Source organism: Ammospiza nelsoni, chromosome 15, assembly GCF_027579445.1.
Source record: "Ammospiza nelsoni isolate bAmmNel1 chromosome 15, bAmmNel1.pri, whole genome shotgun sequence".
Classification (NCBI taxonomy): domain Eukaryota; kingdom Metazoa; phylum Chordata; class Aves; order Passeriformes; family Passerellidae; genus Ammospiza; species Ammospiza nelsoni.
Window position 1 is genome coordinate 17,806,728 of NC_080647.1, and position 121,896 is coordinate 17,928,623.

Consider the following 121,896-nt stretch of genomic DNA (forward strand, 5'->3'; position numbering starts at 1 on the left):
GCTGCGCGCTGCCGGAGTCAGCTTTCACGGGGGCCGATCAAAAAGTTCCCCTCGGCTCTGCGAAGTCGCTGCCTGAGCAGAGGCATTGGCTGAGGGAGGCCGGGCGCTCTCGCATTCCTCGGGAGATCGCCTGCAGTGGGATGAGAGCGCTTCTGGCTGCCGGCAGAGCCGGGCGAGGACGGGCGCCGCGGAGCCGCGCTCCTGCTTTCCTCCCGCAGCCCGGGCCGAGCAGCCATCCCTTCTGGCATGCTCCTCATCCCTGAGCACACGATGTCTCAGTACTCCACCAACTTCCTGCTGCTGCCCATCCCGGAGTACCCTGCGCTGGACTGCGCGCCCAACAAAATCATCAAGCTGGTGGTGCTGGGCGGCAGCGGCGTGGGCAAGACAGGTAAGGACAGGTGTGTGCCCCGCTTTCCTTCCCTGCTCCTTCGCTGCCAGACACACCCAAACTAGCGAAATTTAGCTTAACTATTTCAATTTGCTTTCTTTTCTTTTCTTTCCTTTTTTCTTTTATTTTAAAGAAAAGGCATAGGAGAATTTTTGAGATTTGCTGTAGATGCGTGAGAAGCCAACATGAGCCAGCAGTGAGTTTTGTACTCCCAAATGCTTCTAGCTGCTCTTGAGCAAATTATTTAACTGTAGCTACATTTCCACACCCCAAAAGGCGGCTTTTATCCTCCTTTCTGTAAGTGTTTTATGCTCTGTTTTATGCTTTTATGCTCAGACAAATCACAGTGTACAAGATGTGTCTTTATTATTGTCCAAAGGAGAGGGGAAGAAAAGAGGGTAAAGAGAGCATTGTTGAATATCTGGTCCATGATTTCAGGAATTATGAAAAGCAGATTGATTTATTACGTCTGTGGTTCCACGGGATTCAGCAAAATGTTTGTTTTGGCTTTGAAGCAGCCACATCTTCATATTATTTTTAAATAGTTTCTTAAAGACAGCTGCACAGACAATTTCATTTAAGGATGTTAAAGGATGACCCAGTGTCACTGTGAGAAAAATTATTGCTTGAAATGAAATCTATTATAAAATAATGTTGCTTGCAGAATAAGATATTTTGTTTAATTCTTAATTAAGTGGTGTTGCAAGTTACTAGGAATCTACTGAGATCCAAGCACCACAGGAGTATATGTTACTGTTGCCATGATGGGATTTAAATGTTTTATGCAGAAAAAGGAAAATGTTCTTATCAGAGTTTAAGAAAGCAGCTCAGGTTGAGGTGAATAAGGTGAATAAGAAGCCAGGGTGCTGCAGCATGACCCAAGGGTGCAGAGCACATGGAGTTTGTTTGCTGGGTGTGATTAGATACCACTAATGGGTTTTGTGAGAGGTTTTAAGGCTGGAAAGAGCCATTCCATCCATCAGCCTCACTTCTTGCATGACAGAAAATGCTTAAATCTGGATTAGCCGCAGTCTGCTGCCTTGTTACTCTTCTAAATTCTTTCAGAGCAAAGGACAGATTGTTTTACCTGCAGTCACAGGGAAACAACCTCCTGAATCCCAGGGCTCATTTCCAACACAAGCTGTGAAGAACTCTGTGCTGGGTATCCCAGGCTGGCCCCAGATCTTTGTCTGTGAGAGCTGAGAGCAGCTCTGGCAGAGCAGCACATGAGCAATGCCGAGATGAAGCTGGTTCCACGTGAGCCTCCCTCCTGCAGGGGATGCCCCAGCAGCTGTGCAGGGTGCTCAGGGCTCTCTCTCACCAAGCACCCACCTTTCTGTCGTTGTTTTGCAGCCCTGGTCGTGCGCTTCCTCACTAAGAGATTTATTGGGGACTACGAAGCCAACACTGGTGAGTTCTGCTCTGCCCAGCAGCCCTGCAGGGAGTGGGAAAGAAATCCTGTCTGCTTTGTGACTGCTGCACGTTACAGGGAAGCCAAGTGGTGTTAGATGTCCATAAGGTGCATATTTTCAGTTAATAGCCTCGAGCTATGAAAGCAATAAATCAAAGGCTCATTATTTATGATCCTTTCAGCTGTTTGTTTTTTTTTTTTTCTCCAAGTTGATGGAAAGGGATCAGAGTAAAAGGTTTGCTTGGGGACATACCTATAGTGAAACACAGTCTCAGGGAACAACTTACACATCAACTAAACCATGGAAACCTAATGCTGCTCCCCCTGCAACCCCAGGGAAGGCAGAGGAATTCTGAGGAGTGTAAATGCAGTTCAGAACCTTTTCTGTGCATTCCCTTTATTTCAGGGGCTATTAAAACCAGGGAAACCTTGAAATTGAAACCTTCTCTCCATAAGAAAGGCAAAGCAACCATTCATTCCTTGTTTAATCCAGAGGGTGTGTTCATGTGAACTGTTCCAGGAAAATACTGTACCCCCATGCTCACCCCTACTGCACACCCCCTACATTTGCCACCTCACAGTTTTGGGGTAAAAGTGGGCAGAATTCAGAAAATGCTTCACTTTGGAGATGCTTGCTGAGCTCAGGATGAGGAAGGAGCAGCACAAGGCACCTTTGATCTGAGGAAATGCACTCTGGAAGCTCCTCCTCCCAGCTCCCCCTCCCTGACCCTGGTTAACCCTGATGCTTGGCTGCACTTTTGCTCCTTTTCTTGTGTCACCTCTTCTCTGGGAGGCTGTACATCAAGTGAGAGCTGGGAGCTGTGCAGTGATGGCTGCCAGAGCAGTGCTGGGAGCCACATGCTTTTCCCATTAAGCTCCCAGGCCCGTGGCCATGCTGCAGGAGAGGTGAATGTTCCAGCAATAATGAACAGGTGGCAGTGACTGCCCTTGGGATCACTCAGCCCTGCCTGTCTTTGTGCCAGGCATCCCTGGGCAGAGCAGGGGCACTGCCTGGCAGCTCCTGCTCATTGTTCTGCAGGGCATCATGCAATGGGAACAAGGGGCTGTCTGGTCTTGGGGTGCAGTGTCTTCTCATAAATCACCTTTACAGCTTTAAATCAGGGCTGCTTTTAAACACAAACCAAATCCCACCAGGCCTGGATCCCCTCACAGTATTAAACCACAACATGGTAATGTGGGATTCAGCGCTGAATTTCCTTGTGCTGAAAATGCTCTGTGAGCTCAGGGTCCTTTCCACTGGAATAAAATAATTTGTTTCCTTGAAACAAAGCTGATTTTCAGAAGTGAGGGCATTACTGTCACTAGTGGGCTCCCTGTTCATGTGAATTCCTTGCTCTCCAGTGGGTGGATTTCTCCACATCTGACATTGTTCTGGAGGCAGCAGTGACAATGGTGCTGGGGCAGGACAGAAGGGCTGTACACAGCAGCTGTGGATTAGCATTTCCTCACAGCCCCACGTGACTGGGGCTAAGTTCTAAAGGAAAATGAGGATGACAGCCACCTCTGAACCACAGAGAGTTCACAAGACCAAGACTTAAATTTTTGTTGTCATTTACCTCAGCTGCAGTAACAAAATAATGTTCAAGCCCAGGATAGGGTTGGTTAGATCAGAGCTAGATCAGGCCTAGGTGGGTAGAACTGGCTCCTCCAGATTAACCAAAGTCAGGTTTGAAGTGTCCAGTCTTTGGGGATTTCAACCAAGCTCTAAATCACACAAACCCCAAGAGCACCTGGGGGATTTGTATACCATCCCTCATTCTGTGCCCAAAACTGGAGCACTTTCCTTTTTTAAAGGCATTCAGAAAAATGCATCAGGAAACACTCACTCCTTTCACCAACCACACCTGGATGTCTTCATTTGTGATTATAAAAGTGAACTGCACTTCTATATAAAGTTGACAGTATGGACTGGAAACCTGAGTGGGGTTTATGTGCCCACTTTGTGTCTGTGACTCAATCCTGAGTGACCCTTCCCACCCCCAGGCTGGCTGTGCCTTCAGGACATGTCCCCACTCAGCAAACACAGCCCCACTGCTGAGCAAACAGCCACAGCAGCACTCCAGGCCAGGCACTTTCCTACAGGCAGCTCCACATCCTAAACCTCAGAGCTCTGGATTTCAACAGTCCCATTTTACCTTTCCTTTGTCATTTTGCTTCCCTGGTACAGTCCCTGACTGACATCTTCCTTCTCCCCCAGGTGCTTTGTATTCCAGGAAGTTCACCATAGATGGGGAGCAGATCTCTCTGCAGGTGCAGGACACTCCCTTTGTCTCATTGGAGGTAAAACAACTGCTCTGTGCTTTTCCACACGCTTCTGTCTCATGTTTATTGCCAGCACTTCCATCTGTAATTAACTCTGCTTAGCAGCAGGAACACACCTGGGCTCAAACCCAAGACTCATCAAGGTACCTTAAACTGCACCAAAATGAGCTCTTGAAGGTGTTAAATCAGGCTCCTTCAGGAGTGAGCCAAAATTAAACCAATTTTATTACCAACACATTACTAAACAGCAGTAAAATCACAATCTGCTTCCCTCTTGCCAACAGCTTGATTGTTTTATTTTCTGTCAAGTGGTTTCTGTCCCTGCATGGCAGGAAACTCACCTGCCCAGAGGCCCAGAGTCTCTTCCTCCCCACCCAAAGTCTCTCAGATTTGGAGAAGTGTTTCTTTCCAAGGGGTCAGGCTTCACAGCAGCTGCCATTTCCAGCTGTGGTGCTTTGCCCTGCTTTCCTTACCCTGGTTTTAAATGTAATTAATTCCTTTTTTTAAGATGTTAGCAATTATCACACTCCTTTTTCTATCAGTGCTCTAGACAGTTGGACTCGATGATATTAAAGACTTTTTCCAATCTTAATGATTCTATAATTGTATTGTGATATTAAAGACCTTTTCCAATCTTAATGATTCTATAATTCTATTGTGATAATAAAGACCTTTTCCAATCTTAAGGATTCTATAATTCTATTGTGATATTAAAGACCTTTTCCAATCTTAATGATTTGATGATTCTATTATATTCTAGATTTAATATTCTACCAGGAACCTCTTTCTAGAAATATTTTTCCAAGCAGGATTAATACTGTTTCTCCTTGAAGATCTGCTTCACATGCAGAACAAGAGGATGAAAATAGTGTCAGAGCAACAGGAAATGCAGTGAAATTTGGGGTTACATGAATGCTGGAAGTCTCATGAGTAATAATACCTACAGAATAGCAGAGATTCCATTATTAAATCAGGTATTCTCATTGTACCACCAAGCTTAAACTTCTAGGTGTGGCCTTAACCTCAGACTAGACTTAGATTTGGCCAATATGTTGGCATGGGAACACTACCCTCTCTCCTCATGTGTCAGGCTGCCCTGGACAGCTCTGCACCTTTGTTTTACCTGCCCAGAGCCACCTGAGCATCTCTGTGCCACGGGACTCTTCATCCTGAATTCCCACAAGGGAATAAGCAAAGCTCCAATTTCCAAAGTTCCATTTCCAGCTCCTCTGCCTGGAAGTGGGCTGAAGGGGAAAGCTTTGATGCAATCCCACTCTTCTGTGCAAGGTGCACAGAGCAGAGGGCAGGAGCCCTCATCTGCTCTGCACACTCAGAGGCAAACAAAAGCTGCAGTGGAAGCTCTCCAAATATTCGAGTGGGATTTACCAGCACAAAGGCCTGGCCAGCTTGCCCTGCAGAGAGGAGCTGGGGGGGATTGGGCACCGCTGGGATTGCCTGATAAACATTTAACAAAGGAAATCCCTTCTCTCTTCTGTGCCATGGGATAATTGAACTCCTGTTTTCAGACCACAGAGATGCTATTTTCCTGTTTAAATTAAAGCTGTGTCCTACAGTTCAGTGACTCCAGAGCTGCACAAAATTTAGCCAAGCCTACAGCTGATGTTGCTTAGTTAGAAATTATTTAAATTAGTTAGGAATGAGTTTCATTTTCTTTGTCCCAGTCCAATTTCTGTGCTGTTCCAAGATCTCCCACAGACACCCTTATCTCCCCCTATGTCTGTTTGCTTCAAATAATAAATCTGCAATAATTGGAGGGACTGTGACAGAACAAGTTAAGATTTAGAAAATGTTGGATTTTTTATTAAAATCCTTAAGGATGAGAGTTTCCTGCACTCTGCAGGCTGAGTGCAGTGTTCCAGGAGGAAATCATGTGGAAACCCTGAGGATTCAAGCCCCCAGAAATGTGAAATTGTAAGAGAGAAACAGAAGCAGATGAGTGGTTTTGTTGGGTGATTCATTGCTGCTTGGCCTATACACTGCAATGGCCTGTGTGTTTCAAAATTCATTCTGGAGCAGAGATTTCCATTTAAAAAGTAGCCCATTAACCTTTGATTTCCTGAATAAAGCATTCCACTTGGGATTATCCATCCATCCATCTCACTGCTGGGTGGGCCTAGCTGCAGTGAGGGAGAATTTCTGCTCTTAGGGCTCTCTGAATGTGCACCTTCTCCAAACCCATTCTCAAAGCTTGCCACTGCAATTAGTTTTGTTGGTTTTTTGTTTTTTTGGTTTTTTTTTTTTTTTTTTTTTTTTTTGCCATGAAAGGGTTTTGCTGGTGAAAAGAGGCTTCCAGGACATGGAGAGTGGCTAATTATCCCCAGACTGGCTACAGCCCAGACCCCAACAGTGCAAATTGCCCTTCTTCCCACAGGCTGCCCCAGCCTGGCTGGAGTTCACTCTCATTAACCCTCCCAACAAGGCTGTGGGGAGGATCCCTCTGCATCATTCTGCTTTGGGGTTTGGGGAGGAGTGATAGGAGCAGCTGATAACCAATGTCACTGCTCACAGGATTTAGCTATGAGCTGGCAAAGACATACTCAAGGTGTGATGAGCCAGTGTCTCTGAGGGTAGTAATGAAATATTTACAAAGGGCACTTGGCTGGCAGAACTCCTGGGGAAAGCTTTGAGCCTAATTTACACTCTGCCCCTTCAGAAATTCTGCTTCCTCCTCCTCACAGAAGAGTTTGTCAGTAGTTCTTTTACTGTCTGATCTACCAGGAGAAAACTGATCAGTGTTACTCATTCTTTGCTACCTCTGCCATCTGAAGTTAGGCTTCATCATTCATGTTTAGGTCTAAATAAAAGTGCTCTGTTTGGGGAGAGTGCTGAGCACTAAATTCTGTTAGAATTAATGTGAATGGCAGATATGCATTCTATAGATTATAGATAATGGAATGTGTTTTCTATCAGTCTTACTGAAGTTAATGAAAATTTCTTGGATAGAATTTAGCAACAATAATAAAAAGTTGAGCTCTCTATTTTTGATGTGGAACTCTCCTTAAAATACACAATTTTTACCAGCTTCATGAAGAGCTGTACACAGAATATGCTTGTTATATAAAATATAACTTAAATAAAGGATATTTTAAAAATTATAACATTGCAGAAATGTAACATTGACAGGAGAGACAGCTTTTCCAAAGCAAGCAGACTGCAGCAGGGATCTCCCTCTCTGGCTGGGCTATCCCTGTCCCTGCAGGGTAACAAAGAGGAGAGGATTAGCTGGAAATAGCATCATCCTGACAAATGAGCTGATCTCTTTTCAGGCCCACAGTGCTGCACTCAGCTTTGTAGTCCCAGAGCTGGTGTTGTTGGGGCTCTAAATAGGAGGGGTGATGGACTCAAGAAATATGTGACCAGAAAAAAATTATATAAACCAAATTATATAAACAGCTCCACAAACTACCAATTCCTCTTCAGCTGATTTTCAGTTCCAGTCATTGCTTCTTGGTAACCAATTGCTTTTTTTCAAAAGAACTTTGACTATCTGGAGACCTGCAAGGCAGATAAACCTGGCAGGCTTCACCAAACAGAGTTAGTGAGAGCCTCTGTCCATGGAGACATTGAATAAAGAATTGGAAAAAGCCCTAAAAGTCATCTGGGGGGACAGCTGTTCACTTGTCATGCTGTGACAAACCTGATGGACTTTTAGTGCTCTTACTGTGCCTGTCACAGTTTTGTCCACAATAACAGTGTGAGTTTCTGACTGGTTGGGTACCAGAGAATTTAGAACTAACTTTCCAAAGCATTATTTTGGCTTTTCTCTTCAAACACTTTGCTCTGACCCCTCTCCATTCCACATTACTGCTTTCCTGCAGTACGGGATGAGAGAATCGTGGAATCAGTGAGGTTGGAAAGGAAGAATGAGTCAAACCCATGATTGATCCCCACCTTGCACTGAGTGCCATATCCAGTCATTCCTTGGACACCTCCAGGGCTGGGGACTCCAAACCTCCCTGGGCAGCCCCTGCCATTGCCTGACCACCCTTTCCATGGAGAAACTCCTCCTGATATCCACCCTAAACCTCCTCTGGTGCAGCTTGAGGTGTTTCCTCTTGTTCTGTTCCTGGGAGCAGAGCCTGGCCCACACTTGGCTACAGTCACCAGGTGTGGATGCAACAGCCTGGTCAGAGTGAGAGAAAATGGGGTTTGTTTTCTCACAGTGGACTTGTGAGGCTTTTTAGGGAGTCATAGAAACAATAATAACTTGTTAGTGTAAACAACCTGCAGGTGCTGTTTTGCTACTCAGTTTTTCTGTTCTTCTCAAGGACTGTTTGTGATAAAGATGTTTTGTTAGTTAGCCAATCAAGTAGAATGTGTCGAATCTATCTCTAAAAGAGAGGATTTTTCATATTAAATGCTCCTGTCCTGCAAACCAGCCTTTGAGTGAATTTGTGTCATTTCTGGCTTAATGGTGACAACCAGGTTCCCCCCAGAATCTGCTTTTCTCTGTTGTCATCTTATCACAGGGGTTCCATACTGTTGTCTCCTTATCACAAGGTTTCATACCTTCTTGGTGTTTCTCATGGGCAACTCCTCAAAGCACTGACTCTTTCTTCTTCACAAAGCAGCCACCTGACTCCAGCTCCCTTCTCAACACCGCTCTTTCACAGCATCTTCTTCTCACTGGTTACAGCTGTGGCCTGTTAAAGTCAGGCCTACTCCTAATCTTTGATAACTGGCCCACTCAACACTCAACTAAAGCATTGACTAGTCCCAGTATAGGAATAGTAAAGACACCATTGGTGTGATAGAGAGTACGTACTGTAGGGGAAAGATGAAATAATAATGAATAAACTGAGCTATAAACTGCAAAGATCAACCCTTGTACCTTTTGCATCATGGTCTAGCAAGATAAACCAAGCAAAATGAATTTAAGTTTGCCATCCCAAAACCCAAGCAAGCTACTTACGAGCAGCTGTTATTGAGCAAACCTGTCTCTGTGGCAAAGGAGTGGGATGGCTCGGGCAACTCCTTAGGGGTGAGATTACTTTCTCCACTATCTTTATTTTCTTATATTCTATCCCCCTACATTTCTCCAGGCTGGACAAGCCAGCACAGTGCTACCAACACCAGGAATTTCCCTGGTACCTCCAGAGAGGTTTCTGGGAAAACAGTCCCATGCTCAAATCCAGCTCTGTGTGGGGCTGATCCCTGATGTGCACATGCCATGTTGCTGTTTTGCAGGATGACACAGACAGCATCTGCTGCCAGGAGCAGATAAACCGCTCCATCTACTGGGCCGACGGCTTCGTCTTCGTGTTCTCCATCACGGACTACGAGAGCTTCCGCCTGCTGCGCCCGCTGCACCAGCACATCCGCAGGATCCACCCCAACGCCAACATCCCCCTGCTGCTCATGGCCAACAAGGGGGACCTGCTGAGGGCCAGGCAGGTGTCCTCCAAGGAGGGGCTGCAGCTGGCCACCGAGCTGGGCGGCACCTACTGCGAGGTGTCGGCGCGGGAGAGCTGCGAGGGCGTGCACGAGGCCTTCCAGCAGCTGTGCCAGGAGCTCAGCAGGAGCAGCTCCAGCTGCAACGGGGAGAAGAGGAGAGGTCTCCACCTGGTCAGGCCCAAGTCGCCCAACATGCAGGACTTGAAGAGGCGTTTGAAGCAGGCTCTGACTTCCAAAGGCAAATCTGCCACCACGCTTTGATGTTCCTGCTCAGGGATTGTGTTCTGGAGCCCTGGGTAAAAGGGCAACAAGCTGGGGAAAAGGGGCATCAATTCAGCCATCAGGATGTGGGAGAGACTCTCAGTCCTGTGAGAGACCCTCGGGTCCTGTGAGAGACTCTTTTGTTTGGTCTTCACATCCTCCTCAAAAAGCCCCTGCTCATTCAGCAGAGGAACTCGCAGAATTTGCTCTCTGGAGCAAGGATTTCCAAACTGTGGTTTAAAAAAAGAAATCGTCCCAAATTCATTCTGTCTTTTTATTTCTTTTTGGAAAGGGCTGCAGTCAAATATCTTGGTGTTAAAAAGTGGGTTTTGTTAATGAGAATAATGAAATCCTGCTTTTAAGAGATGTGACTTCCCTTGGGGATGGTTGTGTTCCCAAACACAGGCAGTGAACTACAGCAGGGCATGAGTAGAGTGATGGGAGCTCTACTGAGCAAGAAAAATGGACCAGATCTGCTTCAGTGCAAGACTGGAAAATAAATGAATTAATTCCTTTAAATGAAGAGAATAAATAGTGAAAAGTATTAATTGAAAGAAAAAGTTCTGAGCAATGGGGAGAAATTTGTTCATTTGCAAACTTAAGCCTTACAGTGTCTCTTTAAAGGGAGATTTTTTAAAAAATCACTATTTTTTTCAGATTATTTTTGTTTAAAAGCACAGTGACTGCTTCTGAAAGTGATTATTTGGACAAAATTTGGGGCAGCATTCTGTATTTACCAATGTCACAATGTCCAGTAGTTTCTCCATGGCATTTCTCATTTTTCCGAAGGTTTCTTTCATGGCAAAAGGGAAAAATAGATCAGAGTGGTTTAAAACCTGCCAGAAAATGGGCTTCACTGATCAAGAGCAAGGAGGTCACCTAAAACTCTTAATTTTTTCCCCCCAAACTAGTTAGACTTCAAGTTCAAAACACTTTTAAAGAAACAAAGCCTTCACACAAAACATATTTACACCATTAGGTTATCCAGGGGTTTTTTAGGAAGAAAAGGTTTTATGATGCCTGAAATTTTTGGCTTTGGGAATTCATTATTTTGTTGTTTGAGTGTTTGTTGTTAAACCCAGGCTTCCCTGAGCAGCTCCCAGAGCATCCCAGCCTGTCAGGACAAGTCCCAGTGGCAGCGTCTGGTTGTGCCTCAGCACGTCCAAGGATTTGGGGCTGCATCCCAGGAACTGATTTATGGAACCAACACCAGCCCAGGGAGCTCCCAGCACTCTGTTCTCACTGAGGTGGGGAGCAACAGGCTTGGAGCATGAAAAATTCATGATGCTCCAACCTCTCCTTCAAGGGAGCAGATGAGCAATTCAAGGACCATGAAATGAAGTCAAGCTCAGTGATTTATACTCAGGGACACTGGAGGGAAACCCGAGTTTGATGGATATGGAAAAACACTCCCAGCTGCAGCTTCATCTGGCAAGACTGAGCTAAATCAACCTTTTCCTCATTAGGAGCAGCAAAAATGCAAATGGAGTCTGATGAGTATTTGTATAGCTCAGGGCTTTAAAATGTACTTTGTATTTTTCATTTCCCTATATTAGACAGCTCTAGCCATGATTTTATCACCTGGATTTGCCTTATCTCCAGCTCACTTTCTGTTTTATTTATTGTTTTCCACAGCTTCTCATCTGAGAATGTCTTGTGTTCTGATTCATTTAAGAGTCTCTCATTCCCACAAATGCTCTGCACCTGGTTTTAAATTCAGTTTTTCAAGTGGTATTAGGAGGGGAAAAGTTGGATCATCCAAAAAGGGACTCAAATTATATCAGGGAATTTTTACTTTGGCTTATGCTTAATTAAAAATTTGGTGTTTGAGCAGTGTCATTAACTATCCCAGGCACTCTGGTATTTATGGCATGGATTTTCAATATTTTAAATTAATAATAGCACTGCTCAAATATTGAATGTGAAATTCAATAATTCAAATATTGAATCTAGAGATTCAATGGCTTAAATATTGAGTCGAAAGTTTCAATAACAAGAAATAGAACAGTTTGCAAGACACACAGAAATGGAAGTATTTTTGTGTTGGAAAAATGATCACCAGTTTTGAATAGCAATTAACAATTTTGCCACTCCAGTACTGCATAACAAGGGCTAAATTTGCTGAAGACATTTTGCTGACATTGATTTGTTTGCAATTCCTTCAGCTCAAATAATTTCTAATTTAGGAAGAAATGTCACCAAAATTCAAACCTGTCAATATTTTAGTTTCATTAGTGATTAATAAAAACATGCAAGGTCTTCCTGAGTAGTGAATAAAATGGCTTCTCAATGTGTCACATATTTAAATATTCCTTATTTACACTAAAATTTATTGTTTTCCCTTCTTACAACCTAAGATACCCTGCTTTGGAAATATTCCTTATGTAAGGAAATACTCCTTATGAAAATAAGTATTGCCACATTCCTGTGGGGGGAAAAAAATCTACATTTTAGCTAAAGCCAAAAAAAGATTGAAACATTTAAGTCTTCTCTTAGGTACTAACATGTGGCAAACATTTATTCTGCTACAGAAACTTTAGTATTTCCTTTGTTCATTGACCAGGAGTACAAATACTGGTTTTAAGCCAGGACTAAGCATCTACAGAAGGCAATAAAGCTCAGTATTTTTATTTGGGGTGCAGCAGTTGAGCCCCCGACACCTCACTGTGCCCCAGAGGCAAGCTTGAAGGGCAGCACAAAAAGCAGGGAGAAAAGAATGCTATAGAATCAAGTGCCTAAAAATAATCCTGTACAAGATCAAAGTTTAGTCATGTAGAACCTGATCCTGAATTAGAAACTTCAGGCTGCCAGGGGAAAACATGAATTCTACTGAAGGTTTAAAATTAACCCTCTAGAGAGAAAGTACTGACACAAAGTCAAGAGGGGAGAGGGAAAACAAAGGTTTGAGAGTGTGGGATGATTCTTGGATATCAAAGAAAATTCTCCTCTCAGTTCTATTGATTTAGTCCAGATTAACTCTGCTGGAATCAATACCAGCAGCAGTGAACTGTAGAATTCCTTCTTTCAATTTTTTTTTCTCATCCCTCATCATTCTCCTGAGCATTTTAAATCTTTGTGCACCATCTGGTTTTCAAGATGGTTTTACAGCTGGGTTTACTTGGGCACAAAGCAGTTGAGTGATTTGCCCCAAGGTTACACAGCTGAGCAAGTACTTGAGAGGAACTCCAACCCTGTGTCCTTTGTAATTAATTCCCAACTCTCTACAACAACTCTCAGACCTTACACCTCCCTCAAGGTATGCACAAAGCACAGAGAGTTGCACAGGATTGTAATTAAAAGTTGGGCAAAGTCTCTTCAATCTCACCTGTGCTGGGTGCTGAGCAAAGTCTCAGTGGCAGGCTGGCAGCTCACAGTGACCCCAGACAGGCTTGGGAGCCACTGGAGATATTTGTCAATGGTTATTTCTGTGTTCTGGCAGCTGCATCTTGGCCACATCCCTTCTCTGAGTTACTCTGCCCACAGGTCACAGAAAGCTGTCACCCACTTCAGCATCCCTGGGGTAGAATCACCAAGGAGAAATGAAGGAATTGCCCCCATTTGCATGGCGATGCTGAAATATTTACATCTGAACTCACATCTTGCTTCTGCATTCCATTAAAACTCCTTTGTTGTTTAGATCCACATTTACACCTGGAAACCAGAAAATTCAGGTCCTGATTTCAGGGAACTGCTCAGACAGAAATATTTGTATCCAGGGTACCTGGCTGCTCCCAGGATTTGTGTCAGGTGTACAAATGAAGAAGGAATCATTTTCTGAGATATCAAAAGCAACTTGCTCTGTACCAGAAAACAATCTTGTCTAATTGTTTTCCAAGGCAAGCTGGGGGCTGACAGTTGATTGTTGCTGCTGGATTTCCCTCTGCCCACTGGCAAAGCAGATTTGGGGTCAGAATCCCAGTGCTGTGTTTGCAGAGCCTGCACACAGCCCTGAGGCAGCAGAACACAATGAAATTCTTGCTAATTTTTCATGTTCATGGGTTCCCAGAGCTCTGCTGAGCTGTGCCTGTCTCCTCTGGGGCTCACACAGGAAAACCACGGAATTAAAGTTAAAAAAGTTCTCCAGCTTCACTTTAAAAGCTCCAAAGCAGGGACAATGGGCTAGAGAAGATGATCCAATCTATCACTAATGGAGACAAAGCAAGACTCTTCCTTTGATAATTTCTCACTGGCTCTGCCCTCCTTGCCCCTTTCCATTCATGCCTTTGTTCTCATTTCACTTAGCAAGCAAAACCTTCTGCAATTCTTCTTCCTTTGCCTTAGAAACATACTTTTGCAGGCTAGTTAAAAATTTATTTCCAAATATTTGAACTCCAAGCACGGTTTATAACAAAAGAAGAGTGTCTACTTAGTCTTTTGACCTTATTTACCTAAAGCATTTTAAAACCCAGCTACAGCTCTGTGCTTTGAATTTCTGCCACTTCTCCCCAAGAGCTCTCACTGGCTTAGCCCAATATTTCCTCCCCTTGTTTTGTGCTTACAATGTTGGGCTTATTAATGTTACAGAGTCATTGCTTACTTAAACCTGTTCAGTTCTTACATTTTGCTGCTCTCTCTGAAATCCCTTCCATTTAATCAGACAGATTCTCTTCTCTAAGCAGCTGTGCAGCTGGGAAAGCAGCTCACAACAGCTGGTGGTTTTCTGCTCTGTCAGATTTTAGCCCATTGTCGAAGATTTTGGAATAAACAGGAGCATGGAAAATGATGCACCAAGGCCACTTCTCGTCTCCCTTCATCTGTAGCTGGTGCAATAATTCTATCTGTCATAAAGTGGACAAAGTTCATCCTAAATGATAATGCTTTTTCCTACAGATGGAAAAACACCAAATATGAAGCGCAGAGCTGAGCTGATAGACTGTAAACTCTGGGATCCAATTCATTCAGGAGCTGTCACACCAATCCTCTCTTCTTTAGAAGATACATTTTTTACATTTTCCCTCTTATCCAAAAGGGTTTCAGGACGGAGCCTCTGCATCTCATCACACAGACACTTCCATCCCCTCCAGCAGGTCAGGGGAAGCTGCACATTTTCCAGGGGTGATGGGTGGAACTCTGCATGTCTGTGCTGTTGTGAGGGATGATTGTGGAGACTGTTCCTAAGGACGTTTTTCTTCTCTCTGGCCAGTAATGCAGAACACTCACAATCAGTAACCGGTCATTTGGAAAAGATACGAGGGGGGTTTGTGCTGAATCTGGAGACACTCTGTACCTTCTCTGATGGTTAGAAAGCTCACCAGATAAGCTGAGGTTGGGTTTTTTCTGAGGCTGCCTTTGAACTCTCACAGAGAGAGCTGAATTATTTCACTTTTGATTGTGATCCAGGTTTCCAGATTCTTGCAGAGGCCACCACTCTGTGTTCTGCATTGTATTTCACTTCAAAACTCAATATTTTCCTATGCCACGATGAAAAAGCTAATTTGGAACCTCACATTAATAATGTAACAGCCTGTTCCCTTGATTCCCTGTTTTTGATGAAGGTCATGGCTTTGCATTTATTGAGGACCTGAACTCAAACTCCTGCTCTTCAGCAAAGGTGTTTGACCAGATGTCCCAGAGCAGCTGTGGCTGCCCCTGGATCCCTGGGAGTGTCCCAGGCCAGGCTGGACAGGGCTTGGAGCAGCCTGGGACAGTGGGAGCTGTCCCTGCCAAGGACAGGAGGGACTGGATGGGATTTAAGGTCCCTTCCAACCCAAACCATTCCATGATTGTGGTTTTGAATGAACAAGACTCTTCATTCTTTACCCAATAGTACAAGGCACAGCCCAGCAGTTCTGTGACTGTCAGCAAAGAGCAGTGGGATCAGGGAGTAGAAGAGGAATCCAATCTTTTAATTACTCTCCTCTCTGCCTTTGATTTCCCTTAAGGGAGACTGACCCTCCCTCAGCTCTGGGAAAGGTGACAGGCTGGGGGTGCTGCTGGATATGGAGGAGGTGATGGTGGCAATTCTGCCTTGACAGTCTGTGCTCCAATCCCTCCATCTGGGAATAGTGGCAGAGGCCAATATCTGTAGGAACTTCCCAAATGTGCAAATGAAGGTTACTGGAAACTATCAGCTCTCTGAAACTGAACCAAAATGTTCTTTCTGTGGATGCTCTGCTGAAAAGGAAACCCAGAATCCAGGCTGGAGAGCCATGAGTGCTTCCCATCCACATCCTTGGGAGCAGTGGTGAAACCCCCACATCTTCATCACCTTCCAGCCCAAGTGGTTCCATCAGGACAATGTCAAAGTCCCTTCTCCTGAAGGGCTGCCATGGTGCTGCTGTTCCCAGTGCAAACACTGGGGATGGAGGGTTGGACTTGCCCTTCTCCTCCACCCTTTTAGCTGCCAAGACCACCTATGGAGTGCAGAACCCATGAGTTAGCACCAGACACCAAATATATCTGACAAGTGTTCATCAGCCTGTGCTGGAGAGCAGGAGCTGGCTCTCAGGAGAGCCCTAATCTGCCAAAAGAGCAGCTTTTAAAGCCCAGAATACATATTTGTGTCAGGCCTGTGAAATGATACATTTTACATGGAAGTGCTGTTCTGTGGGAGTTATTTATTAGGCAGCTTTAAATAAAGCAAGAAGTTTTGTTTCTAAATCCTGAGTGCTAATCATTGAAAGTCCTCATTTTATCTGTTTTTGTAGCTTTAGTTTTAGCTATTTGCACTTCTGAACCTCAAACTGGAATGAATCAAGGAAATGGAATGAACCTGAACCTCAAACTGTGGCATGAAGTGAAGCACATGGAGCCAGAGGTTCATCTCTTTGTACATTGGGAAATGCACATTTTCACCACACTGCAAATACATCTCAGCACTAGAAAAATCAAAAATCTTGAGTAGGGCTGGAAGAATATGTTCAGTTTGCAAAGTCCAGACACTCCTGAATTCCAGTGCTGTGGCTTCTGGGAAGAGCCACTGGTAAAACAAGAACAGACATCTAAAAACACCAGTTCTCATCACCCACTTACACATGGTTTGCAAGGAGTATGAAAGCCAAGGCATCCCAGGATGAGGGGAACGGCTCTCAAAGGGTTAAATGCTTCCTGCCTTTAATCTAGAATCACGTAATGTGGAATGAATGTTTCAGCTCAAACTGTTTCCTCACTCTGACAGTTTCATGGTGTGAGGTCAAAGTGGGGGAGAGTGGGGAGAGGAGAGGGGGAGCATGGAGTGGTGAGCTGCTAAATCCAGAGAGACACATGCAGAGAAATAAAAAAAGATGGATCCTGCAGCAGCCTCAGCCCATCTGGGATGGCTGTGGTGGAGCCATGGGTAAATGTGTGGGACTTTGGGGACTTCCTACTCCAGGCTCCCTCTGCTTGTCCCTTGTGCTCCTGCTCGGCTCCGGGCACCGTTCCCACGCCACGTTGCAAAATGTGCCTCGAGTTTCTCACAGTGGCTCTGCCTGGACACAAAGTGCAGCTCCAGTCCTTCCTGCACCCTGCACATGCAGGAGATGGGATTCCTCTGGGGAAACTGCTGGCTGGTATTTATTTTCCCTTCCTGTGTGGACCTTTCCTATGCAACCAGGTCCCTTCTGTGCACCAAAGTGCTCTACCCAGTGCAGAAAACTTCCATTTAAAGCAGATTTCAAATTAATTTGATTTTTTGGACCAACCATCACTTCTTACACCAAAAGTGACCTGGTTTGATTTCCTTTGCAGGCCCTCCTACGAGGACAAAACACTCAGTCATGGCTGTCTCCATGTCAAAATACATTTCTACTGATCAGTGCACCACGTTTGTCTTTCTCCTTGTAATTCTCACCTACTCTGCCAGGGGAAGAAGTTTTCATTTGGAGAATTATTGCATTTCTTGCCCATCAACATAAACTTCTAATCATTGATACAAGGATTGAAAGTAAAAGAAAACATAAACAATTTCACAAACACTTAATTAAATGCATTACTTGCCCTCCCTCTTAAGCCAAGCACAACAGTCTCGACCTCCCTGTTTCCACCCTGAGTTACTCAGCCCACTCCAAATCCTTGTTTTTCTTCCTTAAACAATCTGAGCAAGGGCACCACGTGCTCCTTTGTGGGGCTGATGCTTTGGCATGTGATGGGGTGTGACAGGAACGTGGTCTCCACAGAGGTCACCTCTGCAGCCCCAGCTTGCACATCAGTGCAGTGACCCCACAACTGATGCCCAATTCACTCCCCCCAAGGAGCAGAGGTAAGGACATCCCCTCCCTCCCTCCCTCCCTCCCTCCCCAGCCCATGGCAGGAGCACAGGGACATTCAGTAGATCAGCCTGCTGCTGAGAATAGTAAATTCTGCATCTTCCCACCAAATGATAACAAATGTCTGAAGGGAATCAGCTGACAAATCCTCTTGCTCAACACCACTCGTCCCTAAGCTGCATGAAAAAAACAAACTCCTTTCATGGCAGGAAATCCTCAGGCCAGTTTGTCACCAGGATTCAGACAGATTTAAATAACAGACCTGCTAACAGTGGATTTTGAGTGGTGAATGATACAGCCAGAAAAGCTGGACAGCAAGCATTTCTGTGGGCTGAGAGGTACAAATCCTATTTTTAAGATACACACAGGTTCTAATGCTTTCAGGATAAAGATGCAGTAGGATTCTAGAACTCTTTTTAGGAGTGATTTAGGAAAAGGTCAAACTCCTGCCCACAGCTCCAAACATTCTATTTCTAAAATGGGCCACATAAAAATTCCCTAGGCCAGACCTGCCAGTTTTCAGCATCCAGCTTCAGCCTTCAAACAGAACTGGAAGATCCTAATTTAAATCTCTTTTTTAGTGCTTCTCTGTGTATTTTGGAATGTCCTTTATGGGACACTAGGAGTTTCTCTGATCCCATGTCTTCACATTTCGTGTGTTGGGCATGTTTTCCAAGGGGCCAGGAGCACTGCAGAGTGCTTGTCCCAGCCCTGTGGTGCAGTTCCAGTGAAATTAAAATGATTTTTTACTTCCTTTGCAAAGTGTTTTGAGATCTATTGATCAAAACCCCTGTGTGCAAGCCAGGTGTCAAAGTGTTTTTAATATTCAATTGCTGCTCCCTTGTGCAGGAGAAGAGGTGATGGTTTGTTATTAATAGGGCAGGAAGTGGGGATTAAACTTTGCTCTCTAATTACAAACAAAAGCTGTAAGAGCTCTGTAGCTTCTGGATAAACCTAGGAATGAGCAACTGTTTCTAAGGCAAGTGAATCCCAGAAGTAGAAACCCAGACTGATGTCTCACAGGGAGCTGAATTAAAACAAGGTCGGGTTGGCAGGCTGCCTCCTCTTCACCTTGTGCATATTCTCCAAGGGAGGGATCTGGAATAGAACTGCTCTGATGCAGGGTTTCCTGTTGCAAATGCTCTCTGCAGCCTGGGATTTTTGTTAATATGTGCCTGAGCCACGTTTTTGAGTGCTGTAAATTGCCATAGCACCACGAGGGTTTTGGGGATCAAAAGAAATCCTGGCTTTTGTTAGCTGAAGGTCTAACCCAGACTGAAAATCTGGAAATCATGCCTAGCAAAAGGCATCTCTGAGGCTGGGGAGGCAGTTCCACCCTGCAGGTGAAGCAGGGCACTCATCTCCCCAAGGCCAGGGTACAGCTGCAGTTGCAGGGAGAGCTGTGCAGGGCAGCCTTGGAATCTTCTGGGTCTCCATGAAATCACATGGAAAAAGTTTCAGAGCTGTATAAACAAAACTCTGCCTGTTCAGTGGCCTTGCTGATTTGCTTTAAACTCCTCGTGCATATTTTGCATTCACTTTCCAGGAATAGCCCAGTGAGATTCACCCTGGCCCAAGAATTCCTGGATTGGTGTCTTTGGGATATCCAATTCCCTTTTGTGCAGTGCCAGATGGCTCCAAGGGCTGTGGGAGCCCTGATCCACCTGTGGGCCACGGGACTATCACATAACAAATGTGATACTGCAGCAACAGCCAAATGGATTATTTATAGGTGCATATAGCTTCTATATGGTACAGAAGGTCGTGGGGTCCTGCTGGTACATCCAGGGAGTGCAGCCACGCCAGGCCCAGCCCTGCAAGCTGCATTCTGATTAACAATTCTGGCTGCAAAATGCAGCCCTGTGCTAACACAGCCCTGCTGCTCCCAGTCTGGGAGCTGGTTTGGTCAGAATTCCCTGGGTCTGGCTGCCCCACACTCCATTGTGTGATGTGGCCATGCCCTTGGAGCTGCACAGCTGGGAATTGGTTCTGGAAAGGCTGCACACTCACCCACCCAGCAGCAACAATGCAAGGGGATTTTTCTCTAAGTGCTCCTAATTAACAAAGCACAACCCATGTAATCATCCAGCCCTGCTCAACATCAATGGAAAAATACACAGACAAAGAATTACCTCCCCACTGCTTTTGAATGGCACAATAAAGTAAATAATCTGACCACAAGAATTCAGGGAGCAAAACAAAGCCTGAACCCAGCAGCAGCAGCAGCATCTCCCTGCCTTTAAAGCTTGAGCAGTGTTTAAAAGATGCTCTCTGCCATGAGCAGCTCTCCAAGTGCTGCACACTTGCTGTGCCACGAGCTGGGGATGTGGCAGTGGCCTGGGGACATCCCAGCTCACCAAACATCTTCATTTATTACAACATCAGTGATGGCAGGAGCTGTGCCTGCCCAGAAATCCAGGTCTCAGAAAGAGCTCTCACATAAAAATAAACAGGACTCTCTTGGGCTGTTACTTAGCAGGGCATAAAAGCAACTGAGGAGATACTGATTAAAATGGTCATGGAAAATTTGGGTCATACTATTTAAATTCAGTTTTCTGGTTATGTTCCTTCTTTGGTGTGTCTCCCTCCCTCTGCTGTTTCTGATGCTGAAGGCAGCTACATAAGCACCAGGATCTCTGAGTGCTCTTCTGACTCTTCACACCAAATTTACCTCTCAGTGTTGCAGGGAGTCCAGGTACTCCAAAAAGAGATCATCCCTACTTGTGAAGAAAAGAGAATAAAATTAACTATAAGGAACCACTTGGCCCAGTTCATTATGTGAGTTTCATGGCAGCCAAAATTTTAAAAACATAAATTCAGTACCATCATTTTTCAAGCAATAATACAGGAAAAAAGGAAAGGAAAGGAAAGGAAAGGAAAGGAAAGGAAAGGAAAGGAAAGGAAAGGAAAGGAAAGGAAAGGAAAGGAAAGGAAAGGAAAGGAAAGGAAAGGAAAGGAAAGGAAAGGAAAGGAAAGGAAAGGAAAGGAAAGGAAAGGAAAGGAACTTGCCATTGTCAACCTGTTTTTCTATTAGTACTTCTGTGTGCATGAGATTTCTTGAATAAATGTTTGCCTTGAAATTCCACCCTCTTTTAATAAAAATAATTTAACCTGAATTCTAAATAGAAAAAAGGAGCTTGAACATTGTCTGATGCTACAGCTGTGCCTCCCAGATCACTGATATCTTACAAGGCCACGAGAAAAGACCTGCAGCTGCCCTGCAGAACCACACTCATTTTCAATCTTTCAGCTGAAAATGCTAGGCAGATGCATGGCAGTCCTTTCTTCCTGGCTAAAAGCACTCTATGGACCCCATAAATCTGAGAATTGGGAGTCTAGGATAATTAGGCTTTAAAGGAAGGGTAACAGCAAGTTAGTTTTGCATTATATTAAGTCAGTTATAAGTTGTTATTCTTGGTTCTTCATTTGTCCCTCATTTCTGTGACATCCTCTCTACATTTTCCATGGAGGATTTTCTGTGTCACTTTTCAGGTTTTTGTTGTGCCACTTGTGAGGGAGAGAAGGGCTGTGTGAAGGATAGTTCCTTATACCAGACTGTAGGGCCAACATTTTCCACTAGCAAAGTCCCAAAGGATGTGCATTGACTGCTCCCACTCAGGCATCCACACAAGCATCTGGGGATGGGATGGGATGGGATGGGATGGGATGGGATGGGAGGGAATGGCAGTTCACCAGATGTCCATGGGTGTGTAATTGATCCATGGGGACATCAGGGCAGAATTTGGCAAAATATCAGCTGGGATATCAGAGTTAAACCCCAGAAAGCAAGCCTTGCTGTAAGAATTTTGCTGTAGATAGAAAACTATTAAAAAATTAATGGTAACAGAGTGGATCAAAAAGGACTGGACTGGTGTTGGCCAATTATTCAAATTGCTGAAGGGTCAGACTTACAGACTTACAACCAATCTTGTAAAATATTTTTCTGCAGGACCCTGGCAGGGATTGTCAGAACAGGTGAGTGAAACTTGCTGATGCTGTAAAGCCATTACCATGCAGTGCCCTACAGGAAGAATGGCATTCCTCTGGAGAGCTGGATCATGGTAATGGGAAGCAAGAACAAATGCCTTAGGACTGAGAACAAGAATTTCTCCTCTAATCAGTCAGGAGCAACACAGGAAGAGAAAGGCCAGAGTATATTATACACATGTATAGATGTCATTGTGCTACAGCTCTGAAAAAGGAAATGGAATCTGAGGGTGAAATAATTGCAGCAGAGCTGGGGCTGGGAGTGGCACTCAGAGAGTGCCAGAGACCTTCCCTGCTCCTGCCCCAGCCCTGGCCACCCATGCTTGGTGTAGGACAGGAGTTACTGGGGCAGGAATGCTGTCCCAACACAGGAGCCTGAAACTGGATTATATTTTTTATCTGTGACATCCAAAGAGCCTGGAGTGGGTACAGATGTGGGTTTATGTCCATGTGAGATAGCACATGGAGATAGGAGCTCAGGTGGGATTTAGGGACCTCCACCTGCTTGTTGTGCCTCACAGGCTGCTCACCTCCCTCCTGCTGACACAAACGTGCTGCAGCCACCTGGCAAGGGAGGCAGAAAATGATCCATCCAAAGAACAATACAGCAGTAATGCAAAGGTTGTTTTTCTAGATCCAGTCTCCAGACAGTCAAGCAGCCTGGGCTCCTTTGGAATCTGAGATGGCTCAGTCGATGGTGATTTGGGACTCTTGGCCATGTCACATTTCCATTGTAGAAAGAGGGTCCCAAAGGTGCCCTCTGTGTGGAATATATGCCCAGAAGAAACAAAGCTGCCTGCTCCACACCCTTGGAGTGCTGGGGACAGATTTGTTAGCTAAGGAACAAGACTGAGCAGGAAATCCTGAGGAAAGTGGCCATGGATTCCCCGTGGTGTGGGAATTATAAACTGGCTCCGTCCATGGCAGCAGGTGAAGTTCCAAGAAGCAGGGTCGTGGTTTGGGTGCTTGTCACAATGCTGGGCCCCAGTGACTGCAAACCTGCAATGACACCTACTGGTAACCAAAGATGTTCCTGCGTGCAACCCGAGCCTTCCTCCCAAACCCAAGGGACTGATTCCACATCCCTGAGGTTCCCCACAGTGCTGTTGTACATCCTGCCACAGGAAGCTGCACTCTGCTAAGCCACACTTTCAAACCACTCATTTTCAATTTCTGTCTCCTGGTCTGAGCTGAAAAATCCATGTTGGCATCATCAGTGAGTGCCCAGTGTGGGCACTGGGAGCCCAGTGCTCCTCCCCATCAGCCCAGCCAGGTGTGGGTGCATGGACATCTCCTGCACCACTCCTGAGTCTCCACACCAATGGTTCTGTTATCCTACAGAACAGGAGTTACCCACAAACTTCCTCCTCAGCACACCTGCTCCCTGAAAGCCTTGGAAGGTGACTCCTTTATCTGCAGCTGCCACAGATAACACCCAGAGCACCCCTGAACTGCTGACACGAAGCAAGCAGCACTTCCAGTAAAACAGTCCTAATGCAGAGAGCAGTGGGAAACAAGGGTGCTGATCTTACACTGGAAAAGTCTCAGAGCCAGTGATAATATTTCCCTCAAAAATCTTTTTTTCCCACCTTAAGATGAAGATTTTGACCAGATCTCTGGAGGACTGCTGGTGCACTGAGCACTTCAGCAGGCAGGACAAGGCAGGAGATGGGGCCAGACTGTGCAAAGATTTGCACTGGACTTGCTCATTTTGAAGACATATTGTGGAAAGAAAGGGAGTGGGAAGGGAGGAACCATCTCTTTGGAAGCTGGATGGGTTTTAACCTGTATCCTGTCAGTCTGCTGGAACACTGCCAGAATGGTTTCTGCTTGGACAGGCTGCCATAAATTACAGGAGAAATCCAAGCAGAGTAATTACACTCAGGAATCCCAGCTGAGTGTTCCTTACTGAATTACTCAGATTTGTCCCAAATTTTAAATTATCTCCCTTGTATATTTCTAACATATTTCTGGGTGACACTACACCATCACAAATAATGAAGGTTCCCTAAATTATTTCTAAGACTGCAACACTTGAAATTATTCATTTGCATTAAGGAAAATCCAGGGTGAGAATGTTCTGTATTTGCTAATAGGTAAAGAGCTGGCCAGATGGATCATCTGCTGGCACCCTGGAGAGCACGCAGCCCAGATTAATGGCAGTACCTCTGGATCTCTCCAGAGCACACATAAATATATCTGAGGGCCAGTTTCCCAACTTCTCTCTACAACTGGGAGAAGTAAGCATTTGAAGGACACACTTTGTCTTATCCTGGACATCTGGAAATATCTCTGCCAGGGTGAGATGAATTGTCCCTCACAGAGGAACCTATTTTTCCCTTATTTGGGCACACCATATATATCAACCTTACACAATAGATATAAAACCTTGTCTAAAAGATCCTATAAGGAGAGTCTGGACAACTCTCTGGTGTGGCAAATATTTAGTGTGGAGAGATGAGCTCTGCCCTCATGCTGCAAGAGAGATTTTCTTGCCTTTGCTGTACATTGCATGAACTTCTACTGCAAAGACCCAATGAGAGGCCTTGCTAGTTCCTTTTATGAAGACATTACAAATTTTTAAATTAAATTTTCAGCAGAAATAGGTTTGATACAATCTCATTAGCCCACATATTTTACTATTTATTTTACCATTTATACTTACCATTACATCTTTGAAAAATTCAAGTGGGACAAATGACACCCACAAGGACTGGGCTCTCCCTGTGGCACAAAACCTCTGAGCAAAGGCTGGACCAAGGAGCTGTCACACATGAGGGTACAACTGCATCATATTTCTCTTGTTTTTCTATCAAATCTCCCCATGGTTCAGAGTCTCTCTTGTTTGAGACACCAGAAGCAAAATGAGCCTGAGGTGAAATTTCCTAGAGCAGTTCCCAGGAGTTTTCCCTCACATTAAATGTTTCTGGGAGCTCTGTTACTACAGTAACTGAGGGGCAATTCCTGCCCAGCACAGAAAACCACCACAGCCTGCAGAGCAGTGTTTGGGCTCTTAATTTGGGCATAAGGAGTGTTTTGCTCATCCCGAACTTTCTGTGCTACAATAACATGTAGAACACACTCTCTTCTTATGTGTCTCCAGGAAACAATTCAGTTTCCAAATGGGCTGGTTTGCCATGGCTGTCACAGACAGAGCTAATACAGTATTTACTTAATCTGGCAATTTTTGAAATCTTCCTTTAATTAGAGCTAGATACAGTCTGTTCCTGAAATTCATTTATTTATACTACTCGGCGTCCCCACTGATAGAATCAAATGAAACTCTGCCTGCAAATATGTTTTTGCTCCTGCATTTAGAGCTCATGGCATTCCACAACACTTTGAGGCCAAAGTCTGCGACTTAAGAGAACCAATTCTTTGGCAGGAGTCACTTCTTGTGAAACTATTTTTGGCCCAGAACAACAAGGCTTATGTAGCTCCCCACAGTTCCCTATCACTAAAATACCACAGGCTGTTGTGGGATGAAAAGGAGTCATGGGGCTAAGCCAATGTCCTTTGGATCATTGGAAATCCAAGAGGCTGATCCTATTTAAGATTGTGTTGTATGAAAAGATGGATTTCCTTTTTCCCTCCAAATCACATCATCATTAATACTTGTCCAGCCAGGTGTTTCTCTGTGGATCAGCTCCTGGAGCACACAAGTGGAGGTGCCAGCTCCCATTTTGTGGAAGTCTGGATAACCAGAAGGTGGGAATCTCCTGAATTTATCTCATGAGTCAGTCACAAAATCTGCAGGGGAAATGAGGGAGGTTTTCATTGCATAATTCCCTGGAATGTGGCAGACACCTCCAAAGGAGATCTCTGACAAGTCTGCTCAGAGGCAGCACTCAGAGCATCCTGAGCCACACTGTGACAGCAAACCAGGAAAGGTGGGAATGGGTTCTGGAGAACCTGAGGCTGCTTGGCAAAGGCCAGTGCCTCACATAATGAGGGATTTTCCCCCCTCAAGCTCCAATCCTGAGCATTATCCTCATGCTGTGGGCAGAGGGGTGCTGTCCCTGCATACTGCCATATACAAAAATATAGTTCCTGGACTCTCCAGGGTACAAGGCTTGACACAGAAAAGCTAACATGCAAAAATCGCTTTTCCTCCCCTTTTGGAATTATTTCTACCTCTGCAAATGAAATTTCACCCACAGAGCATTGTAACATTTTACAGCCTTCTAGCAAAGAAAGTAGCAACATAAAATTTGGAAAAACAGAATCAAAGCTGCTGGATGCCAGTATGCAATTAATCCCTTTTCATTTGTTACTTCAGATTTTATTAATATTACAGAAGGGAAAATAATGGATCAGGGCTGAATCAAATACTTCACATCAAGAAGAGTCAGGATTTCTTTTCTAAAATCTTGTTATGTTCTAGCATACAATAGAAACCAAATGTCTCCATCAGGATTAGGCCATAAGCCACCCACAAAACCCAAGAAGTGCCAAATATAAACTGTCCCAATTTTGGGGTTTTTTTTCCTGTCAGCAAACAAAACACCATCAGCTTGTTTACACAGAGCTTTGCAATTAAGTAAGACAAAAATTCAACAGCTGATTTGCATGACTTTCCATGCAAATGGAGCATTTATCAAGAAAGTGGGAATGGCCAGTTCTCTCACCAGGTTAAATTGCAGGGTTTGAGATGTGTAAAGAGGAACCAGAATAAAAGAGCAAGGCAGGGTGAAAGGCCAAGCATTGCCATTTTCCATGAATTAGGAACCATCAGTCACTGCAGAGTGTGGTTGCAGCACACAGGCCATGATGAACATCACTTTCAGGGAGAGCTTTTCTAGATCTATAAATACATTTATTAAAAAGTTGACTCCTTCCCCAGTATGGAACTCCATGGAATTGATCCTGCTGCACCCCTGGGCAAGGCCCAGTGCTTCTCTTTTTAAAGTGCTGAAGGATTGGCTTGGTCCTGCCTCAGAAAGCATCAAACACAGGGGTGCTGCTCATGTAAGAAGGAATGGTGGTTAAATCCTGCAAAACTGCCATAAAAACCCATTTGACATCCAGAAACTGGATACTCCATCAAAGGTAGATCAGCCAACAGGAGAAATCACAGCTCAGGGCTGGAGTCTCTTTTTGAACATTTCCAAACATGAGGATTTAGGATTTAGTTTATCATGGGTTTAAACTGCAGGCTGAGATCTGAGCACATTTTTCAATTACATTTGCACTTTCACAGAGTTTTGCACTCAGACCAAATGCTGGATTAGAAGTGTTTCAATGGTTTCCAGCCATCTTGTCAGACAGCCTCAGTTCTGGGTATTTGTTCTGTGCATTTTTATTTAAAACCATGACACAGAGCAAGGCTTTGTGGATCAGCCTATTAAGGGCTTATTGCTATTGTTTGGAGAGATGCTTGTTCACCCAATTAAAAAAAATCTGACATTCAGTAAATCAACATGATGTGAAGAACATTTCAGTTTCAAAAGATGAGATCATGCAACCTTAACTTTTCTGTCTGTTATTTACAGTGGGTAGGCAGAACTCTCACAGTTGTGCTTTTCAACAGCCTTCATATATTTAGTCAGAAATCTCTGTTTCTGGAAGCTTTCTGTGTTGTCATGGAAATTATCATCACGTCCCTAAGACTGGGAGAGCAATTTTATGACAAATTACAGGAGATAGAGAAAGAGAAGATTTTGGTAAAAGACAATACTTAGAAGGAAAAGAAATCACACAATGTTTTTGGACCCTAAAAAGGCATCCAATTAAAGATGACTCTTTAATCTCTGCCCATGCTTTATAACCACTCAAGTACAAAGTCCACCAATCTGCAGGAGGTATTTTTTACATGATTCAATGCAAACCCTCTGTATCATCCAGGGAAGATTGGCCAGGACATCTCAGGCTGCTTCCAACCTTTTTTCCTAAACATCACTCCCCAAAATCTAAGAACAAACCACACCAGAACATAAGGCTCTCAGGAAGATTTCTGATAATTTTAATCTGAATCTTGCAGACTTTTTCTGCTATAGACACCCTGTGCAATCACCAGGTCTCCAAACCTTTGCAAATTGCTCCTACATAAAAATCACCCAGCAGTGATTTTCAACAGCAGAGGGAACTCTTCCCAGGTAAGGAAAGGGATGTGAAAAACAATTTTAGCAGAAGAGAAAATATACTTTATCACTGTTGCTGCACTCTAAGCTCTGCAAAGTTGTCCAGGAATCTGGGAAGCAAAGAGGGAGGATCCTGTAAAACCCAACTTTGCCTTCACCAGGCCTAGAGAGGTGAGAAAAAAAGGCTGATCACAAAAAGATTATAGCCCAGTGAATAAAGAATCTAGCTTGTGCTAAAACTTCAACCCTGCTCCCTTTCCTGGTTACCTGGACTCACTTAGAACACTAAAGAATTAAAAATTCCTGCTGCTTTCCATTTAGGGCACAACTAATTATCTATAAATAGAAATAGCAGTTAAGCAGCTGCCTAAAACCCAAAATACCTAAAATTATTCATATAAATAGAATTGATACTTCTCATATTTTTAAAGTGAAAACAAATGGAAAAATTAAACTTGAAAAAGAGTCAAGAAAGATTTTCATGTTTTTGGCTTTTTTTCAGAGACATTGTTGATAAATTTGGTTTTCAAAAAATTTCTAAAATGAATTTAAACTCTTTTTTAATGCAACTAGCACAACACAGGAGTACATGGGATAAAAGTAAGGATATTTCAACCTGTTGCTGGCTGCATATTCTGGCACAAATTTGTGCCAGAAGGAGGGAACAGGCTGGATAGGGAAGTCCCCATCCCTAGAGGGATTTAAAAGATGTGTAAATGTGGCACTTGGGGACACCAGTTAGTGGTGGCCTTGGCACTGCTGGACTCGATGGTCTTAAGGGTCTTTTCCAACCTCAATTATTCTGAGATTCTACATCTGAGCTGCTTTTAGTCCAGTTCCTGGAAAAAAAATCTATAAAAAGACTCGATGAATCAGAGCCTGCATTTAAAAAAAAGCTCTTAGTAATGAATTGAAAATATTTTCATTGTTTGTTTTTTTTTTTTAGTATTGATAGTCAAAACAGTAACTCACTTCAAGAATTTGGAGTTTCAAAAATTTACCTGCCTCGCTACTTTCTAATTGATAAAAGCATCCTTTTCCACCTATTTCTCACAGGAAAGGAGATTTGGCAAAGTGGGGCGGGACTGAAATAAGCCCCAGCAAATCCCAGGTGCTCTGAGTTTCACTTTCAACACAATTTGAGTGCTCAAGCAGCAATTCCAGCCACCGACCAGGAGAGAGCAGGCACAGACAAAGGTTTGAGGATGCAGCCCAAAGTCGCAGCGATCTCCTGGTTTAAATGCTGAAGCTGAGAAAAGGAGTAGGGTGATTTTAAGGCCATTATTTAATGGTGTGTGTGTATGATTGAAGGTCTCCAAATGGCGAACACTGCAGCTGACATTAAAGGAGGAAGTGCTCTGCTAAGGGACAAAAACTCCTCCTTGAAAACAGATCTAATCCCTGACCTTCTTCCTGGCAGAAAATAATTTATTTCAGTCCAAGCATTTATTTCAAAAGAATAAAGAAACTTCCATGTCTGAAAACCACACAGAGAAGTGTTTCAACACAGCCCACCCCAGCCATGGAGTCAGGGCTGCTGCACTGGGATTGGGATGGCTCTGGAAATTGGAATGGTTAAAGCTCCTTTGGGATTGGGATGGTTTGGAGACTGGAATGGTTAAAGGCCTGCACACAAGGGGCAGGGAAAGACAAACAAACCTCAAAGGCACAGCACACCCCCCGGACCTGATAGCATCCTCCAGCCACTTCAAAAGAGCCCAGGTCTGTTTGATATTCCCTTTTCCTCCCTGAATTTGGAAACATGTAAACAGGGAGAGCTGGGCCAGCAGCTTTGAGCTGCAGAGGGAAGTGGGAGGGGAGCCGGGCCCAGCTGGCCTGGCCTGGCTGTTGTCAGACGGGAAGGGCTCTGTGCTGCTGCCTCCTGCAGATCAAACAGCAGATACAGCCCAGCAGAATATATGGCTTTATCCCTCTGGGAGCTTCCTGGCCTGGCACGTGCTTACCCTGGAGGATTCTGTGCCAGCTCTCCTTTGCTTGCTGGCAGGGTTTTGTTGCAATTCCTGAGAGCTGTCCAGCTTCTCTGGGTGACCTCACTCCTGGAACTTGCTGTGCACATGGAGTCCTCAGCCTTTGGAACAAGGAGGACACTTTAAACAGCCACAGGAGAAAACCAAAAACCTGTAACCCTAAAGGATGCAAATCCAGGAAGAAAGCAAAAATAACCCAGTGTTTATTATTTTTAGGCTACTGAGAATTTTATGAAGCATCTCATAGCTGGATGTCTGACTCATGATACTTAAAAGCTTGAGGATGTCAAACCTATAATTATTTACTACTGGAAAATCAAAGAGAAACAGCAATTTTCATAAACCTCAGGCTTCAGAACAGAAGCCAATCTCTGCTTGCACCAAGAGCCTCTTTTTGAAGCAGGTTATTTTAGAAAGGCTCTTTATGGAAATTCCTCTAAAACATCCTGTCCTGACGTCTGCTGGAGAGAGCAAATGAATAAATGAGCCACTGGTCAGATGGGTCAGCACTTCCCCAAGCAGTGAGGTGCCTGCTGACCAAAAGCTGTGCTCAGCAAAATGTGAATAATTCCTCAAGGCTCACTGAAGCCACACCGAGATGTCACCACTTTTGTTGCTACTCTGTTAGAAAATAGGAGGGAAAAAACCCACTTTGCCTGAGCTTCTGTGAGATGGTATTTCCCCTCAGAGCCCTTCACCCAGAAGAATTTCTCATCATCTCTTTCCACAGCCCTCACTGAGATTCCCAACCTGCCTACAAAGTACCATTTCCACAGAATGTTTCCAACTGTTCTTTACAAAACAAATTCCTGCTGTCCTTCCACCTTTGCCCATTAGAGCCCACCTTCTTCCTTCTTGCTTAAAACTGAGGTCACTGTGCCCATTTCCTGATGCTGACATTGCAGAGTTAGGCTTTTAATTCCCACCACTGCTATCAAAACTACTCCAGGGACCAAAAAGCTACAGAAGAAGCATCTTTGGATAGTGAAGATTTTCCCTTCCCAAATCATTGAAATTCAGGTGGGATGAGCATCCAGCAGCGCTTGTGCAAACAGGGCTGTGCTGCAAAGCAAAGCAGGACAGAATCAAGAGATTGAAAGGTGCTGTCTGTGTGCTCTTGGAAAGGTCGTGTGAGGCTGCAGCTGGCTCTGAAAGGCTCCCCAGGACAACCCTTCCCAGCCTGGGTGGGGATGGCTTTTGTTCCGCGTTTGTCTGAACGCCTTTGGGAGCCTCTTCCATGGAGAGCCGAGCTTTCCTCCTGCTCTGCTCCTTCCTTCTCCCGCTTTCATGTTTTGTAGTTTAGAGCTGGGCTGTTCTGCTGGCCAGGGTCAGCACAAGGTCATGACTTGTGACAGGAGGTTAATGTAGTTGTTAAGTAACAACGTGAGTCTTTTCAATGGCATGAATATTCCACCCCACCCTCTCGCAGACACACACACGCTCGCTGTCTCTCGGCTGAATACTCGGAATGGCAGGGCGGTCTTGGACACCGTGCCGAGCACTTACACCTATTTCAATTATCACTTACCCAGCTACAGGAGGTATCTCATATGTAGACTTAATTCGTTGAAGGATTTCTGGTCTTTTCAAGAAGTTTGGCAAATGTTGTGACTGTTTTCTGATAGCTGAAAATGATAGATATTGGGTGTGCTGTTGACACTACATTGTGGGCAAGGACAGGACCCAAACCTCTAAATTTGCTGCAAGTTTGCCAGATTCATTTACTTTAAAGGGGTCTGCAGAGGTCACAGAAACTGAGAACAAACCCATGACTCAAGTCACTTCAAAAAAATTTAAAAATTGTATCATTTTCAATGCATATACTCAGGAAATAGCTTAGGTGATCTGGGTGAGACTTCTGGGGATGGAGATGTGAAAATCATGGAACTGCATTTCAAGATTGAGGTTTTGAAGTCAAAGCACTTTGATGTGAGGGTTGTTTTTGAGAGGATGAGGAGGAAAAGGGAGATTAAAGAAAGATTTAGGAAGTGTCAAGCCAAGAAACACTAAACCTTTTCCCAGCCTCATCTGACAAGCCCCTAATGAAGGTATTATTGGACAATACCTTAACAGGTATTTCCCATTTCTGTTTTATGTCCTGCAGATGAACACAATTATCCAACATAACTCAGAGTAGGATACTGGATAAGCTATTAATATCCTAAGGTGGTACAAGGTTTGATAACCTCATAGGAGCATGAGAGGGCCAATGGTTATGGCTGGAGAAGAGAAATCCCTCTGTCTGCTTTGCTAATGGCAGCTCTGTCTGTGTCTCTGAGTTCTGAAAGGGGTCTCATTTACCTCCCTCCCTTAATCTGGTGGGAACCTTTTGATCTCAGCTGGATCTGGCCCCTCAGTTTACAAAGCACTGTTAAAGACAGATAAGCCTCCTGAAAACAAATCATTCAAATCAGAAGACCCTAAAAAAGAAGCCAAGCGATCTCAAATCAAAAATCTGCAGCCTTGCTAAGATTTTGAACCCAAGAAAGAAGGGGCTGAAGTGAGCTCTGCTTATGTCTGACTTCAAATATGAACCAGAGCAGCAAAGCAAAGCCAACTGCTCAACTTCCCTCCTGGAAAGAAAAAATCCAAATCTATTCATTTAACAGACTCTCAGTCTGTGGTAATCACACAGCTTCAGACTTGCAAACTCTTAGAGCTGTGTTAGATTTGTAAATCACCAGGTATTTCCCAGCTACCTTTCACAGTGTGACAGAGCTATCAGGGAAAGGAAGCAGATCCCATTTCTCCAGAAAAGCAGATGTCAAAGCATTTTGAAATGGTTATTTCTGTCAGAATTGAGAATACAATGGGATTTTGGGCTGCAGTGTGAACTGCAAAGCTGTGATTAATAATTCATAGCCAATACCAACCAGTACAAACACCGACATTCCGAAGTGAATTCCTCTTTGATGCAACGCCTCTGGAAGGTGCTGTCCCAGGTAGTGCTGTCTCACAAGGTGACACATCCAAGCAGGGCCGTGCCAGCCACCAGAGATCCCCAGGTGTCAAGGGCAGGAAAGGAAACCCAGCTGCGTTTTTTTCCTCCCCAGCTCAGCTGTTACCCAATTGATGGGTGCGGTGCTGGAGCTGTGGAATCAGTCGCAAAGCACTGACACCTACCGAGCACTGCCTTGGTTTTGTTTCAGACCTCCAAAGGATTATTTGAGGTAAGCATGGAAATCAGTACAATCATTTACTATTTTATGTGCAGCCTACTGTGTGATTTTGTCCTGTCTTCTGTGTTGCTTGCTCAGTGACAGCTTTGATGTTCTGGATGGGTCTGATGCTGTTACAGAGCCAGAGGCAGCAGGTTTTGCTTTAGACACTTGTCCCTGAAGAGGCTGAAAGAACAACTGCTGTGGTGTTCTGTTGGTTTCCATCAGTGCACGGCAGCTGCCCCGTTATAAAGCAGCCTACAAACATCTGTGAGGGGCCCCAGAGCAGGCAGGTGGTTCCTCTGTGCCAGAGATGGGCAGACAGCAGGGTTAAACAGGCAGAACAATGAGGGCCCCGAGGGAACAGGGGCTTTTCTTTCCTAAAAATCTGCTGAGGCTTTGGGAGAGGGAGTGCTCAGAACCAGCCCTGGGGCAAACCACAGGCAGCACAATCTGTTCCCTCTTACTCACCTCAAGGGGATCTCTAATCTTGGTTTGCAGCTACTCCACTCTCCCAGCTATGCTCCATGTCCATTGTATCCAGACTCACCAAAGGGCTCACATCCCAGCATTTCCTCTCTGAATTCCAGCTAAGAGTGGCTAAACAGGGCCTGGATTCACCTCTAGCCCAAGACAATTTTTATTTCCCAGTCCCAGAAGAGTGATTCTTCTCTGCTATTTACTTTTGTGATTGAAAAGAAACCAAAACTCTTCTCCCCCTTACATTTCTGCTGTAGAAATTTCCTCAAGACTCTTACTGTTTATCTGTGGTCCCTGGAGTGTGATCTGGAATCCCATCAGCATTCCATGTTTAACATATGGTATCAAGTGTATCAGCACTTAAAAACAAATTATAGTATGTTTTGTCCAAGTGCTGACTGCTGGAAAAAATGTTTAACTGAAGGACTTGAAAGCCAAGCAGGGAAAGAAATTATTTACAATGACAACATCACACTATGATGAAAAATATAAAATTTGGTTAGAATTGGGTAGTAAAAGTTACTAAAGTATAAAAATGCCTCTGAAGGGAAATCTGTCAATGAACATATGGAGGTAAGAAAAACTGGGAAATGTGCTCTGGACTGACAGAAGCAGGCTGGAGAGCTGTGGGACAGAGCCCAGCACAAAACGTGCCAGCAGAGGGTACTCCTACCTCACCTCTGCAGTGCTCCCAAGGGAGGGACAGCCCCGGGGACAGCAGGGGACCTTCATGGACAAGGGAAGTGACTGAAAGGATGCTCACGGCTCTCCTGTCTCTAAGGAGCTTCGTTAGTAATGGAGCAAGGGAAAGAACATAAATCAAACTTTGAAACTGTTGCCAAACACAGTGGATGTTTCCAAAAAGCTGCTCTTTAATCCTCAGGCTTCCAGGACAAGCAGAAGGTCACAACTGTTACAAAACAGCTGGATTGATGGAATTATCCTCACAGAATTCTTATGCTTTGTAGCTAAAGTCTTACAGGCAAAGGAATAAAAGTCCAAATGCAAGTAATATTATCAGTGTATGTGCTCATAGCAATGCAAATTGGAAAAAATGGAATATAAGCTCTTTGCCTCCTATGCTTGTAGGCATTAATTTATTTGAAATAAATATGAAAGTAATGCAGGCATTAATTAATTTGAAAATAAATCCACAAATCTCTTTGCTGAAGCAGTGAAACCACTACAAAACCTGGGGTTTGAGCAGGGCTCACTCTCCATCAGATCCTGCTTCCACCACAGGGCTGAGCTGGGAGTAGCCAGGATATCCAGCAGAGAGCCCAAACCCAACCATTCCTCGGGGAAAACGGAAATTAGACAGTGAGATTTTTGGATTATAAAGGCAGCCTGAGAGCAGAGAGCAGCAAGAAAGCTCATGCCTCAGCTACCACATGATCTATTCCTTTAAGAGCAGCTCAAAGTTTAGCTGCAGTGCTCAGAGCAAGCTCTGATTGCTGTCCTGTGACCACACACGGCAAGGGCTCCAGGACTCCTTTTCCACATGAGTTTGGTGTCATCCAGGGACAGGTTTCTGACCTGCTCCTTTACTCACACCCACACCTGCAGTGCTGTTGTAGTCAGGCAGAGAACACCCCTGTTTGCAGAGGTTCTGCTGAACTGAAAAGTCTCTGTTGGTGTCAGCATTTTTGTTTGTGCACAGACAACTAACTAATAACACAGATTCTTCCCCTTATTTCATTTTATTATTATCTTATTTGAACCAAACTTTGCTTTGGATTGCAACAATGTGATAGATTCACACTGCTCTGTGCCAAGATCCATGGAAGCAACATCTTCATGCCAAGAAAAAGGAATTTTCTTGTGATGTACTTACAAAATAGCCTTTTCAGAAGTAACATTTCATAACCAATGTTTAGTAACACAAAATTATGGAGTATCAAGTTGCCTTTTACCTTGCTTTGAACCCTAAATTAACTGCTACTGTAACATCACTACTGCAGCTCAGTCATATCAGGGATAAAAATAGCATGCCTGGCTTGGACTTGGGGCCTTATCTGGCAAATTCTTCCCAAAATTCCACACATGAGCTTTCCTCCCCCCTGCAGCAAATGAAGCTACTCAGAAAGCTTCCTTCTTCTAGAAAGCAAGAGAAGTGCTGAGCTAATTTCCACAATTAGCAAAAGAATAAAGGCAAAGAGAAGCAGATGTAAATAAGAATAAAAGCAGCTCCTTGAGTTCTATTAAACACGTTTTCTTTGTTGTCCTGTAGTGTCTAAATACAGTTCCTAAATCAGTAACCTGAACTGGAAACTGGGAGTCTGCCAGCAGGCAAATCTGCACATTAATATCTGCAAAGTGCTTTTTGATGATTGGGAAAAGGAGATTAAGAAAGACCAAGGGTTATGAGTAAAGACAAATTTACCAGTGGACTCCTCAGCAGAGGGGAGCTGCCACGGCTGGTGAGGAATGCAGCTGGGCCAGAAATCAAAAATGTCCTGTGACAAAAGATGTCCTGTGAGCTGCACAACCAAAAAAACAGCATCTTCAGCCACAGGAGGGAATTGCTGGATCTATGAGATGGAGTAGGCAGTTGATAATATTGAATATTGTTTGGGTGATTCATTTTTGGGGATATATTTCAGTTCCACAGCTGAAGAAATTCTTAACCAGCTAAATCCTGGTATGCAGATTAATAGTTTGGATACCCCTCACTTAAGCAGAGATGTAGAATTTGTGGATTTGGCCTTTTTTCTTGGTTGGTTGTTTTTTATTTGTTTGTGGGTTGGTTTGTTGTTTTTTTTTTTTTCAGTTTCTAGTGTATAATGAACATTACTTTGACTATTGAATCTTCTGAAAATGTAGAAAGGATAACACCAGAAGTGAGCAGTGATTTCTGATCTTGAATAGATTTAATGACAAATCACTTCCTGTCAGCAAACACACTGGGATAGAGCAGATGATATTCCCAGAGCAGCTGATTCTTAACACCCTTTCTCTGAGGAGGACAAACAGTGGAGCTGTTGCATCTCTTCTGAATTCAGAGCTGGGCTCCACATTTCAGTCAAAAGGGGAATTTAAAGGGGGTAATGACCAAAAGAGCTGATTTAATTTATGTACTTCAGTGACTATTATATGACAGATCTGTGTTCCATTTCACCTGACATCAATTGAGTTTTTATTAAAATTATTATTAATTTCTTGAGTACATTTCTTGTTTTACTGTGCAATAATGAGGAGGAGAGAATTGGTGTGGAGCAGGCTCTTTCCAGGTCCATCATAGGAACACCTTGGTCTAAACACAAATGAAGGCTCTTCTGGTGAAGATCTATTTAAAATATCTGCAGTCACAGACATGTTCCATTGCTGAAAGTAACTCTTTCATACCAGATCCCTTCATTTTTCCTGTAAAACTATTTTTACTTCTTTCAGTATTTTGATGATCTTACAAGTGTGGATGACTGGGCTGGAGGCAGATGTGCCTCATCCCAACCTCTTTTATTATGTTCAGACAGCAGAATCTTAACTTGAGCCAAGCAAATTATTCCCAAGCAAACCCCACCTGACTTAGCAGCACATTTGCTAGGCTGCACGGAAGAGGTGTGTTTTTTTCTTATGCTAAGTCACCTCTGGAATGTATTTAACGAGCTCGTTCTTCCCAAGTCATGCATAGCTTGAATTCAGGGCAGGCCGCTAAAACTGGTCAGAACAGTCTCTGCAGGCTGCTCTCAGCGTTTGACCAGATGGGCCTATAAAATACCCTCAAACAGCCTCGTGGACAAAAGCACACAGCCCTGGGTTTCCGCAGATGGTCACTTGGGGGTTCAGGAGGAGAAGGGGCAGGCAGAGAATCATTGCTGGAATGTCCTGTGTCACACGCAGCACCTTTGATTGTCACTGGACTTAACACCGGCCCTTGCATCTCAATTCAGCTTAATGGGAAGCACAGAAGACTTTAATTACTGCAACCATCCATAATTATGGCCAGCAAACTCGTGTAATACATCCTTGAAAACCATCAAAAAACCTGCGGCATCTGGTCCAGAATTTCAGGCGGCAGCTCTGCAAATTACATTTCTCCAGAAAAGAGCCCAAAGTACAGGTTACAGAAGCAATAGGGTTTAATGACTGGGTCTGCCAGAACCCAGCTCCAAGCTGTGACAGAACTGTGCTGAAGTATTCCTATGAAAGGTTTATTCTATTTTTACAGCTGTATTATTGCCGTGACTCTTCAGATTTCTATTTTAGAGGTCACCTAGAAAAGCAGAAGTGATGTACAAGTGCAAAGATTATGTAAAGTCCTACAGCTGGGGTTGCAGTGTCTTTTCCAAGGAATCTGGGACAGCAGCACCGAAGTGGTGGCTCCTTCTCACATCAACTCCAGTGGCACTGCAGCAAGCAGAGGAAAACCAGAGCTGCAGGGATGGGATGGTGCAGTTCCTGACTGACAGCTAACAGAATGTAACCTCTGGATTTGGAAATGGAGCAGCTTGGTCCAGGAATGTGAGGAATAACTCCTAGCAGAGGCCACAGTGGCATATTCAGAGAAGTTCAATTAATTATATAACTGTACTTGAAGCAGCTGTATTGCTTCTTTCTCTGCTCTCCTCTCAGTGCAGAGTGAATTCTTGTGGATTAGCTTGTTAATAGACAATCCTATTTAGTGGTATCTGTGCTGCAAGGCAGCCTTGGCTTCCCACCCATCCAGTCTGGAATGTTTATATTTAGCTATTTTCTGGAAACAGAGCTCCAGCTGCAGCACATAGCAATTATTTGGATGGATCTTGTTTTTCCTCAGGATATGTCTATTTTTTTGGTGTAGACTGAACAGTCTTGCTAGAAATATGTCACTTTGCCTGAGCAGAGTTTTGAAGAAAAGTGTGTTTAACTAGTATGGCTCCAGATCTGTGTTACAGCTTGATGAGACTTGCAGCCATCCCACATTTCTTTGGGATGTATATTACTGTTATTAAAAATTGATTTGAAAATACCCGAGGTGTTCCAGGGCAACGTTAGTAACTGGAAACTCCAGGGAGAAAAGAAATATCAAATTATTTCAATACATTTTGCCTCTCTAACAAACATCTAAACATTTCCTGATGTTGAGATGCTTCTTCACTCTATTGGAGGATGGTGTTAAACACAGTGAAATAAATGGACACTGAGCCTCTCTTCTGCTCCAGAAGTCAGTGAAAATCAGGCACCAAAGGAGCAATCCCTATGGAGATATTTCCTACATGCACATTTAAATTCCTCTGGCACCTGCTGTGCTGAAGGGCTTGCAGCAAGCTGTGGATGAAGAAGTGATGAGAGGAACCTGTCAGTTTTTATGAGTTTTTTGGATCATTGTCTTTATCCTTTACCATTCTTTGCACATCTGTCACAGCTCCTGGTCCCACTGCTCATGGCTGGTTTGACACTCAGGACTTGCTGCAGTCATTTCTTGAACTGTAAATGTATGGCTGGGTGAAATACCACAACAAAGAGACACCTTGAGAGATTCTGCTTTGGGAAATGGTTTGAAAGATGTTGTGGTGGCATAAACCAAGGGGATCTCTGGTTTAGTTTTCCAAATGGAGGTGTCTTCAGCACATTGTATGGCCAAGCAGAAAAGTGGGAGAAGCCTGGGCCAAGCATTATCCTGTGGCAGACAAGTCCAGATGAAAGGTGATCAAACCCCCAGACTCACACGTACTGAGCACTTTGCATTTATGCTGGAGAAATAAATCTTCTCTATTACCTTGCAGCAGTGACAGAGCAATCCCTGCAGGAATGCCCCATGCTCAGTGTTCCACAGGCACTGCTGCTGCCCCCACACTCGTGGCAGGGAGCTTGCCCCCCCAGGAGCAGGGCTGCAGATCCCCTGGCTCCTGCCCCTGCAGGAAGATCAGAGCTGCACAGCCCCACTGGGGAGCCCGAGGGGAAGTGTTTCCTGCCAGGGACAGGACAACACCCCTGGACACACACAGCCCTTTCCTCTGGCCCAGCTGCCCAAGAAGCCCATAAACACAGAAAATCAAGTTTGTTTTTAACCAGTTAGCAGAACAAAAGTGGCTGGAGGTCAAATTCTAAACCCTGCAGGAACACATTATTTACTACAGACTGTATCAGAGGGCAGCAGTACCTCCTAGGCACAAAGCTGTATAGATAATATTCCTGAATTGGATCATGTCTCCTCAGCATCTGATATCAGTTTGAACTAAGAGAATAGTGTTGTAATCACAGGTTATAAAGTAAATTGAGTGCCATACTTGCTATATAGAAATAATTGCTGGAAACTCAGTACCTTATCTCTTTTCTTCAAGAAATTAATAAGGAAGGGGAGTCAGGCTTTGGGCTAAGCACCACAAAGATAAGTTCACACCTGAAAAATAATAAAGGAGAATTCAGAGGGACCTAAAATTGGCCTAATGAAATATTATTTTATTTATTGCTACAGTATCATATTTTGGTAGGTGAAGTATTCCTGAACTCTCATTGAAAATACTGCAACAGAAGCATTGTGACAAAAAAGAAATCTGAGTTGGTTACAAAGAAGCTGCAGCATTTCAACAGTAACATTTCAAAATTAAGGGACAAGTGTCAATATTATTCACAACAGCAAACCCAGGAAGTGATTATTTTAATGTTTTTCTTTTTTGTCCTTATATTATCATATCTGTTCCACTGCAAAAAGCCAGATGGGTTTTTCCCCTCCGAAGAAAAGCCAGATGCCCTCTTTATATCTGCCAACAGGCACTTTTCTGGAAGCAGGGAATCAGTCTGTTTACATCTAATGAAAACATCCTACAGATCCATCAAATAAACTACTCCAACACTGTTAATAACTGCTCACTGTTAATAAAACACCACCAGGACAGATAATATAAAATAATCCTAAATCATTACTAACACACCAAGATTCTTGTGTTTTATTTTTAAATAATCTGTTTGCTGCCATTTATAAATTCCAAACCCTGGGACTTCAGCTACTCCCTGTAAAACACAGTGTGCAATGCACAGGTAGCACTAATTTACAGCAAACACAACAAAATACTGTGAAAGCAACAAAAAAAGTTCTAGAATCTGGCAGAATGAATCCAAACAAAATGTTTGGGACCTTGGGTTCACCAGAATGCCCTTGGTCCTCATGCACACGTGCTTCCATCACTCTGCTTTCCACAAAAGGGAGATTCCAGGGCATTTGATCATAAATTCCTGGGATGACTCTCTCTCCTTGTTTGTGGGATTTGTTTTTTAATTGTGTTTACATTCTTGTGTGTGGGTTGGGAATTTTGTTTTGTTTGTGATGAAACATCAAAGTTGAGTCCCAAATTAATGCTGTGCAGTTGGACATTTCTTGCACCTTCCCACAAGAGGACAGCCACACACACAGCTACCAAGTTTTATGCAAATTAAATGGGATTAAACTAATCTGTAAATCTTTGTGTAATATGTTTTTGCTTTCTCATCCAATTTTCCTGCTGTTATTTTTCTAATTATTTTCCTTACTGAACACCATTTTTCAGATTAAAAAAAAAGCTGTCTGAATCTTCTGAAATAAAAGAATTCATAATCCATAAACACACAAATTTATTCAGTTGATATTTAAATTCACTTTGCCAGAAAGCTGCATTTTAATCCTGACACTTGCACTGCACAGGAGTGTGGACATTAATCTTTCCCACACAGAGGTTACTGTACAAATCACACACAGGAAATTATCAGCAGTGAAAGCAGATAAAACTCAACCTGAGATTGCTGGATTTTGTGATAGAGAGTCTTTGCAGCTCTCAAAAGCTACACAAGTAATTCAGCAGAAGTGCTAGTAAATAAAAACTCCTGGAGTTGTGCAGAACTTTGGCATTTCAAAATCAATAGACCAGAGTTTGTGAGAGGTGCCAGAGAAGGCACAGCTGACTGAGATTCTCACCAACACCAATTTAACCAAAGTCAACATTTGTGTGTTATCCCAGAAACTATTTCTCTCCCAGATATTGAGATGGTTTCCATGCAGAACACATCTGAGCCTCCTCTTCAGGTTTACACAACACATGAACTGCCAGCACAACAATCCAGTGGAGCAATTAATTTACACTTTGCAAACTGAATATTCAGCTGTGGCTTGGGATCCTTCTTTACCAGGATCAGCTTCATATTTAGCCACTTTGCCCTTCTGAAATGCTTCTTTAGCATTTCTAGGGAAGAATCTCATCCATCCATTCCCCCTCTGAATTATAAACTAGATTGGGGAACTCCATCTGGCTTTAGAAATATATCCATCTGTTTTAAATGTGTTTATATATTCAACATAAAATATATTTATAGAGATTTTCACCTGGTTTGTTTTTCAGCTGGGTCAGTTCACAGTGCAGAGCTAAGGGCTGGTGTGCCTTGCTGCCAGGGCAGGAACAGGAGCAGGTAGGAACCAGTAATACAGCAAAGTCTTTGTGTCATCAAGGCAAGCCTTATTTAAGATGTGGCTGCTTTTGCCTGGGCTAAAAAACAAATTAATTTGTGTTAGCTCTGCAGAAGAGACCTGTGTCCTCTGTGAGTCCATTTAGTAGCCATGACTCAGTGGGATTCCTTTATTACAAAACCAAACCAGAATTCCAGCACGCTTATACAATAAACTTTCACCAGATCTTAATTATGTATGGTCACACTGTCCACCCAGAAACACCTGATAAAAATCTCCAGCGAGTGCTAACTTGACAGAATTCCTCTTTCTGAAGATTTGCATCCATTTCAGATTTCCCTGGGGTTTGTCTCCCCAATACTCATTTCCTGTCCTCACCCCTGCACAGAACAGGGAATGGTTCTGTGCTCAGGTTTAAACCTCTTCCCTTGGGAGTTCTCCAGCCCTACAGAGCTCAGCTTAAGCTTTGCCTGTTTACAGGCCAGGCTGCTCAGTGTAAATGAGCTCTGGATTAATGAGTTCAGGCTCAGGTTGGGGTGCACACCCAGCCTGTCTCTGCACCAGGCTCTGGTGCTCATGTCTGAGCTGGCAATGCACTTCCAGGTTTATTCCTGAAATCTGATGGATGTTACCCAGCCTCCGAAGCTTTGGTGCTTCAGAGGAAATCCTATCTGACATTTAAGTTCTCCTAACCAAAATCAATAGATGTGCAAAGCTGGATCATAATTCTCAGCTGAGCCCTACAAAATCACCTTACACTTCTTGTCCTGTGGAAACATGGATTTCACGAGGGTAAAGAGGGATTGTTGGTGTACCTCAATTCCATTAGATTCCCAAGAATAATGTAAATAAAATAATGAAAGCACCTTGCTGCTCTTTCACAACATGGTGTACCTCCTACAGCCTCACCTGTGCAGTACAAAGATCCCTCACTCACTCCCAAGCACAGCTCACAGTCCCTCGTTGTCAACTTCAACAGACAAAAACAGGGAACAGAATGAATTAATGAGGTAGCAATGAACCAGAAAGATTCCATAGAAAATTTGACACAAAAGGGACAAATTTAATTTAAAAACTGATATAAAATTATAGAATGGCTTGGACTGGAAAGGACCTTAGATGTCATTTAGTTCCAGTCACCAAATAAAAGATGGTCTCTCACTTATTGAAAATGAATGAATAACACAGATCCCCAGCCCTATTAAAGCAGAAAAGGTGTTTTCAGGACATGGAAAGGATTTTCTCCTCCCTCCATTTAGGTCTGTATCAGCAACTCTGTGACATCCGAAATGATCAAATGCAGACAGGCGTGTGCTAGTTCCATCTAGACTACATTACCTCAGTGTACAAAAGTTCCCTTTCTAATAAATCCTCCTCTAAACCGCTGGTTCAAAGTTCTACTTTCTTCTCTTTATTGTCACAAACGTAATCTACTTTATTACTTCATGACCCTCTTGTCTGCAGAAAGAGCAATTCCAAGGCTGTGTGTTGAACAAGAGAAAGAAATTATAACCCAGAGACTGTGATATGTTCAGTCTTGTGGGGTTGGTCTCTTTCTTTGGGAGGAATTTCAAGCTTGGACGTAGTGTTAACACAGCTTGGAAACTTTTAAACCCCATGTGTGTGGTTTGTCATTTTTCTGGTTTGAAGCAGGAAGTTGCCTTAATAGGAGCACTGGAACTGCTTGGAGTTTATAGAAATGACAGGTAAATCAGCACTCCCTGGTATCCAGGGCCATATTTTCCTCTGAGGGGAGCAGGAATTGTCCCTGAGGGGAATGGGAATTGTCCTGAGGGCTGTGGGAATTGCTGGAAGGGAAGGGAAATTGACCTGAGGGAAGCAGGGATTGCCGGAAGGGAAACTGGCATGAGGGAAGCAGGGATGCCCCCAGGGGATGGGGATTGCCCTGAGGGCAGCAGAGATGTCCCGAAGGGAGCTGGGATGCCCTGAGGGAAGGAGGAATGCTCTGAGGGGAGTGGGAATACCTCGAGGGGGAATTGCGCTGAAGGCGGCGGGGGATGTCCTGAGGGCAGCGGGCGGTCGAGGCCCGGGAGCTGCCCCAAGCGCAGCAGGACTACCTCGAGGGGAAACTGTGCTAAGGGCACTGGAAGCCAAGGCCCGGGACGTGCCCGAGGGCAGCGGGGATCCCCTGAGGGCAGCGGCGGTCGAGGCTCGGACGCGCCCCGAGGGCAGCGAGGATCCCCTGAGGGCAGCGGGCGGTCGAAGCCGGGACATGCCCCGAGGGCAGCGGGGATGCCCTGAGGGGAGCAGGGATCCCCTGAGGGCAGCGGCGGTCGAGGCTCGGACGCGCCCCGAGGGCAGCGAGGATCCCCTGAAGGCAGCGGGCGGTCAAGGCCCGGGACGTGCCCGAGGGCAGAGGCGATGCCCTGAGGGCAGCGGCGATCGAGGCCCGGACTCGCCCCAGCCGCCGCGGCTGCTGTGGCGGGGCGGGCCGAGGCCGCCGGGTGTGCGCGGCCCGGGGAGGCGGCGGCGGAGGAGGCGGAGGCGGTGAGGGGAGGGGAGGGCAGGGCTGGGCTGAGCCGTGCCGGGCGGGCGAGTGACACCTGGGCGGCTGCGCTGCCTCCTCCTCCTCCTCTCACGTAGGTTTCGACTTTCTTCCCCGCCCGGAAACTTGGTGGAGGCGCCGCGCTCGCCGCCGTCGCAGGCCGGCTCGGCGCTGGGCTTGCAGCGCCTCTTCCCTCCCCATCCCGGGCCTGAGCGAGCCCTTTCCTGCCCCGGCTGCCCCAGGTGAGCGGGGACGGTGTGGGGGGACGTGAGGGGGTCCCGCCGGGACTGAGGGACATGGGAGTCCCTGAGGAGGTGCGGGGCTCCCTCCGGGCTGAGCTTCCCTGAGGGACTCGGGGGGTCCCGGCCGGCTGAGCGCTGGACTCCCTTGAGGGGTTTGAGGGGGTCCCACCGGGGCTGAAGGGATACGGAGTCCCTATAGGGCTCGGGGAAGTCCCACCGGAGCTGAGTGGATGCGGGGTTCCCTGAGGGTCCCGCCGGGCTGAGGTTGGGGTCGCGGAGCCCCGAAGCTCCCGTTGTCCCAGCGGAGGGCTCGGCCGTGACCGCAGCCAATGTCCCTTATCAGTGACACGGGCTCGCAGGTGAAGGCTGCCGGCCCCAGCGTTAACTCTTCACTGCTGCTGCCTGGGCAGGACACATCAAACCCCGCGGTTTTCTGCTCGTGGGGCTCGCAGGGAGGCAGCGGGGCAAAAATGTCTTTGCTAGGAGACGGAGAGCGGCAAAGTCGGCGATTTTGCTGGTAATTAATGCAGAGGGAAAAATAAGCCTATAAATAGGAGTTGAGATAAACAAGCAAAGCACAGCAAGGTGAGATGCGGACCTTTTGGAAATACCTTAAAGGTGAGAAGTACAGGTGACGATAAAGCTTAGTTTAACCCAAAGACCAACCATCTATCTGTAAAGATTTTTATTTAAGAAGGGTTTTTTTATGAGGGGTGTAAAGCGGAGTGAGGCTGTGTGCTGCTGAAGGGCTGGTTCTGCTCTGCTGGGTGCACTTGTTATCTCGAGGGTAATGTAAGAAGGAGAGAGATCTGATGGAGAAGGAGCAGAGCAGGCAGCAGCCAGCTGATGCCAGCACAGGAGGTGGCAGGGACAGCGGGACTGCCCCTTTCGGTGGCACTACAGGCTTAGTTTGCTTTAACCCCGCTTGAAACGGCGCTTTCAACTCCTTGAGCGGTTTTTGGGACCTACTTTACCTCCGGAAAGTAAGAAATGCAGAATGAGTGCTTCCCTGCTGCTTACCAAGCCGAAAAAGTGTCACATTTAAACTTCTGCTCCAGTTTTTTAGCCAAGGCGAAAGGACCAGAACATAAAGTTTCCGTAGGAAAAGCGATTCCAGCTCAAGTGCAGATGTAAGTGGCAGGGCAGCTCTCTGCTGTGCAGTGTGTCGCAGCAGGGACACAGTGAAGATAATTGGCGGCCCAGAGAAGTTTCTGTCACTGTCACAGATGCCCGGAGTCGTCCTGTGTAATCCTTAAGGCCCTGGGGGCTCAAGCAGCCCGGGGTTTGGGTGGTGTGGAGGGCTGGAGCTCTCCTGCAGCCGTGCCAGTTGTGTGCTGTGCCTTTGAGGGACGGCGCTGACGTTTGTCCTTGATGCCGGAGCTCTTCTGGCAGCTCTCCAGCCGAGGGAGAGCAGATTGCACACATGGCTCCTGCAAAACAAACCTTCTTTCTCTGAAGTTGCACACTCCAAGTCGTCTTTCACCATTTCCCCGAGCAGATGTAGTGTGTCTGCTGCTGAAAGGGCCTAAGGCAGTGGGAATATTTATTCCCTCCCTGGACCAGCTTGTGAAGTCAGAGCAGCACCAGTGCTTGTGCAGGGCAAAACAAAGGGGTCATATGGCCGGGGATGGGGCAGGGAAATGATAAACAGGAGGCCAACCTTCTCTGGGGACTCCCCAGCTGGAAAAGTCAGCCCTGCTGGAAATCCACACCTTCACTCTCCCTGAGTGTTATCATGGGATTCATTTAAATAACGGGGATTCACTGGCATAAACCCCATGGGATGAACAGGAGAGGAGGACCTGGGTGTGCAGCAAAAAGCACCATCTGTTGAATGACAAAATTTAAGTTTTTAACCAAATCATTAAAAAAGAAAGAGTTAAGAAACCAACCCAACCATATGGCCTGGGGAATGAGGGCTCAGAGAGGTGGAAGGAGCAGCTCCAGAAGGGACCTGGCAGCTACGTGACCTCTGAAAAACCCCCTGAGGTTTGAAGATAGCTGGTGAAACAGCTTGAGATTGATTCTGGATAAACTTAGTGCTCCCTGAATGGCAATTCCAGTAACTCTTAAAAATTTTAATTAATGGGTTTGTAAACTACAGTAGTGCAGTACTTCCCCAAATGTGGTTAATAAAAGAATTTGCTCATTTATGGGATTGTAGAGTCTTAGACTTCCATACCTAAAAGAATAAATATCACTGCATAATAAACTACCTGTAGCTCACTAAACACCCCTGCTGTATTTTCTCTTCTCCTTGCACTGCCATATATCTCTTATTTTCTGCATTAAAATAAAAACTTCCTGCTGCAACAGCTCTATTGATTTCACTTTGAAAATGAAGCTGCATCATTTCATTCTGCTCGTGTGGATCTCCCCAGAGGAGTTGCAGCTGTTGCCTTACTCACAGGCCTGAATATGTTTTGCTGGTTTGATACAAAACCCTCTTGTTTGGCTTTTCCTTCTCAGTTTACTTTAGTGGTGCTGCTCGTACAGTTGTTAGGAATTGCATTTGACAGTCCCTCATCAGTTTATGCTCCCTGATTTATAGCACATAAAACGTTGCTCTTGGCTTAGACATTTCTTGACACCAATGGAGTTTGAAAATATGAAAATATCTGGCAGTTTTTCTGATATTTCAGATAAGAAATTGCCCATGAGTCAGTATGTCACAAGCCATCTAAAGGGTTAGAGGGGATTTAGATGAATGAGCAGTAAGAGTTACTGTGCTGGTCCAGGAAAAAGCACTTAAGGGTGGAAGGAGGGAAATGGAATAAAGCTGGGTTAATTTAGAGAGACAATCAGCAGCTTACAGGCAAAGGCTTTAAAATTTTTTAATATATATATTTATATACATATGTGATCCCCTAAGTTTAGAGGTTCCCTGTGCAAATTTTGTTTGGAGTCTGCAGCGTTCTTTATTTGGAATATTCTCCAAGGGTAGCACTAGAAGGGATTATGTGTTTTTTAAAAGTGTTGTCTAACTTTGCCTATTCTTTATATGTACCTTAGATCATGCAAGTTTTGTAAAGAGCTGCAGCAGAGTCTCTTTAAAGCTGATTTTCTGACAGTTAAAAAGGAGTTGAGATAAAATTGCCCTGTTCCCCTGAGGGTTCCAGGGACTCACCTGTGACATCCCTGTGGCCGTTGCTAAAAGCCCAGTAAATCATAAGCAGCCCTATCTGTAAAGTTCCCAGACTTATCTAGGAGTGGGGGGGTGATAACAGAGAAATTCTTCTCACCTAATAAATGCTCTTGCAGGTCCCTACACAGCAAATAAATAACAGCCAGCAGTGCCTGCCCTGGGAACTGAGAGCTGAGGATTTCCTCTTGAGCACGGTCACAACTGAGCGGGAACAAAAATTGCCGCGTGATTATTTCGAGGAGGATACATAAAAATAAACATAATGGCTCTCCTGGGCCTTTTAGTCCTTAGGCTAAAACCCAATTAATTTAATTCCCTGTGAGAGCAGCACCTGGGGCTGCTTTAGCCCAATCTCTGGGGTGAAAAGCGAGCAGAGAAAGGAGATTCCTCCCCTTCCCTCCCCACAGCTCAGGTCCCTCACAGCCGGCCCAGCAGGAATGTGGCTGCTGCGCTGATTTGGGAACAGCTCAAGGACTTTGCTCTGTTGCTTCAGCTCCCTTAGCTGATGAGGCAGCCCCTCCCATTTGAAATTTATTTTTAGAACAAGGGAAAATATAATTATCAATTCATGCATATTGCAAATATGTGCCCCATACGGCAAGATAACAACGGGTTTTAAAGTACTGCTGCTGGGGCCAGGATAAGATTGAACAGAAAGAAACACATCCCAAAATGCCTCTTGCAGTTCTGCTTCCCCCAGCTGTGAGGGTTGTTTGAAGTCAGTAAGAGACACCCAGAGAACCTGCATGAAATTGGATGAAAAGGCACCTTCAATTCCATGTGCGACTGTGTAAGCTCATTAGCCATTAACACAGAGGTGTTAAACAGCAGAATGTGTCTCAAGACTTCTGAAAATGAGATCTAAGACTGTTCTGTCTGTCTCTAGGGAAAGGTAATCATAATCCAGAGACCTTTATTTTTTACTTTTTTGACTTCTGCTGTTTCATTATTTACTTAGGAGCTGTCGCCTGTGGTGAAGGGCATTACACTGCTGGTTGCAGCAGCTCTGCCTACCCAGAGGCACTGGCAGAGTTTAAGTTCACTTCAAACTCAGCTGCAGCTGCCCTGGGGAGCCACAGTTTGAGAAGGTTTCGTTTTGTTTAAATGAAGGTAACTTGTTTTCTTTCTTTCTTTCCCCTTTACCACGATCTGAGGGTGAGATGGAATGTCAAGGGGAATTACAGACTTAATTACCTCTTAATTCAGCTTTTTTAGTTAGTGTGAACAAGCTTGGGCTGGAAAGTGCTTTGCATAAAAAGCCTTCTCACCCCGTGAAAGGAAGTCTGAGCAGGGTGATGTGTCCTGCTGTCACCCTGCTGTCACCCTGCTGTCACCCATGGCATCGGGCACAGGAGCTGTTGGGAAAGAAGAGCCAGCCAGGGGAAATGTGCTGGACCCTCTGCAGTGACTCTCAGCCATCCTGCCTTGGGTTTATTTTGTGGAGCTGAGATTCCAAGTGCCAAACTCTTTAAACAGAACATCATTTAAAAAAATAGTGCTACTGAAACTGGGACTTGGACCAGGTAATGAGGAGTCCTGTGCTTCTTTATCCTGCAGCAAAGCCCTAATCTGGTGCTTGTGATGTTTAAAAACTGTGACTGTTGATAGGAAATATTTCATCTCCAGGTGCAAAACTGCTTTCATGCTGCTGGATTGCTTGTGGTAAAGTTTTGTAGAAAACAAGAGTTCCTTGTTTGTGTTTTAACCAACTTAGAAAATGAGTTATTTTGTGCTTAAGGCTGAGAGTAGCCAAGATTAATTTCTTTTAACTGAAATTAATTTTAAAGTAGCACTTTGATAGAATGTGATAAAGATTAAAGCTCTGTAGGAGTTTCTCACAAGACAGCAAGGCTTAGAGCTACAGAAATACCTTTTGTCTCCCCAAAGCAAGAGTCTCTCTCTTCCCGCCTCCTCCCTTCTCACATTACATTTAAATATCTCTGATGTGACCACCCTGGTGAGATTATTCAAACAGGGGCTCTAAAAACATCCAGTTAAATAAAATACAGTGCACAGTCTGCTTCTTCCCCTGTGTCCTTTGGAAGTGCTGTGCTGAAATAGAGATCACAGATGGACAGTGGTGTGCAGTTTGCTTTCATCTCTCTGTAAAGAGGGAATTTGGAGGTACACACACAGGCAGGGATGAGCTAACAGTATCTGATACTCATTTGTAGCCATTAGACACTGGATTTTTACCTCATGCTCCCAGGAGCAAGCACAGCTCTTTGGAAAGTCAGTGTGCTCCCAGATATTCAGATGAACCCAAATCTTAACATCACATCTCCTAATCCCTCTTTGTTTGGTTTTGAGCTGTTTGTTTGAGTTGCAGGAGAAACTTTGATTATTAATTACTGATTAAATTCTTAAATAATAGCAATGGGTTCTTTCTTTCTTTGTAGAAAGCTTCTCCCACAAACATCAAACTGATTTTTAGGGATGGAGTTGCAGATAGCTGCCAAATTGAAAATGTAGGTGAGGGTGGAGGTGGGAGTATTTAATTTCCTGGAGAGAGAAGATTACAGATACAATAGAAAAAAATAAAGGCAATCCACCCCCGTGGCGATAAAACTTCCATAGGAATATTTGAGTCAAATTCTGCAAAGAAACAAATTGATTTAAGTGACTGAAGGATTCCTGTGAGCACAAAATGAGCAACATGCATGTTTGTGTGCAATATGCTGTAGAAAGGAGGGTGGATGTAGTGGAAGCATCTTGCAAGGGTGAGAAAGCAGGGAGAAATACATCAATAAACCAGCTTTTTCTGCAGCTCTTGTCTTCAATTTGATGGCATTTAATGTATCCATTTTTTCTGAGCACTATATTAAAATAGTCACTGTTGGATCCCCTTTGGAAGAAGAGTGTAGGTGGAAAGCTTAATTCCTAAAGAAGGGAGGAGAGAGGAAATTTATTGGCTCTTGTTACCCAGATAATATTAACAGGATGATAACTCCAGAACCTCCTGCTCTGCAGAAAGAACTGGGATTAATTTTTGAGATTACATTTGTTTAGTTCTGCCGCTTTACCACTCTGGGTCCTGTGAGAGAGTTACTGCTCTGTGCAATCATTAACTGAGAGAGAAGCAAATGTTCTGAGCATTTGGTAGTGAGAGAAATAAATTATGAGTACCAACTTCTTAAGTTTTCATATCAGCTTTTCATTCTGCTCAAATTAAAAGTGCTCACAATTTAAACTGTTGATTGCTAACAAGATTTTTAAACTGAGTATTACAAATCTTTCCTTGTGTTAAACTTTCAGAGACACTAACCAGACAGGTTGTTTATAAAAGTCTGGAAGATTTTTATAAAATTTAGAATTTTTAAAATGTGTCTGGAAGTGAGTTATGTTAAAAAAGGAAATCCATCAATGCTGCAGAGCTGATCCTGCACAAGTTGCTCAGCAGAAAACTCCTTGGGATTGTCCTGCTCTACTCAAGCCTTTCAGCTCATCTCTCAGGATAGGGTTTCCTGGGATGGGTTGTTATCCTGGTCTAACAGGATAAGAGTTCTGATTATAATTAATGGAAATACAATTGGCTTTCTGTTTTCTGGTGGAGAAAAGAGATACTTGCCCAGAAGCTGGGGCAGATAAAATACCAAATTGTTTAATGAGCACAGAAATACCAGGGAGTTTAAATACAACTTATTTTCACATTTGATTAGAGAATGGGTATAAAAATTGGTGGGGACAATGGAAATTTAAATTTCCATTTTTCTAGATATTGATTACAGTAAAGCAGCTTGGATTTAGAGTTTCTGAGTCAAAATGTTCACACAAGTGCTGAGCAGTCACTCTTGGGGGTGTGAAATCCTCACTCATTAGAAATCCTGTGGCTTCAAGGCAAGCTCAGTCACTGAAAGGGTTGCTTATTTAGCTGCATAAATGCAGCATTTCCAGAAGATTTTTACATTCAGTGGCTGATCTTCAGCCATATCAGAAAATAATAAAGATGGTATCAACACCTAAAACCATTCTTGGGTTTGGTGTTTTTTTTTTTTTTTTTGTAAAATTGACCTCCAATATTGTTTATAAAAATCCTCTGCTATTTCAACACTTTGCTGTGCCACTGTTGTAAACTAAGGGGTTGTGAAATGCTGTGGTAACCCACTGGAAGTGTTCAGTCAGGATGGAGTGTCTGTCCTATAAACCTGTCTCATTTCACGAACCCTTCTTCACAGTAGTGATAAAATTCAGCCAAAGCCCCCCTGTTACAGAGCACATTTTCAATGCACATTTCTGTCTCTGGAATGGAAAAAAAATGCCATTCTGTGAAACACAAAACTTCTTAACTGAGTGAAAACTGTTTAAAGAAAGTTGAGGAAAATCTCTGCCCCTTTTTCTTGCCTCTTTATTTCTAGAGGATTGGGTTTGCTCCATCAGAATCCACGTGGAACTTGCTTTTAGGTTTGGTCAGTGCCCTGCTGCTGTGTGCCCTCAGCCATCTTCATCCAGATTGTGCTGGCTTGTTTTGTCCAGCCCCCAAAAAATTAATTAATTGTTTAGCCTTCAGTTGGAATGTTGCAATTCCAGTCTCCCAGGGAAATGTTGTTATAAATATAATAACTGGCATAATTATTGCAGTGAAGTGTTACATAGCAGGAGATGTGGGGCACGTGCCCCACAGTCCCCAAACCAGCTTTTATTTGGGTTTTCAGCCCAATATTTCTTTATCACCATATCAGTGCTAACCTCCAGCTGCCCCAAAGCATAAACCATGGCATTTCTAAAATATTTCCCATGACACACCTCTCTTTTTAATATTGAGAACCAATTATTTAACAATTTTTTTTGAAATTTTTTCTTATCTTCAGCTGTTTGAGACATTCTCTAGTCACCCATATCCTTCAGGAAGAATTATTCAGGAATTCTTCAGGAAATCCAATTCTTCAGGAAGAATTTTACATATCTGTTTTGTGTCCTTGCTGCAGACTGGTTGCGTGGTTCTGTGTTTTGCAATGTGGAATGTGATCTGCTTACTCACCATATTTGTGGTTTTAGAAATCAGTTAGTTAATAGAAACAGGCTTGACTTTATTCTCTTTTGTTTGGGTTGTTCTTTTTCCCCTGGAGTTTCCCTTGTGGCCTTAGGTAGGTCCCTTGAGATCCACTTCAGAGCTATAACAAAGTGTTACATTCCCAGGAGCTGCTGCCTCTGTGGGTCTGTCAGCCTCTGGTGATGGAATTTCTCACTTTTTAAATGGGAATAGCAGCACTGTTACCCCTCAAAGAAATGAAATTCAGGTGGATACATTATGGCCAAAATTCACTTGTACCAAATGCTGGAATTATGTTGGCAGACAGGCTTGGCTTGAACAGAACTTTAATTTGTGCTCCACACCAAGAGTGGCACAGTGAAATGTCCTGAAAGCAGAGCCAGAGCAGTGTTGGGAATGCTGGTGATAAGCTGGGAGCTGGAATGCTGCTCTTGTGGAGCCAGGTACCACAGGCACAGCTCCTGCTCACTCAGTCACAGCACAAGTGGAGGCACAGGGCTGGGAAGATTTATTAGATAATCACCCTTTTTTTAAAAAGGCTTTTAATTTTTTTCTCCAAGCTGTGAGTCATCAGTTCTATTGCCAAGTCTGGGCTGCTGGGCAGGGAATGAGCAGTTTGCCCACCAGGAATGGTGCCTGGTGTGGTTCTTGGCAGACCCCTCCCAGAGCTATTAACAGATGTGCAGGGGGGCAGAGCTGAGGCTCTGGGCCCTGGCAGAGCTAAAACAAGAATAGGCAATGTGCTAATATTGTCAGGAATAGTCTTGCTTTGGCAGGAATACAGATTAGACTACCTGATAAGTCATCATTTAAAAAAAAAAAAAGTCTAGTCTTTGAGTCAGTGTTACAGTACCAGGAATCCTACTAAAAAAAAAGCCAACATTGGTTGGCTTGAAAACCAATTCTTTTTTTTTTTTTTTTTTAATACAATAAAGATAAAGGTGATCCCAAAGAAGTCCTTATGGGATAAGAAATTAGGAAATATAAAGAGATTTCTGCTGAACTGTTTCCTTCAATTCTTTCTTAGGCATAGAGGTGGGGTGTGTTGCTCTCCAAATAATTCTGACTGCAGAGGCATTTCTTGTGTTACCCTTTTAGAGCAGCAGAGTCCCTTAGAGCAGCACATGTCTGTGTCAAGCTTTAACAATTCCATGCAGTCAGTGTGGAGCAACTGGGGACCAAGCTGGATCCTGATGTGACTCCCTCATGATGCGGGTGAAAAGCCACAGGGAGATCCCAGAACTTTGGGAAAGGCAGCAGCAGGGAAGGTGCCACCCTTTGCTGAGAGTGGGGAATGATGGAACAAAAAAAGCAGAACAAGGTTGTAGGGGTTGATTGGGTTGGTCTGGCCTTTGGAGGTTAGAATGAGGAGCTGAGATTGGATTGCAAAGGATTGAATTTATATCAGACTCCCCTCCAAAGCTGGATCCTGTGGGCTTTCTGGGCTGACTTCTGAGGGTGGCTCATTGAAGCTGAGGGGATGTTATGATGAAACACTGATTTTCTCCACACCTCAACTCTGCCTTGTTGGGCTGCAGCAATGTCTGTGCTGGATGAGATTTTAGCAATTCTTCCCCTGCAGAAGCTGTGCTGAGTGCCTGAGTCCCTGAGCAAGGGAGGCTTGTTTGAGCCTGTGCCCTCCCCGTGCTGCTCACTCAGCCCTGCCTTGCCCAAGGCTCTGGGCTGGGTTTCATCACAGAGGTTTGGGTTCCCTGCTGTCTGCAGCAGTGTCCTCATTGAAGGGACAGTGGTGGAAAAGTAAAATTCATCTGGGCACCTTTAAATGAAATCTTCACCCCTTGGTTTCAAGGATCTGGAAGTGAGACAGCAGATCAGCTTGGAGCAGCAAAATTTTGGTGACACTTTTATCTTCCACAAGTTATTACTCAGAAATTACTCATCAATGGGATTCATCTTGGGTAACCTTTAAACACAGAGCAGAGAATTAATTTGATAAATAATTTGAAAAACCCCCCAATAATAAAAGTAGTTTATCAGCAAAATTACTGTGAGGTTTGTTTTTGCTAAGAAAGTGGATTTGTTTCATCACCTGCCAAAGTTTTATGCAAATAGTCCAACCCAAAGCACAAGTATTTCTGATTGGTACTGTTTGCCTTGGAAGCTCCTTGTTTCATTACCTGGTGGTGCTGAGCTGATTGATTACAATTGAGGAGATGTTAAGTGATGGTCTGATGTTGAAATCTTCCTTTTGCACCTGTAAGGTCATTCAAGATCAGCTGAAGGCTGGCAAAAAGGCCAGGAAGGCAAACAGAAGGGCTGCCTGTTTCAGGTGGGGGCAAGCACCAAGAGCAGGCAGATTTCTGAGAGAGGAGAGCATGGACAGCAGCTTTCATTTCCATGGTGCTGTGTGAGAGAGGAGCCCATGGGCACAGCAGCTTTCATTTCCATGGTGCTGTGTGAGAGAGGAGCCCATGGACACAGCAGCTTTCATTTCCATGGTGCTGTGTGAGAGAGGAGCCCATGGACACAGCAGCTTTCGTTTCCATGGGTGCTGTCTGAGCTGTGCCTTTTTTGGGAGTCAGCCATGCAGGGGTTAAGGAGGGAATGCAAACAGAGGAGTCAGGGATGTTCACCCAGCCTGAGTGCTTCCCTCAAGGGGAAGATGTTTTCTTGGCACTGCAGCAGGGGAGAGCAGCAAATAACTCCTGTTGTACCCACCTGGAACTGTAACAGTGATGTTTTAATCTTTTGAAGTGAACATGTTCCTGTGGCTGGGTAAAGAATTCGCCTGTGAAATGGCTGATTCTGTTGGTGATACATTCTTCCTTTAATTAAGTAGCTGACTTACCTTGACAATTAATTGGAGTGATGTATGGTTTTTATTAGAAACCCATGACTAATTTTTTCTTGCTGTTCCTGCTATCTTATTGTTCTTGTCTCCCCTCCTCCCGAGTTCTGCTTTGTGCCAGCTGTGTCCTCCAGGCACTGGTGCAGACCAGTGTTCCCTCTTGCTTACCTGTTCCAGATAAAGTCATTGTTTTCAGGTATTTGCCACATCATCTTTCAGAAATTTTCCATTTCATCACAGTTTTGTAATTTTTTTTTGTTTTCAGAGTCTGGGATTCTTTACTTAAAAAAACCCCACCAATCATAAACTCCTCAAAACATCACCACAACACCCCCCACTGTGTAATGTAGTTTGCTTCCTTTAATACCACACTTCCTACTTCATTAAAATAACTGCCAGGTTAAAAAAATCCTCCCTGCAGTCATCCCTGTGCCTGTAATCTGCTAGGAAACTCAAGTGAATTTTATATTTAATTACAGCAGGCAAGATTCAAAATGGATGTGACTGAAGATGTTTCTGTTAAAATCAGAGCAGCAGCTACAAGGACTCGGTTTGTCCCTTATCCTGCTCTCCCTGGCTGAAAGGAGCAGAGGCTCAATCCTCTCTCTAACCTTGCAACAAATGATGTGGACTATTCTTTACGTTTTTTCCATTTAGGAAGCTTTAGTCTTTTTTTAGGAAATTTGTTTCCATGGGGGAACTTAGGCATGGATGAGTGGGGAACAATGCATTGTTTGTTAAAACATTTTTTTTTTTAAGGGAGTGGGCTTGAAAGGAAGGAAATGTGGTTTAGATTTAAGTTTCTTTTGAAATTTATTCCTCTTCTTTTGCCTCATCCTCCCCACCCCCCAAAATACAGAACAATAATCCTAACAACCAGACCTGCTTTTAACCCCCTGTGTTCTCAGAGGTGTATCCATGTCCTCAGTGGCCACAGCAGGTGCCAATATTCAAATCTGAGCACCTATTGGTTTGACCACAGCATCCCAAAAACTCACTTCCTTTTCAAACCAGGACATCCCCAAACTGGCTTTTCACCACACATGTCTTTAAAATATTTGGTATAATCTGGAAAGCCAGAGGAAGTTTAAAAATCACTGTCTTGTGTATCCTTCCTTTCCCTTCCCTGTCTGGGTTGTTCTCCATCAAGAACATGCAGTTTTTGTCTCAGCTTTTCTAGTCTCTGTGTTTATTTAGTCTGCCTCTGGTGTGTGTGTGTGTGTGTGTGTGTGTGTGTGTATAAAGTTTAAGTCTGTTTATCCACGTGCTTAAACCTTGTGCTGAGTGAGGTCCTTGCATCCTGTGCTCCCTGGGCTGTTCATTCATAGGGTGGTTCTGGAAGGAAGAGCCCTGTGGGGTCAGGTTGGGGTGCAGGTTCTGGGGGAGGAAGCTCAAGGCAGGAATACAGTTTAATTTGTAATGGGCTGCATTTAAAGCAGGCAGTTGGCTGGAAATGTCTCTCTCTCCCTTCCCTGCAGGTCTGTGGCAGAGCTGCTGAGTGACAATCTCCTGCTGCTGCTGCTGCCATGGCTGACCCTGTCACCGAGGACGGCGTGTCCCAGGTCCCCGAGCTGTGCTGTGAGTGTGGCCAGGCCCACCCCTTGCTGGACAATCACCTGTACAACTTCCAGGACGAGGTGGACGATGAGCTCATCTGCCACATCTGCCTGCAGCCCCTGCTGCAGCCCATGGACACGCCCTGTGGGCACACCTACTGCTTCAAGTGCCTGGAGAACTTCATGCAGGAGTACAGCTTCTGCCCCATGGACCGCAAGAAGCTCTCCTTCCAGCAGTGCCACAAGTCCAGCCTGCTGGTGAGGAACCTGCTGGATAAGCTGCTTGTGCTGTGTCCTTTCAAGGCTGAGTGCCAGCAGACCATGCAGCGCTGTGAGCTGGAAGCTCACCTGCAGAACAGGTGCATTCCCCTTTCCATGCTGTTATTGCCAGGGTGCAGTGCTGCTTATCAGAACCCTCTGTTCCCAGAGCAGCTCCCTAAACTGGGGCAAGGTGGGACACCAGAGGAGCCAGGGTGAGGCTGCAGAGGTGGGTGGGTGAGGACAGTGTAATTGTGTGTGTGCTCTGAGCTGCTCACCTTCAGCCTGTCTGCAGATGCTAAACCTGTCAAACGCCCAGACATCTGTGGGTCCTGAACTGGGCTGCCAGCTCTGGAGTTGTTACAAACAAACAAGCTTATTCTTGTTTCCCTTGTGCAGAGAAGAAAGGCACAAAGTCAAGGCTCTGAAAGCAAGGGATTGTGCTGTGCTGCCAGTTTAATTGGTCCAATTAAGATGTGCAATACGTAAGGCTTTGATTCAAATAGTGCAAGTCCCTCCAAGCTGCACATTATGCACTTGCTGAAACACCTACTTATAATTCCATTATCTTCTCTCATTCTTTTGCTGAGAAAGAGAAGCAAATGAAAATTACTATGGTTTTTTTTTTCTGTTCCTCTCGTGTAGAGGAAGGGAGACTTTTTGGTGCTTCCCTGCTGGCTGGGCTGTTGGCAGGCAGGACATTGTCACTTTAAAGGGAGTGCAGGTGACAGAGCTCTTGCCATGGTGCGTGGAGAACCCTTGTTCCTACCTGGTTAATGATTGCAGGGAGGGGAGCTAAGGGCAAGCCCTGCTGCAGGTGGAACAGAGCTTCCTTGGCAAGGTGCATTTGTCAGCAATGGGAAATGCCACAGGCTTGTTTCATTCAGCTCTGTTGTATTTTGTTGTGGCAATGACATATTTAAAAAAAGCCAACCTGGGAACAGGTACACTTAGGATACCCTTGCAGCTCCAGCCAAGGATGGACCCTTGTGATTTTCATTGTCTTCAGTCCCCACGAGCTGAGAGCTCATGTTACAGCCAGGGGAAGGGATGGAAGGTGCTTGGGTGCCCCTTTCCCTTCAGTGAAAGTTTATAATCTCCTTTTTCTCGGGCAGCCCTTTGTCCTGGCTGCTCAGGCTGGGGCCGTGGCTCACACCAGGGCTGGGTCTCCCTCTGCTCTGCAAATCTGCCCTGCTATCAGTAAACTCCTGTCACTCTGTAATCTCTCTGGCACACAGGGGAGAGAGAGAGGCACCTCAAATGTTTACATTAGAGACCTGCCTGGAAACTGTAGCATTCTCCCATATATTCCACAGTTGTTTGTATCTTTCTTGAGGACAGAGTATTCTAAGACTCCAGGCTATTTCACCTGGGCTGTGGGTGCAAGTGGATCATCAGACTGAAAAAAAAAAACAGATAAGAAAATTGCACTGGGATTTGGGTGCTCTCTTGTTTTAAGTGAGATTAACTGATAGGAGAAGATTTAAGGAAATAAGAAGCACATAGTAACTTATTTTCTTGGGGGATTTTCTTGCCTTTGCAAATTGAATTTGTGTTTTGATATCTTAAGAGAGGGACATGTGCACAAGAGGATCATTCAGCTTTTGTCATTAAGTTCAGGGATATTTTACTGCTTGGAGAATAAATGAGCAGGAATAAACCAGAGGAAGTAATACTGGCATGAGATTTCTTTAGCCAGAGTGTAAATAGTTCAGTTTAATTTGAAAAATGACTCTGGTAAAAACCCAATACTACTCATGTCTCTGAAAGTTTTTGCATTTATCACCTCCTCACCTTTTTAATAAATATTTGTGATAAAAGAGCTGTTTTTCCTCACCCATTAGTGCTGAGACAGGCTGCTGATGTATCTGCATCCAATTACATCCCAGTTCTGGGACCTCTGCCCTCTGGGGAGCAGCCAGTGGGATGAGGAATTCAGCTACTCCCATTCAGGTAGAGCCATCCCCTGCATGGCCTGGGAGTGCACCAGGTCCTGGGTCAGGTCTCATTTCTCATTCCACAACAGAAAATGCCCAGTCCTCCCTTGCTGCTCTTGTGTGTAGCTGGTGTGTTAAAACAAAGCCTAATTCAAAGCTGAGCTTGAAACTTGAGCCACTTGCTTTGCATCAAGGTACAGTTCACAGTGATCTCTACAACGTCAGAGCTCAGTATTTGCTTATATTTAAGAGGGATTGTTTTCTTTATGGATTGTTTGCCAGGTAAATATTTAGCAAAGGAGACTCCTGTTTCTATTACATTCTTATTTTTCAAATAATTTGCTTAATAATTTTAAAAGTGGTGAAATAACAAGCCACTGCACTTAAGCTGATACTTGTACAAGTAGAAACTGAAGGTCAAGGTTTCTCAGTTTTGTCATCTGAGAAACCAGGAGTGCACTGGTGAGATCTGGAAGCAGCTTCTTCCCACAGGTTTGTCAGAGCTCTCATGTGCTGGGTCACCTGCCCAGGCAGAGACAGTCACTGACAGTCCCTGCCAATCTCTCTGCAGGTGTCCTGGCTTTAAGAAATACAAATCTGAGCTGCAGCGGAAAAGGAACCCCATTTCCAAAGGGAAGGAAGAGCCTCCTGCCAAGGGGGACACAAACTCACCCAAGGATCCAGAGCTCCCAAGTGGAGGCTCCTCACTTGTGGCAGAAAGCTCTGGAGCTGCTGTGGTGTCACTGGGGACTGCAGAGCCTGGACTGGTCAATCCAGCTTTTGAGGAGACTGAAGAAGGTGAGAGTTTGGTACAGAAGTGGAACTATGTATTTACCTTTCATGATACACCAATGAGGCAATTATCTCAGGAAATTCAATTTCTAAGTGCCCCCAGCACTGTCAGACATCATCAATGCTACTCAGCCATTAGTAGTCATGTCTTCACCAGAAGAGAGATTCATTCATGTGCATCAGGGGTGGCAGAGTCTGCTCACAGGCACAGAACTGTACAAAACCATTTGGAGAAACTCTGTGAGATTGCAGGGAGTACTTGCAGTGTTCTGTGAAGAAACAAAGGCAGTCCCTGTCAATGTGAACGTGGAGCACTTAAAGCCCTTGCAGAAGCCAGATAATTAGTAACTAGGAAGTGCTCCAGGTTCTTGTTAATCTTGTTAGGAAAGTTAAATATACAGTCAGTTTCCTGGAGTGGTCAGTACCTCCCTCCTGGTGTTTTTGTAGCATAAGTTAGGTTTTGATTAACAGGCAGCTCTGGAAGCCTTGCAGATCAAATCAGCATCTCCACTTCAGTGTAGCAGCCTTGTCTCAGCTTGGTAGGAGGCAGCAGCGTGGATACCTCAGTGCCTTGTCTCAGAGTTAGGCTCAGCTTCAGCCCCTGTGCCTGGGACAGAGGTAACCCACAGGTCAGTTCAGTTCCCTGTTGGCTTTCTCCCCAAGCACACCTGGAGCAGGTTTTGCATCCCTGGTGTGACACCTGCCCTTCACCCTGTGCTGGGCCTGCCTCAGTGTCCCCGTGCTGGGGATCTCAGCCCACTTGCTAACAGCAACTTTCATCTTCAAAGTGCAGCATTGCTTCATCTCCATGCTGTGAAACACCAAACATTCCTCCTGCTCTACAGGGAGGATGGGAAAAGGGGAGCAAAGGAAATTAGAGGAAGGAAGTTGCAGAGCAGTAATTACAGCTGGGTAGTCCCTTTCCCTCATGGGCATCATGGAAACTGGAATTTATTATGTGTGTGCTCCTAGCAGGCCAGATATCGCAGGAGAAAAACAAATCTCTAAATATAGCCAAACCATACTGAATGCCTTTTAATAAACCCCAAGCAACAACAGTAGAGAGTTTGAATTCACCAAAAGCTAGGAGAAAATAGGAAAAATTCTGGAGAAACTCTAAAGAAACAGAGGGGTTTTAAGCTTTTTTTCTGACCTTAAGTCTCCTGATAGCTGCTTTCCCTCACATTGAGCACAACCTGAATCTTGGGGTGCTGTGAAAAGGAAGGTTCTGTTAATGTGTTGTTTTTTCTCTTCAATTTCCACAACCAGACCTTCCTCACAGAACCAGTCTTGTGGCTGAAACTACCACCATCGAAATCCACCGGGAGGATCCAGAGGAAGAGCTGGGGATGAGGATAGTTGGGGGTAAGGACACCCCCCTGGGGAACATCGTTGTTCAGGAGGTGCTGAGGGACTCTGTGATTGCTGCTGATGGAAGAATTGCTCCTGGAGACCACATCCTTGAGGTACAGAAACCCCCATTGCTTCCCTTGGCTGGGGGAGGAGAGTGCCTGGAGAAACTGGGAAATCTCTGCAGCTGAGGCTTTTAGAGCACTGCTCAGACCTCTGTGTCAGCAGCATTGTGTGTCTGCTGGGGCTCAGGAGCACTGCTGGCATTCCTTCCACTCAGACTCATATTTCTCTTGCATATTTGACAGCTTTTTGAAATGTAGGTCGTTTTGGACAAAGTAAAAGATTCCTACCTGATAAATTTCACACAGCAGCCCCATTTCTCTGCTCTAGTTAGGAAGTCTCATAATTGCCTGCTCCACTGTGTTGCTTAAGCTGCATATTCTCCGTGGGCAGGTCCAGGGTGAGAGCTGCTGACTGGCAGTGAGTGTCAGCTCCAAAATGAGTAAATGCAGAGCTCCAGCCCCACCTGACCCACAGCCAGGGCACTGCCCACACTAGCAGGGCTCTGTGGCCCTGGGTGACCGAGGTGACACCTTGTACACACGGTGACAACTGTTAGCACCTCCAGCCATGGCTGCCCAGTCATCTGCCAAGCCATAAATCCTCCTTGTCCCATGGGATTGGGCACCAGGAGACCTGGCAGCCCCCAAAGTGGCTGATGAGATCTCTGAGTTGGTTTCTCAGGCAGACCAATGGAGTGACTCCTGCTGGATCCAGTTGGATTGTCCATGTCTCAGGCTCAGCAAATAGGGCAGGACCCACACTTAGGAGCCCTATTAACATCCTAAAAGACTGCACAGAATCTTATGTGAAACAGGAAAGGTAAAACGTTGCCTTCTCAGAGTCACCCTGGTAATTGCATAAAAGTGGATGATTCCAGAAGCCTGTAGACTATGGACCACTCAGAAGTGGAGATTTGGGTCTGCTCCATGCTGGAAATTAAGGAAAAGCAGATCTGCATTTACATGGCATGGAAGGAATGACTGAACATTTTTAGATTTGTTAGCTGTGTGGGTTGTCCTGTCTTGTCCCTGTCCTCAGTCATTCACCAATTACAGTCTAATTCCATCAGCTTTCCTCATTCATTTTTAGAAAACTTTGCTCCCTAATCAGAGTCAGAGATTGCACAGGGAGTTTTCCATCCTGCCCCAGCCTGGCTATGCCCCACACTGTGGACAGGGCCTAATTATTGTGGGCTCTGATTAGTGAGTGCTTTGTTTGTCTTTGTAGGTGAATGGCGTCAACATCAGCAGCGTGACTCACTGCCAGGCTGTCTCCTTCCTGCGCCACCCAGGGCCTGTTCTGCACCTCCTGGTGCTGCAGGAGAAGGGCTTTTCCAGCAGGACTGCCCAGCAGGATCCCAGTGCCACCAGCAGGGAGGTGATCCACGTCACCCTGGTGAAGAGAGACCGATCGGAGCCCCTGGGAATCAAACTGATCAGGAAGACTGACGAGGCAGGGATCTTTATTCTGGATCTCTTAGAGGGGGGCTTGGCAGCCAAGAATGGGAAGCTGAGTCGGAATGACAGAGTCCTTTCAATAAATGGTCAGGATTTGAGGCAAGGAACTCCTGAGGCTGCTGCCCAGATCATCCAGGTGAGTTCAGACATGGAAATGGCTGTGAGTGGCTGGAGCAGGGCTCCTGTTCTGAGCCAGGGCTAGTAGAACATACCAGGGCAAGCTGCATTCCCCCAAATCTCTGTCATGGAAAGTGACTCCCCTCTGGATGTGTGGGAAGCACCACTTCCAAATGAAGATAAACACCAGGAGTGGGAATCCGTGGTGAGTCAGCCCTGACAGGTCTGAGGGGAAGCAGTGGCTCATGGCACTGGAGTTCACCTGAGGAGATTGCAGCTCCTGTGTGCTGCTTGCAGCCTCTCAGCCTTGCACAGGAAATGCTGGGATGCACTGGGTGGATTCATGCAGCAGACAGGGAGGGATCAGGGCAGCCTCTTGTGCTTCCAACAATCACACTGAAGGTGCTGGCTGGGGATGGGATGGGCTGGCAGCACAGACAGATCCCTTAGGGCTTCAAATCAGACCATTCTCCCCATTTTACCTGTATTTGTGAAGGGAGACTGGAAAACATGGGGCACCTCAGGGTAAAAGCATTCCAGGTACTGAATGGGTAGAAGAGGGGTGGTCTTTCCCTGTGGAATGTGCTCCTGTTGCAGCATGCCAGAGGTTTTGGTGGAAGGAGTGGGCAAGGAATCCTAGTTAAAGGATTAAGGACTGCTGCATGTGCAGCAGATATCACACAGATCAGTTTAAATTCTTTATCTCCCCAGGCGAGTGCCTCCAGTTTGTTTTTATCTCCAGATCCTGACACAATGCTCCTCATCCCATTCTGTTTATATCCCAGAAAGGATGTGAGGTCAGCAGGAGGGAGAGGCAGCTCTCCTCACAGTTATCAGAGCAGTGCAGTGCCATGGGAGAAGGAGCAGAGTTCCAGCACTGAGCTCCTTTTTCATGTTTGCTTCTGTTCTGTGGCCTCTTAGAATTTGTTTGCATCCCACAAGTGCTGCTGCATTCCTGTTGCAGTGTGCACACACAACTCCCATATGAGGAACTCTTTTGATCCCACTGGAACCAGCAAGCAAAGTCCAGAACTGGCTTCATGAGGTTTGGGATTGAATCTCTTTGGAAGTGACATTTGTGTTAAACTGTGACAGCTTTCCAAACATGATCTGTTCCTCTGAGGGCTAATTGAAATCCTTGCTTGAATGTAACTTTGAAAATCCCTCTTCCAAGGCCAGGGAATTCACTCTGGCACCAGGGGAGCAGGGTGCTGTGGCAAGGAGTGAGAGCAGCAGCTGCATTTCTGCCATGCAGGGCAGGAAACAGCCGAGTGAGCACTGGGCCCTTCCCCAGTGAGTCCCTCACAATGAGGTTCTGTCAGGTGATCTGAAGGGACAAACCCAGAGAGGGCAGCAGGAACAATGGGAGCACTTCCCCTGCAGCCCTGCCAAGGCCAGACCAGCAGCTGGTGAAGTGTTTAACCAGAGGTACCCTGGGGAAAAAATGGATGGGAGATGGTGAACAATAGACGAACAAAGCTGGGAGGGAAAGAGCTTTAACAACTTCCTGTGCAAGAGAAGCATCCAGTGCTTGTGTGGTGCAGCCAGGGTTCCAGCTCTGGTCACTCTGGGGCACAACACAAGATGCTATTTTGGTTGTTTGTAGCAAAGTGCAGGAATTAATCATCCACCTTTGGCATTTGTGGGCGAGGGAGGCACGAGTGAAGCCTGCCTCTACTCCTGTTCCTTCTGACTCATGTTTGCTAATTCCCTTTTTCTTTTTCCAATCACATTCCCTGGCTCATCACAAAAGACTTTGCATCACATTGAGGAGCTGGTGGAGGAACAGAGAACCTCTGTAGGAACTGATGCCAGCCCTTCTCTCTCCCCAAGGCAATGAGGGCTGTCCCTCATTTCTAACCCATTTCTCTCTTTTTATTTTCCACTCCTTGTTTCTCTGGGCAGACCACGGAATCCAGAGTGAACTTTGTGATCCTGAGGCAGTCTGGGCTGCAGCTGGGGGAGCCAGGGGAGGATGGCAGCACCTCCAACAGCAGCAGCAGCAGCAGCAGCAGCAATGGGGGCAGCCCTGTGCACCACCGGAGGCGACCAGAGCAGAGCCACTACAGGAGGAAATCCACCTACCAGAAGGTGGGGCTGGGAAATGAGGCCAGAGTGCTGCTTGTTCCTGGTTTAACCAATGCATTGTGCTGTTCTGGGATGGTGTTTTATCACAGGATAAAATCAGCCGATCAGCACCTCCATTTCTGCTTGGGCAGGTTTGGTACTGAAAAACCACTTTGTCACCTATAGGGAAACATAATTTGAAGGGAAAAAGGTGACAAAATTTCTTCAGTGTTGATGCAGAGCTGCTGTTTAATCATTTGGAAAGGGCAATAAGAAATTTGCCATCCATGAGATATTTTGAGATTGGCTTCTTGACATCCCTCAAGCTCTGCACACTGAGGGTGTTGCAGTGACACCCAGCTGAGCTGGTGTGGGGCCAGAGCCCTTTATGGTCAGGAGAAGAATCCCCAGGTGCCCCCATGGTGCTGCTGTGACTGCAGAGTGGCTCTGCCACCCCTCTGGGGGCACAGCAAACAGCAGGAGCAAGAGGACAATCAATCCCCAGTGTGCTGAACCCAGAGAGAATTCTGTGTGCAGCACTTCCAGCTGAGTGACAGACCTGCTGCAGCTGCTCAGAGTGCTGTGTTTCAGTGGCCCTGGAGCTCAGGGAGTTCCTGTCCTGTGGGGCTGGAGTGTTGTTCCTGCATTTAAATCCCTGAGTAGCATTTACACCCTGTTGTACAGCCTGTGCTCTAATGTGTGCCTTCACTGCAGCCTAAACATTCAATCAGGGAGAGCTTCCCTGCTTGGCATGAGCAGCCCTGAGATGAGCTCAGAGCTTCTTCCTCAGTGCAGAATTCCCCTCCTCAGAGGGAGCATCTCCCTGCAGCAAATGGATTTGGGATCATCAGGACAGCACTAAGGCTTCACCTTAGAAATGCTGCTCTGTATTCCCACCCTGCAAGGACATGGGAAGCTGACTTTGCCCTCCAGCAACATTGCTGGAATGCTCTGAATGAAGGAGACAAATGGTGCTGGGCTTCTTCTGTTAAATGCATTAATGAAGTGCATTTTGTGCTGTCATTGCTTTGTAGGATTTGCCTCAGGGATATGTAAGTCATGAGAAGACAGTTGCAATAAAAAAGGAGCCAAAGGAATCTTTGGGAATCACAATTGGAGGTGGAAGGGATAACAAAAACAAGCTCCCTATCTATGTGACAAGTGTGCAGCCCATTGGATGCCTCTTCAGGGATGGCAGAATCAAGAGAGGTAAGGGAGGCTCTTAGACCTTTCATCCTGTGGGGTATTTTCAATGGAAGCTGGACTTGGACGCTGAGAGAGGCTGGAAAAGGGCTCCCATGACCCCTTGAGGCTGAAATGGGCTCCAGAGCCCAGGTCTGTAACAATCCCATTTTATTTCATCAACAGGGGATGTCCTTCTGAGCATAAATGGCATCGATTTGACTCATCTGAACTACTATGAAGCTGTCTCAGCTCTGAAATCCAATGCAGCCTCCCACTCAGTCACACTGAAAGCCTTGGAAATCCTGTCCCTGAACTGCCCAGAGCCAGCCCTGGACATCAGGGAGCAGGGGTTCAGCTGGTCTCCCCTCTGGATCACGTGGCTGGGATTGCCCAGGTATGTGTGTCAGGGACTGGATGCAGAGCTGTTAATTACAGGGTTGACTTTCACTCAAACACTAGAAATTAATTACTTTGTTGATGAATTGGAAGCATTCCTGATATTCCCGTTTAGCTGAAAGGCAGTGGAAAACCTCATTTGCCAATGAGATCATAGAATAATGAGTACATAAGGAAATTCCACTGTTTTTCTGGAGTGACATCATTCTCACACTCCTGTTGGACAGTAACCATGCTTTAGAGGCCCTGAAACCCCTTTTTAAAAGAGAAATAGTCAATGTTAGATACAGTCCTTGCTAAATTACTGACTGAAACCCTCTGGGGCTCTTTCTGCATCCCCTAACACAAGCCAAGAGACACCTGGGCTGTCTGGGAGTTTCTAATCTGATCATCTCACTTAGGGGCAGACATTCTTTCAGTCTAACTCTTCTTGGCTGTTGTAACTGTGTCATCTTCAGCATGAGGCAGAAATGATTCTGCACAGTTGAGTTTTCCTGCTGCCAAGCTTTACAGGACAGGTTTTAACCTGGTAATTTCCAGGAGAAGCTTGAATTTCCCTCTCCTTCCTGGAGGGGTGAACCTCTGGCTGCCTCCCTTTAGCAGTTACATCAAAACTGTGTGAAAAGCAGAGTCAGTTGTCATCCCAGCTGACTGCAGGAGCATCCGCAGGTGGATCAGAAAGCCAAACCTGCTGTGGGAAGCTTGGATCATTTACAGCCTTGTTCTTTGAGACACTTAAAGAACCACTCACAAAGCCTCTGTTGTGTTACTTAGCAGCCTGGAAAGAAATGCTCAACAACCCAGGCCAAGGCAAGGCAGCTTTTGTGTCTCCTGTACCTGGCCTGTGCTCAGCAGCTCCTCCCATCTCCTGTGCTGCCCCAGGCGTTGGCCTGGCTGCTCCAGGCAGGTCTGCTGTGAGCTGGCCCTGAGCTGCACCTGAGAGCCCAGAGCAGGGCACAAACCCTCAGCTGCTGCTGCAGTGAGCTACAGCAAGGCAGAGCCTGTCTGGGCTTCTTTCCTTCCTTGCCCAGTTTTTCTGGCTGTCAGGTGCCTTGCAGGCTCCCCATGCTCTGTGCAGGGACTGGAATCTTCTCTGCTCCTGCATCTGCTGCCTTCACTTCAGGAGTGACATCCCCTGCATTTAATGCATTGCTGGGAACTCCTTTGCTCCTGGGATTGATGTTCTCCCTTCTTTTGACTCCTGAAGCAAGAAATTATTCCAGATTCCTTTGACTCCAGCCTGGATTCTGGCCTTGGAGTGTGTCTGCAGTTCTGGCTGTGAGGGTTGGTAGGAGCACTCAGCAAGGTTATTTCACTTTGGGATCTGACAGAACCTTCCTCCTGTTTCCAGCACTAAGAAGGGCTGGAATTCCTGTGCTTCCTCCCTGCTTCTCCCACCTGCTCCCAGTGAGACCTGGTGGCCTCTGGTTGGTCACCCACAGGGTTTTTGTCACCTGGGCATGTTCAGGGTGCTCTGGCACTCGGGGAGGTGCAGCTGCAGTGAGGTCCCAGTGCCACCCCTGCTGTGGGGTGGTTCCATTGCAGAGCCCCTGTCCCACCCAAACTGCTTTCCTTTGCACAGGAGCAAACCCCCAGAGCTGCAGGGGAATGGCCATTGCCCTGTGGCCCTGACAGACCCTGTGTGCACCACACTGGCACAGAAAACCCCAGAAATGTGCCCAGACTGGAGCCAGCACCAGCTGTTCCACTGGGATCTGCTCCTGGTGGCTGCCCTGGCCCCGGTGTTGGTGTGTCCTGCAGGGTGAAAGCTCAAAGCTAATGGCATGTGCAATTTTGGGTTTGTTCAGCTTTTTATTCCTCAGTTATTCCTCTGCTCCAGCAGAAATATCCCTTTCCTTTTAGAGGAACCTATTTCTTTCTAGTTTGAACCCAGACTTGCTGCTGAAAGGAGTGAGTTGAAATGAGTGCTCAGGGCTAGGGAAGTGAATTTGATCCTTGCAACACTTGAGCCCCCAGCGTTTCATTCAGGCCTTGATTCTTGTACCTGTGATTTCTGTTTCTGTCAAATAGAAACCTTGGTTTCTTTCTAGCATTGTGTTAAATCCACACCACTGACAGTATAAAATACCATCTCAAAAGCTGGTTTGGACTGGGCCCATGTTCTAATCCAACACACCCTGGATCCCAAAGGTACCAGAAACAAAAGTTTAGATTGATTATCTTTTCTCTCTAAAAGAAAGCACAGTGCACTGTGTGGCTCGTGGAGAAGCATTTTCCTGCCTCCCTCTTCCCTGGGGTTTATGTGACTCCAGTCTGCCTCTTCCCACAAGAACCATGTGGAGCTCCCAGTCCCACCCCTGCAGCTGAGCAGGGCCCAGGAACTGCCAGCTCAGCAGCGTGCTTGGCACCAGAAACCCTGCACCTCAACCTTCCCTAAACTCCCCATTCTTTTCCCACAGTCATTTTTGGTTGTGGTAAATTAAAGTTTTTCCTCTAGAAGCCCTTTTTAATATGGAAAATGGATTCCTAGCAAGCAGCCCTTTCCAGCTCCAGGAGAAACGTGCCTGGTGTTTTTATTTATGTTCTGTGCTGACGCAGCCACTGCTGCTCTCGGGCTATTCATTTGCAGAAGCTGCCACAGCCATGGCTCAGAGCTGGGTTTTTGCAATTGTGTGGTACCGGTGGAAGGAAAGCATGGAGGAATCAGCGAGCTCCAGCTGGGGCTCCTGGTGTTTATGTGTGAAAAACTCCTACAAAAGTAAATTACAGTTTGAAAGTACATAATTGGATCTTTCTCCTGGTGAGAAGTTAACTGGGAAGGCTTTTGAAATCTGAAACTCCTCGGCAAACTGCTCAAGCAAAGCCCTTGAGGCAAAAACGTTTATTAGGAAAAGTTTAGCTGCTGGAATAGCTCAGCGGGTGATGATGAGCAGCAGTTTCACAGCTCCGGTGCCAGGACACAGCCTGAGCTGGAGCCAGGGCACGGAGAGCTCCTGCCACACCCTCAGTGTCACCTCGGGGCTCCGTGCCACCAGCCCGGGCAGCGCTGCCATCTCACAGTGCCCCGGCTGCCTGAGGACACAAACCTCACTGCGGGAATCCAGAACCAGGAGCTCTCCCCAAGGAGCCCAGCACAGAATGGACATCCTGGATCCTGCAGGAAAGCCCTCCCTGCTCTGGCCTGGCAGCTGCTGCACCTCACAATTGCTGCCAGTGGTGCTGAAAGCCTCCCTGTGCCAGTGCAGGGCACACAGGGGATAAAATCCCTCCCTGTGCCACTGCAGGGCACACAGGGGATAAAATCCCTCCCTGTGCCACTGCAGGGCACACAGGGGATAAAATCCCTCCCTGTGCCACTGCAGGGCACACAGGGGATAAAATCCCTCCCTTGTGCCAGTGCAGGGCACAGAGGGGATAAAACCCCTCCACTCTCATCATTGCATGGGTGCAGCTGCTGCTCACTGTAATTAGGGTTTGTCTCTGGTGCTGAGTGTGTTCATTAGCAGAATTCATGAAGTTATCCAGGAGTCTTGCAGATCCCAAACCCCTTTAGAGCTGGGTGATTTCCTCCTAGCTCTTAAACCAATACCCTGCAAAGATTTCTAAAGGCCTGGCATCATCCCATTTGAGAATTAACCCTCAGACACGCCTTGCAAAGGAGTGTCCCAAATCCTGAAACCCAGGAAAAGCCCTGAAAAGCTGTTCATAGCTGGGCTTTCTTTCCATAGGGAAAACATAAATTCCTGCTCAGGCAATTTTCCTCATAACCTCTCTGTTTTTGACACAGCTACCTTCACTTCTGTCAAGATATTGTCCTTAGTAAAGGAAACCTGGAAAGTTGGGGCTTCAGCATCGTGGGAGGCTTTGAGGAGAGCAAAGGAAACCAACCCTTCTTCATCAAAACCATCGTGCCCGGCACTCCCGCGTTCAGGGACAGGAAACTCAAGTAGGTGTGAGGTACCCGGGGACATCAGCACCCCAGGGCTGGGGGTTCCACACTCTGAGCCTTCCTTGGAAGAGCTCAGCTCCAGGTTAAGGACTCTTGCAGAGTTTGGAAGTTTATATTGTTGCCAAGCTTGTAACAAACTAAGGCCTGCGTTAAGCAGGGTTTTGGTTTCTCCACAAAGGTGCAAGGAAAAGGAATTTACAGCCCTTTAAAACCTAACTGTGAAGGGTTTAATTTAGTAATTAGGTAAAGGTAAAAAAGGGGATGTTTGAGATGAATCTTGGAGGTTCCAGACTGTAAAACCTCATGGATTAGGAGAAGTATCCCAACAGGAGCAGCAAAAGCTCCCCTGTGCAGGAACCTCAACTGGGGCTTTCCTGAGGGGGTTGTGGTGAGAGATCCCAGGGGAGGAGCAGGGGGGGCTGCAGCAACCCACAGGCACCAAGGGCTGCAGGGACAGAGGGAGGGGACACAGCTGGGTGAGGGAGGGGACACAGCTGGGTGCAGGGAGCTGGGCTTTGCTCCCAAAGCTGAGGGGGAGCCCTGGGCTCAGCTGGGCTCCTGCTGGAGTGTGGGACAGGGTGTGGGGGCTCAGCCCCGTGCACCCCTCAGAAGGGCCAGAGAGGGGCAGGGCTCTCTCCCAGCTCTGGTGGTGGCATTCAGGAGCTGCAGGACTGATCTGGGCCAGCAGGGTTTGACCAGCACAGCCTGACCCTCACTGCTGTCACCCAAACACCAGCACTGTTCCCTTTTCTCTGCCCTCTGGCTCAAGGGAAATGCTCTTTTTCAAGGAGTTGATGGTGTGGGGTGGGTGCAGGGTTGGTAATGACCCCAGTCCTGACTGGATCTGTCTTTGGCAGGTGTGGAGATGAAATCGTGGCAGTGAATGGAGTGCCAGCAATAGGAATGAGCAACTCAGAATTGATCCCAATGCTGAAGGAGCAGAGGAACAAAGTCACCCTGACCGTGGTGTCCTGGCCAGGGAGCCTGGTGTGACAGCCCCAGCCAAGCCCCAACACCTGCAGGTATCCACCAGCAGCTGGCACCACCCAGGCCACACTGCCAGGGAACAGGGACTGCTCCACTCCTGCTCCTGCTGCATCGCCAGGGAAGACTCCTTGCTTCCTTTCTATGGAAAACATTTTACCAACAAATCTGGATGCTGAATTCAAAGTAAGGGTTAATCCAACAGTTGTTGAGCTTCCCAGGCTCATCAAAGCTCCTCAGGACTGGTGGAGCACAGAAAGCTCTTCCCAGCTTTCTCCACAACCTGCCCTGGAGGCTGCTGAGGCTTGCCTTGATTCCAGGGCTCTGCTTTCCACTGAGTATTTGAACAGGTTAAAACAGAGGCTTTAAAAGCAGCTACTGGGTCTGTAAGGATGGGGACCCAATTGAGGCATTTCTGTCTATCAGGATTTCCAGGAGCATTTTCAGGTGTCAGTAACCCAAGGGATGATTTAACACCTGAAAACCCCACAGTAACTCAGAGCTGGTGAGCTGTGGTACCTGCATGAGGGTCTTGGCACAAATCCCAGTTCAGGACCTGCCAACTCCACTGATTTATTGCAAAGGGACAATTTCAACAGCTTCAAGAACCACTCTCAAAGGCAGCAGCAAGAGGGCTTTCATTGGAATATGATGTTGCAAAATGTGACTTTATCAAAGGTCAAGGGTAAGATTCACTTATTGCACACAGGTTTCCCTGGTTTTAGGATTGATAAGAGCAGCTTTTCCCCAGCAGGGAATGGGCTGGTGTCAGACAGCCCTGGCCCAGCCTGATGCTGCTCTGTCTTATTTTTCTGTTCCCAGTGATGAGGGGCAGAGTTCAGGCAGGGGCAGAAGCACCTGTACTGGCAGGTGAGATTTCTCCTGCAGTTCCCTTCATGTCCCTCTTGCAGCTGGAGCAAAATATCAATTTATGGGATCAGGGGAAGCTCAAAGGATCCTTGGCTGCAGGAAAAGTCACCTCCTGAAGGAGACTGTGCCCAGCCTGGCTTCAGTTCAAACCCACTGTGCAGTTAAAATTTACAATGAAAGAACTGAAGCCCAGGCAGGGTGCTTTGACCTCTGACACTGTGAAAGTTCCTACTTGCAAACTCCACCTGAAGCAATCCCCTTTTTTAGCAGTTCAATGAGCAGCAGAGATGATGGGTTCTTCTCAAACCAGGTTGCACTGAGAGATCTTTGCTCCTGTGCTGCCTCTGCTGCACCTTTTGCAGGAGCAGCTTTGTGAGAATCCAAGGAGTCTGTCCCCTGTCCACATGCTGCCTGGAATGAATGTTTAATTCAATTGAATGAATGTTTAATTCCTTATAGCAGCCCTGGGCTGGCACTTTGTCATTTGCTGTCCCTGGGCCTTGTTCACACACAGTGACTTCACCTCCTGTGCTGGAGCTGCAGGCAGGGACAGCAGGGCCTGTCCCAGAGCCCTGGACCCTGCAGGAGCCTCAGCTCATCCTGCCAGCAGCCCTGGGCCCTGCAGGAGCCTCAGCTCATCCTGCCAGCAGCCCTGCCTGATAACACCTCTGGGGACTCTGCCACCACAGCTGGGGCTACCTGGGCTCCAGTGCTGCTTTCCTGTTTTCTGCTGGGCAATGCTGAGAACAAAATAATCCACAAAGAAAACTCATCACTGACCTCGCTGGAACACAGAAACATGAAGCAATTTTTTATCTCTTTCCAATCAATGTGCAGAATCTGTGCCTGCAACAGTAAATACTGATGTGGACAGACAGAGGGTGGTTCCCAGTGCCTGCCCCAATTGTGGGGAAAAGGCAGCAGGGAAGGGCTGTGCAGCTGCTGGGCTGGCAGTGGAGGGAGGAGGAGGAGGCTGCAGAACCATTTTTACTCCATCTCCTTTCAAGGTGCCTTCAACTTCACCAAAATGTCCTCATAATTTAAATTTTGTTTCCAAAAATCAGCTTGTTAATAGATGTTGAGTTTGTTTTGATGCCTTTATAAATTATTGTAATATTGCTGAAAAATATGCATTAGGTGTGGTTTTTTTTTACCCTTTCTTTCCATGTAGTGACTAATGCCCCCAGAACAGGTCACTTAGCAGGACTGCTGCAAAAAGTGACCTTGTGGCAGGAAACAGTGTAATGTCTTTGCTTCTCCCAGGACAGGAGCTGGACTATCCTGAAATGCACTGTGGGTGGGAAAAATCCCTCAAAAAACTGTAAACCCCACATCCCAACACCACTAAACCTGCAGCAGCTTCCTGCTGCCAAGTACAGATTATTTCCAACACCCCACCTTTACATTTCTCTGATAGTAAAGGCAAATATTTTATCTCCATTTAATGAAAAGAAACCAGTTTAAAACTACTTACCTCAAATTCACAGCTGCTCCTGGCCCCAAAGCCTGCCCCATTTGTGAATATTCTGTGACCTGGGTCCAGCACATTCAAATAACCCAGGAGGAAGGGCAGCCCTGACTGAATCCATGCTGATTCCCCATCCCAGCCCCCCCAGCTCCACCCGGGTGCAGAGTCTGATCACCAAAAACTGCAGGAGCTCTGGCAGAGGGTGTGAACAGCCCTGGAGAGGCACCAGTGACACCTGAGTGTGCAAAGAGGGACAAATGTCCTTGTTTGGGGCCAGCCCCTCCCCTGGGGACAGCATTCCAGTGGAGCAGCATTCCTGATCCAGGCAGGGAAAGGCAGCTCAGAGGGGCTGGGGGCACTGCCAGGCCCCCCTGGCACTGCCCAGGGGTCAGAGCTCCTGGGCTGGAAAATCCAGCAGGTCCCATCCTCAGGCTGGGGCACTGCCAGGCCCCTCCTGGGCTGGAAAATCCAGCAGGTCCCATCCTCAGGCTGGGGCACTGCCAGGCTCCCCTGGCACTGCCCAGGGGTCAGAGCTGTTATGCTGGAAAAGCAGCAGGTCCCATCCTCACCTCATGCAGCTCCCAAGGGAGGCTGGGCAGGGCTCTGGGCCCCTCTGTGCTGAGCAGTGCCAGGGGACACAGAACCAGCACTCCTGAATCCTCCTCACCACTCTGGCCTGCATTTCTCCTCATCTCCTAAAAGCTTTTGGGCACTCCCAGCTGCAGCCCAGCCCTGAGCAGAGGCTGCCAGGAGGATTCCCTTGTTCCTTGCACAGCCAGTGCCAGGAGCTGGCGGTGCTGCAGTGGCAGAGTGCCCAGGGGGCAGTGAGAGATGTTCCCAAATCTGGGCTCACCGAGGCTGCAGAGGCAGGAGCAGCCTGCAGCCTGATCCCAGCTGAGCCTGCCTCAGTGCACACACATTTCTCAGGAGCTCAAGCACATTAAAAAAACTCCATGAAAACCAAACCCAGCAGAAGTCCCAGTTCTCCTCCTCCTCCCCTGGGCTCTGCAGTTCCAAACCATCACTGCACTGTTAAATGCTGAACCCAAACCCAAGGGCTCCCCTGGCACAGGTTGGGCACTTCCCAGCACACTCAAGATTTCCAAGATTACAATACCAAAAAATACAGAACATTATATTCAGAACCATATTATTTTAGGACAAATATTTCAGACAGTTTAAATAACAAGTCAAAGGAAAATGAGACATTTGTGGACTCACATGAACAGAAGGGCAGGAACCTAATGACCAGACAGACAAAAACCCCTGAAAATTATTTCCCCTGTTCTTCCCACCCAGAAACATTTCTGTTGCCCCTTCCCCAACCAATACTAAATCCAAAGAAACTTTGGAATTTGACTAAATTTATTTTGGGATTTAAGGGAAAGGAATGCATTGGACAGGAGTGTTGGTGATACCCAAATAGAAACACCAGTCCCACGAGGGGAAACTGCCAACGGGGACTTGGTGTTCTCTACTGTACTCTAGGTTATTCAGTCAACTCTTAGTAAAAAAAGGAAATAAAATAGTTAAGTCAAAAGGAATTAAAGAGAAATTCATGCTCTTGCTGTGGATCTTCATTGATTCCCCACGCAGGGGTGTAACATGACAGAACTACCTTTGCAATGGATAAAAAACCAGTTTTGGAGTCTCTGCACACGCTGTGTGAACGCCCTCAGCAGCTTCTGGAAGCTGCCACATCCAGGCAGGCCCCTGTGCCCACCTGGAGCAGATCCTGCAGCTCCTCCTGGCACACCCAGCTGGCCACGGAGAAATCAGAAGCTGATTTTGTAGCTACAAAGAAATTTATTCAGGGATGAGACTTTTCACTACTGGACACCAGGCTCTAAGCTGGCTCCTGGATCTAAGTCACGCTGTTCTTTGGACAATAAATTCAAGTTGCACTTACTGTCCTAGTTCTGAAAAAGGAATGATGATGCCAAGAAGAACCAAGAACTATGACCTAATTGCATTAGTTTCAGCTGAAGCCATCTTCCATCAGAAACCATAGGATCTGATACACCAAAGTTCTCCCTAGGGATGTGGATGAGTAGAGTAGCTCAGTGCTTTGTAACTAGTACTGCTGTATTGTCTTGTATCAAAAACAAACAAAAAAAGGAAGTTTAAGGGCACGTGCAGCCTCAGCTCCTGAAGCACTGCTGGCTGTGCCCCGGCTCGCCCAGTCAGCCTCTTCCCTTGGAAAAAAGTAAAAAATAATGATAAAAAAAAATCACCCCCCAAACAAAACATCACCAATTCCATGCTGGTTCCACAGGAGAGTTGCTGCCGAGGGCTGTGGGGGCCTGGCTCACTCCTTGGTGTCCTGCTCCTCTCCCTCCTGAGCCCCGTCCTCGCTGGCCTCCTTCTCCTCCTTGCTCCGCTTGTTCTTTTTGTGCTTGTGGCGCCGGTGGCTCTCGCCCTCCTCGCTCTCGTGCTGCTTCCTGAGAGGGAACAGGGGACAAAGTGACACCAGACACAGCCCTGCCACAGCAGGGACCAGTGCTGGGCACAGGGGCTTTGATCCCCACCAATGGGAGCCACCTCTGCAGTGCCGAGGGCACGGCGGGGATTTTTGGGATGCATCAGCACTGCCACACTGCCAGTCACAGACACTGCCACTGCCACACTGCCACTGTCACACTGCACAGCCACTCCTGGCAGTGTCCACAGGCAGCACTTTGCTATTCTTCTACTCCTGAGTGAGCCCCAGCAATTCTGACACAGCACAGAGGTGAAGTCCTAAACCCAAGATATGTTTGAAACTTTCACTCCTCTGAAGGTGTGTGGGAAATCCCTGGAGTAGAGGCAGCAAAGGGATCAGTGGAATGAGAGAAATGTGGGTTCCCCATGGGAGGCAGATCCTGTTCCTGCTTTTGCTGACTCACAGCTGACCTGGCTCTTCACTGGCTCTTTGGAACTCCCTTATCTCTCCCAGTTTCTCAGATGTAGGTGATAGCTGGGGATGTTTACCCAGGGTTTCTGTGATGTGGGAGCAATCCCAGGCACAAGAGGCCTGAGCAGGCTGTGCATGCCCTGAGCCTGTGCCCTGCCAGCTGCTCCATGCAGCCAACACAGCCCCAGAGCAGCTCTGCTCCCACCAGGAAAAGGGCAGAGCTGGTCTGGCCCCCCCCCAGGAGGAGATTTTCTGCTGCTTCTCTCACAGGTTCAAACCACAGGAGCTGACTGTGGTGTGAAGGTGGCAGAGTTAAAGCACAGCCCAGAGTACAGGAACAAGTAGATAAATTTATCCCAGGATAAACTGTGACTGTGCAGGCACAGCCCCACGAGCAGGGACAGCATCAGGTGTGCAGAGCAATTGTTAGCACAGCTGGAATTCCAGTTCAGCAGCAGACACTGAACTGGCTCAACCTGGCTGAAAAGCTCCTGGCTTCAAGTTATTTTCTGGCTGGTTTAATAAATGGTTTCACAGCCATTAAAGGCAAGAAAAATAGGGAAAAATAAAAGGCTGCTCCCTCTCCACAAAGCACCTTCAGCCACCTCGTGGCCGATGTGTCAGTGGTTTATGCTGGGACACTGGCAGTGTCCTTTGAAAGCAGCGTCAGTGATTTCCTGCAGACTGCTCAGTGTGCAGGAAGCTGGAAATGAATGAAACCCTTTCATCTGCAGTGCCTCAAACAGCCTCAAACCTCAGTGTGCCTCAAGCAGGGAATACCAGAAGGTTTGGGTTGGAGGGGACCATGGGCTGGGATTCCTACAGTGAGGTATCTACTCCAAGGTTTCAATTCTGAGGAGAGGAAGCTGAGAAATAACCCTAAAGCCAATGGCTTGTTTGTCTGATACCAGCTCAGCTTCCAGTTGCTCTGTATTAAGTTTTTATTATGGTCTTAGTCCTTCTTCCCATCATTTTGCTTCCAACCCTTTAGCAATAGGTCCTTCCTTGAAAATTTACTCATCTCCTTAAGGATAAAAACAGCCTTTTTCCTCCAGTACCTACATAGGAGTTTTTCTGATACCAGCTTCAAAATAAGGATAATTACCTTCAGAGCTGACAGGAATTTCCCCTAAAAGCAGGGAGTTGACACATCAAGAAAATGGAGCAAGAACAAGTCATTAATGAGATGTGGAGTGACACAGGACCTGAGCACAGGATCTGTCTCAGCCCAGAGGGCAAGGCTGCTGCTCTGCTGGGGACTGCTCTTCCAGGAAGATCATCTGTTGCAAATCCATTTTCTGCACAAAAGCTGTGATTTCAGCACATGCTGCTGTGCCCCAGAACTTCCACCTTGGTGCAGACCATCACCCCCTCACTATCAGGCTCTGGGCAAGAGCTCAGCTCCTCCTGCTCCGGAAGCAATTTCTGATGGCAGGCAGAAGGAAGTTCTTCACAGAAGGAGTGAGTGGGCATTGGAATGGGCTGCCCAGGGAGGTGGTGGAGTCACTGGAGATGTTTAAGGAAAGGCTGGATGTGGCACTCAGTGCCATGGGCAGGGTGACAAGGCGGTGCTGGGTCACAGACTGGACTCGATCTTACTTTTCCAACCTGATTGATTCTGTGAGCTCTGCTCTGGTGTACAGGAGCAGGAGGACCAAAAGCTGATGCTGCTGTCATGGCCTTGCACCTCCTTTGTGTGTGCTTTCATTAACATGGCAGCTCTGCTGGGAAGCTGAGCCCACTGAGCACAAACTCAGCCCCAAGCTCTCCTTTCCCTGTCCCAGAGCTTCCTCCTGCCCACAGCTCTCAGACAGAGGGAGCAGGGATGAGCCAGGCTGCCATCCCCCCCAGAACAGGGACTGCCCACTGACCTGAGGGAGGATTTGTGTTTGCTGCCATCCCCCCCAGAACAGGGACTGCCCACTGACCTGCGGGAGGATTTGTGTTTGCTGCCATTTTCCCCCAGAACAGGGACTGCCCACTGACCTGCGGGAGGATTTGTGTTTGCTGCCATTTTCCCCCAGAACAGGGACTGCCCACTGACCTGCGGGAGGATTTGTGTTTGCTGCCGTCGTCCTTGTCGCGGTGGCGGCGCTCGCGGTGCCGCTCCTCGCGCTCGCGGCTGCGGTCGCGGCTGCGCCGGTAATCGCGCTCGAAGTCGTAGCTGCGCTCGCGGCTGTAGTAGCGGTACCGCTCGTCGTCACTGGGGGGACAAGGGACACGTGGGCACAGGGACACCGGGCAGGGATCGGGGGTGCTCCTGAACCACCGCACCAGGAGCACACACGGGCACACACCGCTCTCCTCCATCGCTGCCTCCCTGCTGCTGGGTCCCTCGGCACAGACACACCGATAACCTCCCATCCTTTGGTGTAACAATCACACGCACTCATTTTGTGAGTTGTAGTCGCTTTGTGTTTCAGAATGATAAACTTTGTCTGACTTCATACATTGCTATCTTTTGCTGCATGCTGAACAACATGTTGATTTGCCTTCTCTTTGCTTTGTTTTTTTTTTTTTTTTCAATATCTAATACTAGTAGGTCAGAGGAAGCTCTGAGCCTGCTATTCTGGGTGATTTTTTAAAGCAAAAAGCACATCAGCATACGGGATTTTATCTTATTTACCTTCTTATTTTAAAACAGCATTAACTGCAATAAGGTATTAAAAATATTTTTATTTTCTGAGCTGCCCTTACTGGCAACCTTCTTTCAGTGAGCCCCTCCCAAAGGGGCTGGTTCAGGAACTTCTTTGCTCTGGTTAGTTCTCATTATTTCTTTCTCCTTATACTATCTTGTTTCTACTTAAGCTTCACAGTGTCTTTTTTCAGTTTTTCTTCACACACAGATCTCTGGGTGGCAGGTATCAAATGTGACCTTCTACACATAAGCTTTAAGATCTCAGGTTCTGAACTGGCTTGATCAGGACTTTCCAATTTACACTTAAGGCACAGAACAGTAATACATAGAGCTTCTCACAAACTTCCCCACAAGCTCAAAACATCAAACTGTGAATGCAGCTTTGTCTGCACCCCTCTACCTGCTCAAAGCACCTCATTCAGTCCCCAGGAGTGGGCAGGGTGTACCCCAAACTGAGACAAATCCCACACTCCCCTCTACATCCCCCTGGTCAACTTCTGAAAGCCACAATCTGAAGGGTTAACAGTGCCCCTGTGGGAACAATACTCAAGACCTGGGAGAAAGGACGTCACAGACATTGTTCTGACACTCCTGGAAACAAGCTGGACAAATAAATGTGCAGGATCAATCAGCTGGGAGTGCCCCAAAGGACTGCAGGGCCACTTGCCCTGCTTTGACCTGCACCAGGGTGCTACAAACCTGCCAGAAATGCCAGCAATGTGCTCTGGAGTGCTGATCCCAGGCCTTGGCTCCAGCATGGACCAGGAATTGGGGGAGTCTGAGCTCTTCCAATTTTAGCAAGTTTGTCTTCTGTTCTCTTCCTCCCCCCTCCCATCCACAGTGCCCAAAAGCTTATAAAGAAAAAAAAATAGAAGCACACTGCCCTGTTTGCTCCCTCGCTGGGCTGGGAAGCTCCCCAGCAGGAAGTACCCAGTGCCAGGAATGCACATTCTGATCATGTTTTGAATGATTATTGGCATTTCTGAGCCTGGAGCCTGCAAAACACCGACACAGCTGCTGACTGAACACCAAAGGGATGGGTTTGGGAAGTGTCTGCAGCCCAGCCTCCACCTTAGATGAACACAGGGAGGCTCCAAGGCTCCTGCTTTCCCCCAGGTGCTCCCAGCACTGCTGTCAGCTGAGGCCACAGCAGCTCCCACCAAGGTGGTCTCTGCAGTCCTGCTCCCATTTCCTGGCTGACTCCCAGGGAATGGCACTCCCAGCCCCACAGGAGAGCAGAGCAGGCTGTTTGTCCTTTGATCTGACAGTGACATTTAGAAGACAAGAAGCAGCAGCTCCTGCAGCCAGTGCTTCACACTGAGCTGTGAAACACTGAATAAACACAGAGGGGCTATTTCATTGACTGGCCTCTGGGAGAGCAAGAGGAACTGGTTCTGCTGGATTTAAACAAAAAACCCAGACCCAGAGACAGGAAATCAGCCAGTGGCACAGCTCCCTGTCTGTGCTGCAGTTATTGATCCAAAGGAGCTCTTCCCCAGGCATTACAGAGAATTCAGCTGGTGTCCTCTATACCTGCCCTGAGATGGCCCAAGGCTGCCAGGAGCACAGGAGGGCAGCACTAACTTGTATTCACTGGAGGTGGGGGCAGCACTCACTTGTTGTACTCACTGCAGGTGGGGCAGCACTCACTGCAGGTGGGGCAGCACTCACTCACTCGCTGCACTCACTGCAGGTGGGGGCAGCACTCACTCACTCACTCGCTGCACTCACTCACTCACTCACTCACTCACTCACTCACTCACTTGTTGTATTCACTGGTTGTTGGGGTGCGGTCCCGGTCCCGCTCTCGCTCCCTGTCCCGTTCCCGGTCTCGCTCCCGCTCCCGGTCCCGCCTGGAGCCCGAGTACTCCCAGTGGCTGCTGCTGGAGCTGCTCGTGCCCTTGTCCACCGTGGTCACCCAGGGCGTGTGGGACGTGGAGATGGGGGGGTAGCTGATGAAACCTGAATCTGCAGCCAGAGAGCAGAGCCCTCCATCACCCAGAGCATGGCCAGCACCCCCTCTGTCCCTCCCTTCCCAAAGATCCCCCTGGCAGCAGAGCTGGATCCCAGGCGACCACTGCCCAGCTCCCTGCTGTCCTTCCCCTTCCTCTCCCAGCAGTTTGCTAAGAACAGGGAACTCCTCCCTGGGGAAGGCACAAGAGCAGGCATTTACAGGCAGCACTGCACAGCCTCTGTCAGCCCTGGGCTCTGGGCACCTGTACAAAGTCCCACCTCCCACCAGGTACCTTTTGCTCTAGAGTGGCACCTGGGGAGGGCCAGCAGTGAAGGATGTCACCAGAGCCACCAGCATTCCCCAGGCACAGGTGGCCAGCTGGACTGGTGAGGTCATATCCCAAAGCAGGGCCACATCAGGCAGCACTGCAGGCTCCTGTCCTTGGGAAGGGCTGGCACTGCCACTCCCCCAGCCCTGTCCTGCAGGGAGGCTCTGCAGGGTTGCTCAGCACAGCCAGGAGCCACTCCTGGGCACTGCAGGACTGGGACAGACCTGGGGCTGCAGCAGGGAAGGGAATCTGCTGAAATCCTGGCACTGCCTCTCCCATTGCTAAAGCACAGGAGATGGTGCCTGTAGCAAGGAGAGGGTGAAGTGGGGGAGAGATTCAGAAACTCAGGGAAGAGATGCCAAGCTCAGTCGCTGTGGATGGTTGTGCTAATCCCTGAGGGTGGGGAAAAGGGAGAATATGAGTGAGGGTGAGCACATGTGTGTGCAAACAGGCGGGAGAACACACTGAACACACTGCTGAGGCTTCTCTGTGCTGGGGATCTGCCCTGGGTCACAAAAGTGCATCCCCACACCTGCCCAGCACTCAGAGCACACACCCAGCCTGTGCTCCTGGCTGGGACCCTATGGGCACAGCAAGGCCTGGAGCTGGAGCAGCCATGGTGAGGGTCAGCCCCAGAAAGGCCAGGGCAGAGAGAGCAGCAGTGGATGTGTCCTGCCCCGTGCTCACCTGCAGAGTTGTAGCCAAAGGGAGGTGGCTGCCTGTTGTTGTAGCTGGCTGGCTGCCTTTGGGAGAGAAAAGGGGGTGAGTTACTGACATCAGGGACCCCACAGCTCTGCCTGTGCTGCAGCTTCACCCTGTTTTTCCTGGAGATCTGTGGAGTATTCTTATGGGAATCCCACTACCAGAAATGCTCAGGGGTTTTGCCACAGCTTCCAAACCTGCCATAATCCCACTGCTTGCCCTGGGAAAGCACCACTGCTCACAATCTACCTGGAGCACCTTCAGAGAAAGCATCTGCAGTAACAAATCATGCCATGAACTACTCTAGGCTTTACCTAGATTTTACTGGCTCCTTCCTGTGCCTTGAATATGCCAAATCCAGGTGAATGCACAGAGGATTCCTGGCAGACTCTGCTCTCCCCCACCCCAACTCAAGCCCAGACCATGCATCCCCAGCACTGATTTTGGACCTGTTCTCCTCCCCCCCTCCCTCCAGGGCAGCTGCTCCCATGCTGTGATCTTACCCAGGTGTGGTCTTACCCATCCAAGGTTGGGATGAGGAGAGCTGGTGGTGGTGCCAGAGGTGGTGGGAACAGCCCTAGACACACAAGGGTAAATCAGCACAAGATCTTGCAGCTTCATGACTGCTGTTCACAGTTAAAAATCATTAAAGCATCTTTTTACTCTAAACAAGGCCCTGTTTAAAATGGAATAATTTTCCTTCAGGATAGCATCTCCTCCCCAAATTCACACCTTAAAGCTCTCTTAGTTTTCTAGGGATATAGGAAGAAAAATAAAGCAAAAACTACCTTCTATTTTGGCTTATAAATAATGAACATAAGATTCATCAAGGAGTAGCAATTAACTCTTACAGCCCTAGGAAGGAAAAGTGGTTCTTGGAATGCAGACATGTTCCATTCTCATCAGAATATAACAATCAAGTTATTCTGACCTCCAGATTTGTGTCAGAATAGAAGATAAGCAGCTCAGGTTCAATGCTCAGTTGGAGTTTATTAATCTTAAATTAACTGTGCTCTAAACTGGTGCCATCCTATTTCATGTTACTTAGTCCAAATGCTCTGAACCTGTGTGATCAAAATTGCTGCTGTTAGTAAGAACAAGGTAACACCTACCTGGAATTGGACCTGGAGGAGGCAGGCCTGTGGAAGTAAGCAGGGAAAACAAGTGAGGACAACAAGGAAAGCCACTCTGTACTTCATGGACTCTCTGTACCTCAAGCTAAACCTCAAAGCCCAATTTTGAATAAATCTCACACAGGAGAAAACAGAGGAGGAGAAAAATTGGTGCTACTAAGCAGGAATTAGCCTATAAATGATATAATTTTCCCAAACAATCTCTTTACCTTTATAATTTAAAATGTTGCTGGGGAACTCCTTTTCTGAGTGTGAACACAAACAATTGATTTGGTTTTCAGAACAACTGAAGGAGCTGGAGAGGAGAACCTGCTGCAGGTCCCACTCCAGTGTGTCCAACTTGATTTTGCCAAGCAATTTTAACTAAGGCAGCAGGAAAAACTACCATGGAAAAGTTACTGGGGAAAAGAACCATTGAGTGCTGCAGCAAATCCTCCTCAGGCAGGAGTCCCTGCATGGAGTGCTCCTGGTGCTGCTCCAGGAGCAGGAAAAGCACAGAGTGTGGCCTCTCACTTCAGTCTGGTGTATTTAAGCAAGAATAAAGAGAAACAGGAACCTGCTTCTTGACATTTATCAATAAAGCAAATGGATCAGTAGCACTGGAAGGTTCCTTCAGGGAAACAAAGCTCAGTTTTTTCTTCAAGGACCAGCTGCCATTTTAAAGTATTCAGGGCAAATATTGAATAGGCTGATGGAGACTAAACAAAGGCTGGCCAGGGGTAGGGATCTGTTCCCTGAGTGCTCCCCCATCCCATGGCACTGAACCACTAAAGCTCTGCTTTGCCCCAAGCCTGGGACATCCCAAGTGAGGTTCCATGAGTGAGCACATACCTGGAGGATGCAGGGGAGGTGGAACAGAGGTCACAGGAGGAGGAGGGTGCAGGAAGTGAGGAGGAGGAGGCCCGGCCAGCGGGGGAGGCGGAGGCCCTGCTGGTGGAGCAAACGGCTGCTGCTGCGGAGGCTGCTGGGGCTGGGAGGGCTGCTGGGGCTGCTGGGGGGGCTGGGGCTTGCTGCCATGGTCTCCCAGCACCTTGGGGGCACAGGAATGAAAAGAGAGTGTTTTAATCCCTCTGTTCCTGCAGCAGGGCCCTCACAGTGCTGGCAGCATCACCACAACAGGACTGTGGCAGTGCCTGAACAGTGACCAAAACACAGAGGCACGACAGTGACCTGAAGTGCAGCTGGCAGTGCTTGTGAGGGGGAGGAACAACAAACAACCCTTTCCCAGCAAATTCTGTCTCTTAGGCAAACTCTTCTTGTTGGCAAAATCTGGAAAACTGACTACTAAAAAAATAAATGGACCAAAAAACCATAGAGAAAAACCCAAGGAACTGAGCCTAGGAAGGGAAAGGTTCCATGTTTAGGTTTTTCTGGAAAGTTAGCAGAGTTGGCAGGAGAAAGGTGGTTAAGAGAAGGGGGCTTGGCAGATGGTCCTCAGACCCTGCAGCTTCCTGCCTAGGAAGCAACCAGAACATTATGGTCACACACTGGGCAGGCAAGCCCAGGACTGGGATTAGCTTTAAACCCAGGCTTTCATTTCTTAGAAGGGACAAGATCCAATAACACAGGCCCAGGCTCAGTCTGAGGTGTGGGCTGCACCAACTGATTTGAGACTAAATGTTACTTTAAAGTACAGAGAAACACCAGGCCCAGGTACAAACCCTTCACTGCATATTTGAAGATTCCAACCCAGAGTGGAAGGGAATAACCCACAGAAGATTCCCAGGTACAAACCCTTCACTGCATATTTGAAGATTCCAACCCCACACTGGAAGGGAATAATCCACAGAAGAGATTCCCAGCTACACATTCCTAGGAATACTTTGGGAGGGCTGATGATGAAAGAACTCAGGCCTTACCATTCCAAAGGGAAGACTGGTCTTTAAAGGACAAATCTGACTGTTGGCAAGACCAAGCTTTTAAGGCAGAAATTAACTGAGCCTGCAGAGGGAACGATCCATGCACACACCTCAAGAAGGTCAATGCAGTACCTGCCGCTCTGCAGGTATGAGCTGGGAAGTCAGGAGCACACAGACATCTGCCCAGGGTTCACCAGAAATGCAGTACAATCAGGAATTTGTCAAGGCTTGCAGGGGTTTTACCTGGATGGGGTTCTCCTCCGAGGCGTGCTTGTCCCGGCGTCTCCCTTCCACCCTGCGGATTGTGCCTGCCTGGCCCCCGATCACATCAATGGTCCCCCCCAGCTTCCTGGGACAAAGCACAGGCACCTTGTCAGCCTCAGAAGCACCACAAGGAGCAATGTTCCCTGCTGTCAGCACATTTCTTTCATGCTTTCTTTCCCACCAGGGAAACATCTCTCAAATGGGGATGAGGAGCCAAGGAGAAGCCCGTTTGCATTCCTGAACAGCTTCCCTCTGAGCAGGAGTAGGTTTGGGCTCTCTGAGCATACAGAAATGTCACCCAAAGAACCACCACAAACAGGTATAAAAACAGGGATTACACACCAGGACAGAAATGCTCCCAAAATGCCCAAATCCAACAGACTGAGCAGAGCTTTAATGCTCATCCTTGAGGCACAGAGCTGGTTCCCAGGCAAGGGGTAAAGGTGGGATGCAGGGCTGCTTTCTGCAAGGCAGGTGTGCAAAAGCTGTTTTGTGAACGAAGCAACAGAAACACCCTGAGCCCATAGCTCTGGCTCGGCTGGTGTGTTCTTCTGAAGCTTCTGATAAAACCCCATTGATCTCCTAAGGGCCAAATGGTTTCCCCAGCAGAGGCTGCCCCTCAGAATGACTCAGTTGTTTTACCACACATCCAGCAGCGTCGCACACAGGCTCAGGAACCAACAGCTCCTCTTATCCTCTGCCAAACTCGTAATCCACTTCCACTTGAGGAGGCAAAGATTAACATCGTGGGAGGAGGAATAAGCCAAGCAAGCACAAGCAATGTCAGCAGTGTGAGCCCTCAAAGCTGAGGTGTTTGCCTGGCTCCTTCCACTCCCAGAGATGTGTCCCATCAGCTGGGATCCAGTGCCAAGGAGGGGGGAATGGACAGGCAGGGGTTGCACTGCTGGAGGTGACACTGACTGAGTGACCACAGCAGCTTCCTGCCAAGCTTAAAAGCTTCTCTTTGAGGCTTGAGGAGACTCAGATGTGGCCCAGGTGGTTCCCAGGTGCCCCCATGAAACACAGGCTCCTCTCTTACCTGTTGGGAGGAGGCCCAGCCTTCATTCGTCCTCCCACCAGAGCCAAGAAGTCTGTTTTGAACTCTGTTTTGATGATGCTGCTTTCCACTTCTTTTTCAGCATTTCCTGTTCTTCCCTGCTGAACCTATGGAAGGAAATAGGTAACATATGGTGTTGTGGCCTTCTTTCAACTGAATGGAGCACCAGAGATTAACCCTCAGCAAAAGAAAAGGAACAATCACAGCAACCTATTCTTCAGTCAAGGCACAGCCATTTGGGTCAGTTAATGGCCATTCCAGCCTCAGCCTGCTGCCCACTGTCTCCCACCAGAAGCTCTAAGTTTATTAAACTCATATCATTTTCCATGGAGTCACTAAGTCCAAGCTGGAATGAGCAATACTTGTACTGACAATTTGGCTGAAGTTCTGATGGCCACTATGGACTCCTGCAAGGCTGATGGCCAAGGCAGTCTGCAAACACAAAATGCAGCCACACCACTGCAGCAGGCTCCAGCAGTAAGCAAAACAACCCTGGGGGCTCAGTTTCCCTCCCTGCACTTCTCTCATCCAGAGGGCTTTCCAAGTCAACTGGAAATTCACTCCAGTCTTGCTGCTGTAGTGGTTCAAACTTGCCAAGCTGATGGAACTACTCCTTCCTCACTACTCCTTCCTCAGAAAAGATTTCCAACAGAAATTTACTCTTTAAAGATTCATTTTTGGATTTCTGCTTGCTGAAAGCTCACAGAACAGCTCAGAACTGAGGTATCTCCTGCTCTTACACACTCATCTCTGTGACTACAAACACAATCCCAGTTTTCCTGGAGCCAGGACAGGAGTCACATCACCCACCGTGATCTTGTTCTCAGTGCTGATGGGAGGAGCAGGGTCCAGCCCCAGCTGAAGCCGCCGCTGCTTTTCACAATAAGCTTTCCATGTTTCTTCATTGAATCCATAATTAAAGTAATCAGAAAGATCAGCACCTGGCAGAGGGAGCAGGAGTTAGCACAGAGGTTCTGCACATTTGCACTCTCAAGCTGTCCTTTAACTGCTTTTATAAAGGGTTAAGGCAACAAAAATTTTCCAGAGAGCCCCTGTGCCTTCCCCTGTCAGCTGTGGGTGCCCCAGAGCAGGAGACAGTGGCTGCACCTTGGGTGGGAAGGGAACGTGGCCTGAGCAGCAGGGGGACCCCTGGGACATCAGGACAGCAGTGGGACACACAGGACAGCAGTGGGACCCCCTGGGACACACAGGACAGCAGTGGGACAAACAGGACAGCAGTGGGACCCTCTTGGACACACAGGACAGCAGTGGAACCCCCCTGGGATACCCAGGACAGCAGTGGGACCCACTGGAACACACAGAACAGCAGAGGGATCCCCTGGAACACACAGGACAGCACCTCCACAGGCCATTGGGAGCTCCCTGCAATCACTTATTCACCATTTCTTCCAATTGTCCACATGAGCTGAGTGCTGGGCACAGCACAGGAATGACAGTTCCAGCCCCCACCACAAAAATGGGGTGGAGCCACAGAACCTTGTTCCTGGCAGAATTAAGCCCACACATTCCCCTCCTGACCATCACTGCCTTTGCTGTTTTGAGAGGAGATTCTGGGGCTCACCCATTTCGTGAAAGGCAGCTAAAGTGGAAGGTTTTTATTGATGCATCCCAGACTACACAAGTAATTACAGCTCAGTCACAACCCTAATTAACCATCCCAGAGTGTTATCTCCCACTGCCAGCCTCCTGTGCAATGTGCTAATTCAGCACGAGCACCTCTGAATAACAGAGGTGACCACAAACTGCTTGCCAAGAGACCTGAGTTGCAGAGGGGCAATCCCAGGTGCAGGAATTACAGGAGCACCCTCCCACTTCCCAGCACTACAAAGCACCTCCTGCCCTGCTGAGGTGTCCCTCAAACATCCCCCATGCAAAGATATTCCTACACAGAGCAACTCCAAAACAAAGAGCTGCTACAAGAGCGAGGCAAAACTCTGCCCAAGCTTGGTTTAAGTGTGAGGTTTAAGCAGTGAGGCTTATCTCCTGGGCTGGCCACTTCCTGCTGTACCACCCAAACATGCAAACTGCATCCACACCGACTCAGCAACACAACATTTACTTGTGGATTTTATCAGCTTCTAGTTCAGACCTCTATCAGCTCTTCCACACAGGATTGCTCCTTCCACTCCCTCACTCAAAGACATAACAAGCTGCTGAACAATTAACTGTAAAGGATGTAAACTTGAAAGGCTGTTGAGTAATGAGCTACTTGCTATCTAAAATAAACTTACAGACCACACAGCTCTGCAGAAATCTTCCCTCTACTGCATTCCAACACTGTTTTAGGGCCAGCTGGCTCTACTCTGGTCCAGGGATGTCAGCATGGCCACAACATGTCCACGCTTTAGCTTTGAACTTCACTGCATTCTTTCTAACTCATTTTCTTCCCATTCCCCTCTGTCTCACTTCGAATCAAGGAGAAATCCCTGCAGAAGAAAAGCTTCAGTTCCAGTCTGCCTGCACTATCTGCAGGGTGTTTCAGTGCTGGCTTGGTACCTGGCCATGCCCATGGAGCTTTCAGCACTGGAGTGGGCAGTAGGTACCCAGAGCACAGCACAAGCAACCTCAGGAAAGCTCTACTTACTCAGCACAGCAATATTGCTGAAAGATAAATAAAATACAGGGGCTGGCAGGGAGAATAATGATGGCTCAGAAAAGGCAAGTGGACTTTTTCTTTCAGTTGACATTTAAATCAGAGCACATTTTATGAGTAGCACAGCAAAAATCTGGATGTCTAGTTCCTTCAATTACTTCTGTATCAGAAGAAAAACAGCAGCTGATTTGTAGCATCCTACAGCTGTAAGAGGAGAAATCTCCTTCATATAAATAAATGTGGGCAACCCCAAATGAGGAGGGACCATAGGGACAACTCTGGGCCTGGCCTGGGGACACAGAGCAAGCTCCTGCACAGGAAAAGGAAAACAAATATCAACAGCCAAATCCTGACCCCACTCAGCTGCCTTTAAGGCCAAACATTATTGGATTGGTATCAGTGCAATGTTCTCAGGAAGCAGGGAATTAATAAAATAGACCATTAAAAAAAATAGCTGTTCCCTGTAGGGAAGTTCAATTACTAGAATAAATGCAGCCCAATTTAACATAGCCATGGCTTGTTCAATCAGTAAATGCCATTGACTGTCTAGCCAGGCAGCAGAGACTGAGCAACACACATTGTTCCAGCTTCCCTGTTCCCTGGCAACAACAAATGGACAGAAATTACATGTGGAAATCAAGAGACACAACCAGAACTGCAGAAAATATTTACCACAAGGAACTGTGAGGCCTCACCTGGTTTCCTCCACGGTTTGTCTTCAAATGAATCCAAATCCACTTCTATCACAGGCAATCCATTTATATTCCCTGCGGCATCCAAGTCAATACCTTTGGGCTGCAACTTGGCTTTGGGGAGAGAGGGACTGTTACAACTTTTATTGCAATGCCTTTAATCCACTCATTTGCTCAGCAAATTATTGCAGCAAAAACAAAGCACTGCAGTGAATTAATCACCGGGTTTACAGCACGCAGGTAACCACAATCAGCTTTTTAATAAAAAGGACTCCAGTCACTCCATAAACAAACAGGGTGTGCAGCACCTGCAGCTGAACAGCAGAGAAGCAAATTCAACCCAGATTGGTACTACAGACAGAGTAAATCATTAGGACATGCATGAAATTTACCCCAAATGAAAATAAAATGAAATTATTTTTCTCCCCAGGCAAAGTACCTATTTTCCCCTCCCAAGACAGACACATTTTCTCATAACAAGAGACTTTTTCAGGATTACTCTTTAGCAGACTAACAGGAGTTTGCAAAAATCTTTCAGGTACAGAACCTACAAAGGGAATTTGTTCTTATTTTCTCAATCAGAAGAGAATTCATTTGGATAAAGCAATTAGTCCAAGGGATAGATGAAGCCCATAAAAGGACAGTCTCACACATGTGGAAGGACAGAATCCCAGACTCAATTTACAGTAGAAAATAAACTGAATTGGTTGTGGAAACTAAACTAAACTGGTGTGGAAAATTTCAGCAGCCAAATAAGCACAGCTGTTACTCAAGGTCAGAGTTTGTTTCTTTTAGCATCTCACACTGCAAGTGACTCAAGACACTGAGTTCCAGTCCTTCTCCACAGCTGCAATGCTCAGCCCCAGTGCAACAATATATTTTAGAAATATTCTGGGGTTTTACTATAAAACTATCAATCAATACATTTTTTCCTAATTTAAATAGAATTATAATCACCTTGCTCAGTGATGGGTAATTAAATCACTCCATTGCCTCCTGTCCCCTCACACTATGCTAGAGGCACTGATATTTAGGAAATGCACTTCCTATTGCTGGTTTGCACTAATTCTATATTCTTTTAAACACAGCAAAATTTGCAGCTGCTGCAGCTGTCAGTGCCAGGTAAGTGAAATACTGGAAAAGTGAAGGATAAAAATAACAGCAGTACCTGAAGCTGATGCTCCATAGCCTCTACCCGTTTTTAAGTTTAGATTCATAGGAGTTCCCCTATTGGAAAAGAATCACTACATTGGCATTTGAACAAATTACTTGGCTAAAGATTCTCATGCAAAATATATTCAAGCCCTGACACCCTTCAGGAGATGCTTTAGTTCACCTGGGTTTGCTATTCAGAGTCATCCATCAGAGTGAAACCACCTCTACAACAAGAGAAGGAAATTATCCATAAAGGGGAAAAATTAGAATATGCAGCAAAGCACAGGTAAGTCATTTGTGTAAGAGGAAGGCTGCTAGCAGCAAGCAAAATGCTCTCTCATTATTTTTATTCAATGCACATTAGGCAGAGTTGTAGAAAGTATAATTTCCTGCTTCTCAAATCCAGCCTTGCCATTTCTGAGCCATAAAAAATCAGACAGCTGGAAATTAGTAAATTCACAGTTTATGCAAATTTTTAGCAGTACAGATTTGGTTCTGGAAGTTTTCACAGATGAGTTAAACAGAACTTCCCACTTTTGATTTTGCCCCAGGGAGCCCAGGAATTAGTAAGTTAATTTCCCAGCAGCAGCCCCATGGATTATCATTCCCTTTTTACAGATGGATTCTCCAACAAGCAATTGCAGGGCGGAGCTGTCCCTCAGCTCCTGAGCCCACTGTGGTGTTGTGGCCACTGGTGCCAGCAGCCAGAGCAGCTCTCAGCCCATCCCTTTCCATGGCCCATGCTGGATCCCTCAGCCCCAAAGCCCACCCCCAGCAGTACCCACATGTAGGACGGCGCTCCCGTTTTGATGTTGCCGATTGTGACCTTCACATCATCGTCATCGCTGTCACTGTCACTGTCATCCTCATCATCCTCACCACTGGGAAGGGCCTGCAACAGCACAGCCACACAGCAGCTCATCAGTACACACAACTTGAGAATTCTCCAGCACAGCCAAATCTCAGGAAGCTTCCTGAACAGCCTCCAACAATGGGCAACTCCCACAGAGAAACTCCCCTGTCCTTTGAAGATTTGGCCCTACGTGAAATTTGGGGTGATATCTGTGAAGCCAAGGAAAGTTTAGCTCAGTTCTAAGAATTTCACCACGTCCCTCAGTTCTTTTTGAGAGTTGGGGCTTTTCTGACACATCTCCTTCACAAGGGCCATGGTCAAAGTACACCACCACAAATGAAAACCACCAAAATACATTCACCAGGTTTCACCTAAGAACCTCAAGGCAAATATTCTCTCACCACAACTTCTGTGGTAGGGAGCTGCTGAGGAGTTTGGTTTGGCTGATTTAGCACAATCAGACCCCAAGACACTTCACTTTAGAGATTTGACCCCGGTGCAACCCCAGTGCTGGGCACAAAAGTAAAGGAATAGAAAAAGAAATCTTCCAGATATCCAGCAAGTGCAGTTTTGTGAGAAGCACAAGGTGAATTAGCACCTCACCCCACATGAGGAAGGCATCCCTCACCCTCCCTCCTTTTCCACAGCATGTGGGTCTGTCAGAACCCTGCATGAACCCTCTTAATGTGGCAGAAAACAAACCCATCAAAGAGTCCAGGAGAGAAGGGTGGGGAGAAGCAACCCTCCTCCTCCTCTTTCAGCACTGAGCCACCAGATTGTGTTGTCAGAGGTCTGAGCCTGAACCAAAACTGATTCCCAGCACCTTGGGCTTTCTATCCCAGTGTTTCCTATATTTTACAGGTCCTTGAGAAGTCACACTGAATACTGAGCTGGAACACATCGTGTTCTGCTTTTCCTACCAGACTGCAGCATCAGAGAGCCTGATCTGCCTCCTGAGAGGGTTTGAGCAGAGCCTGCACCAGGGTTCCCTCCCCACCACTGGAGGCAGGATGACAAGACAAGGCTGTTTCTGGACCTGGCTTTGGGCACGGCTGGCAGCACACCCCAGCACTGCAGACACCAGGGATCTCTGCACTCCCTGCTTGTCCCCAGGAGTGCTGAGAAGCACAGACATCCCCAGGCACAGGGGGACACCTACGTGCTGGGCCACGTCTCTGTCCTCGCTGTTGACGGGCCGGCTCTCCTGGGGAGCGTCCTGCAGAGGGTGAGCAGACTCTGGGTGCCTGCACGAGGGGACAGAGGAAACAAAGTGACCATGACACACGAGAGAAAGTGAACAAGCACAGCCTAGAGAGTCACTACAACGAGTTCTAAAGTCTTTGACTTTCACACAGTGCTTTATTCTCCTTGTGTGCTTGTTCTGCTGGCATTGGCTCAACTACCTGACAAAAAAAAAAAAAGCATCCTCCTGGCTTGGCTTTGCTTTTGCTGGGAAGAATCAGTGTCACACATCCAGAGAGCACCTGACAGCACTCAACAGCTCAGTGGCAGCTGGCTCAGCTCGGATTTGGCACAACCACAACCGATAAGAATAAGACCATAATAAGCAAAATTCCATCTCCTCCTTAAGGATGCTAATAATTACACATGCATTTAGTCAGCAGCAAAGGCATCTGTCCCAGAGAAATTAAAGAAAGAGTGATTTTAATGTTTCTACAAATAGTTTACAGTAAGTAGTTAAAATTCCAAAAGGAAAAGTTATGGGAAAAATTATGCACCTGTTCTTCTCACTCATTACAAATTAGACCTGATGAAACAATGGTCAGGCTTGGATTTAACTCCAGTTTAGGAGTTTGTACAAATGTTAACATTGTTTATTGCACTGGCCAAGCAAGAAAGTGGAATTGATGTACACATACTAGAAAAGAGTGTGCCAGGTGTTACAGAACTGAAATACAGAGAGCTCATCTGTCTCTAATGTCACAGGTAGAGCTCAGCAGAACTTCAAAATAATTTTTGAGTTTTTTTCAAGAGAGACAATCAGATCAGCCCAAGCCAAAGAAACCCAATTCTCCACCAGTGCTTTGTGGAGCTGCTATTAATTTAAAATCCCACACTGGACAACAAACATCCACAGGATTGTTTTCAAAAATGAACAGGCAACATCTCACAGAATCCAAACACTGGTCACATTAAAGCCACTTCAGTGACATGAGACACCACACAAGAAAGGCAAAATGACACAACTCAGCTGTTACTGAGTGTAAAACAAAGAACAAACACTCTGAGCATAACTGAAGCCCCATTTTGGGGAAGTCCCATACACAAAGAAATTCATCAGGTATCAAAAAGAGGGCTGAAGGTTGGGCAGCTGACCAAGCACAGGTGCCAGGGGTGCCAAGTTCCTGATGTGACACCTGCACACACTGGCAGATATAAAGGGCAGCCAGGATGTCAGAGGGAAAATCAGCCCCCAGGTATTTCCATGCTGCAGACACAGGCTGGGACATGAGGACCAAAGCAGGGACTGGAGAAAATCTCTCTGATGGATTCAAAAACTTTTTGCCCAATCCAAGGAACTCAGCATTGACCTCCAGCCTGAATCTCCTTAAAACTCTGAGATTCTGTGTTCAGGAGGAGTGACAGCTGTTACCTTCAGCTTCAAGTCACAAGAAGCATCTGTGGGTGTGCATTAAAATGTATGAACTGGAGTTCAGAGAGACACCTGGGAACCAGGAGCCTTTCCTAACCTCTCTCCTTCCCAGGAAGGAAGCAGCTGACAGGTCCCCAGCATTGGCTGGGCACAGAAAAACGTGGCAGAGATTTCACCTGCCCAGAATGCCAACAGAATGCTGGGCACTGCTGGCAGCACAGCATCCTGCTGGCCTCTACCACATCCCTCAGGCTGGGGAGTGTCAGTGATGCTGCATCCCAAACTCTGCAGATTTCTGCTCCCTGGCTGGGACAAACACTCCAGACAATCAGCAGAGCATCCCTGGAGCTGCAGCTGCTGACAGCAGGGCTAACAAAGAGTCATTTTTCTTAAAACACCCCACAGCTCTTCTTTTAGGTAGATTCTCATTGTGCAATGAAGAAATATGGGGGAAAAAAGTAAAAAAGAGGGGAAAAAAAAGGACAGCCAGCATGGCCACTAATATTCCTTCTCCCTACATTTTGCAGTTATTGGGAACAGTTGCTAGAAATTCAGATTTTTAGTCCTGCTTGTAAAATAAAATTACATTCAGATGAACGTGACAAGGAACAGCAGATTTATGTAAAGCAGCTGTACATTTCTGTCTAAAAGTTGTTCCTCCTCACAAAACTCATTTGATGTTTTTAGGTAACAATTTACCATGTATTTCACCACTTGCTTATTTGAACAAGCTTTCAGATTCCTTAAGCACAGAAGTAGGACAGTACCTGTAACAACCTCAGCATTCCAAACACAACCTACAATGACAATAAACCCCAAACTGAACTTTGGAAGGGGCTGAACACACACAAGCCCAGTGAAAACCAAACCTTCTGAAAAATGTTACATTTAAAATGGCAAACAGGTAAAACTGTGCTGAGACCAAGCTCTGCTAGTGCAAAACACACAGCTACAAATGGAGAGAGAATACAAGCCAGGAATAACACAGAAAGCCAAACTGATGCTTGGTTTTATCTCCAAGTCTTACCCACACCACTTGACAGATCTCACAGAATGTGCTGGTTTGAGCAGCTCAAGATTTTAACCCCAGCTCAAGGTTTTGACCATTCCCAGACTAAAGAACAGGCCAGTTTTACCAAGGCCAGCCTAGCACAAAGCCAGTCCTCAGGGCATCATTCTTCCCAGGGAATTGAACTGGAAAAGAGATCTGGTTTGAAACAAATTGCTGAGAGAAAAAAAGGGCTAAAAGTTAGTTCTAAATCAAACCAGTCCACTCATCCAGTTCAGCTTCCACATCCATAAATGCCTGCCACCCCCATGGGGGCAGCTGGGGATGATCCCATGGGATGGGGAAAGGACAGGCTGCTGTTCCTGGCAGCAGCACTGCTCCAAAGCCCCCACCAAGCTCTGCTCAACAAGGCTCAATCTTTACACCATGTATTGTTATAGTGAATAAACAGCCTCAGGACTCACCCAGAAATTGGTCCATCTTCTTGCTTACCAGTGGTGTCATCTGCAAAAACAACAGTAAGAACAAAGGAATTATTCAAATGAAAGGAAAAAAGCTAAATTCAAGCACAAAAGGCATCAGAGGTACAGAAATACCCAGAAGTCCCAAGGCACTGTAACCCCAACACTCTCTTTTCAACAAAGTTCAACCAGAAATGGAACAACTAAAAATCAACCCAACCCAACAAACACCATCCATCTGCAGAGGTGATGTCTCACACCAAACCAAATTCAAAATGTGTATCCTAATTCTCAGATAACAGAGACAACTATCAGATAGGAACTGAAGTCACCTATCAAGGTCTTTATATAGAATTTTAACGTTAAGGGAACAAGCAACATTCGTGTGCAAAGCCTATGGGAAGGACAAAGACGTTTCAATAAAGTCCTGTGGTTTATACCGGCCACATCCCAGCCCCGTTAGCCATGGGTTTCACAAGGTTTGGGTGATTAGCGAACTCAAACTCTTAACAAAGCATCTCGTTAACCTCCCTGCACCAGTGTTATTGATGAAAGGACAATAACACACCGCCACCCGCCCACAAGAGCCGCTCAAGCGCTCCTGAGGGGAGGCCGGGGGCGGACGCGGGTCCCTCTCCGGGCCCGGGGGCAGAGGCCGGTCCGTCTGAGGGGGCCCAGGGAGAGATGCCCGTCCCTCCCTCCTTCCCTCCCTCCGCGGGGCCGCCCCCGGTCCCGCACGGCCCCGCAGCCGGGGGCGGCCCTGAGGCGGGGCCGGGCCCGCTGCCGGCCGGGCCCCGCGCTGCCCGCGGTACCTACCCCCGTACAGCCAGTGCTCCTCGTCCTCCTCCGCCTCCAGCGGCGCCGCGCCCGACACGGCGCTGGCGGCCGGCGGCTCCAGCTCGGTGGCCATGGCGGCCGCGGGGCTGCGGGGAGCGGCGGCGGGAGGAGGAGGAGGAGGAGCGGCGGCCCCGCTCGGCTCCCGCCGGGCCCGGGCGCGGCGCTCGGGCGGGGGTTCGGCGGCCGCGCTACGGCGCCGCCATTGCTCCTTCTATGGCGGGAGGGGGGAAGAGACCCCCGGCGTGGGCGCGCAGGGCCCCTGAACCGCCCGCCCCGCGCTGCCGGGCCCTAGAGTCCCCCGCGGTGCTCCGCCGGGCCCTAGAGCCGCCCGAGCGCCCGCAGGGCCCTAGTGCCGCCGGCCGCACGGAGCCGCGCTGCCGGCCCCGCCGGGCCCTACCGCCGCCCTCAGAGCCCCGCCGGGCCCCGGCGCCGCTCGCCCGCCAAGCCCGCCCCGCCAACCCTGCGCGCGCATGCGCGGTGGGAGAGCGCGGCCCTGCCCGGGGAACGCTCCGCTGAGGGGATTGGGGGCTCTCGGCCCTCGCCGCGGGTCGCGCCGCGCTGAGGCGGCGCGGAAAGGAACGCAGAGCCCGAACGGCCGCTGTGGCCCCTCCCGCTCGGTGCTGCCCGGGAAGGCCGTGAGGAGTCTCGCAGGATTGCCGAGGAGGCGCCGGGAAGCACAGAACGTCGCTCCGTGTCACGGCTGTCAGCGCAGCGCTGCTCCCGAGCGGCTGCGGACACATTCGGGTCTGTCTGGGTGCGGTTTGCACCTTCCAGCTCCTCGGTGAATGCTGAACTTCAGGGCCTGGAGATGCAGCGCCTGAGGCTCCTTCTGCAGCTCCACCGGGGAGCTCCTGTCTGAGCATCCCCCTCCCCTCTCCCGGAGTCCTTACCTCCATCAGCATCACAGGGAAACTTAGAGCAAGCTGATTTTCAGCAGTAATTCTCACAAAAAAACCATAGAGAATCCTGAAGCAAGTTACCTTTTCCATGCACTAAACAGCTCCAGAGAAATTCCGGATTGAAGTGCTCCCCTGCAGTTCCGGTGGGGCTGAGGTGCATTCCTGCTCCTTGTGCCCTGCTGGACCCTGCAGTGGGAATGCTGAATGAATACTCACCGTGGGAACTGGAATTGGACATCCAAAAATCACCGTGGGTTGATGAGACCCCTGGTTATAGTGATGAGAACCCCTGGTTATACCAGTGAGATCCCTGGTTATACCGATGGAGCCAGGTTAACTCTGCAGAGGTGGGAAAGTGCTGCTCACCACCAGGCCTCAGCAGTGCCTTTCCATTTTCCACTCTTTTCCATGAACAGCAAAACCCAAAATTCCTTTTGCTGCTCTGTTCAGGCACTTCACGGTCAAAAATGTCCAAGGAGATCATTGTAGAAACTCTGGAGAACCAGTAGTTTTCAGTTACCCCTCCAGGCTTGCACACCATATAATTTACAGTAAATACACATCAGTCATCACCTTTTGATTAATATTTGCCTTTTAATTTTAAATTCTTATTAATCTGAGAGCTACTGTAATTCCTCTTTCCAATTTTATTACCTATCCCATGGGACCAGCACTGTTGTGAAGAAGTGTTTCTTTTCTAGCCAAAATCTCAGGTTATATTTATCACTGAATACAAAAATACAAACCTAGTTCCTGCAGAAATTTTAATTTACTGCTCAAGAAAGGCTACTATAGATAATAAGGTTTACATAAAGACTGTGAAATAAAATGTGAATATATTGGAAGGATCATTACCTAAACACATTCAGTGATTAGGGAAAATGTAGAATTCAGCAGGTTAGCCCAGACCCAAATCTGCTGTTTGCATGTTTATAAAATAACCAGATGTAAATCAACCAAGTCCAGGTAGATTCCATCTCCCAGAGAAACCACAACAAGGAAATTACTGATTCAGTCAGATGTAGAAACAACAGAAATATTTAAAGCAGATCAGAGACTAAGTAAGTAAAAGGGCATTTAGAAAATCATAAGCAAAATTCAGGCATCTATCTGGGAACTAATCTATTTAGTAAATTCATTTGTGTTAATTTTGCAGACTGAATCAGCCTGTGAGAAACACTTCTCACAGGAAGACTGGGAGCACAAATACAAGGAGAATTGGAGGACTGGGAGGACACAGTAATGGAACTATTGAGAGATTCACCAGCACAAAGTGTCAGATGCTGAGTCTGGACTGATGAGTGTCTGCAGGGAACTTGTATAAACTACAAGTGGCCGAAGAGAAATAGCCCCAGATTTATCACAGAACAGCCATGGATCAGAAATGCAATACAGCCACTAAGGAGACAAATGTGACCCTTTAAATTTAATGGATCACATTCTTTTCACACAAGAGAGGGAACTATCAACACTGAAATAAATACCTGGTGCCTTCTTGGCCATGAGCCACTTACTGGAATATTGTTCCTGGTCACTCCTATTCAAGGAAAATTAATTCAAATAAATGCAAACAGGATGAACAGAAACAGAACTCTGCTTTTGAGAGGAGGCTAACATTTAATTTGGTCTAAGAAATGAAGGGTTGAAGTCTCTCCAAGCTTCACTAAAAAAATAAACTCAGCTAGAACAGTTCAAGTGATGACAGACACAGCATTATAAATACACTGGCACAGACAGCACAGCAAGCTGCTCCACCAACAGGTCTGAGACTGCCTTCCACAGAGCCAGGGCCAAATCCCAAATATCCTCAGCACAGGCCTTTGCTGCTCAGTCTGGGCAATTACATCTCCTAAAGCCCCCAGGGGAATAACTCCTGACTCAGCCCCTCATCCTCCTTTTGGCTGAACACCCCAGAAACATTCCCTGCTTTCTCAGCCAACATCCGGGATCAGCTCCATGCTCCAGCAGCCCTGGCTTTGCCCAGAACCACTTCCAACACAAACACTGCACGTGCCCCTTTCAGGAATGCGTGCTTTCCCCTCAGGGATGAGCCAAAGGCTTTAGTTTGCAGTCCTGCTGTCACAGCTCCAAAGGCAGGCTGCTCACACACACAAAGGGCTGCTGTGCTGGGCACAAACCCCTCTGGGAGCCAGGATCTGTTCACCCTCACTCCCCGTCCCTGCTCAGGCTGGCTCCCTGGCAGGTGGGAGAAAACCTTTCTGCTTTTGGAGGGGAATGCTGCAGGGAGAGATTCCTTCCTCCCTTACCAGGGAGGGTCTGTGAGCCCAGCAGAAAATAATGGAATTGTTAAAGCTGGCAAAGACTTTGGAGATCATCAAGTGCAACACCCTGATCACCACTAAACCACGTCCTCCAGGGCCACATCCACATTTTCCAACACTTCCAGGGATGGGAACTCCACCACTGTCCTGGCAGGAAGGTGGAGCACCAGGAAAATCAGATTGATGATCATGCTTCACTTCTCATCTTTGGAAATCCCTCCTGTGCTTTCCAAGCCTTGTTTGAATGAGCCAAGGTCCTGGCCTGGCTGTGTCAGGTGTGTCTCATTTAGACACACCCCAGCACTGCTGCCATCCCACTAAAACACCTCTACAGAGAAAGACAGAGAATTTCAGAGTTTTTTTTTCCACAAACACATTGCACTACTCAAGGTTTTCATCTTTGAATTTAATTAAAGAAAAATGTCTCAAAGTGATGAAGCATGTCTGACTTCCAGCTTCTTTCAATGGCACAAGCCAGGGCAGTAAATTATAGAAAGCAAGCTCAGTTAGAATTTTATTTTCATTTAAAATAAAAAATAGAGAGAAAACTCTCCAGACGTGAGGTCCTGTTAAAAAAGTGGCTGTTCACTTGTAAACAGAATAAAAGTGTTAAGAACACAGTTTCATACAGCTTAAACAAAACCACTTTTCAGAAGCAATACAAGTATGTTACAACACTGTAAGAACACCGAAAGCAGAAAACAAAAGAATGGCAGAAGAATCACATAACATTGCTTACTAAAGTGATAAATAATTGATGGTGAATGGTAATAGCTGGACATTTTTATTGCTCCAATGGTAGTGTGTTGACAAGAAAATGTAGTAAACTGTCAGTGGGACAATAATAAACATCAATTTATGGTTTTGCATATGGAGTTTTGTACCTATCAAGAAGAGCATAGGAACTTTTTTTTTTTTGTATTTATCAAAACCACACCAGATTTAATAAATTTTTTTCTCTGTTTAAAAGTCACCCATTTACAACTGAACCCACACTCCCTAAAGTTGGGTGTGCATGTTTGAACACTTGTGTGTTCCACCTCTGGGAAAACACCTTTGGGCAGGTGGGGAATCACTGAGGAGGAGCTTTGATGCTCTGCCAGAGTTCTGCACTCCTTCAGTACTCTCCAGATACTAAACTTTCTAGATACAAACCCAAAGATTTCCTGGATAAAATCTAGAAACAAAATTAGTGTCAACATGTTGATGTGAAGAAATAAACACTGATTTGGTAGACAGTAGCTGCTTTTAGAAATCTACTGCAAACTCCCACTCCTGAGAGGGACCAGTGAATTCCCTTTTCTCCTTCTCTGCACAATGGTGTTGGAACCAGCCAAGGCACTTTCCTTACCACTTCCACTCGCTTTGCTGACTTTAATCTGTTACATGGCTACAAATTCTGACAGATACCCTCCATGAACACTTCACCAACTCATGCTGATCATTTACTGTCAAAAATGAGATTTCCAGTCCTGGGAGACAGAATTACCTGTGATGTTTTGGTATTACAGGCCAGGCCAAGCAAAAAGAACCTGTGTAGAGTTCACAGCAGTACTGCCAGCTGCCCTCACCTTCCAGTGAGCTGTGAATCCTGTGTCTTTCACATGCAAATATAATACTGCTGCTGGTTTTGCATTTTAATGCAAATTTATCTACTCATTAAAACATGGAGCTTACTGTAAATGACAGGTTTGGCTCTGGTTCTTTATGTTATGGCCACATAATTAAATGTCAATTAAAACACAAAGACAAGACCCATTCATGGTTTGAAGACTGCACAAGTAATAATTAAGGACAAATTAAAATGTATAGGATTTATGTACTTAAAATGTAAACTTTACAAATTAATATCATGTGCTTAAGTGTTCAAGGCCAGTTTGGATGGAGCTCTGAGCAACCTGGGCTGGTGGAAGGAGGGGTGGAATGAGAGGAGCTTTGGGGTCCCTTCCACCCAACCCATTCTGTGGTTCCATGGGAAGTGCCTGTTCTCCCCTTTGGGCAAGTACAGGGAGAAAACAGAGTTGCATGAAGAAGAAAATCAGAACCTGCTGAGATTTCTTGAGTATTTTGCACAACAAAGTTCTGACAGAACTTTTCATTGTTCTGTTAATTACTCCAGAAACTCATTTGTCAGTAAAACCTGAAGAAAGAACTGAGTGTGCCATTTCAGTTTTGGTTTACTCTGCCTTTTCTGCCATTATTTTCTCTGCTTCCAGTTAACACTCATCCCCAAAAAACAGAAATAAATTGGAGACAACGCTTTGCTTGGTTCTGCAATGGAAATCTCAGTTGCAAGGTGTAGCTAATGATAATTCAAAAAACACAGGAGGTTTTATTCATGTTACAAATGCAATTACACATTTAGTTGTCACCAATCTACCAGTCAAAGTTTCTGCATGAAATGTGCAGATTTCAAACTGAACCATCAGTCTGGGACAGGAAACAGCACAAACTTCCCTTTGAGTAACAACTTGCATAAAACTGGCCTTCTGTAAACACTGTGTACAAGGAATCTGACCTACTACAGGTATTAGGATGCAATGGTTTGACAAATACTGTATTTTAATAGCATATTGCAAACTGGAGAGATGCAAATACATTCAGAGGAAACCCCAAGTCACCCTGAAACTAAAAAGCAACTTGGGATGATGTTGCAGGGAGTCAAGATGCTGCAAAGAAATGCCTGGACACTGGTAATGAAATCCACCACACTTCCAGATGCTCAGTTATCTGCTGGGCTTTGTTATTTCTAGTTAGGAAAGGCAAGGGACTTGCAACAATTTTCATTTGCTTTCTTTTATCAAGTGCTCTTGCTTAGATCAGCCATTAGAGGAAGTTTTTCTACAGTGACTTCCCTTCCTGAGATCAGGCAAACAGGGAAGAATCCAAAATAATACTGAATTCCACAAGGCTCTCCTGGCTCCCCAGACAGTGCCTGACTGCCAAAACACATTCAGGAGCCCTTTCAACTGCTGCACTTGCTCCCCTCGGCATGTTTGGAATCTCCACTTTGACTGAGATAAAACCTCTTTCCACTGGAAGGGACTTCATGTCACTAAACTGTGAAAATGCTGAAGTGCAACCACCCCAGTAACAAAGGTGCTGCTTCAGCTTGGATTTGGCTGTTTCTGATTTTTCTCTTCTGGAACGAAGATCTCCGATTTGAGGCTAATTTCTCCTGACTTCAAAACAAAATAGAACTTAACATCCATATATTCCTCACTTCAAAAGAGACTTTAGGGTATTTTGTTAACAACAGCTGCCATCTACCCCACAAATGCAGCTTCTGCAGAGGTGAAGATTTCAGCTTTGTATTTCAGGTGCTGCAAACACCAGCTGAAATACTTTTCAAAATAAAGACAGAAATGCTACGCATTTTTCATCCATTTACTAAACAAAGTGCAACTGAGCCCTACACATCTGACATATGTACAAACTCTTTATGGCTTTCCCATAAAACCAGTGTGGGTGGGGCTGTACAATCCCAGGGGAACGAGCACATGGAACAGATGCTGGGGATGTTGGCAATAGAATAAGAGCTATAATACATTCTGTAAACCTTGGCATACCACACTTTACATTATGCAAAGAGTCAATATTTACAAATCCATAGTGGGTAAACTAAAGAACCCCCTAAATGTAAATGATGATTTTGCAAAGTGCAGGACAAAACCAGTGCTGTTGATTGCAAGTCCTATGCAAGCAGGTTCTACTAAAATCATTACTACTGGAGTTTACCTGGACATTCCTACTGAGGGTTTCTAGGATTGCAACACTTAGGGTGAAATATAGGATGACACAGCTTTAGGATGCACATTGGAGGACAGCAAAGAGAGAAATTAATAAGGCAGCATGCTCAGAACAAGTTTAAGCAGCACTGATGTTAAGATCCCTAGTGGCAACTCTATCAGTTATTGGTAATGTTAAAAATTCAGAGTGCAACATAGAAGCCTCGTTTAACATAAAAAAATGTGCAAATTGTTCTCTTCTTAACAAAAGAAAGTAACAGCAAGGAAGATTTCTACTGAAGAACATTTTTAAGTCACAGCAAAGTAGACCATCTTCTTTCCAAAATCATCTACAAGGCACTAAGGGTAGAAAATGACAGGTAACATGAAAGACCAATGTTGTTCCTCAGTCAGGTCGAAATATGGGGTATTTTGGTAAGAACTCTATTAATATTACCTGTTGAAGAAGGGAAAAAGACAAGAACAGAAGACAGTAACCAAAAAGTTCAAAGCTTCAGCACAATTTGCATGAACATTTGCTAATTCATAAGACTAAATATATCTGAGATAGTCAGTGAGGAGGGAATGTTCCCCAGGGTAACAAAGCAGAGATTGCAGTCATTCTGAAATAGAGGGATTCTGGTGCTTGGCTTTTTTTGGGGTGGATCTCTTTCCCTAAAGCTTACACAATCTTCACATGTTAAAGGGGATAGGGGAGTGGTAGAACCACAGAAATATTCGAAATTCTGCTTTTCTACAAGGTCTGTCTTGTTTAAAACCACATGAAATTTAAATACACCACCAAAACAAACCAAAAACAAAAACACAAAAGAAAAGGTCCAACCAAAAAAACCACATTACTGTAAAGATGTAATATTTCTGCAAAATTATTTGAATTAAAGGGGTTATGAACACCACTGGAAAAGGAGGATAGGTGTTAAGGAGCTATGGACTGGTGCTGGTGTGGGAATCCCCCCAATGCAGAAAGTCCCAGTGGGTCTCCCTCATTCCAAATTACAGACAAACTGCACATTTGGCTGGGAGATCTTTTTGCACAGGGTCACCCCTAAGTGAAAGGTTTTCTCTATTAAATCATAGTTCTGTTGAATAGCAATAAATAACAAGCAATACTCACATATTCCATCATATTGCTAGTTTCACATTTCCTTTTACTCAGCTTCCAGTGCAAACCAAGCTAAGGAAATAATTAACAAAGGATTAGCACAGCCTTGTTTGGATGGGTAATGCAACAAGCATTAGCAATACTGAATTATTAGCATCTATTATCTATCTATTTATTATTTATTAGGATTTATATATTTACAGTATAAAGTAAGGAATTATGACAAGATTGTAACATCCTTCATTGCCCATACTCTTAAAGCTGAAAAAACCAAGCACTCTTTTCTTACCTTATGATATAGTCTGTTATTTTCCCATTCTAATAACTTCTGGATTGATCTTCTAGTCTAGAAAGGAAGTCAGAAGTGGATCAGAAATGGTTCAGCAGCTGCTCTCATCCAGCAGGATCTCACTGCTGCATTTCTGGCTAAGGTGAATTTATAATAAGTTAAGTTTTATAAAAGTAGAACAAGCCAAAGAAGAAATACATAGAAGTCTTATCACTTCACTCCCACTCCCCTTTCTTCAAAAAAGGAAAACACTCATGGGTTTTTTGTTAACTTGGAATCACTGGAAAAATTTCTAAGATCAAGTGCAACTTAGGCCTGTGGCTTTTCCAGAGTTCATTTAGTTAGTAAGATATCCTTCTGAATTTGGTGTTTTTACCTCCCACAGGCAACAGAACAAAGTCTCCTGGCCAAATCCTGCACTCACTGCAGGCATTCTGCTGAAAACACACATTTCCATACATTTAATTTCCAGATTTTGCTAAGGGAATTGTGATCTGGATCTTGGAAGAAACTCTCACCACAAAACTCCAGCTCACAACAAATTATTTTCAACTCTTGGCTACCAAATGTGTCCTTCATGTCCTGCTCTTTCCATGACTGTGGAGAGGAGATGATTTCTCAAGTTCCAGTGATTTTGAAGGTCACACAAAGACAGCTGGGATGATCCTGCATGGTATACATTTAATTTTAATCACTGCATGGTTGTTATCACCCTCACACCCCTATGCAAGTGCCATCATTTCCCCTACCTGGTGCATATTCTCTGCAGCCTTGAGAATTTCATATAATTAATGGGCATTTATTTAGATTTTCACTGGTACAGAGATATTAAAAATGGCTTTAAAACTGCAAATACTCCTTTTGTATCTCTCAGGCATAAACCTCTGCAATAATTTAGTTAAAATGAACTAAAACAAGTCCTGTAACTTTTTAGTGATGCAGCTTCAGTGATGAGCACTTCAGTAAGTTACCACATTAATGCATTTCCAATATTTACTGCTGTGATAAATCAATTCTAAACATAAACCACAGAGGCAATTGACTAAAGTGCTTTCCAAAATTGTTACTTTAGGACTGATTACAGGAGTGGTCAACTCTGTTAGGGGGGAAGTCTAGAAAAGAAATTTGTTCTTGTTCCTAACAGAAAGAGCACAGTAAAATAAAGCACAACTCTGAAATGCTATGGTGCCTATTGCATACAAAAAAGTGATTTTTAAATTTGAAAAATATTTATTTGGGAGGTGGAGGGAGTGGGGATGGGGGTGTGAAGAGGAGAAGTGATTTTTCAGTCTCATTCTGCCACTCTTTGAAGGTCATGAAAGTTCAGTTCTACACTCAATTCTCAGACCTTGAAAAATCCTGGAAATTTAGAGTATCATATATTCCATTCTGTTTGAACTGAGAGAAGATCAGCTATTCTTAAAACTGGTAATTTGGTGTAATTTCAATTTTTTTATATTTTCTAAGATGGAAACCAGAATAACCTTTTGAATGTGAGACCAAACCAGGGTTTTAAAATGGGGAAGACATTATGAAAGGTTACTTAACCCTACCAATAATTTAAAAATCCATAGGATGTGATGAAAGATGGACTCACTCTTTTGTTAAGACAGACCACAGGCCAGAGGCTGCAGCCCAGGGTGCAGCAGCAGCACAGGCAGCCACAGAGCAGCCACTTCACATTGACAGGGAGGTTCTTCCTCAGGCAGGCGTTCACTCGGCTGATGCTGGTCTTGAATTCCTCAGGGGCCACCTGCAACAGAGGGCTCAGCTTCAGGGAGAGCAGCACAGATGAATTTTCTCACAAATTGCCTCTACAGGTTCAAATGAAAAGGAAATGACACAATCTTCTAAAGCACTGGTCACCCAGTGAGCATGAAAAGTCATTTTCCTGCCACAAATTCATTTCTGGTGTGTGCACTGCACAAACCTGAGTTCAAAAGCCAAACATCTTTTAGATGAGCAGCTCATCTGTATTTATTGCACCAGAAATTAATAAATGGGCCTGAAAACACAATGGGCCCAGACAAAATCAGAACTGGGACACAGCTGGGCAGTACATGCACTGGCTGCACTGAGCAAAACCACAGAAGAATGACAGATGTCTGCTTTCCAAGGGAGTGTGGGAGCATTGGAGCAAAAATAGGTTCCAAAGAAAGGGAGAAGATTGTCCAAATTAGTGTCACACCAACCTAAGCCTACACTGGGCCTGGGTGAAGGCTCTGTCCACAAATCACTTCCTGAAGTGGCCCATAATGAAGCCACAACTTCCCTCATGGCTGCTTCCCAAAACAGGGAAGCCTGGGAAGGAATCCACTGGATTGTATTGGAGGCAGAGCAATGCACCTTGTACAGGGTTAGGAATAAAACCTGCTTACTGAAAACTAGGTATAAAATACTAATACCTAATACTAGGTACACTTATACCTAATACTAGGTATAAAATACTAATTTTATACCAATACAGGTATAAAATTCTAATTCCTGAATTTCAAAAAGTTTTTGAAATTCAGGAATAAGTATTTTACACCTGTATTGCCACTGCAGAGTCACAGTGGAATTACACATTTTGTATCAGAAAGAAGCTCTTTTCTCCAATAACTGCATTTCTCACCTACTCTTTTCTCCAATAACTCACATTTCTCACCCCAAATCCCTCATTTCCCTACAGAACCCAAGTCACTCCATCTGACAAGCCAAACATGGATTTGAGGCAGTGACTCCAAGATGACAGCCTTGACTCTAATGCTGTCCAGCATCAAATACACAAAGCAGAATAAACCAGGACCAATGAGACCTGACCAGGCAGGCACAACTCAGAACAATTAAAACCCCATTTTTCCTACCTCCCTGCCATGTGCATGCAAATCCCCAGTGTGAGCCTGCACACAAAGCTGTGCCCCACAACCCCCACCCAGGGCAGCCCAGCTCTGCTCATCTGGCTCTGCAAACAAGGGCAGCAACACCAACAAAAGTTCATTTAATGACAAAGATCCTTTTCAGCAGGGGCAAAGCCACGGGGCAGGAAATGGACAGGACCTGATGCTGCTGCTCTGCCTTTTGAGCTGAATTCTTTAAAGCATTGCAGGGAAGGGAGTAAATAAATACAACATCTGTTTCCTGGCCATTCAGGTCACCAGGCACTACAGAGTCAGGGGGCAGCTGGCCTTGCACACCAGCCAGGCCTACAGTTAAAAACATGAGAACTTCGTTTGTGATTATTTTACAGCAGGAATTAATAAATACATACAAAGCAATTATTTTTGTCCCCCTCCCACATTAAATAGACTGTTTTGTTTTACATCTACAAATGGAGCAACTTAAAAAAAAATGTCTGTTTTACAAGAGGCAGTTTAGGGGAAAAAAAAATAAAAGAAAATGGTCAAAGAAACCCCCTGAGATCTTTTGTACTGAGACATCTGCAATGAAAAAAATCCCATTGTAATGTGGCAAACTATCCTGTACTTGCATGTCTCTGGAACAAAGTTTTATGGGTTTCTTTGCCAGTGCCAGATCTTGTACTGGGATATAACAAATACCAGATGCACATGAGCAAAACCATTTCATCTTCAACGTGGGAGAGTGTTTTGTAGGAGAGAACATCTGGGCTGGTGGTTTGCAGTAACCTCAGGCAGCTGCTGCAGTCACTGCCTCAAAGTGAACTGAGATTCCTCCATTAATTGGCATTCTCTACTCCTAAGGAAGTTTCCATGGGCCTCATATTTAGGTATCTACAAATGGCACTTCCTTTGACAGATCTTTTAGAATTTTATATTCTGTTGATGTGAAATATAAAAATAAGTAGGTTTTTTTTTTTTTTTTCCTAGAACCCATTCATACTTTTGTAATGAGACTTCCTAATGAAAGAGAATGTTTCCTTTTCCTTCAGACACAAAGTTTACTGGACTTTGACAACAACACAGCCCAGCCTCCAAATGCAGCTGAACAAACTTGCCCAAGACAATGGAATGGCACAGCCCAGAATTTAGTTTAACAAGAATAGCCCTTATCAGTGATAACATCCAACATGAAGAGAACTCAACCAGATTCTCAGATCACAGATGGCAGAAAAATTTGGGACCTAAGAAGAAAGCCCAGGGAGATTCCCTATTCCTGTGATAATTTTTAGGGACTCACTGTTCACATTTTCAGATGAAAGCTGAAGTACTCTCATTCCTGCAGAGTAAATGGCTAAACTAGAAACCAACTTTGGATGCCACTAAGCACCAGAAAATTCCCATTTCAGGAATTTTGGTCTGATTTTACCTTAATATAGCATTATGAAAGCAGCACTACCTGCTAACTCACCAAATGTTTTCATGTAAAGCTGAATCACTTGGCTACAATATAAAATGAAATTATTTAAGATGCCTTTGACTAACCCCAACTATTGGATTGTTTCTGCCTTTAGGAAATGAAATCACAACAAATATTTCTGTCACTAATGTCACATCTGAAACTAAAGGAACTGGACAGCAAGATAAGCCTCATGTTGTGATAAACAGAAGAAATCACATTTCTGTTGCTCAGTTTACAGCTCAGTGACAGTTAAGCATTGTTACACAGTGATTAAGAACAAAATACCTGTAAATAACTGTTCTAATCTAATAATGAAATGGAATCCAAATGAAAGTCAGCACAGAACTGTTGATTTTCTGACACAATTTGAACTCCTGCCTTCTTGCAGGTACAGTTTTTGAAAGATGTCTGTGAAGGGGCTGATGTATTTCAAACAAACAGAATTAACAGCTCCTCCTGCACAAAGAGCTCCCTAAGAATGCTCAGTTTTGAGGAATTCTGGAAATCTCTTGGAGAGTTTGTGTCTGGCTCTTGAAAGAATGAGATAAGCACTTTGCTCCTGGCTGTGCTGTACACCTTGGGAAGGGACATCAGCTCCTTTGAGGAGGGAAAAAACAAAAAAAAAAAACATAAAAGGAAAGGAGGGGGTGTCATAATATTTTACAACAGGATGCAGAGAATCTCCAAACACAGGAAGGGAGGCAGCAAGGCCCAGCAGGCCTGATCTTCCTCCTTCAATCATCATCATCAGCAGCCCTATCAATCACACAGCACAATGCCCAGCCCTCAGTTTATGGCTCCCCCTGCCCTGCACTGCACACTCCTCTCTGGGCAGGACCCTTTTGTTTCAAAATCAGAGCAGGAAATTCCACTTTTCCCCTTCAGGATCACTGCCTCCATCACTTTCTGGTCACCTGGAGCAGTGGGTGCTATTGCGCTCCATATCACAGAGAATATTTTGGTAAAAGCTTTTTAAGAGAATTAATAATCCTGCAAACCTGTAGCACACAGAATTTAAATTTAACCAGCATTCCAATTAAGGCCAAGGTCCAATTACATTATTAGAAGTTAAATATTGCCTCTGTATTAAATGTAGTCAAATCTTTTCTTATAATGCTCCTCTGAAAAGCAGCCTGGCTTGGGATTTACAAACCAGGTGAGTTTGTGTCTCATCCTGCAAGACAAATATTAATCCAGCTGAGTGAGCCACACCAAACATCTGATGCACCTGGGATTTTCCTTTCCTTTATTATTTTATTGTCTGTGCTTTACCCCCAAATGTACACATCCACCTCTCCCAAGGAAAGCAACAAATGAAGTCTCAATTAAACAGTGAAGATGTAATTACAGGCATGTAGCTCCAGGCTAACCTACAGCAGCTATGCAGGCTCTGGAAAACTGGGAGATGGGAAAATGGGGGAATGAGGGGGATTCCAGATTGCAGAAAAAGAAAATCAGAAGGTTTGCTGCCTTCATGATGTGGAGGGGCTGAGGGCAGGAAGCTTAAGGAAATTACTGACACAAGAATGTGGCATAAACCCCACAAGTTTGTGCTTCTGGGAGAAAGGTGTAGCTGCAGAGTTTTCTCTAATTAGCATTTTCATCCTGCTTTACCAACCTACATCTTTTACATCTGTATTTATTCCAAAGAAAACCAGCACCACTGAGAACTCCATCAAGCCCATTTAAAGGCTTCATCTCTTACACTCCATTAGCAGATGGGATTTATTATTAATATCAATTCACAAAGCCATTCAATCTAATGTTACACAGGCAATATGAATAAACTATGGCATTGTCTTAGAGGAGCTGAGGACCGATGCAAGTTCAGAGTAAACATTTTAATCCCAATTTGTAAATATTAACAGTCACTGTTATTCATAAATTTTGATTTCATAAAAAGCAAAAAAATTACACTTTAACCACAAAGAATGTTAATGTAGGGTCTCAGTTGAGTATGACACTGATTGTCATTATTGTAATTATTTAACAGGGTATTTGAAGAAAAACTTACTGAAAAAATGACTGAATTTTCATTTCCAATAGAGATTAAGATGATTGACTGCCTCAACCAGAGGAAGAAGCAGATTCTTTATTTCTTGCAATATTACAAACTGAAAGACCCACAACTGTGGTTTTTAATGTCTTTCATGGCAGTGGTGACAGGCAGGAAGAAAAATGTGTTTACTATCTTGTTAGACTGGCGCTCTCCCCTGACAAAAGGGAATTCATTTCCTTGCTCAGAAAGCCCCTCAAATCCACAAGACAACAGAATATCCAGATTGTCAGCAGAGGAGCATCCCCACATACAGCAAATCCCTGCCCATGCCACTCCTGCAGCACTGATTACACCCAGGACAAGAAGGGTAAATGCCAACAGAAGAATTTCCTCTTTTCTGGCTTTGCTAAATTAAGTCCAAGCACTCAAGTGAACTTTAAATTAAGCTTTTGTTCACTGTCTGTTTAACAGGAGGACAGTCAAGTGGAAAATGTGACAGCCACTGATGCTGGTATTAAAAAGTGTAGACAATATATTTTAGAGAGACAGAAAGAGGTGAAATTATATCATTAAATTTAGTTTTAATGTTTCTTGCCTGGCATTTTCCACAGGCTTATTTATAATAAACTACAACTTGAGCAAAAGAACATCAAAATTGTTTTTTCTAAAATGTATTGTGGCTGTTCAGTGATCAGAAAAGAGTAAGCCTCAGACAAGGTGGTGAAATGTAAGTGCTGTCAGCAGCCCTCACACTGGAATCAGCAGGATTTGTCTTTCTGAGCTCAGTGAGATCCAAAAAGTCCCAGGCTGATTTTCAGCACCCAAAAACTCCAAGCAGAACCTGCTGTTCAGGGGTGCTGCTGGCAGAGCAGCTGGGCAGCCTCAGCACAAGGGTTTTATTCCCTGGGCTCTGGGGTGAAAATGCAGGAGGAGAAAGCCCAGCTGGATCTGGCAGGAGCAGCCACTCAGCTGCATTTGGTGATTGTTGGGATGACTCAACCTCTGCAAGGGGCTGCAGAGGGAGTGCAGCTCTATGGGAGGACATGAGAAAGTAGAAAGAGCCAAATAAAGTTTTTTCTTCCCAAATTCTGGAAAAGATACATGAGGGGGATATAAATCAAAGCAAAAACAAAGCACTAGAGAGTGAAACAGCAGGAAGGAAAAAATTCAAGAGAAAAAGAATTAAGCAATTAAAAGATTAAAAAATATAATTACAAAAATAATTTAAAATTAACTAAGAATTTAGCTAAGATTGAATTAATAGCTACAAATTACTGTTTCTTACACTTGCATTAAGTAAGATGACAGGACTCCAGAGAAAGCAATAGACTTGTCACCACTAATTTTCAGAACTAAATGGTAATTGTGAAAATGTACTAAAATCCTCCTTAATTTGTAGATTTAACACTATGTTTTGTTCTGTACAGCTTCAGCTAAAACAGATTCACTTCCAGAGCTTTGTCTGAACAAACTCAAGGCTTGTCAGGCATATTCAAAAGAGAGGTCTAGTGTTTGTAGAGATTTAATTCAGCCAGGAGGGAGCACAAACTCCAGGTATTTCAAAAGCAAGGTGAAGTGAGTGCTGCTTTCATGTCTGCATGGAAAACAGTGGGATCCATGGGGAGCTTTGCTGTGTTTGGAATGTCAATAATGATAACAATCACTGCAAATCCTTCTTGTTTCCAGCTGCACTGAGGGTGGGCAGTGAGCAGCTGGGTCACACAGGCCACAGGGAACAGTTTTGAGTTCATGCTCAGGGATCCAACACAGAAACCACTGGATGCACTGGCTCCTCCCATTGAAAAGAACAGTTTAATCTCACACTTACCTTCCCTGTCAGAACAGAAGGAAATTCTGTATCAAACTTGTTGCTCAAGCCAAACCTTGAAAACAAAAGAGACAAACAAAATATATTCCACCTAACTTACTTTGTTTCCCTTAATAAAAAAAATGTAATAAGAGTTTTTACTTTAAAAAGAAGCCACTGTTAATGTTTTTTGCCCTTACATTTGCATTATTTCACGGGCTTTGATCTCAGTTAACAAAGGTCTCTGTGCATTCAGCCATTTCAGACACAAACACAGCTCTCCTTACTTCAGTACCTCCAGAATGCAAAAATCCTGTTCCAATTGGATGGCAGCAAGTTTCAATCTTTGATTTCTGTAAGAAAAAACCCTCCAGCTATGAGATCACAGGTTCAACAACCCTTTTACTTTCTTACACATGCAGTTGTTCCACATGCAACAGATGAAGTTTGTTTTAAGGAACCCATTCATCATCATCTTAGAAATTTATAACTATGTGGTTTTAAAAACTTCCTTTGGGCTGAGTTAAGGTACCTCATAAGAGCCTACACAAAGGAGACTTTTACAACAACTGTGAAATTCAAGAAAATTAAGTTTTGGGTACCACTGTGACTACTTTTCATTGAAGTGTTTTGGGGTTTGAGCAAAAGGTTTTCCTTATAACCAGTGAAAGCTCCAGGGAGCTGGATTTGGCTTGTAAACCTGTTACCACTTATTCCAAACTCCTGAACCTTTAAAATTCAGTAATTTAACAAAATACAGCAGCAGCTGGCCCTCAGCCACAATCTGCATGTCTGATGAAAGTTAAATATATTGTACATCAAATCAGCTCTGCTAAACTATCTCCTGAGTATACATGTTGAAAAAAACCAAAATACCTGAAAGAATCACTGCCAAAAAGAAGAGCACAAATACTTTGGAGTTACTGAAGAAACAAACTTTGCTTTGAGTCAAACTGACACCTGCCATACTCCAAACTGGTCCCAAACAATACCAGAATTGCTGAAATATCACAGACTTGTGGGATGGTTTGGGTTGGAAGGACCTTAAAGGTCCCAAACCTCCCTGGACATCAGTGCCCATCATCAGATCTCACACACACTCCTGTGCACTCTGTAATACCCCAGATCACAAAATTGAGAACTGAAATTGCTCCCAGGTAACAAAAAATCAAATCAACCTTAATGAAGAGAGAGGCAGAGCAGAAGAACTTGTGCTGGCTCTAGAAACCCAGTGACTGAAATGTTTGCCAACAACACTGGTGAAGTTCAATCCAGTCCTTTGATGAATAATTTAAATTAGAGCCTCTTGCAAAGAGCAATATTTGTGCAAAACATTACAAAAATCCCCAAACAGTAAAGCCAGTAAGATTTTAGGCAAGCACAAAGGTTACTAACATAGCACATTTCCATTCTCTGTACTTTGGTAAGTCAGCCTCCACATTTTGTACCTTTTCAAGCTGAAATCTTCCAGGTTTTGTAATGTTATATATTTAGTTTTAAGGAAGCTTGGAGAGCAATGAAGTAGTCTTCCCAGTCTTAAAAAAAAAAGAAGACTAAAATTATAAAGCACATTCCCAAGCTTGCTTTGAGGAACCCAGACTTTTCTGTGCATCAGCAATGGAACAACCTGGAATGACCACAAAGCAGGAGCAATCAGACAACACAATAAAAGAACTACTGGAAAATTGAAGAATTATTTACTCTACCCATCTAACAGACCAATTCCACTAAATCAGCCAAGGGTCCATCTTGTCCTCAACACTGATTCTTACAGTGGCCAGGAGGAGTTTAGGATACAGCAAAAGAAATGAAAAAAAAAAGAGCAAAGATGTCCCAGCTGCTCCTCAGAACCCTCCTCTGACCTTCAACAATTCAGAGTTCAAACACTTCCTAAGCCACAGGTTGTGGCTTTTATCTCACTGATCAAATATACTCATGAAAATTCCCATTGCACCCCAATTTCCATAAAGAACAAATTAAATTAGTGCTTTCTGATTAATCTGATTAGGAATGCAAGATCACAATGTGCTTTGGGTTAAATTTCAAAGCTGATGTTGGGACACATTAAAACCCCCAAATAACTCATTTTTATTAGTTGCCAAAACACTCCCTTCAGCTGCAGCACATCCAGGAAACCTGAGTTACAGAATGGCATCACTCCCACTGACACTTGTGAGTGCCTAAAGAATATAACTTTATGTTTTAATTATACTTTAAACACTTTATTTAGTCAGAATCACTGATGGCCTTCAGCACAGTTTTACTGAAATATCTCTGGAAGTTTTACAGACTATTCTGTGATTATTTACTACAGGGCTTAGAAACATTAAACTCCTCTTAGATGGAGCAAGGGGGTGACCCAACAACCAAATAAAATAAAAAGATTGAGGCAGGATGTTATACAGTTATACAGCTTTACAACTGTATAACTGTTGTGAAAGTACTGAAGTGTATAACTGTATAACTGTTGTGAAAGGCAACTTTGTGCAAGTACTGAAGTGTTATTAGAACCTTCCATGTAAAGAAGTTAAAATCTAAAGTATTGATCAAGAGGTAATTAACTTAATTAGACTTCCTATAACAGACTGGTGATCTAGCATGAGCAGGAAATTAAATCTTTGAAATCTATGAAATCTTCTAAAATTCAGTATATTTAAAAATGACAATTATGAATTCCAGTAGCTGTCCCTTAAGTCATTCAGAGCAGCAGCTGGTGGTGATTTATTTCTGGGCCAGTTCTGTGACTCCTCAGTGCAAGCTGCCCAAAGTGTAACATTTAGCAATTCAGATCAGTCACCCACGTTCTCTGTTGCACTTTCCTCACTGCATGACAAGCACCTCCCAGAGCCAGGCACTGTTTCCTGGAGGCAGAACCAGGATGACCTCACTTGCCACTTCTGGCCCTCCTTCCCTGTTTTCATGGATGGCACCAGGCAAATCCCATCACCTCATTTCCCCCATCTGCAGAGAGCTGAGAACACAACTTGTCCCAGGGAGCTATAATAAGAGAAATGCATCAATCCCTCAGTAAAGGCTGAAATGAACATCTTGAACCACCAGTTGCAAACCCCACCTGCAACAGGTACACAAGATAATGTTTATCAGTTTACAAAGCAGGAGCTCAGGCTTTCTGTCCCCAGAACTGAAACACGAAGAGTTTGGAAATACTTTTTACATTTACAAGAGAAATATTTCAAGGTGCTTTGCCTTTTTATTTTATTTGACTTAAACCTCACCTCATTCTCAGCTCTCCCACTCCTGTATTTATAGATAGTAATCAGCCTTACTAGACTGCACAAGTTAAACCTGTTCAGTGAAGCTCTCCAACCCCCTGTGAGCAGAGCTCCTTTCCCCACACCTAATCCAGGTCATGTTTAACCTCTCTGCAGAGTGGAGCTCACACACTGCTCTTTGTGAGGTCTCAGCTGAGCCTTGGCCAACATTAGAGGGTAAAGATGACATTCCTCAAGAGCCCTGAGCTGAAATCTCCTTGGACATTTAACATTCCCCAATTCAGAACATTCTCCTGTGGAGCCAACAGCTATCCAAGAATCCTTACCCATGGATGATGTTTTGGAAAATGAAATTTTTGGTAATGAATGGAAGGCTGAGGTCATTTGCTGTTTTAAATACATGGAAGGTGGAACAATACCAGATAATACTCAAATGTTATCTCAACTGGCTCTTCCCTCTCTTCCCCAGCTGATGAAAATAAACTTTTCATCAGCACCTGTGGGTCCCTGGGGCACTCCTACAGAAAACAGGATACAACACCAAAAGTCAACTTCCACCCAGACTAGGAGGTTTGCAGACTTCAGCAGCAAGCTGGATACTAATGGCAAAAATATGTTTAATTGCTATTTCATTACCTCATTACCATCCATCCAAATGGACTTAATGATATGGAAAAAATATAGCAGATAAATACAACCCTACAGGCAAGTTACAGTTTGCTTACTGCTCTGTTTTTGGAAATTATTGCCTTTGCTTTGCTAGGCATGACTCAGTCCTCACTACAAATGTCTGTGCAGATCCTTGGATACACCAAGCAGCCACACTGACTGTGGCAGAAACAGCAGACAAGGTGCTCAAAACTCATCAAAAGGGAATTGCAGAAGAAAAGGACCTAGTAATTTATCTGTGCTAAAATTCAAAAGCTTTCAAAAACAATAAATATGACAGAATTTTTTCAAAGAATCCTGGACAAGATGAACATTGATTTTGCCAACCATTTTTACACACATCCTCTCTAACTAAAATAAAACAAATACACATTACATGGTCATTCTTACCACACACAGGGGTAGAATGGCTAGCAAAAGTAAAGTGGGAAAAGCAAGATCCTGCCAAATACCCTCAGAAAACTCCTGAAATTTATATTTAGTACTGTTGGATACTGCAGAATAGTTACTCTGTCAGAGCAAGCAGCTCACTGACAAGGTCATAAGAATAAAAAGTCTCTTGCAGGAAACTGAGTGTTTGAATCTACCAACTTGGGAGCTTTGTAAGAGAACTGGACATGAAAAGCTGCAGCAGATGACCCTGGAATTTGAGAACTATCCCTTCTCTATACACCAAAAGTATCCAAGAAGGCCAGTGTCAGCTGAGGAACAGGAGACATCTGAAACAAAAATCCAAGGGAAACAATGGCTTTATAAAGATAACTGGTTTTCTTTTTTTAATAAAGTCTGACCTGCCAGGACAGATATTTTCATTAGCAAACAACCCCAGGTTTTCCTGGATGACGTCTCTCCCTTCAGTAACTGGAGCAGGCTGATTTCAAAAGCAGCAGCCTCTGTGTGATCAAAAAGTGACAGAGTTCCAACACACAAACTCCTTGGGAAGCAAACCAGGTCCCATTTAACAGGAGGTTGGGATTATGTACTCCAGTGCCCAGGGTTTACTTGCATTGTATTGGTAACATCCAAGAACTGTTTTTATCAGTATAAGGAGATTTTAAAATACAGCATGAGCTGATAAAAGCTGCCTCCTACCATGCAGGTAGGTCCTGTTACAGGAAGAAAACTGAGAGGGGTGGGAGAAAGGGAAAATAAGTTGGATGGGAACAAGGGCACATAGCTAAGGATTTCCACTTCACTGACAAGAGTGCTTTTTGTGATGCAGACATCCCTAGTTCTTGGAGATGCTCCTGCCCATGCCAAAAAGATGCTGGAGCCAAGCAGGACCTGTAAGTAACATCACTAACACACAAAAAGCATCACAGAAAGCAAAGCAGATGAGTGTGTAATGTTTTTTTCCAGTTCAGCACTTCAAATCAGGTAGCTCCTAAGATGGGTACTTGGTATTCTGAGCATCTTTGCCTGTGTTCCACCTCTCCTTTAGTCAGGCCAGCAGCTCTTTGGGGTGAGGACACAAAGAAATTCCATCTGCACGAGCAAATGCACTGCGGTGCAGCACAGCAACTCCCCACTGGCACAGCTCAAGGCAACCCTGAGGACACAGATCCAGCCCCACTTCCCCAGCACGGCAGAGCCTTTCCCAGCCAGAGCTTCTGCTGCAGCGCCTTACAGCACACTGCACCTACTTACAGAGAGAAATGGGAATTTTATGCAATCCAAACACAAGCTCGGTGGGTCTCTGCACAATACATAAATTTCAATACCTCCCTCCCTGCCGTGAAAATTAACATGACAACCAACAACTTGTTAAGGATGCACTTGCTTCTATTTAATTCTTCAGCTTGCTGGAGCAGGAATACTAAGAAAATCCCTACGAGTAAACATTACATATAAGGAAACACAGCTTGCTCGTCTTCTGTTCAGCTGTTTAAATGAGCAGCAAACATTCTGGCTCACGCTGTGTTCCAGTGATAAAAACACTCAATCTAAACCAAACTCTCAACTAAGTTCGGGGCAGATAAAGTAGAGCACGGGCAGGAGCCTCCTCTGCAGTGCAGTGTGGGGGCTCCCTGGCTCAGCTGTGGCACACAAGGGTCACAGCGAGATGGTCTGAACAGGCTGTTCGTCCTCGAATCGCCTGGACTTTGCTTTTTATCTAACAAATTGTTTGGATAAAGAGGAGCAAGCAGGGAGGGCTGCCAGGGCTGCGCTGCAGCCTCTGCACCGACAGCCAACTCCGGCTGTTCATTCACGGCTGCCTGGGGGTTCCCTCGAGCTACCGGAAAATGCCCACGTTCACCAGGTTCCCCTCACAGACAGGGGACAGGGGCGCAGGGCTGCGGCTCTCGGCCCCGCGGGGCGGGAGCCTGGGGCCGACAGGGCCGGGGCACGGAGCTGCCGCTGCCCTCACCCCTCCCGGCGCTCCCGCCCGGCTCCACCGCCCCGCCACACCGGCCCCTCACGCTGCCCCCGCTCCTTCCTTACACGGTGATGTGCCCGGCGCCCCGTACCGCTACGGGATCGGGCGCGTCGCGGGGCCGGGGCAGCTCCTGGCTCCGCACCACGGGCTCGGGCTCATCCTGCTCCTCCTCGTCCTCCTCCTCCAGCTCGTAGATCGTGTCGAAGTCCGCCATATTGGGCAGCAGGACGCTCATCGCCGGCCCTCCCGCCGCGCCTGCGCAGCGCGCGCGGGGGGCGGGGCCGCGGTCGGCCACGGCGGCGGGAGGGCGGCGCGCAGGCGCAGCGCGGCCCCGCGGGAGCGCTGAGGGGAGCGTGCCGCGTACGGTGCCGGGCCGCCCGGTGCCGCGGTCGGGGCCAGGCTCACCGCGTCACCCCCTGCGCGAGCTCCCCGGAGGCGGTGGGGAGCAGCCTGCGGCCGGTGTTGGTGGCCGCTCAGGTGCGCGCCCCTCGCCGCTCCGGGGCGGCGGGTAACGAGCCGGCACGGGGAGCTGCTGAGAGGAGTTAGCGTTGGTGGTTACAGCGAAGGCGGAATAACCTCGTTGAACTCTTAACTTGTGTTCATAGACTCGCTCTAAGCCTTTCGCGCACACGGAAGCGGAATACCTCTGCTATCGTTAGTAGAGTTTATAACTGCCCCGACCTCCCTTCCCTTCCTGCCGCCCCCGCCTCAGGTGCGCGCGCGCCCCTTCCCGCCCCTCAGGTGCGCGAGCGGCTCCTCAGGGGAGTTTTAATTTGCTGCTTATGCGGAAGCCGGGAAAAAACCTCACTGGATTTTCACTTTTTCCCCAAAAAACCCCACAAAAAAACCTCAAATTACCCCTGAACTTCGGCGTACAAGGTGCCTGAATATCTGTACTGTTATTATCGCATTTATAACTCGTTCGCGCGCCTCCCTCAGGTGCGCTCGCGCCCTTTCCCGCCCCTCAGGTGCGTGAGGGGCGGCTCCTGAGGGAAGGCGGGGGCAGCTGCTGATCCTCCTTTATTTTAACCTCTTTTCCAGGTGTGTTTCTGTGACGGTTTTAATAAAAACAGCCAGGTAGCGCTTTCCGCCCTTCCCCTCCTGTTTTTGCCCGCTGTGTCGCTCCCCGGGACGCCTGAGGTGAAGATGAGGGAGGGAGGGCGGGGGTTGTGGAGTTTTCCCGGAGTTTTGGGATTTGTTGGTGGGTTTGGAAAGTGAGTTATGTGCACAGTAATGGGGTGGTGAGAGAGAAGAAAATCCACATAGGAACAGCAGAACTTGGGGAAAAAAATCTCTTAGAATACTTCAGGGGAATGCCCCTATCAGCACACAGGTGTAAGCTATTATTGAGGTAATAAACACTTAATTACTCACCTACTGCAAATGGAAAATAATCCAAAAACTATTGGTGTTTCTAATTGCAATAGAAGAGTGAAAAATGATATTATGAGGGGGGTTGGTCCTTCTTAGTATTAGCGTGGCTCCTATGAAGTGTTGGCTCTGGTGTGTGTACAAATCAGAATTCCTGACCTGCGGGTACTCTAAGGAATGAGCTCACCTCCTCCTGCATGAGGTAAAAATGGGTCTGTATCCCTGTCTGTCGTTTCCAGGAAACTACTTCCCTCATGAATCATCTTTATTGTTTTTCAGGAGTTTCTAGACTGCAGAAAAAATGCAGATGACTCGACAGTGAAAATTTTTGTTGCCTCCAAAAGTAACATTTTATGAGCTACAGTTTTACCACTGCTGCGTGCTCTTACTTCAGCACATTATCCATCTTATGTGGAGCTGCAGGTAAATCATATTCTAAGCTAGAGAAAAAAAATAGGAGACAAATTGTTATAAAACAAAATTTTGTTCTCCTATTTTTGTCAAAATACTTTTTTCTTATTTAGTGTTGAACATTGCAGTAAATTGCAGGGAAGGTAAGTAATTGATTAAATACTGAAAATGCATCTGTTTAGAAACATGATAGAAAAAGAGAAAATTGTTCTGTACTTAAGGATCTGATTTTTTTTCTGCTGATC

General features: G+C 45.9%; 4 protein-coding genes across 7 annotated transcripts; 2 read left to right on the plus strand and 2 right to left on the minus strand.

Moving 5' to 3' along the window:
* Positions 1–103: 103 nt before the first annotated feature.
* On the plus strand, positions 104–12,062 carry LOC132079989 (ras-like protein family member 11A-like). The gene is made up of 4 exons (XM_059482929.1): positions 104–391; positions 1,745–1,801; positions 4,021–4,103; positions 9,294–12,062. The coding sequence occupies exons 1-4, from the start codon at positions 247–249 to the stop codon at positions 9,759–9,761; spliced, it is 753 nt and encodes a 250-aa protein (XP_059338912.1). The 5' UTR covers positions 104–246; the 3' UTR covers positions 9,762–12,062.
* Positions 12,063–44,549: 32,487 nt separating this feature from the next.
* On the plus strand, positions 44,550–73,242 carry LOC132080206 (ligand of Numb protein X 2-like). The gene is made up of 10 exons (XM_059483236.1): positions 44,550–44,744; positions 57,167–57,603; positions 60,011–60,237; positions 61,501–61,697; positions 62,875–63,240; positions 65,127–65,312; positions 66,323–66,497; positions 66,657–66,867; positions 70,618–70,776; positions 71,637–73,242. Exons 2-10 carry the CDS (start codon positions 57,215–57,217, stop codon positions 71,770–71,772), a joined length of 2,046 nt encoding a protein of 681 aa, XP_059339219.1. The 5' UTR covers positions 44,550–44,744; positions 57,167–57,214; the 3' UTR covers positions 71,773–73,242.
* Positions 73,243–75,448: 2,206 nt separating this feature from the next.
* On the minus strand, positions 75,449–97,558 carry LOC132080210 (pre-mRNA 3'-end-processing factor FIP1-like). 4 transcript variants are annotated; one of them, XR_009419526.1, is made up of 18 exons: positions 97,144–97,558; positions 96,331–96,370; positions 93,403–93,487; positions 92,176–92,282; positions 91,404–91,462; positions 90,239–90,349; positions 87,740–87,870; positions 86,912–87,036; positions 85,852–85,957; positions 84,581–84,779; positions 83,729–83,755; positions 83,136–83,193; positions 82,602–82,657; positions 81,396–81,600; positions 79,039–79,197; positions 76,355–76,542; positions 76,011–76,135; positions 75,449–75,895 (listed from the first exon to the last, which is right to left on the minus strand). XR_009419526.1 is itself a non-coding variant. In XM_059483238.1 (16 exons), exons 1-16 carry the CDS (start codon positions 97,235–97,237, stop codon positions 76,410–76,412), a joined length of 1,695 nt encoding a protein of 564 aa, XP_059339221.1. In that variant the 5' UTR covers positions 97,238–97,558; the 3' UTR covers positions 75,449–76,409. The 4 variants fall into 4 exon arrangements, 2 of the variants coding, with proteins under 2 accessions (XP_059339221.1, XP_059339222.1); XR_009419525.1 differs by having other exon boundaries at positions 76,011–76,542; XM_059483238.1 differs by having other exon boundaries at positions 75,449–76,542.
* Positions 97,559–100,730: 3,172 nt separating this feature from the next.
* Positions 100,731–120,104, minus strand: CHIC1 (cysteine rich hydrophobic domain 1). Its single transcript, XM_059483158.1, has 6 exons — positions 119,935–120,104; positions 113,612–113,666; positions 107,083–107,238; positions 105,486–105,542; positions 105,209–105,268; positions 100,731–104,530 (listed from the first exon to the last, which is right to left on the minus strand). Exons 1-6 carry the CDS (start codon positions 120,102–120,104, stop codon positions 104,480–104,482), a joined length of 549 nt encoding a protein of 182 aa, XP_059339141.1. The 3' UTR covers positions 100,731–104,479.
* Positions 120,105–121,896: the final 1,792 nt, after the last annotated feature.

What these genes read in the sequence shown, in the direction of transcription:
- LOC132080206 (XM_059483236.1), top strand. Translation starts at nt 57,215, where the DNA reads ATGGCTGACCCTGTCACCGAGGACGGCGTGTCCCAGGTCCCCGAGCTG. An exon ending in CTGCTGCCCAGATCATCCAG is followed by an intron (nt 63,241 to 65,126) that starts GTGAGTTCAGAC and finishes TTCTCTGGGCAG; the next exon opens with ACCACGGAATCCAGAGTGAA. An exon ending in ACGTGGCTGGGATTGCCCAG is followed by an intron (nt 66,868 to 70,617) that starts GTATGTGTGTCA and finishes TTTTTGACACAG; the next exon opens with CTACCTTCACTTCTGTCAAG.
- LOC132079989 (XM_059482929.1), top strand. Translation starts at nt 247, where the DNA reads ATGCTCCTCATCCCTGAGCACACGATGTCTCAGTACTCCACCAACTTC. An exon ending in CAGCGGCGTGGGCAAGACAG is followed by an intron (nt 392 to 1,744) that starts GTAAGGACAGGT and finishes GTTGTTTTGCAG; the next exon opens with CCCTGGTCGTGCGCTTCCTC. An exon ending in GGACTACGAAGCCAACACTG is followed by an intron (nt 1,802 to 4,020) that starts GTGAGTTCTGCT and finishes CTTCTCCCCCAG; the next exon opens with GTGCTTTGTATTCCAGGAAG.
- CHIC1 (XM_059483158.1), bottom strand. Translation starts at nt 120,104, where the DNA reads ATGAGCGTCCTGCTGCCCAATATGGCGGACTTCGACACGATCTACGAG. An exon ending in TGGTCTGTCTTAACAAAAGA is followed by an intron (nt 105,543 to 107,082) that starts GTGAGTCCATCT and finishes CTTCCTTTCTAG; the next exon opens with ACTAGAAGATCAATCCAGAA. An exon ending in CTAGCAATATGATGGAATAT is followed by an intron (nt 104,531 to 105,208) that starts GTGAGTATTGCT and finishes CTTCTTCAACAG; the next exon opens with GTAATATTAATAGAGTTCTT.
- LOC132080210 (XM_059483238.1), bottom strand. Translation starts at nt 97,237, where the DNA reads ATGGCCACCGAGCTGGAGCCGCCGGCCGCCAGCGCCGTGTCGGGCGCG. An exon ending in ACGGGAGCGCCGTCCTACAT is followed by an intron (nt 91,463 to 92,175) that starts GTGGGTACTGCT and finishes CTTTTCCAATAG; the next exon opens with GGGAACTCCTATGAATCTAA. An exon ending in CTATGGAGCATCAGCTTCAG is followed by an intron (nt 90,350 to 91,403) that starts GTACTGCTGTTA and finishes CTCTCCCCAAAG; the next exon opens with CCAAGTTGCAGCCCAAAGGT.